The sequence below is a fragment of the Stenella coeruleoalba genome (genome assembly GCF_951394435.1).
Source record: "Stenella coeruleoalba genome assembly, chromosome: 6".
Taxonomy (NCBI): domain Eukaryota; kingdom Metazoa; phylum Chordata; class Mammalia; order Artiodactyla; family Delphinidae; genus Stenella; species Stenella coeruleoalba.
The window spans coordinates 125406437-125550318 of record NC_137151.1 but is presented as its reverse complement, the minus strand read 5'-3'; the positions used below and the strand labels follow the sequence as shown (position 1 = coordinate 125550318).

Below are 143882 nucleotides of genomic sequence, written 5' to 3'. Positions count from 1 at the left end.
ATAAACCGACTTGACAGTAAACTGCACACATTGGGAGTGCACAGATGGATTCAGCTGACACCCGGGCCCCCGTCGCCACACTCCAGGCGGTGAGCACAGCCACAAGCTCCTTGGTGACCCCCCCCCGTCCTGCGCCGCTCCACCGCCCCACGCCAGGCAAGCCTGGGCGGCTTTCTGTCACTAGAGTTTGCATTTTCTAAAATTTTATATAAAGGGACTCATACAACATGCGGCCTTTTGTGTCTGGCTTCTCTCGCCGAGCGTGCTTTCACGGTTCATGTTGTTGCAGTAACACTAGTCCGTTCCTTTCTATGCTGAGTAGTACTCCATTATATGGGTGTACCACGGTTTATCTCCTCTCCTTGATAGATACGGAGATCTTTCCAATTTGGGACTATTATGAATAAATACGAATATTTGTATATAAGTCTTTGTATGGACAAATGTTTTCATTTCTTTGGGGTAAATCCCTAGGAGTGGAACAGCTGGGTCCTACGGTAGGTGTATGTTTCACTTTTTAAGAAACTACCACACTGTTCTCCAAAGGGCCAGTGCCATTTTACATTTCCACCAACAGTGACAACTCCTGACTTTCTGCCCATCTGTTAGGTATGTACTGGAGTCCCACTGCGGTTTTCACTTGCATTTCCATGATTACTACTGAAGTGGAACACTTTTCATGTGTCTGTTGGCCATTTGGATTTCCTCTTTTATGAAGTTCCTGTTCAGGTCTTTTCTATTTGGTTATCAGTCTTCTTTTCTTATTGATTTGTAGAAAATTATTTACTTAATTCTAGATGTAAGATCTTTGTCTCATCCCAAATATCTTCTCCCACTTAGTGATGTCTTTCATTCACTTTATAGTGTCTTTTGATGAACAGAACGTCTTCATTTTAATGCAGATTAATTTATCAATCTTTTCTTTGTGGCTTACGAATTTTGTGTCTTTTTAAGACTCTGAGATCATGAAGATTTCCCTATTTTATCTGCAGTTTTGTTTTTTTTTTTTTTGCCTTTCTCGTGTCTATCAATAAATGCACCTGGAATTGACTTTTTATTATGGTGAAATGTGGAGATCCATTTTCGTGTGTGTGTGTGTGTGTGTGTGTGTGTGTGTGTGTGTGTGTGTGTGAGACTGTGGATCCCCACTGTCCCAACATTATTATTCAACAGACCATTTTTCCCGTTGTTCTGCAGTGTCTGTTTCACCATAAATCAAGCACAAACACATTGATCTATTTCTGGTTCTTTGTTCCGGCCATTTGTCTCCCCTTGTACATAACCCCATTCTCTCTCTTTAGCTTTATACTAAGTCTTGAAATCTGGTAGAGCAAGATCTCTCAGCATCTCCATTTTCTTCCAGAACCTGTTGACTAGCTTCATCCTTTTAGGTTGGCATATAATTATTAGAACTGTCTTTTCAAATTCAAAAAGAAACATGTAAGGATCTTTATCTGGATTGCATTAAACCTACAGGTCAATGTGCAGAAATTTGACATCTTTTATATAGCCTCCTTATTTGGTTCTTCTCTCATGTTTCCCAAAGTTTTCTTACCTGTCTTTTGTTATACATATTCCTGTGTACTTGATTTTTATGCCATTGTAAATTGCACCTTTTTAAGTCTTAATTTCTAATTTTGTGGTTTTGGTGCACAGAATGCAACTGGTTTTATAGTTGAGTATGTATTCAACAACTTTAAAAACTTATTAATCTAAAAATGTACCTGTAAGTAATTTTGGATTTTCTACACTTACATTGTCAAATAAGTTCTGTTTTCACCTTTCTAATTCTTATATCACTTATTTTGTTTGGTTGCTAATTGCCTTAGCGGACCCAACTCAAAAGTAAAGCTTCAAATTTTTCACCATTAGTTATAATGCTTGCTGTGGGGTTTTTTTATAAATAACCTGTGTCAGAACAAAGACATTCCCTTCCACTCCTAGTTGCCAGGGGTTTTTTATTAAACACTTTTTCTTCATCTGTTAACATGATCATATCATTTTTATCCCTTAATAAGCTGTAAATATAGTGAACTATGTAACTTATAAATATGGCTAGGTAAGGCTAAAACACACACATACACATACATACCTATGCCGAAGTGGGCACTAGCTCAAAACATGAGAAGTTTATCACCTGTTTAGCCAGGATGGCAGCTGGATTGGCAGGAAGCTCTTCACAGGCCACCACCTTGTAACTCCTCCATCCCCAAGGGGCCGGTCATCATCTGCACCGGGAAAGCAGAAGGGGAAAGAGATGGGGAGGAGGCCCACGTGCTCTCTTCCTAAAAGCCTTAGCCTGGAGGCAGCATTCCACTGATGAGGTCACCTGGTCACAGCTGGGTGCTTCGCAGTTAGAGAGCCAGCGGACACCAATATAAACCCAAGGTGGTCTTAATGCATTACAGTTTATATATTGCTAAATCCAGTTTTCTGAGTTTTCTTTAGCGTTTTGCATCCATGCACACGTGACACAGACCAGTATTCTTTTCTTCCTGCTGCCTTTGCTGGGTTTTGCCATCGAGGGTGTGCTAGCGTCAGAACATGACTTTGGTTGTGCCGGTGGTAAACGCGTGGCCTCTCAGCCCTGACCCCACTTCCCACTGTCCTGCTTCCGGTCCGGACCACGTCTTCCTTGCAGCTGGCGCAACGTCAGGCTCTGTCGCTAGAGGGAGCTGGAGGGGCACTGGAGGAGCAAGTTTCTCCTCCGGGCTCTGGGCGCCTTCCTTCCTCCTGGCTCCCCGGGTGCTTGGCTGGAGCGCTGTGCACCCAGGAGCTCGCCTCCCAGTAAGCTTCAGGGCACCTGAGGTGGCTTCCTGGTGGGGAGCTCAGGGGCAGCCCTGTAAGCAGTTTCCAGAGGGTTCAAGGGCACTCCCTGGAGGGCTTCTCAGCAGCTCACCGGCAAGCCCAGCCACGACCCAGCAGGCTTCTAAGCCAAGTTGACAGCACCTCCCTCCCCCAGGGCAGCTTCCAGGTGAATCACGTAGGCACCCCAGTGCGGGGGAGGGGGGCGCTGGGGATAGGGGGGGGTCCCGCCTTCCACTAGCTCAGAGCTCTTGCCCATCAGTCACACGGACCAACTCTGGCCCAGATCAACCCTGCGAACTTTTCTGCCGTCTGTCTGTTGAGTTAAAACACCACCATCTCCAACAAGGTGTCAATCCAGCCTTGGGGAGGGCTCCCTGCCTTCCACATTTGTTCCTTCCGTGGGTACTCTCCCTTGGGGTATTCCTTCGAATGCTCTTTTTTCTCCCTGGAAATAGTTAATAATTCTTATCTCAAACCTTCCTTGCTCATGTTATTGTGTGGTTACTGTATGCTGGACTGGACCCTGACTGATTCAGAACTGGTACCGGGAGTGATCACAGGAGATGGACTTGCAAAGTGGGATCTGGGACTTGATCTGTTGTGATTTCGAGCTTAAGCAGTGTTGAGCTCATTGCCACTGGGAAACGGGAAGCTAGTAATCCGTGGCACGCCCGCATGCACCAGTATCAGAATTAATCGAGCCATCGCCTTTGGTTGCTTGTGACGAAGTGCTGACTGAAGCAAGTGACTTGGAGCACCTGTGGCTACTGAACCTTTTTCTTTTCTTTTTTTTTTAATGGTATTAAAGATGGCTACAGGCGGTACGGTATGGGATAGAGCTTCGAGTGCACTGGAGTGCACACAGAGAGAAAATGACAAGTCATGGTGACTTAACTCTCAGGACAAGTAATAGTGAGAACCAGAATACTTCAGTAAAGAACCTCTTTCTTTTTTTGCAGTCATTTTGTTCATTGTATTGCTTGTGAACAGCTAGATTCAGTCTCACCAGTATCTCAAGGGAACGTCAGGCACTGACTGAGAAAGGGTGGGAACATGAAACTGGGGTGGGGACATTTGGTTAGATCCAGGGAAACTGACCAGCCTAAAACCCCAAGTTGTTCTAAGCCTCCCTCACCAGTAGAGGTCGTCTGTCCGTGGCGTCTTCCTTTGCTTGAAACTCCGGTGACACCCTTGCCAAGGGGAGACGCCTTGAAAAGGGACAGCTATTCTCAAGACCCAGCACAACTACCCACTGTTGCCACCAGTCACGTGACTAAGGTCAAAGCACAGCATGCTCCAGTGGGACAGGAACACACAATGCTCCGGGAAGACTAGCTAACCCACCTAGAAAATGAGCAAGCCTTTTCTAACATATACCAGAAACATGGGAAACACATGTGAAGTGGATTCTAAGGGTGTTAGACCACAGAGGGTGGGACATAACACTAGATCAGGCCAAATTTATGGATGATGGTAAAGGGACTAGAGTTCAGATTTAATGCACTCATTTGAGCAGCTGGAGGTGTTTCTAAACAACATATCTGACTGTCTGACTGAGACTTATCCTCAGAAATGGCCTACATTTAGCTAGGGTGAGATGCCAGAGCTTCCCTGGCACGGAGGAGGGAATCCAAAGGCCTAGGGAGATAGGAATGTCGGACTGGATTCATCCCGTGTGACCTGCACACCTACCTCCCAACTACGGATTTCCGGAAGACCCGGAAGACGTTCCTTTCACTAGGGCACCGAGAAACCCCTTAGTAAGAGGGGCACTCACGTGCTTGGAAGGCTTTGGGATTGTTCTCCTTGACGGCACGCATGGTGGTGGGGATGCTGCCGCTGAGGTGGGCTCCCCAATTTCAGTGGAGATGATGGGATTCCAGAGGAGCAGAGGCCAAACGGCAGGAATCGACCACAAAAGGCAAGGGGGGTGCATCCACCGAGAGAGACAGCAGACGTGTACCCCCAATCAGAACACCTTGGTCCCCAGGGGTCTCTAACAGTGGTTCACTGAACACAGTGCTCCTAAGAGTACTGACTGATCTATAAAACAGGGGCGGGGGGGGGGGAAACAAAAACAAAAAAACCTTTAGGCCTAAGAGCCAAAACCCTGACTTGAGTCCCAACTGTGGCTAGGAACGGCCTCTCACCTGGTTCTCAGACCCAAGTCAATTCACAGGCCAGACCCCTTGACTGCAGGGAAGGCTGGGTCTGAGACTCCTCCCCCAAGCCTTCCCAAATCCCAGCTCCACTGCTCAGCTGTGATACTGGAACTGGAACGATGTTAAGGTGGTCAGGAGAGGGCGCTGGAGGGATGCTGGAAGGAGGGGGGTTTCTCTTCGTAGTTCCATAGTGCTTCCCTTCTTTCTAACCCCCTAGGCACCTGGCTGGCATACGACACCGGTGGAGCATACCTGCTGCAGTGTCAGCGGCACCCAGCAGGCAGCTTCCCGGGTGAGCTCCTCAGGTATCCTAACAGGCTTCCCAGAAACTTCAACTTCCCCACAGGCAGCCTCCCAGCTTTCCCCGGGAGTCCAGCCTGCTCCCGCCAGTGTCCCACCAGGTTCAACAGAACCCCGTGCAAGCAGCTTCCCAGCGAATCTCTGGCACGCCAACAGGTGGTTTCCTGCCCACCAGCCTCGGTCCAGCAGCCCAGGGTAACCCAGTGAACCTCTCAACCCTGGAGCAGGTGCAACCACTACAGAACCTTTAGGTTATTTGCTGATGGTAAGCTTGGAGAGACACGCGTCTGGAGGCCTGGAGAATTTCTGTACTCTCATTTTTCAGAGCCAGAGTTACCAGCACACTTATGAATGTGTGTTTAAAAGGGGCACACTGCCCCCTAACTTTGCCACAGACTCCCCTGTTCCCTACTATTACGCCTAGTGTTTCTGCACTAATTATGGCTCCTACACGGCCCCTGTGGGTCTTACGGTCGATGACACATGCCTACCAGGTTCTTAACTTCAGGAGACGAGGCTCCTAGAGAGGTGCTGGGAAAAAGCTTCCCCTCAGCAGTGCTGGGGAATGTGAGACACCCCCTGGATACAAGGGACCAAACTCATACAGCTCTGAGATGCACTGGGGCTGTCACACCAACCACCCGTCCTCAGGGTGATCTCTGTGTCCAAAATAATCCTGCTTTCCAGCCCATGGGATTCAGCCCACTAAGCGTCAGTCATTCCCCGAAGGTCTTGGGCAGCAACACAAACTAAGCCAAAAGGAGACAGAGTTTTTCCCTATCATCTTCTCTCCCCGTCCCCACCCGCCCTCTTAATGCTGGCAGACCCCAATCCTGTTCTCAACTCACCCTACACAGTAAGGCGAAACCCCCAGATTCAAGGTGGCTTCAGTTACAGGGCCTTTATTTCCACACCCAGCAGACTAATGGGAGGCAGGCAGTTCCCCTGGAAGTTTGACGTGGAAGCTGGACAAATCCAACGAGAGTCACATGAGGCCCACAAGGTCCCTGAAAAAAGGTAAACCATCCCTGAGAGCCACAGAAAGGACGCAGCTGAGGCCCTCCTAGCCAATGCTGGGTCACACCCACGCCCTAACTAGTCAGGAAGGAGAGGAGGCCCATCAACAGGCCCAGGCTGCTCATGGGTCCCTCCAGGGACTGGAACGAGCACAGGTGACGAGTCCCTCCCAGCTGGCAGAGTGGTGAGATGGCTTCTGTCATGGGCCCTGCCAGCGAGAGAACTCTGGCAAGGGCCCCGGGGCAGGTGAGAGCACCCGAAAGCTCCCCACACACCTAGCACTCATCAGGAATATCCCGTTTGACCCTACGAAGCTCTGCTTCCAGCCAAGGGCGTCCTCACAGAGGCTCCCTCACCTCGTCTCTGGCACGCGTCCTGTTCCGCTGAACGAGGAGAGAGCACGTTCCCTGCACACTTAAGGCGTTTCCCCAGCATGAACTTCGTGATGCTTACGAGGTGAGGCCCTTGACTGAAGGTTTTCTCACATCGGCTGCACTCATAGGCCTCTCTACCGCAAACGTTCTGCTGCTAAATGAAGAAGCCTCTTGGGTGGAAGGCCTTCCCCCATCTCTGCATCCATGAGGTCTTCCTCGAGGGTGAACCTGCCAGGGGTGAATGGGGTTGGACCTGCAGCTTAACGCTTTCTCACACTGGACATACTCAACAGACTTCCATGCAGCACAAGATTGACGTTTTGGCAGGAAATTTTCCCACGTTTGCTGCACTCCTAACACTTCTCTGGGCGGTGAACTTCCAGTGTAAATCCGAGCACACCTTTGGCACAACGCTTTCATTCCATGCATTCAAAGGGACTTTCTCTAGTATAAACTTTCTGAGGCCGACTGAGCTTAGAGATGTCGCTAAAGGTTCTCTGATGTTACTGCACTCATCAGGCTTTTTTTTGGGGGGGGGGGAAGGGCGGGGGCGGTGCTGCACCCTTTGGCTTGCGGGGATCTTAGTTCCCCGACCAGGGATCGAACCCGTGCCCCCTGCAGTGGAAGCGCGGAGTCCTAACCACCGGACCGCCAGGGAAGTCCCAGGCCTTTCTGCTGTGAACCTTCTGGTGCCAAACAAGACTGTATCCTTCGCTGAATGCATCCTTCCCACGGCGGCTGCACTCATAAGGCTCTTCTCCAGCGTGGATTCTCCACCGTTGAAAGAGGCGGGGGTTACCTGCACTCAGACCTGCCCCGGTGTGGCGGCCGTAGGCTCCCTCCCACTTGCCGTACAGTCCGGGGTGAGCGGTCTCCCAGCCTGCGGCGCTCCTGCCGGCCTTCCCCGTCCTGGTGCTGGAGGAGGCCGGCGCTGGACCCGTCCTCCCCGCACACTAAGGGCTTCTCTGACACGTGGATCCACAGTGCCTCGCCACGAGGCCCTACCCTGCCCGCCTCTGCTGGGTTTCTCTCGGCTGGGCTGCTTTGGGGCCGGGAGCGCTGAGGCCGAAGCCTCTCCCCCACGCCTCCTCACTGCAGCTTCTGCCCGCGGCGGCTCCCCGGTGCTCAGCCAGGAGCAACTCGTCTTTCCAGCCTGGGCCACACATCTCAGGGAACGCGCCCAAGCAGACGGACCTGCGAGGGGCGTCCCGACCTGAGATGCGCTTACAAAAGCGCCCCGCTCGGCCGGTGCCTCCCGCTCTACGCCACACCGACCACCCGGGGCCGCAGGTGCCAAGTTCCCCCACGTCCAACCTCCACGCAGCAGGCGCCGGGCCACTCCTCCTGGGAGAAGCACAGGCCACATCCTCGGAGACCACGCGGCCCTGCCGCCAGGGGAGCCCCAGCCGAGAACCCTCCAGGACCACCCCACCCAGCTCCCGGGTCCTTCGGGCGACGGCCTACCCCAGAGCCGACGGGATCCCAGGAGGACGGATCCGGAAGTCCGGCCCCCACCTCGTCCACACGCACAGGAACGCCCCACCTCCCGGGTCCTCATTGGCCCTCCACGTCGTGACGTACATCACAACGGGCGCTGAGAAACGGCGTTCCCACGTGGGGCGGGGCTTCACCTCCTCTTAAAGGAGACGCGCCAAGATTTCCGCGGCAAGTACTCAAATGCCACTTCTTTTCGGGCGGTAGCTGCCCCCGCGGCTGTCCGAGTACTTCCATAAATTAGGTAAATTCTATTTTCTAGGAATGTGTCCATTTCCTCTAAATTTTCACATTTACTATCGTAAAGTTGTTTATAATATACCCTTATCTTTTTATGTGACCTATAAAATTGCCCTTTTAAATTTTTAAGTGATTTGTATGTCCTTTTTGTCTTGATTAGTCTCTCTGGAGGTGTGTCCATTTCTTCCTTAGAAAGCAGCAGCTTTGGGCTTTGCTGCTGCCCTCTGTTGGTTGTAATGAATTCTGCTCTTTATTATTTAGCTTTCACCCACACACACTTCCCCACCCTTCATCCCCCCAATAGCGCTTATGGTAGTAGGTGCATGTTATTAGGACTGTGTAAATACTAGTCACAGCTGAGGCATCTAGTATTACCGTGGTAACTTTTTCTTTCTTGCCCAACCTTTTGTTTTCCTTGGAGTTATGTCCCTTGGTTTCCTAGGTACTTGTGAATAAATCAATCCCAACTCCTATCTAAACATGTTCAGAGACAACAGTTATTCTAATAATTAAGGCATCTTCTCTGGGGCCTCAGCCCCTCACATCTAGTCTCGATCGGGTGCCTTCTGTGCCTGATGCACAGCTGTAGTCCTCAAGGCTTTCACTGTGTTCCTGGGAGTCACCTTGCCTCTTTGCGTTGGATCCACATTTCCTGAATACCAGGTTTTCTCCTTTCTTCGTTTACCCCTTTGTTCTGGAAGAGTACATCCTCTAATAGTTTCTTAAGAAAGGGTGTGTGGAACATACATTTTTAAAGAAACTACAGGTCTTTTTAGCATGACTTTTATATGCATTTCCTTCAGAATTCTGAAAGGTCCCAATTCCTCTGTTATCCAATGTGACATTTGAGGATTCCAAAGCTATTTTGATTCCCGATACTTTGTATGTGTCCTGTTTATCCGCTCCAGAAGTTATAGAATCTTTTCTCCCCAGCACTCTGAAATTCCACAGTGATGTGCCCTGGCTGGTCACCAGCCGTGGTTAGTACTTGGCCAGTCCTTGTAATTTGGAAACATAGCCTTCATTCTCAGAATTTTCTTGAATTATTTACTGGAATCCACTGTTAGAAGTGTGTGATTTTCTTTAGCCACATTCAGTATTGGTATCTTTAGGTGTTTCCTTTTAGGCTGGTGAGATCTCTCAAGAAGTCTCTTTCTCCTTTATTTCCTGCCTGGAGGATACAGCCTGTTTCTGAGCTGAGGATTTTACATACTGAAGGCCGATGTCTCGCCTCCCTCAGTCTCCCGCCGGGCTGGGGCAGGAACAACTGCTCAACTGTGTGGAGTGGAGAGTTGTAACTGCTTCTGAAAAGGGCCTTCAGCCAGCCCTCCTGCTTTCACTCTTTCACAACCACTTCTAGAGGCACCTGGAACTGCCAATCCCAGAGCCTCTGGGAGCTTTGCAATAAAATCAGATTCTCAGATGCTCTCATTTCTTTTTTACAACGTTGTCTCCTCGGGTATTTCTAAGTCAGTTACCATTCATCTGTTTTCTTGAGAGGTTCCAAAATTTTGTTGCTATTTATAGTCATCCTAGTGGATTTATGCCTTTTAAAAAAATTAAAATTCCCTGTAACTTTAATGGGATTTCAGGAAGGAGCTATGGTAAATGGCCACATCGAGCTGTAAGAAGTCTGGGAAATGAAGACCTATTCAGAGAATTCAAGTCTCCAGCTAGAACTGTGGGTCTGTTATCACAGATGGAGACAATGAAGGAAAACCAGCAATCTCTGCCACACAGATGCAGCTGGTTTTGAGGTAGACTGAAAGTGAGGCCATCTTTCAGTAGAGCAGGAGAAGTGTACATATGGGGGTAGGGGGTTGGGCATCGGTGTGAGGAACAAAGAAAACATCTGAAACAGCAAACAGAGAGACATGCCAGGGAGTCACTGAGAGATGAATAAATGCTTTATTTAGTTCATTCATTCCCAAAGCTTCACACCACACCATCCCACTTTCAAACTAAGTCACAAAGAACAGGGGCCCGCAGTCTCCACCACCTCCCCACCCAACAGAGCACTGCAGGGACAGTGTCACCCTGATTGAAAGTCATGGTGTTTCACACACTTTTAGGAGCACACTCTCTTCACACTAGAAACCCCACCAAGTAAAACAGGCTCATCCATCAGTTTAAACCTGTGCAACATTTTGGGTGCCTCCCTAGAGCACCAGGGTCCCCCAGAGCAGTTTAAAACTCCTGTGTTAGATAAGCCCTTCTCTGCGAATTAGGAACTCTCCAGAGAGCCAGCTTCTTCTACCTGAAGTTCATGTACAAAGATTTCACATGGTCAATTCTTCTATCCAATGAGATAAACAGTGCACTAAATTAAGGCATTGGGGGGAATTAAAGGGGAATAAAGCATTTACTAAAGTTACAGTAACACATCAAAGATGTCCATTGTATTTCTGAAAGCTCTTAACCAGGCACAAGTGCAAAGAACAGTCAGGTCCCAGCTGCTGCGGGCAAGCACGCAGTCATGACCAGAGGAGAAGGAGAAGCTGAGGGCTGATGGTCAGCATTCCCCTTCAGCACGCGTGCAGGCACACGGGCCCCAGCACGTGTCACACCTCACGTGCCCGACACCAGACAGAAGCAGCGGGAGCTGTGCAAACACGCGGGGCGGAGCAGGGGCACTGCTGGCTAAATCACAGCAGCAAACTGATGTTATACACAGGAGAACCGTGCCCACAAATACCACACTAAACTGCATGGATGGCACACGCATACGTCACTTGGGAGAGATCTGAAATCCAAGCAACTTAAAAAAGAAAAGCTCCCCAAGCATTCCAGACACTGAGCGATTACAAGTTAAGGCAACAGAAGTCACCCTTCCCCCCGCCTCTCTTTTCCATCCGACTGTCTTCCTAGAATTTATAGCATATATTCCGCACGTCACTGCACTTCAAACTCTGCACGTCCCCCCCGTGGAATTCTCCTGGGACATGATCCCACTAACCACTCATGTGTGCACATCAGTTATTTTATTCCACATCAAGAGAGTCAGGCTGGGGGCGGGGGATGAGGAGGGAAGTGAGGCATCAGCGAGCGAGGGAGAGAGAGGTCATGGGCCCAGATGAGGCACTTCCAAGCTGGCGGGGAATCCAGACCACTCGGGACTGGCCGCTGAGTGGCAGGCGGCTGAGAGGGGCACAAGCAGAAGCCGGCAGCCCCGGCGCCAGAAGGCTCACCACCAGCGCCGGCGCCAGCGCTCGGGGATGCCTCAGGTGCCCAGGCCTGAGGTCAGGGGCAGCCTCGCTGAGGAGACCACACGAACCTCCCAGGAGTGTCTCTTAGGGGATTCGGGGAGGCCAGAGGCCCATCACCCCAGGGTCGTTGCTCTGCGGTGGGCAGGACACAAGCACGCACTTCCTAACAGCTCACACAGTGATCTCAGGGCTTGTTCTTGGACTACCAGGCAGAGCAGACGCTGGGCTCTCCTTCAACCACGTACAGGCTGTTTCAAGACTCCGAGAGAAATTCCTCGGCACGTAAACATACACGGTAGCGAGACTGCGGGTCCCCGACGCTGGCTTTCAGAGACAGGCAAACTCAATAAGAAATTCTGTGCTTTGACAAAAGGGCAGCTGACGTTTTATTCTGCAACCAAGAGCATTTTAAAATGAAAATATTGCCCTCTAGTATCACCTTCATTATATAAGAGGACATTTTATCACCCAAATTAGGAAGGACGTAATCTTAGAATAAAAGACAACCCTTTAAATTGAATGAACTTGACTTCCTATATTATTTAACATGTGTCCTTGTACTTCGACCTGCACAGGAGGCCTATGCCGTGGGCGCCGTGACTCTTGCTGCCCCCTGGGGCACAAGCCCAGCTGACCACCAAGATCACAGGCTGTCCCAGCACCATCATGGCCTCGAAGACCCATCCACGGAGAAGAGGGACCACACTCACAAGGACAGCAGTGTACACGTCCCAGGCATGGCTTAAGTGCAAAGTGCTTTCACATACATTCTCTCACGTGCCCTCCCAAAAGCTCCATGGGAAAGGCACGGCCAGACCCGGCCCGTGTAAGAGAGCAGCCTCCCTGGGAACAGGACCTGCTCAAGGCCAGGCAGGAGGCAGCAAGCACAGGAGAGCGCTTCTCTCTAGGGCCGATTTTCCTTTGCTCAGCCTGACCTTGGCTGCAAGTTCCTCTCTTTCTATTTACGCGTGAACCTTTTATTTGAAGAATCAATTCATGGAAGCAAGAGGAAAAAATTAAAATGATGGCACTCAGGCCTGATAACAGAAACATATTCAACATCAGGAAACTGCTAATTGTCCTTTCCTTTTTTAAAACTACCTGTTTAACAACAAGCGCATGTTGACTACAACTTGTCAAATGTCAAAAGAGAACATCAAAAAATAAGCATCACTGCCTTAAACCCTTTTCTGGAACAAGGTAGGGCATACATAAGTAAATAAATACATAAATAGCATAAGTAATATGAAAAGGCACAGATATGTATGACACTGATGGTTCTGGAAATACATGCAGAAACGCCACCCAGGATGCCACAGCTGAATTCTCAGAGGTGTCAGCGCTGCCTCCACCACACCCCGCCCGCCCCCCCCCCCGCCCCCCGCCCGTCCGCAGCAGCCAAGGCCCAGGCACAGGACTCCGTTCAGTGGCCGGCAGGCACTCCAGCAGGGACAACAGCAGGACACTGCCGGGACTAGGCTGGGGGGACCTCGGGCTCCTTCCCATTGGTGCATCATGCCCCTCCCTGCGGAGGGCTCTGGGGCCGCCGCCTCATCAAGTGCCACCACACTTCCTGGCTGTGTGGGGCTGGGGCCCCAGGGCTCAGAAACATGATTTTATAAAGTGCTCTGATGGAGAGGGTGACTCTTGCCTATTCTGGATCCTATCGCTGCCAACAAAAGAGAAAGGGAGCTTTAGCAAAGCGCCACTCAAAACAAGCAGGAACGGCCTTAAGCAGCTATCTACGTTATGCTCAGATTCAGGTTTGGCAGCTGTGAAATGTCAAACTAGAGCCTGAACCTCGAAGTTGCTGGGATTGTGAAAAAATCTCTAAAAGTTGGCTGCACAAAGAGAAAGCCAACCTTTCTCTGCAAAGGAAGAGCTGAGGCCCTGGCCCCTGCGGGCCGGCCCTGAGCACACCATGCTCGGGGGCCCCACTCCCCGGCTCAACCTCTCCCCAGTCCCACTGCCTCCCCGGTCAGCTCTGGGCCAGGCCCAACAATGAGCGTCGACTCAGTCCACTCCTTCCAGAGAGATCCCAGAAAAATGGTTCCAACCCCCAGAAGCAAGCCCTGCACTCACTTCACCTGCAAAGGAGGCTGACGCCCACTCTGCTGGTGCAGCCCCAAGGTCGCATCGGCATGGCTGGGACCCCCGCACTGGCAGCATTCCCAGATGCGGCTTTCCAGAAGGTCTGAGAACAGAGACACCCTCCTACCCAGGGCCGGGCTGGGGAGGCTCTGTCCCTAACAGACCCCTGAAGAAAACACCAAGCAGGGCAAACTCAGAATGTCCTGCAAGCCTGCAGCAAGGCTCACCCGCAGGGATCCCGAGCCAAAGGGCAGCTGCAAGAGCTTAAAAGTAAGGGGAGGGGCTTCCCTGGTGGCACAGTGGTTGAGAATCTGCCTGCTAATGCAGGGGACAGGGGTTCGAGCCCTGGTCTGGGAGGATCCCACATGCCACGGAGAGGCTAGGCCCGTGAGCCACAACTACTGAGCCTGCGCATCTGGAGCCTGTGCTCCGCAACAAGAGAGGCCGCGATAGTGAGAGGCCCGCGCACCGCGATGAAGAGTGGCCCCCGCTTGCCACAACTAGAGAAAGCCCTCGCACAGAAACGAAGACCCAACACAGCAAAAATAAATTAATTAATTAATAAACTCCTACCCCCAACATCTTCTTAAAAAAAAAAAAAGTAAGGGGAGCTAACCACTCCTGATACACCTCTCTCAGCCCGACCATGGAGGTGACAAGCCAGCGCTGACACACCCCCAGTGACACGAAGTCCCCTCCAGCGGCCCAGCCCACCTCTGGGTGGCTCGAGCTTCCACACAACCCTTCCCTAAGTGCAGGCAGAGCCCCAGCTCCCCGCAGCTCCTGGCCCAGCCGCAGCCCAGCTCGGGTGTGGTCCCACCACACGTGCCACAGGAACGCAGCTGATGCCCGGCCCGGGCTGAAGCCCTGCAGCACTCAGCTCCGGCTGCAAAGGGCCCCATCGGCCGCCCACCCGCAGCGCCTCTCCTCTCAGGAAGCCTCTCCTGACTCCGAGCTCTGAGGCTCCCCGTCCTGAGAAGCAGCACACAGCCCAGGCTCGGGCCTCAGACGCCATCCAACACTTACGCCTTGGCCACCGCCTGTAATGAGGTGAAGCCTCCAGCGGCTACGCCGGCCCCCCCAAATCATCGACGGCCCCCCCTCAGACCTCATACGTTCATATACGGGCCAGCCTGGCTTTCCAACACACGTCCATCCATGACACAGGAGGTGGCGTTCAGAATTCCATCCTCGAGCCACAGAAGACAATGGCCAGACACTGCCTGTCTGGTCGGTGAAGACACATAATGACACTAATAATTAAATAAACCCCTATCATTAGTTCAATTGTTACAAATTAGATTTCTCTTATTGCAGAAAATCCAAACTCAGATTTGAAATCTGCCCGTTTCTAAACACTTCTAAAGGTCAGAATCACCACAGATCCACACAATGGCCCTGAGGCCTCAAATTACCAGATGTGATTTCCCTGGAAACAGCAGCACCTGGATGCTCCAAAGAGGCAGCCTCTGGCCCACCTGTGCCGACATGGCCACACACCTGGCCACGCAGCCCAGGTGTGAGTGAGCCCTGCCCACAGCCGAGCCGTCCGTCAGGTGACAAGCCAGCTCATTCCTCTCACTTCTCACCACCCCCAGCAGGCCAGGGGAAGCCCTCTGACCTCACTGCTATCCCCTTTCTTCGGTTCTAGGAGCAACTACCAAGACATTAGGTCCAAAAAAGTGAAGATCAATCAACCAAACAGCAGATGTTTTGTCCACTGAACACAAAGCAACTGAAAGCTTAGAACCATCCAGAAGATGACTAAAGTTTGCACTTTCTGGTATGTGCAGCGACGAGAAGACAGCGCCGCAGGCATCTTCCTCTTTTAGAACTGGCAGTGAATGCTGTTGGACAGTCCTTGGTCCGAATGTAGGCAGTCAATTACTGGCTATTTCAGCGTTGGCCTCCTAAAATCAATCAACTGTCTGGAAGCTCCCCAAAGTGAAATGGCAGAGAACTCATGAGACCTGTTGGCATGATGCTAGGCACAGGTGGGTATCAGACAGGCGCAGCGCTGCAGAACTCTGAGCGTTACCTAAAGAGGCTGTGAACAAATGCAAGTATTGACTTTGAGGCAGTAACGCCCACCCATGTGGCCAGGAAACCATCCTTGAATGAAGACAATTACTATGGCGCCTACGCCACAAGGAGAGAACAGTGAAGCGGCAAGGAAACGGGGTGCGCGTGATAAATGTCACACGTCTACCCCAGCAGCAGGGGAAACAAACTAGTAGGTTCAGGAAGTGCATCTCCGTACTTTTATAGCAAGACTCCTTTTCATTTCGCGTTAATCAAGCTGAGAGGCAAACGCAGCAGCACAGCCCTGCACGGTGCTAGTTCCCCCTCCTGGGGAAGTCAGCAGGCCTCCAAGCTCAGCCCGAACTTGCTCACATTTCGAGGCCCATTTCATTAATTTCCAAAACACAGACACTGAGGAAGAACAAAATTAATTTTGTACGAGCCTTTCGGCTGATACCGACCTAAGGACTGTCCGACGCCCCAAGCACCTGAGATGGGATACAATCCATGAGGACGAGGCTGATTCCGCTTCACCAGCAGCCAGGTGGGATCTAGTCAGCAGCACAGGACGTGGTCACAGGGGCAGGAACCGGTGTCGACTGGCTCTGGAGACTGCTTCCTCCTCGCTGCAGTCAGCCGCTGCCCGTGAGTTCTGCTCATACAGCAGGAACTTTTTTATGGGGTCTGGCAGAGGCAGCGAGGGAATCAGATGGAGTCGGTATTTGCCAAGCGCTCTTCTCACGGCCACACGGCACAGATTGAGCAAGGTCCTGGGGACACCTGGAACGCATGGGAAGAAAGGGAGAGACAGAGGGAGAGGTTAAACGCCTCTCCTAACCCTACACACCAAAGGCTGGCTGTGAGGACAAGCGGGGCTGCGCCAACGCTCGCTGCCACTTCCCACCTCCAGAGAAGAGCAGGCCCTGGTGAAAAAGGTCTTGTTATCTGCTCAACTCTGTGGAACTCCCTAGACAGAGAAACAGAGCTGGCCACTGCACGCCCCAGCAGGTGTGACAAACTGCCCTCTGCCCTCTGTCAGTCTCTGCTCTTGGTCCCTCCCAGAAGCTCCAAGGGGGTCTGAAGGGGACAGGCCGAGCAACACAGGAGGAGGGCAGGCTGACAATTTTGCTCTGGGTCAGAACAGCCTCGCCGTGTCTCTGCCTGTGCAACAGGCCTGAACACAGGGAGCCTAACTCTGTCAGCGTGGCTCCAACTGACCAGCCAGCAACTCTTTTGGGGAAGCCTCAACAGGACCACGCTTTAATGACTGGTTTAAGGAAAGCCAGTAACAAGAACACAACAAACATAAGTTCTGCGAGAGCCAAGGGACTGGGGAAAAGGTGGTCACCCAGATGCCCTCAAGACCCAGACGGGAAAGGGGCAGGGTGTGGGCAGGTCAGAGGGCGCACAGGGTCAACTTCTGAGTCCTGGAGAGAGAACGACAACAAGTACCAAGCCACGGATCAACTGCAAACTCCCTGGCCATCAACTTAGTTCACTGGCAAAATCCTTCTTCATGAATAAGCAAACTGTACGCCTCATTCTAACAAAAATCATACTTAGCACACATGCAGAACAATGGTATTTGAGTGGAACCGAAGAAGGGGACATGAGGCGCCCTAGAGAAGGAAGGGCTTGCGATTTGTTGTAAAGCAAAAACACTTAAAAGCCATAAACAGCAGTGTAAGAATTTGGGATCACAAAGCAGCGCAAAGGGGTAAAGAGAACATAATTCTAGGAGCTCTGAGAACATGCACTTTGATAGGTTTCTTGGTATTAAATCTTAGTGTCTGGGAACTTAGAGAAGACCAATCTGGAAGACCGTTCTAGAAAATTCCTAGTCCTCGCTGAAGGCGGTGACCGAGTGCTTAGCTGGAGGTTGTTTTTTTTTAAATTGCTACAACTTGGTTCATTCAATTGACCTGAAGAGACTGCCAGTCAGAGTTCAACTAAGACCACTTACTTCTGGCCTCTTTAAAGACCTGCAGAGCCTCAGGGTCTACCTTCCTTCTGCCTCTCGACTCTGGGCCCAAGGATTCCCACTTCACCAGGTTCAGGTTGGCTCCGAACTCCACAAGCAGGCTAACGAAGGCCGCCTCACAGCCGTGACGCAGGACGGCATCCATGACGCACCCGGGGGAGCCCCTGTAGAAGCCCTGCGTATTGACGGGACCATTGCAGTTGAAGTCTGGGTTTGCCCCAGCCTGCAGGAGCAGCTTGAAGCACTGGAGGTTGTGGTAGGCTGCGCTGATGTACAGGGGGCAGACCACCAAGGAGGTGAGCCGCCGGGAGAAAGGCGGCTGGACGTCAGGAGTCAGGTGGTGGTTGACATCGACATCGGCCCCGTACCTGCAGGGTAGACACACGGACAGTGAGACCTCACAGCAGGCCAACCGCAGTCAACGCACCCCCACGGCACCCGGTGGAGATGGGCCCGAACTCCAGGAGCACTGGGAGCACCAGAGAGCCCCCCAGTCACAGTGGTCCCGTGACCACCAGCAGGTACCACGGTAGTTAGGAACCTTGGAATCCACTCACGCAAAAGAACTCGTAAGGGAGTTCTTTCAAACCTTTGAAGATCCAACAATCCCATGGCTATTTTAACTATTTCAAAGCAAAGAAAAAGAAGGAAAACTTCCAAATTCAGCTTATGAAATTAACAAAACAATAATCTCCAAACCTGACAAAGGCCTCACCATAAAGAAAACCTACCAACTAACTGCACTTACGAATATCAACTTAACAACCTCCAATAAAATGTTAGCAAAGAGAATCTAAAAACATTAAGAAAGCAACATACAATGACCTCATGGGGGTTATTCCAGGGGGTAGTTCTTAAATTAGAAACTCTATTAACATAATCCATCATATTCATAGAACTAAGGGGAAAATCCATGATTATGTCCATAGATGCAAAAAAAAGGGCATATAACAAAACTCAACACTTAAGCATGTCTGCAAATACTTAATAAAAAAGAAAGTAAGGGATATTTCCTTAACATGATAAAAAATATTTCCTCAACCCAGAAGTCAGCCTCTCGCCTAGCAGGGAAACACAAGCAGCAGCTCTGTCGGGAGCAAGGTACACAGCCCCACTTTCCAGCCCACTCGTTTTAAAGACTTTTTTTTTAAGTACTAGTGCAATTAGACAAGAGAAAGCAATTAGCTGACTAAAATTGGAAAGGAAGAGGTAAAACTTTCCCTATTTACAGAGAATATAACTGTCTGGAAAGCCTTAAATAATTAATGAAAATGCAGTTAACAAGCAATGAGAGAATTTATTAAAGTAGCAAGTTTTAAACCAACAGCCTTCTATATACAAACAAAAACAAGTTGAAAGATAAAATGAAAAAGACCTCATTTCTGATAGCAAAATAAATTTTAAAGTGAGATATCTAAACATAAACTTAACAGTATATGTCCAAAATTTGCATGAGTAAAATTATAAAATACTACTGAAAGTCACATAAGTAGACCTAAGGAAACAGAAAGACATACCGTAGTCTTAGACAAGAAGACTCAATATCATTAAGATGTCATTTTCCCTAAGTTTATTATATAAATGAAAATACCCTCCCCAGAACTAAATAAGTTGACTATAAATGTAACTACATAAAAATAACATCCCTGGAGCTACATAAGTTGATTATAAAGTTGATTTGGAAGATCAGGAAAAGATATAAAAATAAAGATTTTTAACATAAGTAAAGTAAAACAATAAGTTACAAATTGGGGGAAATGTTACATCCTTAATATATAAAGACCTTCTACAAGGAAAAGATCAACAGCTCTATAGATAAATGAGCCAGAGATGGATACAGACACGTGCAAACAGCTCTCAAGCAGATGAAAAGATGCTCAGCCTCACTCATAACAGAAATGCAAATTCAAACTACTCGGAGACACCACTTCTCACCTATCAGATTGGGAAAAATCCAAAAACTTATTGACCGAGCTTTAAAGAAAAGGAAGTCTTATACATCGCTGGGGGCCAGGCATGATGCAGCAATCCCTGCAGAGGGAAATCTGGTGATAGCTGGCAAACTTACCTATGCATGTACCCTCTGACGCACCAATCACAACTCCTGGAATCTAGTCCCAACACACATTTGCAAAACTCTGAAAAGATGCACACACAAGGCAATTCATTAAAACAGTACCCGTAATAGCCAAAGGCAGGAAGCGAGCCACAGGTTCGTCAAGAGGGCCTGGCCCATCCACATAAAGGAGCACTGTACCATCTGAAAAGGAATGAGGACCAGGGCTAAGGACTGCTCTGCAGTGACCTCCAGGACACCCTGATAAGTGAGAAAAGCAGGACGATGAACGTGAAGTATGCCACTGTTTATCCTGGGGAGGAGGCTGCAATACCAATGTGCACATGATACACACCTAGACACATACCTGCCTAATTTTTAATGATGGAAGGATAAACCACACAACTTTTTAAATGGTTATCTATAGGGCAGGGACGAAGCAGATGAGGATAGAAGCTAGACTGCTTTTAATATACTTTGTTTTATAGATTTGACTTTGGAACCATGTAAATACATACTATAAAAAATTAGGGGTTTCCCTGGTGGCGCAGTGGTTGAGAGTCCGCCTGCCGATGCAGGGGACACGGGTTCGGGCCCCGGTCCGGGAAGATCCCGCATGCCGCAGAGCGGCTGGGCCCGTGAGCCATGGCCACTGAGCCTGCGCGTCCGGAGCCTGTGCTCCGCAACGGGAGAGACCACAACAGTGAGAGGCCTGCATACGGGGGAAAAAAAAAAAAAAAAAAAAAATTAAACAGCAATCCTTAGAAACTGCAAAGCAGAAAGAAATACTTTACCGCAACCATGTACCCAGTTGGTGCCATTGCGTGCTGCCCGCCAGGGCGGCTCTTCCCTTCAGGCACTGAGCCTCCAGAGGAGCCAGCCCATTCCCAGCAGAGTCACCTAGAAGGACCCAGGACAGGATGCACAGCAAGGCAGCCTCGTGCAGCCGCCAGAGGTGGGAGCGTTGATGACAGTCCCTGAGCTGATCTGTATGGCTGCCCGGGAGCTCTCCTCTTCTGACTCCCAGAGATAGCCCAGATGTGAGGATGAATCTCACACAGGCCGACGCAGGGGCCGCCTGACCCGGAAGCCTCCTTTTCCAGCAGAGCCAATCTCTAAACGACTCTACAGGCAGAGCCTTCAGGATCCCCTCAAGGGACCTGCCCTTGTCCTTGCACCCAAGGACGCCCAAATACATGGCTTTCTATGGGACATTTAGGGTTCTCCCAGGCCAAGCACAAACTACCAACTGGGTCATTTTACACTAAGCGGGGGCCGCTGACTACAGCAGGGAGGGCGGCCTGCTCAAGCTGTTGGAGTCCTGGCCGAGTGAAGAGGGTGCTTCTAAGGATGCTGCCTTGCAAGGGTGCTACAGCCCGCGGCGGGGGAGGAGGCATGTGTGGGAGGGGCAGCAGCATAGGAGACTGGTTCAATATGGGGCATTGGCAAAGTAAGTTAACATGTTAAAGGTAAGGGAACCAGGTCTCTCAATGTTGCAAAAGAATAATAAATTTGGAAAGGGAGAAAAGTAGGATGAACCCTGTGGTGCTGGATTGGATTAGAGGCATCAGGGTGAACTCTTCAACTGTCAATGTATAATAGATACAGAAATGTAGACAGAAGCATGTTTAAGTAACCTGAGCTCTGTCCAGTAGGAGAAACTGAAAACAGTGACACCCCATAAGCAATAAGCACTCCTAGTGTCCACACCTTGGCTTTTAAATAGCATTCACCACAAAAAGAACCCAGGATTCCTTGGAGAAATAACTAATTCCAGGGGTGAACCAGGCAAAGTACACGAGAGCCTAGAATAATTGTAACTCCACAGGAAACCACGAGTCTAACATAAATAAATGAATAAATTAAAAATCTGATGAGGAACAGGATATATACATGGTTCCAAAGTACCGAGCCACAAAAATATTTTTTAATCGCTGAGGGAAAAAGAGGAGCTTTACAATGGAAAAAGCTGGCAGACGCCACCTTAACCAGAAGACGAAAGTGAACAGCAGCAGTACTGGGACCAACTGAAACATGTGCAGCCTGAGAGGATGTAATGAGAAGAGCACAGCCCCACTTCCGTGAGACTGCTACCCAAAAGGCGTTACCCACCTCTTCCGTGAGGAAACATTAGCCAGCACCCGTGTACTTGAGCTTCCACTGCCCTAGACAGTGCTGCAATGCCTCACAAATTTTGTCATCACATATTTCATCTGAATTAGGAAATGACAAAATGTAGGCAGTAATGATGATGGGGCCTGACACGCAGGGGCCCGGGCGGAGGGGAGAGCATCGTTTTCCATGCCTTAATAGAAATAGCTGGCCAACACTCACAGCCAGCAATCATGTCTTATCACCCGTCTCTTCAGCACTATTGCAAGCATCCGAAGGAACCTGCCCCTAGAAGCGACCCTGCTGCCTGTCAGCAGCACAGAGCTGAGGAAGACAAAGGACAGCATACAGACCAATGAGCTCACATGACAACCTGCTTCCCCACTGACGCCATGCAGCATCGTCAGCCACTACAAATGCAAGTGTCACCCAGTGTTCTCCAAGATATCCTAGGGGTGACAAGAGAAACATTCTAAAACACATACCACACCAAGCAGAAGCCGATATTTCATTTCACACACTCAGTCAATTAAGAGAACTAGATTTCAAGCAGTGACATTGTTTTGCCTCCTTATTCTTACGGATATGTCTTCTAGAATGTTTGTAATTTGGGGCAATATGACAATCTGGTATTAGCTGAGCTGTGGGAAAGACAGTCCTTCATCCACTCATAAAAATATAATGGATGGGATCCAGTTAATTTTAATCCTGAATATTTTCCAAAATTCCCCTACTGCTTTTAGTATCACTGGCAAGGAACCACCGGGATGACTCAATAAATCAGTATAACTTTTGCACATACAGAAATACCACTCCTTACCTTTTTAAAAAAACATCAGTAATATATATCAAGGGAAATGAGAAGTAACAAAATGGAGGTTACTTGCAGAGGGACACCAAATCACAACAGTGACAGAAGAGAGCCCTGCCTATGAGGGACAATGACACAGGGAAGAGGCAGGAGTTGCGTTTAGATTGTGTTTAGATTGTATTAGCTGTTCAGTAACTTAACCCCATTTTCCAAAAGTCAATTATCTGGTAATTTAGAATCCAGAAAACTTTTCAACAGAATAATATATGCTCTTGGTACCTCACTGTAAAAGTAATGTCCTGTACTCCAGCGGGGCAGCAAAATGTCTTAGTAACGTTTCCTCAAGAAGGGCACCTGTAAATATCTCTGAAAGTCAAGCCTGCAGTTAATTCAAAGCAGTTGCGCATCATGAATTGACTGAAATGCCCTATGGGATTTCTGGAACCAAGATGAAATTTCATGGATTGATCCTACTGAAAAACATTTCCAAATTAATGACTTACATTCTCCAAGATGCAAAGATATGGGACTGAGGTGATTTAGATTATCAGGCTAGAAATCCTTCAAAAGAAGGGGAAAAAAGCATCATCACGTCTTCATCACCCTCCAGTATAACCACCATACCATCCTCAATTATCTTTCCAAAACTCAATTCCATAGCCATTTAATATATAAGTCCTTTTGATATAATAAATATATTCTCAGTACCTAATTTAAAAAACGATGTCCTGCACTGGGCGCGGGGGACGCCAGGTCCCTGCTCCTCAGAACACCCCCAGTGCAGCCCGTAATGATGCTGTAACCCTCTCCTGTAATACTTTCCCACACCGACAACGGGCTACCTGAACTGCACTCAGTCCAGCCACAGAACAAACAGCCTCCAGAGCTGGGGGGCGGTGGTGGGGGTGGCGGGGGCTGCTGGGCAGGGAAGCATCTTTAGTAGAAAGAAATCACTGGAGACATGAGACTGAGACTGAAAATGCAATCTGGCTCAAATTTTTAAAAAGGTAACCGTTAGTACAATTAAAAGAAGACCAGAAACCGTCTAAAACCACAGAAAGGGAAAGCAAAGAAAACACAGATCATGGAAAAAAGATATAAAATAAAGGTACAGTTAAGACACAGAAAGACAACAGTAATAGACCTAACATCAGCTATGGCAACAATGTTAACTGTATTAAAAAACAAAGAATCCCTTTATCCTACAAAAGCTTCTTGCTTTCCACCCCATTTTGCAGTTCTCGGAGACTATCCGCTTCCTGAAGTGTGAAATAAAAGTTCATTTGTATCACCTAAAAAAACAAAAGAATCCCAGACAGTCAAACGTAAAAGTGAGCTCACAAAGAATAACTTAAACCCACTAAGATGAAAACTAAAAGTTACAGAATGCTACATAAATGAGCCTCAATGAAACCAATGGTTTCCTTTTGGTTTGATAAAGGGCACAATCCATAAGCAAGAACTTCCATGAGCCCAACGAGCATCAAAATACGGTGAGCAAAATTATTAGAAATACAAGGGAAACTGGCAAATCACAACAGTACTTACAGACTAACAGACTTCTCTGAATTTGGGGAAGATCCAATGGTTAAAGATGTAAAAACAAAAGAGAGAGGAAGTCTGAATAACATAACTGAGGCTGTCATCTTGTACTATACAAATAAAACCCTGTGGTTATATACTTTGTTACAAGTATCCACAACAACGTAGTTGGACATTAAAAAATAACTTTAAAAAAGCCCAAAGAAGGGCTTCCCTGGTGGCGCAGTGGTTGAGAGTCCGCCTGCTGATGCAGGGGACACAGGTTTCTGCCCCAGTCCGGGAAGATCCCACATGCCACGAAGCGGCCGGCGTACTGCAAAAAAAAAAAAAAAAAAGAAAAAGAAAAAGAAAAAGAAAAAAGCTTAGCAGACACAGCCAAAGCTATAGGCAAAGGTAAATTCATAACCTTGAAAGTTTACCTTATTAATCAAGAAAAAAATGAATAAGCATGCAACTCAGAAAATTAGGGAAAATATTAAGTAAAATTAAGGAAAATGGGAAAAAATAAAGATAAAAACAGAAATTAATCAGTAAGTAAAAAAATAAGAGAACTGATAAAGCTAAGAAGCAGCTCTTTAGAAAGACTAACAAAATAGACAAATGCTCTAACAAGTCTAATTGGAGAGAGAGAGGAAAAAAAGGCAAATGCAGAAAACAAGAAATGAGAATGTGGCTGCGAGAACGTGCTGATGCGGCCACGCTCCCCGTGGTGGCCATCGCAAGGGCAATGGTGGCCCAGCCCCTGTGGTACTGACCTGATGAGGGCCTTCAGGATGTCTGCCCTGCCCACCCGGGAGGCGTGGTAGACAGGGGTGCTGCGGTGGTGCCGGCTTCCATTGGGGTCGGCGCCGGCTTCCAGAAGGATCTGGGCGCTCTCCAGGTGCCCGTTCACCACGGCCACGTACAGGGCCGTCTGTCCCTTCACGTCCACCAGGTCCACCTCAGCCCCCTTCCGGATCAGGAAGTCCACGCAGTTCCCGTGGCCTGCAGTGGCCGCGATGCGCAGTGGTGTGCAGGGCAGCCAGCCGCAGCACCACACAGACTTCTCGTTGATGCGGCTGAGAGAGAGCACAGGGAGCCAGGCTGGGAGGGGTGCTGGGAGACCGGCCAGCCGCTCCAGCTCCTCTCAGGTGGGATCCTGAGACAGGGAGCAGGAGGGCAGCCTTCGCTTTAATAGTGCTTCCAGGTGCTCGTTTCATGAAATGCTTTCACATAGCCACCCTGCTGGGTCCACGCCTGAGGCAAGACGGGCAATAAATTAAGAGCCCAGTTCTACAGATGAGGAGATTCGAGGCGCAGGTAAGACTGCTGAGCACTAGAGTTAAGATCTCCAATTTCCTGACTCGCGTCCAAAGCTCTTTGCTCCACGAAGGGGAGAAGGGCCTGCCCGGGAGGCAGCGCAGGATGGAGGACAGCATACCTGCTCGGGACCTGGGTCAGGGCCCCGAGGCCCCTCTTCACCAGCTACTACCTGTGAAGGCCTGAGGCTGGACTGCTCTCTGGGCCTCGGTATCCTCACTGGGGCTAGGTGACCACTGTGGTCCTTCTACCTCTGACACAGCACAAAGGACAGCCTGCAGGAATCACCACACTCCTGGCCAGCAGCAGCAGAGGGAAACCGTCCAGGCTCAGCCCTCATTGCAAGTGACACTCAGACCACAACTCCCCATCAAGGGATGCCAGGGTCATGCAATGCATGGATCCATCATGTCACCAGCTGAGGCTCTTCACCTCAAGCTCCCAGCGCAGCTCTGAACAAAGCTGAGGAATACAGATCACTAAAGCAGTGACCCAGAAACATGCAACAGGTCAGGGTTCCTCCTTCAGCTGGTTACTAGCTTCCACTAGCCAAGGAGGCCAAGGAACGCTCCAAGGACTCATCACCGAAGAACTACATAGCAAGAGCAAAATATCGTCAAGAAACCAGATTCACTGAACCTGAGTGAAAGAAAGAAAAACGGTACTTGAAAAAGCAATGTGAACATACTTGGTCTATTTTAGTAGCTTAACTCTATTCTACTGTTATATCTGTAAATTTAAGGTTTTCTTTGGACTTGAGTCATTCATGTTAAATATTCGTGGCAATCCGCATCATTTCTCTTTATGACGATCCTTTCTGGCTCTTTGGAGCTTTTTTATTTTTAACATGAATATCTGTTCTAACGAAATAATGCTAAGACATTAGAAGGGAAAGAAGAGACACCTATTCTTGTATTGTTAGAAATCCTTCTCTTGGGAACTGTCCACGAAAAGTGGTATAAGTTTCAGTATCAATACACAGGCATTTCTTCTATCAACTCACTGGCATCCTAGCCCTGGAGGGGAAACAGAAACACAGAAAGAGCCTGAAGGATTTTCTGGTTGCAGGTGAGTTTCAAGTCTACTTGAGACTCCAACCTTAGACACACGGAGAACAGGCAGGCTCTGTGCTCCCCGGGTGTCTCGAGTGGGGAAAAGTAACAGCAAGACTCCGATGCCATGAGGGGCTTGAGCCGGTCTGGAGGAGCTAGCAGGATGTGGCAAGGCAACAGGCAGGGCGCTACCAACAAAAGGAGCGTGTCCCTGGGTAATGAGACCGCTGGCCAGAGGCTGAGCCCCAGGCCCTGGAGGCAGATGACTGAGGCCCTGAGAAGCCAGAGGAGAGCGCGTCAGGAACTCTGTACAGGTTTGCTCCATCGGGAAGTCCGGACCCAAAGGGGGATAACGATGCAATAATTAAGGGAGGAGAATTTATGCATGCGCCTTAGGATAAAGAGCCAGAAGAGACACGCAAGGGAGCAGGGCCGCTGTTGAAGACAGTAATGACGCTGTCGTCGAGGGTAACGTCAGGGAAGCTGACACCCAGAGAGCACCAGAAGTTGCTGGAACATATAAAGGTGACAGAACTGGACTTGAACTCGGGTCTCTCTGCCCTCGCCATCAGGCTGTCGCCTACAAGTCTGACCACGCTTCCGGCAGTCCCCTTTTATCCCATCCTCGGAAAGTGGAAACACTCAGGGTCTCCACCTGCAAATCGGAGACCGCTGGGCCTCCCTCACAGCTCCCGAGCATTAGCTGCGTGCAGACCCACAGGCCAAACCCTGGGCAGCCCCGGGGCGGGCAGCGGCGCTCACCTCCGGTAGCTCTCCTCCTGCAGCAGGCTCCGGAGGGTCTGGAGGTCCCCCACGTAGGCTGCATCGTGGAGCCTCGTGTCCTCACAGTGCTCCAGCGGATGGTCACAAAACTGCTCCCTCAGCCACTCCTTCAGATTCGGACCTGCACTGAAGAGAGGGGCGCCTGTCAGCTCAGGGAAGCCTTGCCAGCACCAACTGTGAGGGGCCGCCCTCGGCCGCCAGCCCTGCCTCTCCCCAACACGGGTGCTCTCCAACTCTCAAGAACACATCATTCCCCTGCTCCAGAAGCTTCCAGAGCCAGGAAAATGTAAAAAGTTTCCCTTAATGAAGCTAGCACACTCCTGACACCAAACCTGGCGAGGTTTTAAAACTTTGATGGGGTGGGTGATAGTAAGCCCAAACTAGTTAAGGATAAAGATCCTAAATTAAATATTAATAAAGTGAAATTTAAAATATGTATCCAAAAAGTCACCGTAAAATTACTCTAATGTATTCCAAGAATGTCTTAGTTGGGAAAAACCATATAAGTAGCTGCTATGTTACAAAAGGACACCTGACTTTGGCATAACTCAACAGCCTGAAAAACACTGCTGCTTGTAAACCTGAATGACTCCGCCATGTGATCTGGGCAATGGCCTCGCCACGCGGGAGTCCCCGTGAGGGACAAATCTGACGTAACCTAAGATGGGTGTACTTTTCTGAATATAAGCTGCACCGCAGTAAAAAGGAAAATTTTTAAATACATGCATACAACTAGAAAGCCAGCCCTATATAATGAAGATAGAAAACAAAAAAACAATAAAGACTAGAATAAATGGTGAAAACCATACCATGTACTTGAGTGAGAGTCAATGCTAGGAAAATTTTAAGTGATACCAAATAAATTAAGAGGTTTAACAAATCTCTTTGGGGTTTTTATATGAGATGTGACAAAAATCTTCTAGAAGTTTATTTGGAAATAAAAATAAGAATCACTTTTTGTTTTTTTTTTTTTTGTATGTATGAGAGGAGATCTATCCTACTAGATAATAGAAATTCTCTCTCATCAGAATAAAAAGATAAATAAATCAAACAATCAACTGCCCAGAAAAGAGCTTAGTATAAAAAACTTGGTATGTGAGAAATGGGCAACAAAATCAGTGAGGAATGGGAGGAGTAGCTGCTATAAACTGAATGTCTGTGTCCCCCAAAATGTCCTGCCAAATAATATGCTGGGAGTCCTAACCCCCAAGGTGATTATTAAGAGGCAGGACCTTTGGTAGGTAGGACCTTTACGTCATGAGAGTGGAGCCCTCATGAATGGGATTAGTGCCCTTATAAAAGAGACCCTGGAGAGCTCCCTCACCCCCTCCACCACATGAGGACACAGTGAGAAGACAGCCGCCTAGGAACCAGGAAGCAGGCCCTCACCAGACATCCAACCTGCCAGTGCCTTAGTCTGGGACCTTCCAACCACCAGAGCTGTGAGAAATAAATTTCTGTTGTTTATAAGCCATCCAGTCTATTCTGTTGTTACATCCTGAATGGACTAGAACAAGTACCATTGATCACTGAACAACGCAGGTTTCATCTGCAGGGGTCCACTCACACGTAGATATTTTCAACAGTAAACAGCACAATACTGCACAGTCTGTGGTTGGTTGAATCCACAGATGCCTAGGAACCTCAGATGCAGAGGACCGACTAGAAGTTACATGCAGATCAACCCCCAAGTTGTTCAGTAGTCAACAAATTTGTACAATTAGATACCTACAGCTGACCCTTGAAGCGCATGGTCTGAGCTATGTGGGTCCACTCACACATGGATTTTTCTCACTAAATACATACTACACTACACAATCCGCAGTTGGCTGAATTCTTTTTTTTTTAAATTTTTTATTTTATTTATTTTTGGCTGCATTGGGTCTTTGTTGCTGCACGGGCTTTCTGTAGTTGCGGCTAGCGGGGACTACTCTTCATTGCTGTGCGCAGGCCTCTCACTGCGGTGGCTTCTCTTGTTGCAGAGCACAGGCTCTAGGCACGCGGGCTTCAGTAGTTGTGGCACGTGGGCTCGGTAGTTGTGGCTCACGGGCTCTAGAGCGCAGGCTCAGTAGTTGTGGCACACGGGCTTAGTTGTTCCGCAGCATGTGGGATCTTCCCGGACCAGGCTCGAACATGTGTCCTCTGCATTGGCAGGCGGATTCTTAACCACTGAGCCACCAGGGAAGTCCCTGGCTGAATTCTTAGATGCAGAACCTTGAACATGGAAGACCAACTGTAAAGTTTTATGGGGATTTTTGACTGTGCAGGGGTTTGGCAACCCCCATGCCCTGTGTTGTCAAGGGTCAACTGTAATTGAGTTCTTCACCTCACACTGGAGCCCAAAATATCTCTTTATAAACATAATTGCACAGAGAGGGGCATAAGAAAAGAGCATGAACTCAGACGGCCTTCATTCAAGTCCCCACCGTGCCAGCTGTCCTAGTGGTGGACTCTCTCCAATGCTGAAGTTGCCTTTTATATTCACATCAAATCTCTTTTGAGTACCTACTGTATACAAGGCTGGGCCATAGGACAACAGGGGTGATGCGTACGTTTCCTTACACTCCAAGATTTGATAGTTCAATGGCAGAGGTAAGACACAAAGGCCACAGGCAGGTGGGCAGAGCAGTGGGGGTTCACAAACGCATGGGTCACTCGAGCTCATGCCACAGCCAACAGGCAGGCATCAAGGACCCCTTGGGCCCCCATGCCAATGCTCCTTCGGTAGCTATCCTCCACTGTAGTTATCCCACAGTTTCACTGCACAGGCTGAGAAAGTTCAAAGTAGGGGTAAGATTCAGAAGGTGTAAGGAGACTCTGACAAACTTTTGCTAAGTTCTCCTCTAGGCCTCCCTTTGCTGGCCTCTTTTTGACCCACTACCTGCCCAGCTCAACACAGCCTCCTCTCTCCCAGCTCCAGCTCCAAGGTATCTTTCAGTTTGCATTTTTCTGATCAGCTTCTCCAATGACAACACAATTACTCGACACAGCACTTAAGCTTTAACTGTGGCCCCTCTACTCCCAGGCCTGCAACACACTCAACAGTAAAACAGCACCACCTGGATATTGACAAGAGTGCCTCTGTGTAAGGCAGAGCCGGTCTTCCTGCCACAAGACTCTTCTCCACACTGGGAAGCAGCTGCCAGTCCTCTTCCCCCAGGTGAACACCTCTCAGTCCCTCCCGCACTCTCACATGAAGTGATGTCCCAGACCCTAAGGTCCTGGCTGCCCCTGGGGTCAAAGTCAATACCAACCAAAGCCCAGGACAGAAAAGGCTTTGTTTGTATTTTTATTCACTGCAGTATCCCCACCCCCAGCCAGGTCCAGCCAATAGCAGGTCCTCAATAAACCGTTTGTTGGATGAATGAATGGATGGAGGGAGGGATGAAAGGCGCTACTTGCACCCGTCTCCAAATCAACATTATACCTTAAATTCTGGCACATTTAAGAGTAATAAGCTCCTTAGTTTATTACTAACTAAGAAACTCTTTGGAGGGGTATCTCTCCAGAGACACAGATGAGCGTGTAAAGTCCAGAGCACACAGAAGCATTTGGTACCCGGGGAAAACTGAGACAACAGACAAGGAGGGAACCTCCGCCCACCCCCCGACCCCGCAGGTTAAGAGGAAGCCTCTCCCGAAGGCAGGCAAACGCACTTCCCCGCAAATTCACATTTGTTTGGCAGGAATATTTCAAGGTGGAGACCCTCAGTCAGATGGCTGTTTTGGGCGCGAGCCTTTCGAGCCGCCTAAACCGAACTATGGCACGGCTGCCTCCTCTGCCGGTGGGCAAGGGCCCCTGGACCTGCTGTGTCACTGACAGCTCGCTGGGGGTGGCGTTATCGCTGTCCCTGGCCTGTGCGGGGAGGGGGGCGGTTGTTGAGGGGAACCGATGCCAGGATGGAGAGAAGGCACCCGCCCTCCCGGGAGCTGACCTCTGGGGGCTCTCCCGACCGCTGCGCTCACAGCTGGAGGATGACCCACGTCCTCTCTTTACAGTTGGGGTCCCACCCAGCCCTAGAGGCCAGCCGGCTGGCAGTTACGGTGCAAGTTCCACAGGAGGGGAAATCGGCGCGAGGGCTGGTCTCGCGAAGCCGGGCAGCCGGGCACCCCGTGAGCCGCGCTGACCGACCCCCGGCTGCGGGGCGCGGCTCCGTGGGCCCCGGCCGGCCGCAGGGAAACACGCAGGGCCCCGGCCCGGGCAGCCGCCCCGGCCCCCCGCCGCCCCGGGGCCCGGCGGCCGCGCGCACGTTACCTGTGAGCCCAGGTCCGGCCCGCCCGCCGCCCTCCGCCATAGGTGCCTGCCTTCGGCCAGTCGGCAACTCGCCTCCCCCGCGGCCCCCGCCCGGAGCGCCTCCCGCAGACCGGAAGCAGCGCGACCGCGACCACTTCCGGCGCCTCGGGCTGTGGGCCGCGTCGGAGGCGCGGCTTCCGGCGGGCGCGCGCCTCCCTCAGGGGCTTCTGGCGCCTCTAGCAGGGCGCCAGGGCGTCCACCTCCCGCTTCGCTCCCGATGTGAGGACGAACGAGCGCCGGCGCTGGGCGCGCGCTGTCGGAGACGCGTGCTCGGGGGTGCGGGCTGTCGGGGGCGCGCGCCGTCGGGCCCCACCGGGGCTGTTTCGCCACAGAGGAAGTAGAGGAGTCTGGGAAAACACGCTCACCTGGGGGACGGAGCTAATTTGCATGTTCTGGGAACTCTGGTTGGTCGGGCCCGTCCCCGCCCCCACGGAAAGGGCGAGGCCTTCTGCCGGGAGGGTGTGGGCGGGGCCGCGGGAGGTTCGCGCCGGTGTTTGAATCGCACCCGAGCCGGGCTGATGGGGCGTCCCCGGGGAGTGCCGGCTGAAGGAGGCCTGCGCCGGGCAGCGATGGCTCAGCGCCAGTGTGTCCCCGCGCGCTCAGCCGGGGGCTGGGAGCAGCCCCGGGAGAGCGTGGACGTGAAGGTGGGGGACTTTCAGCTCTGTCCTTGCAACAGGTTCTGTTGGAGAGGCACGGCACGGCTGAGCATATATTACTGTGGTATTAGGTGAAGGCCCCCCGAAATTCCTTCCATGAAGTCAGGGATCATGTCTATCAAATTACTGTAGCCCAGTGCCTGACACAAAGCGTTTACTGAATAAATTAGTGAACGAAGGAATAACTTTTCTTGCCCACTCGCTTATTAAAATGACGTCGGACCATGTGTACTGAGTTTTGGTTTGTAAGCGTGGATTCCTTAGGCTCCTTCCACGCTCCCCACGGGTGGGGAGTGGGGTTCTGCAGGAGAAGGAGGAGGTCTCCAGCAGACGGGCAGGGAGGGGGGACTGAGGCCAGGTGAAGAGCGGGTTCCGAGTTTTACAGGTGGAGAAAAGGAGCTCCAGCAGGGGACCGATGCGTGTGAGGCTGGAGACGCCCCCCAACAAGCGTGCGTGTGACCCTCTGGCCTGGCCTGTGTTGTAATCGCAGGACCGGCCTGGCGTAGGCGGAGCCACACGGAGGGGCTTCGCGTCCCCAGGAGGAGTGTTCAAGTTCAGTGGGGGGCACCACCTGGGCAGCAGGCCCTGCAGGGGTGTCTGTTGGGGGAAGGGAGCTTCCTGCAGCTCTGTTTGGGCTTGATAACAGCAGAGACTACCACCGGCAGGAAAGCCAGGAGTGACGTGCCCTCCAGGGAGCCAGGGGCTTGCCATGCCCACTGGTCCTCCACCAGACCTGCACCTCGGGAACACCTGGGAGCTTGAAAAACTCAAGCCTGGACCTACGGGTATATCTACGGGTAGATATATATATCCCGCCATACGGTGGGATATCATTCAGCCTTAAAAGCGAAGGAAATTCTAACACGTATTACAGCACGCGTGAACCTTTAAGGACATCAAGCTGAGTGGAAGAAGCCGGTCACCAAAAGGCCAATACTGTTTGATTCCACTCATGAGTTTCCTAAAGAAGTGAAAGTCATAGAGACAGAAAGTAGATGGTGGTGCCAGGGGCTGGGGGAGGGGGAGCGGGAAGTTGCTTGATGGGCCTGGAGTTTCAGTTTGAGAGGATGATAAAGTTCTGGAGATCCGTTGGTTGCACAACAGAGTGAATGTACTCACTACAAAACTGTGCACTTAAGGTTAAAATGGTAAAGTTTATTATGTATATCTTAACCACAGTTATTTAAAAAAAAAAAAAAGCAAGCCTGATACCACCCCACCCCGGAGATCCTGATGCAGGCGATCTAGGATGTGTCCTGGGCATCAGGATTTTTGAGGCTCCCAGGTGATTCGAATGCAGCCAGGCTGAGACACCTGCCCCAGCCAGCTTCAGCTGCACTGCCCCCCGTCCCAATATCAGGGCCTTTGCAACCAGGGGTTAAGTGGCCTGAGCAGAGTGTCACTCCCTGCCGGCGCCTGGCTCTGATATTGCCCTGGGGATCCCATCTGTTCTCTAGAAAGACCTGAGGCCCCACTGGGTCAGAGGCATCCCACCCCTCCTCCTAACTGCCCACTGGGCATGGGTCAATGCTCTCAACACCAGCAGGTACTGGAGGGAGCACTAACGCTCGCCCTGTTGTTTTCAGGACCCTGAGGTCAGGGAGCCTTGGTACCGTGCCCACAACATGCAGTGGCCCAGTCAGTACTCAAACCCAGGACCGTCCAGCCGGGCAGCCGCTCTCCTCAGGTCTCACCTTCCCTCCAGGTCCTTTAAGCCCAAAACACCCACGGACAAAGGGCTGTGAGTGAATGGAACAGATGGAATTCATCAGATCACGTGACCGACCCCCTCCCAACAGGAACTCCCTGGTGCTGCCACAGCTCTGGGAGCACCAGCCCTGGACACACACAGGGCCAGTGCCACCTTCAGGCAGAGTAGGGGGCTGTCCCCGCACCCCTCCAAGTCCCAGGGGCACCCTGGCATTTTCCCATCCCGTCACTTCCTCCTACCCCAAAATCCCCTGTCGCCTCCTGCTGCCATCTGACAGCTCAGGCCTGCCCCACAGCAGCTCACTTATCTGTGTCCCCAAAACAAAACACCCAATGTCCGCAAATGATCCCTCCTTGGAGTCTGGACCAGTCTTTCTGGAGGGCAACTTGGCATAAAATGTTCATAATCCTTGACCAGAAATTGCTCTTCTAAGCGTTTATTCTCGGGAAATAATCAGATGCGTGAGAGATGTTGCTACAGGGTTGCTCATTAAGCATAATGTTTACAGAAAAAAATGTCCAACAATAGCTTTCTGGCTCAGGAGGTCCGGGAAGGGGCAAGGACTCCTCTCTTAACCAGCCCCTCGTCCCCTCCCCCCTGCAGGGAGCCAGGACCTCCTCTGGAAACGCTGCAGGTGCTGGGGCAGCTAGAAGCCAGAGCCCCCAGCTGCGCGAGGGGAGGGCTCCTGCCCCGGGCTTGGGGTGCTGGTGCCGTCGGCAGCTCGACCCCCGGAGCCCAGCCCAGGACGGGGCAGCAGACGGCCACCCCGCAGGGTGGGAAACGGGCAGCTCTCCTGATCCTGGGCCCCTGGGCCTGTGTTTGGGGCGTCTGCTCTCAGGGCCTCGGGCCTCAACCCCCTTTCGGAGATCTCCTTTGCTGCTCCCCTCCCCCCCTGCCCTTGGCCTCCAAGGAGGAAGCAGGGCCACTCACTCCTCACGTTCACCCAGGAGACCATGAGCGAGGGCAGCCCTCACCCTCGGCTTTGCCCTGGAAACACCTGACCGGCCCTGCTCTGCAGACCCTGCCTCTGCCCTTCAGAGGCCCCGCCGCCGCGGAGCCGAGGTGCCGACCCTCCGAAAGGGGGCGGAGCCTGGAGTCCGCCAGGAGCCGGGGGCCAAGTCCTTCTGCCCAGCAACCAGTTCAGGGCGCAGCTCCTCCGGGCCTGCGTCTCCTGTGAAACGGGGCTGATGACCCCTGTCTGCAGGATTACTGTAAAAACACGAAATTCCTCAGGAAGTGCACTTGCTTCCCGGTCCAGAGAGAGCCTCAGAACAAAACGGGCATCAGTGCCACGGCCTGCTCCGTTCTCCACCCAACACCCGCCCGGGGCACCTACTGCGCTGCTGGCCCCTGGGGGTGGGGGGCGGGGTCCAGACGTGGGAGAAGCCTGAACCTGCGTCCCCAGGGAGCAAAAGGGGCAGATTCTCGGAGAATGACTCCCCCATCCCAGGCCAGCTCAGTCTGCCCCAGGCTGAGGGGCTCCCAGAACGCAGGACCCCAGTTTTCAAACCGGAGTGAGCTGAGACCCTCCCCACCCCGCAGGATTGCTCCCAACCACCCTGCCTCACCCTCCCTCCCTCCGGCCCCACCAGGTTGATTCTGTGCCCTGCGACTCAGGCTCTGTCGCTCTGACCCACAAACTCCTAAATGGTCCGCAGAACTCCGGAATGTTCCTTCTCTGGGCATCTGGGGCCCTTTACAATGCAGACTCCAACCTCCCACCTAGAACCCAACCGTCTGCACACACCCGGAGGCCCGTCCACGCCCTCAGCCAGGGGACCTGCCTCCCAGCTCAGCAGGTGCCTCCCCCATCCCCACCCACCCAGCTGGGCACCTGGGCTCCTTGCCAGCCTCCACCCGTGGTTCTGGGCCCCATCTCGTCTCACCTTGACTTGCAGCTGCGGGAGGAGGTGTCTTATCTCTCCTGGCAGAGGTGCAGCTTCTTCAAAAGCTGCTTCTGCTCACAAAGATATTTAGATTCCCTCACAAGAGCTCGCTTGGGACTTGACATTGAACAGACGGCCAGAAGTGACAGCCACCTCGGCTGGGCACTGAGCCTGGTGCAGGGTGAGCCAAAGTGGACACTTACCATGGAGCCTGTGGTCCAGTAGGTGGGGTGAATAGTGGTTCCCCAAAAAGAAAAGTCCACCTCCTAACCCCTGAAACCTACGAACGGGACGTCATTTGGGAAACGGGGTTTTGCCGATGTAATTAAGTAAACGATCTCCATCATCCTGCATTTAATGACAGATCTTTGGGTTTGGAAGGAAGAGGGAGATCTGAGACTCAGACACAGAGCAAGAAGGCCACGTGAGCAGACAGAGCCTGGAGGGATGCGGCCACAAGCTAAGAGCCACCAGAAGCTGGAAAAGACAGGAAGGGTCCTGCCCGAGAGCCTCCAGAGGGAACGTGGCCCTGCCGACACCCTGATTTCAGACCTCTACCCTCTAAACCGAGCACGAGTACGTGTCCGTTGGGTGAAGCCTCCCGGTGTGTGCACTTGTCACGGAAGCCACAGGAAACTCACACCCAGCCGTGGACCAGAATCGCAGATCACCCGCGGAGTGAGGGCCACGAAGGATGGAGCGGGGCCGGGGAGCAAGAGGACGTCTGCAGGAGTCAGGGAGGGTGAGAAGTTAGCCACAACGAGAGAGGACGCATCGCAACCGACGCACCGCACAGTTGGGCAAAGGCCCTTCTGGGGCCTGGGAGGGGAGACCCTGTGGACCTGGTGATGTCGGGTCCTGTGCTGTGTCACAGGAGGTCCACAGGGTTTTACCAAGCAGTGTGGTGATCAGACCCAGGTTTGGACAGAGCCACGCTGGCTCCCGTGTGTGGGAAATCGAGGGGAAAAGGGCGCAGGACTCCAGAGAGACCCGGGCAACCCCGTCCCCGCACCGGCTGAGGGGACAGAAGACGCTGGCCTTCATGGGTCCGGTGTCCCCGCGTCCGGCGCTGAACAGTCCTGTGCACCCCTGTGAGCTAAGAGTGTGTCCTGTGAGAGACAGTCAGGAGGCAAAACGAACACAGACCAGGCGTCCCCGGAAGCTGGTTCAAGTACCAGGAGCCTTTGGTTTGGTCTGGGGACACGGGGTGGCCGGGGCGTCAGGCCAAGCTGAGCTCAGAAGGCTGGCTGCACGGGACCCAGCAGCCTCTCTGCTCTGTTTCCCTCCTTGACCTGCCATGTGTGTCTCTTTGTGTCGCCAGGTGACAAAGCAGTGGCTTCAATAATCCAGGTGTCGTCGTACGTCATCCCGCGTGGTTGCTGTGTGGCAGGAACCTGGCCCGGGCACGGCGGGAACGGCTTGGTTCTGATTCATGACTGAGGTCTCAGCCGGGAGACCCCGAGGCTGGGCTGGGCCATCTGAAGGGACACAGGCCGGTGCTGGCTGTTGGCTGCGGCTTAGCTGGGGCTGCGGAAGGAACACCGCATGTGGCCTCCCCACGTGGTTAGGGCTCCTCACAACGTGGTGGCCGGATTCCACTGGGAGCATCCGGAGAGAAGGGGAGACAAAGAGGAGAGAGGGAGCGAGGGAGGGGGATGCATGTCGTACGACACCTCGGAAGCCGTGAGCATCATTCCCGCTGCGTTCTATTGGTCCAAGAAGTTACAAAGGTCCGCCCGTGTTCAAGATGCCAGCATGGACCCCACCTATCTCTCTGTGGAGGAACATCAATGTCACGTCCAAAGAAAGGATGTGAGATGGGATATATTTTGCTGCAGCTATTCTGAGTAATACAATCTCTTTCTCTCAATCTCTCTCTGTCTGTGCCTTTGTCTCTCACTGTTGCCCTGAACCTTGGTGTTTCTCTGTCCCTCTCTCTCCCTCTGTCTCTTTAGCACCCTCCCTGTCTCTCTCCCTGCCTGTCCTGTGCGTGTGCCCAGCCCCTCTCTGCAGATGAACTTCCTCGGCCCGGCCGTCTCTCAGCTTCTGCCCCTGGCAGCCCTCAGTCTCACTGAGTCAGAAACTCCAGCCTGACTCTCGGTGACCAACAGTTCAGGCATCCACCTCCCCCTGGGTCTCTGGATTCATGTTCTGGGGACAGAACCCTGGCCAGCCAGTCGGCCATGATCAGCTTCCTCTGGCCCAGGAGCCCCTGCTCCAAGCCTGGAGTCCAAGGACTCCACAGGCTGTGTCGACCGGCAGAGTCTGGCCACCTGGATAATTAAAAGCCTTTGCTGTGGTCTGTAGCTGAGGGGTTGTTGGCAAAAGCTCGGCCTCTGTGCACCGGTGCTGAATCAGATCTTGGAGTTTTGGGTGAAGTAGAAAAGAGCAGCTTTATTGCTTTGCCAGGCAAAGAGGGCCACATGCCCCTCAGAAACTGCGTGTGACCCAACCCGGGAGGATTTGGTGAGGAGTTTATAGCAATAGTTCAAGGGCGGGGTTGCTGATAAAGATCAGGGTGCTTGCAGGCCTGCCCTCCTTTCTGGCCTCAGGTGCTCTCCTCCTAATGAGCTGCTCTGGTTCCTTTAATCTGGCCTCAGGTGGTCCCTTGATGAGGTTATGAAGCTGTGATGTTCTCGGGAATGAAGAATGCCAACATCTTCCATTTGTTGGGGGTTACAGTTCTGTAAAGAGCTCAAACACACTGTTATATTTGTCCCTTGAGGAGGGACCAGGACCCTGGCCCAAGGCTGCTCTACTGCTTCCTGGCCGCTCCTCCCTTGTCTCTGCATCCCCTCCCTTCCCTGATTAGCAACTGTTTGAATCTGCGCTTTAGAACTCAGGGAAGGTCATGGACGCTGGAGTCTTGTCCCTACAAACAAGAAGCAGGGGATATGGAAAGGCATCCGTGCCCAGGAGCCCCACAGGGTCCTGCTCGGTTTCCGAGTTTCCCTCTGAACAGTGAGTTGACGACTTGTCAGGAGAGGCTCTTCTCAAACCAGTAAAGGAGGAAGGAATCTATTGGCCTGTTGTAGCAGAAGCTCTTGGTGCCCTGGAACCACTGCCAAGAGGTGAGAGAGAGAAGGACCTGGGAGTGACAGCCCTTACCTGAGGCAGGGCAAACGCTGACTGTAATTCCTACCTCAGAGCCCCCCACGGGATCCAGCTGAGGCCTGAAATCAGATTCCACCTGTTTCCACTCTTCCACGTCCCCCGTTGCCACTCCCTGCCCCCCTCCCCAGGCAGCCACTGCCTTAAGAAATCACTTGCACACAAATCCTTGCCTTAGGGTCTGCCCAGGGAACAAGGAGTTGGTGCATGTAACTGAGAAAGCTGGCAAGTGTGAAATCCAGGCTGGCAGCCTGGAAACTCAGACAAGAGCTGGTGTTGTCACCTTGAGCCCAAAATTTGTAGAGCAGCCGAGCACGCTGGAAACTCAAGACAGGGTTTCTATGCTGCAGTCTTGAGTCAGAATTCCTTTTTCTCAGGGAAACCTGGTTTTGTTCTTAAGGCTTTCAACTGGCTGAGGCCCACCCAGATTATCCAGGGTAATCTCTTTAAAGTCAGTGAATTGTAGATGCTAATTCCATTTATAAAATACCTTCACAGAAGCACCCAGACAGGTGTTTGACCAATAACCTAGCCAAGATGACCCATAAAATTGAACCATCACACCTACCAAGTCATCTACAGAATGGGATGTCAAAGGTGGGATGGTCTTCAGGCACAGCTGGATCCAGGAGCTCAAAGTCTGGCCCTAGGTCTCACCCACCTCCAGACTTGCTTTCCTCCGTGTGCAGTCTCCACCGTGACAGTTTCTTCTGTGTTGCATCACCACAGGCCTTCAAGCTCCTCGCTCAGTAACTGCAGGAGAAACCTCTCAGCCCACATCACATGTCCATCCCAAAGAGTATTCTGACTGTCCTGCTGGGCCACGTGCCGACACAAAGGCCGGTGCAAGCCCGTGGCTGGGTCCTCCGCCAGGGCGCTGGGGTGAAGGAGGAGTTCTGCAGAGAACTGGGAAAAGGAGAGCCAGAAGGTGACCGAAGGAGCCAACACAGCACAGTAGCTCCTCTAAGCCGCGCTGCTCAAAGCGCCTTGCTTTGGTCACTTTCCTTCTCAGAACTTACGATGTTTGAAGACAACATGAATTTATCTTATTTTCTCACAGGTCGAAAGCCAGAAAACACATGCCATTCAACTGTCAGTGGACACGGAGATGGTCCCCTTCATCCAGGTGACACCGCACCACCTGCTCTGCAGTGGTCGGTCACACCGGGGTCAGGACCAAGGGTGCATGCCCTGCACGAGGGCCCGACGAAAGGCTACTTCTGAGTCCATAAGGTGACGGAAGAACGTCCTAGGTTACAGTTAATAAAGGTCATTGTTACTGGATGTGAACAAAGCCGGCCTTCATTTCTTTATTTGGTGGCCCATTTGGTGAAGCACTTAAGAAACGCCCAGGCCAACATACACATATGATGGTTTTAATTACATCCTGTGAATTTATTCTTCCAGAGAGGAATATTTCTCAGGGAAATGTCTATAAAAGCAACTTTCACAGCAGTGTGATTGTGTGTGTTTCCTAGAGGAAGTCTGTTTAGTTTAAGTCCCACTCTGAGTACAACTTTTTACAAAGACAGGGGCCCGAGGAGGCTGCCAACAGCCCCAGAGATGGTGATGTCATGGCCTGGGACACCAGGGATACTGGGCGTGTGGCCTGCCCCCCCATGAAAAGAAGGCAGAGTGGGTGAGAGCAGAGTGGTTCCCGCTGACTCACTCTCTGGGCAACCTTTAGTGAGTTTGCAGGGTTATTTAGTGAGTTTGCAGGGTTATTTCCACACTCAAAATAAGCTTGACAGAATGGGCAAATATAGATACAACATTGTATGCAACAATTTGACAGTACAGATTCTTTTCAAAATAACGTGAGAAGAACAAGTGTAGGCAAGTATGGTGGTTCCTGAACACATTAAACAGAGAAATACCATATGATCCAGCGATTCCAATTCTGGGTATGTATCCAAAAAAAATGGAAAGCAAGTATGCAAATAGATATTTGCACACCCACACTCCAGCGGCATTATTCACGATAGCCGAAAGGTGAAGGCAGCCCAGGTATCCACTGACAAGTGAGTGGGTGAACAAAGTGGGGTCCATCCACAGCACGGAATGGTATCAGCCTTGAAAAGAAACGGAATTCTGACACAGGCTACGACACGGATGAACCTTGAAGACACCGTGCTGAGTGAAAGGAGCCAGTCACAAAACGACACATAGTGCCTGACTCCACTTCTATGAGGTCCCTGGAAGATTCCGATTCATCGACACAGAAAGTAAAATGAGTGTCGCCAGCGCTGGAGCAGGAGGGATGGGGAGTTAGTGTTTAATGCGGACAGAGTTCCGTTCGGGAAGATGCAAGAGTTCTGGCGATGGATGGTGGTGACGGTTGCACAACGATGTGAATGTGCTTCACGTCACTGAATATACACTGAAAAATGGTTAAGACAGTGAATTTTATGTGTATTTTACCACAATAAGAATAAAAGGGGGGATGATGACATGTCACAATGCTGTTTGTTAAGCCCAATAAAGTGATAAATTGTGAAAAAAAGTTACATGGCATTCTACGAAATTGACTACATGCTAGGCCGTATGCGGCCTCCACTCAGCTCCAAGGTGTGGCTGGTCCCATTCTCTCCTGTGATGCAATCAAACCAGAAACCAAGAACAAAAAGATAAAACGGGGGAGGGGGAAGTACGTATCTGACAACAGGCCAAAGAAGAAATGATTATGGAATGAGAAAATATTTGCAGCTGAACCAAAATAAGTCCTCCATTCAATGAAATAGTATTCAGCTACCAAAATGATGGTTAAGAGAACAAAAAGACAAGGGGGAAATACACTAAATTCTTCCTGAAGATAAGAAGTCAACGTTGCGTAACAACACAAGCCACATTGTCTCAACAGTGTGAACATGTGGCTGATGTGTACGTGCTGCATATGCATAAGAAATAGATGCGACTGTAAAGAAAAAGGAAATTTAAAGATGGGAAAACAGACACCAGCAACCAGCATATAAATCGCTAACTTTGGAAGATGGGATTATGAGTCATGTTTATTTCCTTCCTGATGCTGTTTTCTAACTGAACAAAAATTAAGTGAGCAGGAAACCGAAACAATGAATGTCACTGGGCCAAAATAAGAGTAGCTGTGTGGGCGGAGCACAAGGAACCCCCAGCACCCAGCTTTTGGTCCCCTGGGTGTTGATCCAGCCACTCAAGCAGGATCGATGGAAGGGCACTGGGTGGTCAGAGAAGGACACGAGACCCCCGCTTCCATCCTCTGCCTTCCCAGGTGAGGGGTGCCACTGGCGGGACCCCTGGAGTCAATGAGGCCAGTTCTGCTCTGTCTTCAATGCCCCCCTAAGTCCTCTGGCTCTCCTCTCATCCTGGAGACCCAGCCGACCGTGCCAGACCCCGGGAAGCACCTCAGTACCCCAGAGCCTGCTAAATCAAGGGGACTCAGAACTTTCAGGAGGCCCTCCAGCCCCCAGTCAGAACCAGAGGTCCAAACGGAAGACGTCTCCTCCCCTGATCGGAGGGAAGGGAATTATAAATATCAACAATGAGACAATACATAATAATATATTCTCAAAATACTAGTGGTATAAATATGTGTAGCACACAACTTACAAACAACAAGATATACAATATTATAAATTCCACAGAGGTCCATAATCGATGCTCACAGAATGCTTCTGTGGATTTTTGCTGAACTCTTGTGTTCATAGTCAACCTATGGCTGTAACTGACAAACAAGTGTAGCTCTGACCTGAATGTCGGTTGACGTTTTCATTTATTTTAACAAGAGAAAAGAGATACAATTCCTGCAGAGGAACTTCGGTTGTTTGGCAATGACACGAGTGATGACTTTGCTGAACTGAATAATCATTTTTGAACACTGGAATGAATTGCCTCCATTTTTTGTGCTATTCACCATGTAATGGCTACAGATATGCACACTTTATTATCACTCTCACTCTATCAAAGTTGCCAGTTTCCATGGTGTAAATACTCCAACCTTGGCCAAAAGGGACTTAACTGAATTTGGATTCAGGGAGAGATGCAACACACAGTAGTATTCCACCATACAGATAGGCCCAAAGGCAGAGCTAAGAGTAGAAAGTGATAAAATAATTAAGAAGCGATGAGTTTTCAGTATCCACTACTTTTGTTTTTTAACACAACAGCTCGCAGAATTCTGGAAAGTTTAACAATCGCTTGTACGAGCAGCTCCAGCTCACCGTGCACCCCTTGACCTGTGCTCTGGCCCTCGGGGTGCCAGTGCCTGGGGCATGTGGCCCTGGAGGTCTGGAGGTGCCCCTCAGGCAGGGCCCTGCAAGGCTCCTTCTGGGGGGACAACGAGGGGAATGCTCACCCCAGAGACAATTCTTCTCTTTATAAACTGGGACCTTTCCATTCCGTTGCTAAGGAGTCTAATAAGAGTTTTATTTTAAAACCACAAATGGTTGTTCTGGCAGCTGTATAAATAGGGGAAATACTGAGATGGGTGTGCAGTTTTACAGGCGATAGAAGAGAGGCTTGCGGAGGGCTGGAGGCTGGTCCACAAGCCCTGCCCACGGGGCTGTGCTGGCAGCGGGACACAGAAGCCACTGCTAAGGGGACAGCTTCCTTCCACAGCACTGCGGGCTGCAAGAGGCACGTCCACGTGCTGACATGAGGTTCTGATTTTGCATCCATCCGAACGAGCTTAATGCCTGCCTAAAAGCCACGGTTTAAGAGCTTCCATTTGCAAGTTCTATTTTTAAATACATCCCGGTGTTTGTACTGAAACTGCCCCAAAGATGCTTTCCTTCAGAACCATAATCCCTGGAAATGGAAAACCCATCGGAAGGATGCAGCTCTGCTCCACTCCCTGGGTGCGTCCGGGTAAAGCGAGGAATGAGGTCACCTTCGAGGTGGGTCCAGCCACACTGGGGACAGGACGGGCGTGAGCCCCAGCGGCCGGGCGGCACTCAGGCTGCACGATGGTCCGTGGCACTTGTGCCTTTGTGGGCCCTTCTTTCACAAAAAATATTAAAAATTCTATTTTACAACCACATTGTTATAAAGGCAGATGTATTAATATTATATATTCAAACATTTACTCTGACCTAAAAGTTAATTTTTTTTTATTATAAAAAGTTACAACGCTTTCCCGGGCCCCTCAAAGTGCTGCACCTGCTGTGCCCGGTGGGTTGGTGGGTCCTGCCAATGCGCCCAGTGGCTGTGGCCCTTGGGCTGATGGGCCAGGTAGCAAGGTCTTGGCTCAGGTGTGCGGTTTGAGACGGGCAGGGGGTGACCGTCATCCTACAGACTCGGGCGGGGAGGCGTCCTTGCTGGGACACCAGCCAAAACAACAAACGGGCTTTTAGAAATCACGGACTCGCCCTTTCTTAGCTGTGTGCTCACCCAGATGACAGAACAAGGAACCCACCCCGGGGACCGGCAAGCGATGTGTTCTCAGCCCAAAGGCCAGCAGCCCTGGATCCGGCCTCCACGCTCTTCAACTCAGCCCAGGTTTGCTCACCTCAAAGGCAGCCGGACAACATGCCTGGGGCTTAGACCTGGCAGAGGCCTAAGACTTGCTAACACAGCCTCGGTTTTCTCATCTGTAAAATGGGTAGCTAAGGCCTGACTCCCAGCCCCAGAGAGGCTCACATGAGAAGGTGGGAGGGAAAGATCTCTGTAAACAATTCCATGCCAGGAGGGCTCTTTCTTTTTCCCTGTATCTCTAACAAAAGAGCGGAAGGGGCTTCCCTGACAGAGGGAATTCCAGGCCCTGACCAAGGTGCCAAGCCCTGGAAACCCGCAGGGCAGCTACAGCCAACCCAGAGAGCCAGTGCCAGGCACGCGATCGCAGAGGACAGCTTTCCCCGGGGTTTAAATGAAAAACTCTGGAACACCCTGGAAGGGTCTCAGGCTGCTTGAAAGTGAAACAGAAAAATTAGCAAATGCTCTTGTCCCGATCGGTCTCTGTCCTGAGAGGCACATCCCCCTGAAGCTGCCTGCCCGTCGCCCCCAGTTTCCTGGGGCCACGATGAAACCTCCTGAAAGGCGGTTTGTATTCAGGAGAGAACGATGACATCCACCCCTGGCTGGAGGAGGGCAAGGCGAGGCCTCTCCCGGCAAACTGAGCAGCGGAGGGGAATGGAGGCTGCAGGTCCATCGGGGGGCAGGAAGCACAGCCGGGCTCAGCCTGCAGGGGCTCCTGAAGACCACATCTGCTGACCTGGCAGAGTCGGCAGGTAGAGCAGGGAGAAGGGTGGGTGGAGATCTGGGCTAGAGGGATGGGTCATTCCTTGTGGTGGGCAAGGCCTGAAGAAGCAGAGGGAGCCTCCAGCGAACCCCCCAAGGCATCCCTGGGAAGTGGCCAACCAGCCTCTGCTTGCACACCTCCTGAGACGGGGAGCTCGCTATCCACACCACCTACGGACCGCTCTGTCTGAATGGAGACTTATTCCTTACACAGAGCCAAGCCCATCTCCCTGTATTTCACATCCACAGGTCAGTGCTAGGGCCGCAGAGAACCTTTTATTTGAAGGTTCCTCCACCCACCGGACCTTTTATCTGAAGACAGTGGTCATCTCCCTGCTCCAGCTTTTTCTTCAGTCAGCCAAATATTCCTGTTTTTAATTTTGAGAAGTACTTCCAGAACGCCCTCTAAAAATACTGACCGACTTACACACCACATCCTCAACCACACCATGCATTTTTTTTTTTTTTTTTTTTTTGCGGTACGCGGGCCTCTCACTGTTGTGGCCTCTCCCGTCGCGGAGCACAGGCTCCAGACGCGCAGGCTCGGCTGCCATGGCTCACGGGCCCAGCCGCTCCGCGGCATGTGGGATCTTCCCGGACCGGGGCACGAACCCGCGTCCCCTGCATCGGCAGGCGGACTCTCAACCACTGCGCCACCAGGGAAGCCCCACACCATGCATTATTAATCTTTCTAACCTCTGCCAGCTGAAAACTTGTGCCAGCGTGATGTTCACGTTACATGAATACTAGTTGATACTTATATAGCCTGTACTACGTGCCAATTATTGATCTTTGTACTTTATAACCAGTAACATATTTATCCTCTGACGACAAACTATGAAGCCGGTGCCATGTGGATTAACCCAATCAAACACATGGGCAAGTGAGGCAAAAGCTTAGGCCATTTGCCCAAAGCCACCAGCTAACAAAGGAGCCCTCCTCAGGCTGAGGGCTGGGCACCCTGACCTGCTGGGGTCTGAACCCGAGTCACTCTCTCCAGCCTGGACTCCCAAGCTCTCTGCCCCTTTATCCCTTGATGATAAGGCCAAACGCTGGTTTCTGGCTCCTTCCATGAACTGACTGCCTATTTTGTCACTTCCTTCCATCATTCAATTGGACCATAAGTATTTTTCTTATTAGTGAGAGAGTCTTTGCCTCTTATGAATATTAACTCTTTGTTAGAGACATTGCAAGTATTTCTCCCAGTGAACCATTTTTCACTTTTGCTTGGCTATGCAGAAATTTTTATTTCTTATGCAGCCAAGTATATACAATTTTTTTCACTTAGGGCTTCTGAAAATGTCTTTTTTAGGAAGTTCTTCTTCACCTTGAAATATGTTTAGCGCTTAGTACCCTCTCTTCTAAGTGCTTTATTCCGATACGTTACGCTGCCTCTCACAAAACAGAACTATCATAAATAACAAATGTATTAATAGTATAATAAATATATCAATAAATTATATAAACATTTAGACATATTATCAATATAGAATATTCTCCAATTATTTTCTTCCGGTATTCTCATATGTTTTGAACTGTTTAATTTCTTGGGATTTATTTTTGCATGTAACAGTTTTGCCGTATGGAAAAGCACACGTTCCAGTGCCACTTATGTGGACACCGATCTGAAATACTTCTGCTTTGAAGTACATTTATCGGAAGTCAGAATTCCTAGACTTATGTGTCTGGAGGGGGGTCCTGTGCTATTTCAGTGGTTCATGTTTTCCTACACCGGTTCCACTCTGTTACAATTACTAGAGCTTCATCGTATGTGATCAGCTTACACTTCTTCAATAACGTCACTGGGATTTGAATTTTTACTGTTCAATTTTCAGGTTTCGGGGAGAAAGGTCTGTTTGCGTCCCTGAGGCCTGCACCCTGCCCATGCTCTGCACCCCCCGGGAACCCAGACTCGCCGTTTCCCTGGCCCTTCCCTGTGCCGCGCCCTTGCCCACACTCCTGGGCACCCCTCCTCCACCCCCCGGGCAGAGGAAGCTAAGGGTCCACACAGCAGAGCTGGACCCGGGCAGCCCGCCGTGCTGGCTGGAATGCAGTCCCGTGTCGGGCTGTCCTCCACTCGCCCACCCTCGGGCCTCCTGTCCTGGGGGGAGCCGGCAGCCAGCCCTGCCTGGTCCCGCCCCTCCACGCGCCCTGTGGCTCGCGACCAGGACGACAGCCGGAGCCCCAGGGAGACCTGTGCCCACCCAGCCCCGTCTGTCTGTCCCCTGGGCAGGGTGGGCACGTCTGCACTCAGGAAGCTGGGAGTCTGGGAGGGCGGGGCTGGCCCCTCACTGCCCAGGTCAGAGGGCTTCATGTGCTTTACGAAGACAGCGCCTCCCAGAACCGTCAGGGCCCTCAGCCCCAAGGGGCCCCATGCCCGGCTCTGGGACCATATCGCTCCTCGGTGCCCCCAGCCAGGAGGCCCGAGTCCCCTCAGTGGCCACAGGCCGAGGCAAAGCTGCCCCTTTTGTGTCCAGCTCTGGGTGTCCTCAGGCCAAGGCCTCTCCTAAGACCTCAGCTCAGACCACAGTCTGTTCTCTCACAGGAAAACGCTCGTAGCCAGCGATCCAAACACGGACGATGGGACAGTCCTGGACTTAACTGTGCGTCTGCAGTACATTCTCTCCTCGAGCCAGGAAGGAGATGTGCGACCCTCCAGCAAGATGGGGACACGGCCCACCTGCCCTGAAGGATGAAGGAGCTGAGGAGCCCCCAGGAGCCCCTGTGTGAGCCAGAACGCTCTTGAGAAGCCCCCTGATGCTGAGGGGTTGTGGCGACCCCGTCCACAGGCATCTACAGCTCAGAGATGGTGTGCGGGGACACCCAGGCCACACAGCCGCCAAGTCCCGAGCTCTCCCCAGGCCACTGGCCTCCTTCCCACCAGGTCTGCCTTTGCCTGTGGCGTTTAAGGGAAAGAAAAGAATCTGTCACCAGAGGAGACCACCTTGGCAAGGGCAGAATTCACCTGGAGAGGTGGGGTCCGGCAGGGAGAGGGACCTGCACTCCCAAAAAAAAAAAAAAGAGGATGATTAGCATCGTTATTTGTTTAGCAACATTTTGGGTGAAAGGCAAAGTGGAAAATAATATTTACAACGCAAGACACAAAGGGCTTCTAGAAACAAATCAGAAGAAAAAGGCCAAGAGTCCACCAGAATCAAGGGCAGCTGATCAGAAGACTCAGTTCACAGAAAGCAAACAGTCCTTAAACACACGGCCAGATGCTCGAACCCATTCCGAAAAAGAGAAGTGCAAATTAAACCTCACTGAGATCCGCTTTCTCACCTGTCAGAGTAACAGAAGGCCAAACGTGTGACAATACGCCGCTGGAAAGGCTGCGGCGAAGCAGACACGCCTGCACCTGTACTGGCGGGAGACCAAACAGCACAGCCCACAACCATCGCCTTGAAGCTGAGGTGCCGACATTACGGTGCGTCTACCCAGCAACCCGGCAAGCTCGTTTCTGGGTGTCCATCCACGGACACACCTGCACACGTAAAAAACGAAGCAAAACAAGGTCGGTCACTGCGCAAGGCTGGAAACCACCCGAGGCCAGCGACAGGGAACTGGGCCACACGCACCGGGCACGTCCTTGGGACACTCCGCACGGCTCTGCAGGGAACGACGACGGCCTCTAGGGACTGGCAGGGCGCAGTCCCCAGGATTTGGGAACATTTTAAAAACCAAGATGCAGAATGGCATATATATATAGCGTTCTACCTTTCGCAATACTGTGTGTTGTGGGAGTACAAAAATATGTATTCATATTTCCCTAAAGAAACAGAGAGATAAAGGAGAATCTAATAAAAGAGGCTGCCTACAGGGGCAAGAAGAAACAGGGCAGACGGGGATGAGAAGGGGGAGACCGCTCGGTGCAGACCTTTTGCACCACTTATTGATCCATGTTAATATATAATCTATTTCTTTAAAAAGCACTTTAAATAAAAATATGGAAGCCATATTTTTAAAATTATAGTTATGCCACATACAAAAATGTGGAATGACTAAGAATACGGATACTTGAGAGCAGTTAACGGTCATTTTCTTTTTTAAAAAGACATTTACACATAACACTGTCATCGGATGTCACGCCGGGCTCCGTGGGAACATGGCCCAGCCCTGCCGTCCACGCGGACCAGCCGGGCCTCGCCTCCATGGCCATCCCCTGAGGTCGCGCTGTGCCGGCTTCACCACGGAACGCCCTGGGGCGGGGGGCGTCTCCGCGCGCCCAGTGCATCCTGACTGCGGTGCCAGGAGCCCCGGGGTTCCTCCTGCCGCTCTCCTCCAGGCAGGGTCTGCCTGGTCCCATCTTGCCGCGGCCCGGGGAGGTTCTCCGGGGCCTCTGTCCTGCCCGGTCAAGGTCATGCCAGCTGCACACAGCACAGACCCACCTCCTGCAGCTCCATCCAGATAGCTGGAAGGGCATCCAACAGGCCCCCTGCGATTCCCTTCAGGCAACATCAGCTCAGACAGGAGCGTTTGGGGAAGGTCCTGCAACAGTCAGGAAGCCAAGACACACGTCCGCGTCTCACCCCGGGCAAGCAGAGGCCCTGTCACCTGTCTGCAGTGTGGACGCGTCACGAACGCCCCCTGACCTGCGGCAGAGCTGTGGCGACAGTGGGACCCACACGGCTCTCCTGTCGCTCAGAGGGGCCCCATCACCCCTTCACGGCCATGTGTCACCACTCCTAGATATCAAATAGGGAGAGGGAGAAGGTCATTTGTCATCCAAACCAGAACCCTCCTGCAGGCGGGGAAGGGATGTATTAATAATTATGCCTCAAGAAAAGGCACGGCTGCCACCGTCCTGAGCAGGTCAGGGCTATGGCTCCGCTCCCGGGGGTGCGCGTCGCGCCCCAAGTACAGGAGGGCACAAGAGGCACCGCGCACCCGGCGTTCAGGCCGGGGTCCAGCAAGCGAGGCCCGCGATCGCTGGCCGCCGTCACCCGGCAAAGTGCTGGCTTTGACGGGGACCGTAAACGGCAGACCTAAGTGTTTTTTGGTTTGTTACGTCACGGCGACAGCAACGCTAAGAGCCTTTTCCGAGAATTGAACGGGAAGTCCGAGAGTGCAGTGAAGAACAGGACAGATGCTGCGAATTAGCCGACAGACTGTGGCTGAAAACTGGTGCGGGCTTAGCATCCTCTGAGCTGCCCTGACTCACCGGCCGCGTGCCTGCGGGGTGTGCTGAGCCGGCGGGGCGGGGGCAGGGGGCGGGGCTGCCGGGGAACCTCGCACACCGAGCGCACCCACCACACTGGCTTACAAAGCCCTGGTTGCGCCTCGGCTGGCCGGCACAGCCTCCGTGACTCAGGCCTTGACTTCCTTCGGAACCCCGTTTTCGGGTTTTTTTGGGGGGCGGGGGGTCTGCACCACGAAGCTTGTGGGATCTTAGTTCCCCGACCGGGGACTGAACCCGCGCCCTCGGCAGTGCAAGTGCGGGGCCCTAACCACTGGAGGGCCAGGGAAGTCCCTGAACCCCATTTTCTCACCAGAAAGACCAACTTGCTTGGTTTAAGAGGCCGATCATCAATCTGGAACTCAGCTCTAAACATGGACGTAAACACTAGTTTTACAGCTTAAAAAGCCATTTAAATGTCTTTTCTCTCATTTAAATGGCTTTTTAAAAAAATAAAAGTCCTTCCCAAACTCCTTTTATGAAAACACACATAAGCGGCAGAAGGGGACTCTCCCAGGGGCCTCCTGCCCTCTTGCAGAGCTTGTGTGAACCGTACTCACCCAAACACTTTTTAGGAAAACATGAGGCCTTTCGATTAGTGAAGTGCATCACAGGATAGAGGTGAACACAGCCCCGCCAGGCAAGAGCACACCCCGGGAGTGGACGGGCCTGGGGCTTCCTCCCAGCTCGGGCGGCGGGCTCCTGGGGGCAGGGAGGGCATGGGGAGCGAGGCGCTCTGCCTCTGCCCCCCTGGGAGCAGGCAGAAGACCCCGGAGCTGGGAGGGGGTCTGGGTCTGTGCGGAAACCGGTCCTTCAGGGCAGCCGCCTGAGCGCAGGGTCCTGCGTGCGGCCTCATCCTGAACCCGATTCTTGTGGGAACTCAAGCAGACTGGTCGTCCTAAGCCTGTGACTGGTGACACCAAGCTGTTAAAGGTCCAGCCACCTCTCTTCTCGCTCGCGTGCCCCAGGGCTGCGCAAGTCAGCAGAAGACACATCCCGGTCAGTTCAGGGCAGCTTGGAAAAGAAGTCTGGGAATATTTCAGGGGCACTTGTCAACAGACTGAGAATTCCAGACCCCCACCCCCCAATCCTAAACTGCACCTATATTGTCACTAAATAACATCATCTGTCTTTACAGATTCCAGTTATCATTTTTTAACTTGCTTATTAAGAAAAATAAGCATGAATGTCAAAGTAGAAAGCCTGAATTTTAGTCTTGTTATTTTTTTCTAAGGTTTATGTATTTCCTTTAAATATAAATATGTCGGCTCAACTTTTAACTTCTTTTTTTTTTTTTTCTGTGGCCGCACCACACGGCATGCGGGATCTTAGTTCCCCCCACCAGGGATTGAACCCGTGCCCCCTGCGGTGGAAGTGCAGAGTCTTAACCACTGGACCGCCAGGGAAGTCGCTTAAATTAAAATTTCTGAAGTATGACTCCAGTACGTCTTGAAAACTTACAAGCCAAAGCAGAGAAAAACATTTAATAACCCCATTTGTGTATTCTATCAAAATAATAAATCACAGGATTTAATTCGTTTGTGATAAGATACACTAATAACTACATGCAGAGACTTTCTAAAACTTCCTGAATGGTCTTAAAATTTCTGATAAATGCTTACCTGCCATATATAAGACTTCAATTTATACAGAAAAGGGGTGTCACAATGAGTGAAAATATAAATTTCCCTGAACTTTCTTCAAAGAAAAACAAACTGCACACATTTGAAAACTAAAAAAAATCCAAATGCTTATAAATGCTTTTCTCCAGGTGTGAACTGAACTGCACAACCCATACACTGATAGAAAAAAAATCTGATTATTTTTAATGATTTATGTATAAAAGAAAAATAAATTTTATGATACAATTTGAGAGACTACTTCATACAAAATTTTACTCACAATGTATGTAATTTTTTGCAACACAAAATCTCTAGTCTTATGTACAAATTCATTAAAGGCAGACACCTTCACTTGAAGCAAAACAGGGTCCCTTTAGGATGGTGGCTGCCATCCAAGTCAGTGGAAAAGAGACTATGAGCACGTGAGGGCTGGGGACTGACACACCTGCCCGCCGGCAGTGCTGCATTAGTGGAGCCTCGCCAAACTGAATTTTACGGTAAACTACGGAAAGGAGAAGACGACCAATGTTTCATGACGGCAGATCTTAATAATCTGACCTTGAACTTACTCAGCTTCCAAAGTCATAGAACTACCTTTGTAACAGATTTATTTTGGAAATTACACTAAGAAAAACTTAACCGTGCCATTTGTGCTAGTCTTTTAAAGAAACAAAACTTTCTCAGGCAAATTCTAACACTTAAAATGGCCCTCCTTGGGTTACATAATAAATACAGTATCTAGAAATAAAAGTATCAGGACCCAGACCTTAAGACCCGTAAGTATGTCTCCAAACAGTGAAATCCTTTATACACAAATTGAAGACTTTAGTAAGTATTTACAATATTATATGCAGTGAAAAACTAAATAAAAACCATGTTTAAAAAAAAAAAACTTCTGCTTTAAAAAAACAATTTCCAAAAAAACGCTAACATTAAAAAATTTTGCAAATCCATGTATCCTTTTAAGTCTTCCTTTTGCAGTTTTCCCTAAGCTACCTGTCTCTCAGGTGCACAGGTGCTTACACCTGTGCGAAGGAAAAGGCATGATGCCGATGCCTCGGAGAGCAAGCCCCTCTTCTGGAGAGAACGAGGCAAGTGACACAAGTGTGCACGTGGCGAAAACCCAGGGGCAAAATGTTAAAGAAAGTGAGGAAAGGGCCTGTGACAATCTCATGTCCAGATGATGTCCATGAAGGCCATACTCAAACCTCCTTTTTAAATGTATGAACTTTAAGGGCTGGAAATATAAGCAAAAGATAAAAGGGACCAGTAAGAAAATTACATAACGTGTATGCGATTACAAAGAGGTTAAAAATTAAAGTTCACGCGTACCTTATAAAGATATGGGCCGAAATTAACCCTTTCCAAGTGGAAATGAGCTAAAAATATAATTCATTCATTTTCAGGCTTCATTGTATTTATGAAGCTCCTACCAAAATGTACAGCCATCTCACTCAGTGCTTGACTCAAGAAGTCCTGTCACTAGACTCAGAGTCTGAAATCACGGACGCCTGCATCCCTGGCTGCGCCAGCACCACTCACCTGCTGGCGAATCTGGCACAGAACTGAACAGCCTACGGGGGAAATACAAAGGACAGGCTTGTAAAGAAACTTTTCACACAGGCATTTGCAAGAGCTATTTATAACTAGCAGGTATTCTAGCGGAGGAAGGTAGGAACACATCGTCTTCACACACTGAATATGCCTCACGCTTGTAAAGCTCTGAAAATCAGTTGGATAACACTGTAAACTGTTCATTGTCTTCAAACGGAAACTTAAGGAGTAACGACGTGCAAACTGAGGGCGACCTGCAGTCTCCGAAACGTCTGCGCTTTCACCTCCTGGAACTCAGATGGATACTGTGTACCATTTTCTGAATTTTCTCTTCATTCCTCAGAATACTGGCCTTCACGGCGCAGATCCTGTCCTGCTGGTCTCTGACCAGCTGCTCCAGCTCCGCCAGCTCCGCCTCCAAGGGCTCCAGGGCACAATCTGTGATGCTGACGGAAAGCAAAGCCAGGGGCTCATAAATATCTCTCACATTTTACATTTGCTTCTTAATTCAAACAGTGGAAGACAACAAAAGGGGAATTAGTCATTGCATCCAAAGAAAAAGGGTACAAACATAAACGTACTCTTTTAGAGTGAAAAATTAAAATACTTTCAAATTACAGTCACAAAGCTTTGGGGATTTCGATAAGATACATGAAAAATATGGTATCCAAACTGCAAAGTTTGCTGTCTGTTTTAATGTCTAAATCTCGTTTTTGAACACTGACTGCAGATCTTCTCTAACTGCTACAAAGAAATGCACGTTATGCTAGGAACGAAAAAGAAAAAGAAACGTGTTTCCTTCGGGGGAGGAGGTAAGAAAGAGAGGGTCGAGGGGCCGTGGGCTCTCGGGAGCCCTCCCCCTGGGCTGCGAGCACACGTGGGCCCCGGGCCCCGCCCCCGCTCTCCCCCGCCCCGGCTCCCCACCCCCCCGGCCCCCACCTCTGCTCCTTCCGCAGGGCCTCAGCATGCTGCCGGTTCTCGCTGTGCCACAGCTGCAACTCGTTCTGCATGGCGTCGACGTCCTCCTGGATGTAGTCCATGATCTTGCCCAGGGGAAGTGCGCTCCTGCACAGGGTCTGGATGGACACACGGAGCTTCTCTATCTCCTTGGAGACTATGTCCTTCTCCTTCTTCCACGCCGACTCGAAGACGAGCAGTTTCTCCTACAGTCAGTGGGAAGACAATGAAGAGAGAGCAACAGCCTCACTCCTAAGGCAGGACAGGGACTAATAAGGGCGGAAGGGGCGTGGGCGTGGGGACGGTGCGGGTTCGGGACCCACCGGGCTATGGGACACTGCTTCACGCCTGTGACCGCGAGACTAGGTCAGCAGTGGCCCGGGCTGCCAGGCCCTGTGTGAGCACGTCAGCAGCGCCCCGTAAGGCCCTGTCCCTGGAAGGCTGCCCGAGAGGCACATTTCTGTAGGGTAAGACTTTCATTTCCCAGAAATGAAACTTCTGGCCAGAAACTCACTGCCGCTGTTGTTACAAAAGCTCAGGCAGGGCCACCGATGATCTTCCCAAACCGTGTGGCGGGAAGGGGACCTGGCCCTGCCTCTCACTCCTTGATGCACCACCCTCCCAGCTCGAACGACTCTGCGACCTGGCCTGCCAGGCCAGCGGAGGGCAGCCGCCAGCCGAGGAGAGGAGGGCCGCGAGGTGGAGAGAGGGAGGTGCGGTGTGCGGACGGAGGGCGCGGCCAGCCGAGGAGAGGAGGGCCGCGAGGTGGAGAGAGGGAGGTGCGGTGTGCGGACGGAGGACGCGGCCCTCGGCAGCACGGGGGCAGCAGGCGAGGTCGAGGAGGGCTGGCCTGGGCTGGCCGGTGCGGAGGCCACGGGGCCTGGGGCGGGCATCGAGGGTGCAGGGCTGGCGGGGGAGGGGCTAATGCACAGCAGGTGAAGGAGGTGACGATGGAGGCGACCAGGGAGCTTCACGTAGTTTTGGCCAGGAGTTCTTGGGCTCTTGGACAAGAATATTTAATTCCCTTCGTATGAGGTTTTACCACAGACGTCTCTGAACTGCAAAAACTGATGTAAGAATCAACAAGCAGTTTGGGTCGGGAAACCTTTCCTGGGGAAATGAACAATGTTTAGCAAGTCCCCCCTGGGTGCCCCCACTCCACACAGGCTGACTAAAGGTCCCTGCTTTACCCACTGACACCGAGTCAGATGCATTAGGTTATAATTAATCAACGTCTTGTTTTATTTTTAAACTTCTTGTATTAAGTTAGATAACCACTTGTGTCACTTCTAATTCTGGTTTCAGACCATAGGCCCCAGGAGGGCAGGAACCCTGCATCTGGTCCATATAAGCGCTCCTTAAATATTTGCCAAATGAATAGATGAAGTGAGTAAGTAATTTCTGAGTCAAGATCCTAGCCTCACTACGTCCTGGCCTTTGGCAAACACACGCAAAGCCTTAACATAATGCCTGGCACACAGACAGTGTTAAGTACACAGGACTACAGATAAAAGGCCAAGCTCATAGAACTAATAAGTGAGCTCTGCAAGGCTGCGGGATACAAGATAAACATACGAAAATCAACTGTGTTTCTATTTACTGGCAGTGAACACACGGATACCAAAATTAAAAATACGATGCCATTTATAATTGCTCAAAAAAAAGAAATACTAGGTGTAAATCTAACCAAATATGTACAGAACTTGTATACTGAAAACTACACAATGTGGATGAAATAAATCAAAGGAGATCTAAAGAGAGAGCCATACCCTGTTCATCAACTGCAGGATTCAACATAGTAGAGATGTCAATTCTCCCCAAGCTGATATACAGGTTTAATACAATTCTTACCAAAATCCCAAATTCTCTGTAGACATGGACAGGATTATCCTAAAACTTATATAGAAAGGCAAAGGAACTAGCATAGCTAAAACACTTTGAAAAAGAAGAAATAAGAGGGAAGAACCAGGCTACCCAATTTCAGGACTTCCCAGATAGCTACAGTAATCGAGACAGGGTGGTACTGGCAGGATGGACACACAGGTCAATGGAACAGAACAGAGAACCCAGAAGCAGATCCTCACAAATACGCCCAGCTGATTTCTGACGAAGGCGCACAGCAATCCAGCGGAGGAGACAGCCAGCCAACAGAAGGCACCGGAGCAACTGGACAGCCACAGGGGAAAGTGAACCTTGACCTAAGTCTCACATCTTGTACAAAAATTAACTCAAAATGGATCACAGACTTAAATGTAAAACAGAAAACTATAAAACTTCTAGAAAAAAAGCTAGAAGAAAATCCTTGGGATTTAGGGCCAGGCAAAGAGTTCTGACTTGACACCGAAAGCACGATCAATTAAAGGAAAAACTGATAAACTGGACTTCATCAGAATTAAAAACTGTCGCTGGGCAAGAAACCCTGTTGAGAGCATGCAAGAAAGCCTAGAGAGTGAGAGGACATATGTTCAAACCACAGACCTGGTGAAGGACTAGTACCTAGAATGTAAAAACTCTCAAAAGTCAACAGCAAAAAAAGCAAACAATCAAATTAGAAAACGGACAAAAGAACAGACATTTCACCAAAGATGATATACAGAAGGCCAACGAGCACGTGAAAAGATGTTCAAAATCATTACCTATTAAGGAAATGGAAATTAGAACCACCATGAGATAACACTCCACACCTATCAGAATGTTTAAAACAAAAAACAGCAACCACGCCAAATGCTGGGAAGGGTGCAGAGAAACTGGATCCCCCATTCACGGCTGGTGGGAATGTAAAGTGGTGCAGCTGCTCTGGAAAACCAGTTGGCAGTTTCTTTAAAAGCTAAACGTGCAGCTACCACACGACCCAGCAATTGTACTCCTGGGCACTGATCCCAGAGAAGAGAAGACATGTTCACACAAAAACCTGTATAGGTATGTTTACAGAAGCTGTATTCAAGGAGCCAAAAACTGGACACAACCCAGATGCCCTTCAAGGAGTGAGTAGTTAAATAAACTATGCTACATCTGTATCGTGGAATACTACTTGGCAATAAAAAAGGAATGAACTGTTGATTCGCACAACAACCTGGACGGACCTTGAGAGAGTTATGCTGAGTGAAAAAAGCCAGTCTCAAAACTTACATGCTGCGGGCTTCCCTAGTGGCGCATTGGTTAAGAATCTGCCTGCCAATGCAGGGGACACGGGTTCGAGCCCTGGTCCGGGAAGATCCAATATGCTGCAGAGCAACTAAGCCCACGCGTCATAATTACTGAGCCTGCGCTCTAGAGCCTGTGAGCCACAATTACTGAGCCCATGTGCTGCAACTACTGAAGCCCGCACGCCTAGAGCCCATGCTCTGCAACAAGAGAAGCCACCACAATGAGTAGCCTGCGCACCGCAACGAAGAGTAGCCCCCGCTCGCCACAACCAGAGAAAGCCCGCGCGCAGCCAACGAACACCCCACACAGCCAAAAATAAATACAAATTTTAAAATTAAAAAAAAAACAACTTACATGCTGCATGATTCCATTTATATAACATTCTTAAAATGATAAAACTATAAAAACGGAGAACAGATTAGTGGTTGCCAGGGGTTCAGGACGGGGTGGGGTGGAAGGTAGAGAATGGACTGTGGTTATACAAGGGCAACAAGAGGGATCCTTGTGATGCTGGAGATGTTGTATCTTGACTGTATCAAGGTCAGCATCCTGGGTGTCATACTGCACTCAGTTCTGTAAGATGTTATCAGTGGGAAAAACTGAGCAAGGTGTCCCTGGGATCTCTCTATTATTTCTTACAACTGCATTTGAATCTACAGTTATCGCAAAATAAGTTTAATTAAGGAAAAAAGGTAGTAGCTATAAAAATGCTTTTAAATTGCAATGCTAAATGACTAAAATGAATCAATACAATGACAAACGACTTCCCAGGAAAAACTGTGTTGTCTTTATTATATTGACTACTTACTTAGTTGAGACATTTAAAATTCTATTTAAACCGACTCATAATGATTATTAAGTAATTCCTATGCATTTGGCATCACGTTGTCTCTAACACAAAACTGTTTAGGGCACAGAACTTAGGATGGAGACTAACAGGCACAATGTCTTGCCAAACTGGCAAGTCCCAACGTGGATGAAGACAATAGGGGTCATCTGTCAAAATCCTTCATGTTTCTGTGGCACAGAACCAAGCAGGATTGGGAACAGTAATCTTTTTTTTTTTTTTTGGGGTACGCGGGCTTCTCACTGTTGTGGCGTCTCCCGTTGCGGAGCACAGGCTCCGGACGTGCAGGCTCAGCGACCATGGCTCACGGGCCCAGCCGCTCCGCGGCATGTGGGATCTTCCCGGACCGGGGCACGAACCCGTGTCCCCTGCATTGGCAGGCAGACTCCCAACCACTGCGCCACCAGGGACGCCTGGGAATGCTAATCTTAAAGGTCATAATTCTAAGAGCCTCAGAATGTTAAACAAGACACATGTGGGCTTGGATTATGATGGTCGGGAGAGGCTTTGATTATTGCTGCAAAATATCAAAATTCTGGCATTTTTCAAACTTTCACTTCAAGTGGCGGGTGGGGTGGATAAGTCGAGCACTGATCATGTGCTTTGAAAACACACTCCACTGACGACAGCCTCTGATTTACGCAGAGCTTCTACTGCTGTATCAGCAACCTTCCAGACAAATACAATCATTAAAGCCCTTGTTTTATAGACTTTTAATACGTACGGTAGAACTGGAGAATCCACCACCATACTCACCATACAGGAATTAGCCACATGAAATATACTTAATTTTTGAAAACAGAAGAGCAAAAAGTAACAAAACTGTATCATGATCCAAAATAGCACCTAAAACCGCCTAGAACACAAGAGGGCCTGTGGGCGAGGCGCGAGCGGTCAGGAGCGTGTGCTCTGCAGGGCCCCAGCCGGTCCCAGCCCGCCTCACCGCCTCCCATCTTTACGGCCCTGGGAGCTTGACGTGACCTCTCTGTACCTCGGTTTCCTCACCATAAAACAGAAGTAATAATATTTACCCTGCAGGTCAGATTAAGTGGGGTAATATAAAATAAGCAGCTCAGTGCCTCGCACAGAGTAAGCCCTCAGTAAACGGTAACCATTATAAATTGATCCACCATGAGGGACGAAGCCGCAAGGCCTGCAGGGGGAGCAGGCGAGTCCCTGCTTCAGCGCGGGCGCCGCCGCTCCAGGCAAGGCGACAGGCTGACAGGTACGCTGCTGTACTGTCAACACCAACCGACAAGCTGTGTGCCCAGCTGCAGGCGGACAAGTTCTTTCACCAAAAAATCATTTGCCTTCCTTCCTGACACATCCCCTTCCCCATCGCCACTTCATAAATAACCCAAACCATGAAATTAGCCCTAAAAAATCTTTACCAAAAGACTGCAGTGCTGAGCTCGGAGATCTGCAGCTCCTGCGTGTGGCTTGCCAGGGGATCAGCTGCTACAGGTGACACAGAGGGGCGGCAGCTGTGTGTCGCGGGCACACACACCCGCCCGCCCTCCCGCCTGGCCGGCCCTCCGCCTGCCGCAGGCTGCATGCAGACTGTTTGCTCAGCTGGTAGCGTCTGGCCGGCCACTTCGCACGCGCGCTTCAGAAAAAGTGACTTTCCAAGAGTTTTCAGGTGAAGAGTTACTCCTGGGACTTAATATTATTTGCGTTTACCACACACACACTTGTCCCCAGAACTGTGGGCATTTGTGTGTATAGTGCTTTTTAAATTTATAATGATTTATTATTATAAGTCATACACATAAAAACTGCTGACCTCCGAGATTTGTTTCTTTAAATTTCAATTACAATGCTTCAGGGCAAAAAAGTACTATTGTTAAAATAATGCTTGAAAGCCTGACCCTTAGATTCTGCTAGAAGTCTCTCAGAAGCCGGATCTGGGGTGCGACACTGCCCTCCACTCTGCCGCTGATCTGAGGGGTCACGGACACTCCCGAGCAGAGCTCTACCTTACATGAAGCCAACCCGATAAACAAAGGCCTGATTAATTGAGGGGGGGTAATAAATCAAAGAGTGTGAGTATTTGCTTTAAGTAACATACTCGCCCATGACTTCAGGAAGCGATTTATATACAACCTGTCAAAAGTTCATTTTCTTCGTAAACCGAGGAATGCCTGCATCCAAGTTACATGAGAGAAGCAGAGACCCACGGAATAATGATTCCAAGCGTCCTGTTCATCCAGAAATATTCCATCACCAAACTTCTCTGTAAACCACACATTCATTTCTAGTGTGGGTCAAACTGGTATCTTGAACGCACAGTAAAACGGTCTGGAATCAAACACTTTAACCTTTACACACACACACAGAAAAGCATCTAAGACACAAATGAACGGTTTAACAAAATGATAAAGTGACACCTGCAGCCATCATCTGGGTAAGGAAAGCAAACCCTGCCAGGGTCCCCAAAGCCCAAGGCCACTGTCAGTCTGCTGTCCCTGGTGTTCAAGTCCCAGGTCTGCACGACGGGCTCTGCTGTTTGCTGACCCGTGTGCCGGTCCTATGTGCACGGGACAAATGGAGTCACACATGTATCTGCATGTGTTGGACTCTGTTGCTCAACGCTGTACTTGAGAATCAACCATGTAATTACGAGCACACGCGTTCTGTTCATCTGCATTGCTGAATGGTTATGTCACCATATGAATACACCATGATTTATCCAACCACCCCACTGCTGGTGGACACTTGGGTGATTCTTGGTCTGGGGCCATGACAAACAAGGCCACTCGGAACAACCTTATACATTTGTCCTAATACACACAGGCACACAGGCACAGGATTCTCCACGGCATGCAACAAGAAGTGGCACTGCTGGGTCAACGGGTACGTATGTCACACAGTTTTCCAAAGTGCTTGTACCAATTTACATCAAATATTTTTCACAAGCCAGTATTTTACTTCTGTGCATATACAAGAACATCGACTCCGATGGCATTTCCACAATCTGACAGCTGCAGGTGTAACTACTGAACACTGGCAGCAGAGAGAAAACCGCCGGTCCAAGTCAGGGACACGCTGTTAAAAAAAACCTCCCAGCTGGTAAAATCTGCTCGCTGCAGCCACTACGGATAAGAAATAAACACGAGCAGGAAGCTTTCAGAACGTATGTATGAGAAGCTATATAATGTGAGGTTCACTGACGTCCCACCTGTGCCACTGTCCACATAATCTTGGGCAAGATAACTCTTGTGCCTCAGTTTCCTAACCTAGAAAATGGGGATGACACCTATCTCATAAATTACTGGGAGGATTAAATGAAGTGATGTATGCAACTCCTCAGGGATAGTAAGTGCTCTATCAACGTCAGCTGTTGTTATAATTATATTGTCTACGACTGAGACTATCCGATGGGTAAGCTTCTACAGGAGAAGAAATGCATATAAGGAACTACCTAGAACCTGGTGCAGAGAAAAATCAAAAGATCATTAAATGTTAGCTACTTCTACAAACATTAACGTCCTTGGAAAGGAACGAGGAACCCCCTCGGAAGGCCGGTGTGTAAGATAGGAGTACAGAGGCTTGGCGTGGGGTCACTGCGGCTGAAGCCAAAGGTTACTGCACGGAACAGAGAAGACGTACCTTCAGCCTGGCCTTTCAGACTGACATGAAAATGGAAAGAATTTAAAAAATCATCTTGTCACATGGAGGACTGACCATAATGACACTACCAAAGCAGGCAACAGGGCAATGTAGAGCTCAGGTCCCCAGCCACAGTGATCCCTTCTCTGCTTAAAGTAATGAAAGCAAGTTAGGAATGTGACATTACTGGCCTGAACCTGGTCCTTTCCAACATTTTTATGGAAGGCTATTCTCATATATTTATGCTTTCAGAAAAACTTCAGAATATTCCCTGCCAAATTCCCAAACATCCATTGAATGTTTACTGGAATTGCATTAAACTTACAAGTTAACTTGAGAGAAGTGACATCTCTATAATATTGAGTTTCCACCCAGAAACACAATGTCTCTCTCGACTTTTTCCAGACCTTTTATATTTCTTGGTAAAATTCTGTGGCTTCTCAATACAGTTACTATAAATTCTTATTAAATGCACACATGCCTTGGAAACTTACATTTTTGTTTCCAGTTCTGGATGGGGGACTTGATATACATTGTTTCCAACTGGTTATTGCTGACATATAGGAAAAGTACTGACTTCTGTGTATTTATTTTGTCACTGGCCACCTTATAAATTTTTTAAATAGTTTTAACTTTTAGGGGGTTGATTGACTCGGTAGACTGCTGTCATCTTCAAATGATGGTGACCCTGTCTCCTTTCCAGAATTCAACCTCATTTCTTTTTGTACCAGTTAGACCCTCCAGAATATCTCAGCCAGGTTTCCTTCACATCCTTGCTCCTGAATTCCACGGAAACACCTGCAGCCCCTCCCTGCTGTGTAGGTTGCTGACTGCTCGTTGCAGGAACTCTCCCTCCTGTGGCCAGAGGAACCTTCCTACCCCTCGTTCACTGCAAGCTCTTAGCAATAATGGATGTTGAATTTTATATGTGCCATTTATTCTTGAGAGACAACCCACTCACTAGTGATTTTATTTGGTTCAAGAATAATTTCTTGGTTAAATGTACCGTAAGTAAGCTAAGTTCAAAGGATGCTACAACGGCTGACTTGAATTTTTTTTAACTGAAACAACTGACTCTTTCCTGGATGTAGCAGCCCAAAAGAAGAAGAAACACTGACTATTAAAGAGAGTGGACAAAAATATATTTATCCACTAGGGAATAGGGTTTCCATTCCTACGGTGTATTCTATTTCACTATTAATCATATAATAAAATATATGCTTTAGAAAAAAAACAAGATTAGGAATTCGTAACCATGAACCTTTATTTTTGTATTTCTTTATCTTTGTTTAAATTTCTAAAATTCATTCTAGCTAGAGATTTTTAGGATTCTGCAATTCTTTTAAGCTACAGCAAGTAGATTCTGCCCAAATAACAGAACTGAAACCGAACTAGGGAACAACTATAAAACAGAACAAACTGTCAGAGGCAACCATGCTCAGGAGATGAAGAAAGGCAGTGGACGGCTCAGAGCTGGACAGGAGGACACGCAGGCAGCCAGCCCACTCTCGCTCCGCTCTCCACGTGGGGACAATCTCCCAACCGCGGCACAGAGCAGGGGGCCACCAAGCTTTGGAGACTCCACCACAAGGCAGCGGCTGTGCTGACTCTGCAGGCAGGGAGCCCTTGGAGAGGTCCAGCACACCACCAGAGCAAAACAAGCCAGTGTGGATGCACTGGAGAGGGAAAGAGAAACAGCCTGACCTCACCCATGGTGTCACTCCTCCCCGAGGAGGAGCAGCTTAGGGCCAAGAGAGACCACCATGGCCTGTGACTTCCCCCTCGGGGACAGTGAGAGCGCCAGAGTGGGCACTCCGCTTCCCCAGCTGTGCGGGAAGCTGCCAAGGAGGCTCCTTTCTCTCTCGCCCCATCCAGAGCTGTGGGCTGCATGCCTGGGGGCTCGGAGTGGCTGGGAGAGTGGCAGGTAGCTAAACTGATGCAGACCCTACTGCGCCCACCGCACACTCCACCAACAAGTCCGCCTATACGAGCCGCTGGGGACACCTCACCTACGGAGCCCCAGCTGGCCCATGGGTGCCCCCCAGCGCTCAGCGTGCCTCACCCACACGCACTCCCACCCTGCGGCCACTCCTGTGTGTGATCCCCACATGGTGAGAGCAAGCTCTGACAGACGGCTACTGAGCACGTGCAGAGAGACAGCCTGAGTCTGTGGAGGGAGAGACCACAACCTTCAGCTTGAGCTCCACGCCTGGGAAAAGAAACAGAGGCTGTCATCACCCAGCCGGGAGCTACAGGGCAGAGAGACGGCACAGAAGCTGAGGAATTGTGCTGGAGGAGGGAGCAAGAAACGGCAAGAAACATGGAGCGAGCGTACGCATAGGAGATGAGAAAGCCTCAGAATCCCTAGCAGGGCTGGTGGAAATATTTATCACCCAAAGGCAGTCAGTAAAGACTGGAGGAGAGGGCTGCCACTTCAAACGTGAAGACAGCAACATAAGACTCAAGCAACAAGGGCCTTCCTGGTGGCGCAGTGGTTGAGAATCCACCTGCCAATGCAGGGGACGTGGGTTCGAGCTCTGGTCTGGAAAGATCCCACATGCTGCAGAGCAGCTAAGCCCATGCGCCGCAACTACTGAGCCTGCGATCTGGAGCCCGCGAGCCACAACTACTGAGCCCACATGCCACAACTACTGAAGCCCACACGCCTAGAGCCTGTGCTCCACAACAAGAGAAGCCACCGCAATGAGAAGCCGGCACACCACAACAAAAGAGTAGCCCCTGCTCACTGCAACTAGAGAAAGCCTGCGTGCAGCAACAAAGACCCAACACAGCCAAAAATAAGTAAATAAGATAAATAAATTAAAAAAAAAGACTCAAGGAACATGAAAAATCAAGAAAACATGACACCACCAATACTCTTCCAGTAACCAATACCAAAGACATGGAGAGCTCCAATTTACCTGATAAAGAACCCAAAATAGCTATTTTAAGGGAGTTCGATGAGCTGCAAGGAAACACAGACAGTTCAACAAATCAGGAAAATAACATAGGAAAAAAATGATGTTTAACAGAGAGATAGAAACAGAAGTTCTGGAGCTGAATAACACAACCAATGAAATGAAAAATGTGACGAGAGCATCAACAACAGAACGGTTCAAGCGGAAGAAGAATCTGTGACGTAGAAGACAAGACCTTCAAAATGACCCTGTCTGGGGGGAAAAGCATGAATGAAAAAGGGTGAAGAAAGCCTACGTGATCAATGGGCACCATCATGAGAAGCAATCTACAAACTACTGGAGTCCCAGAAGAAAAGAGGGAGAAAGGGGCAGAAAGCTTATTGAAAGAAATAACGGCTGAGAACTTCCCAAATCTGGAAGAAGAGTTGGACATCCAAGTTCACGAAGCTCACAGTTCATCAAACAAACTTCACCTAAGGAGATCCTCTCCAAGACACACAATAATGAAACTGTCAAAAATCAAAGACAAGAAGAGACTCTTAAAGCAGCAAGAGAAGAGCAGCTTGCAACTTCCAGCTATCCCCATAAAGCAATCTGCAGATCTGCCAGCAGAAACCCTATAGGCCAGGAAAGAGGGGGACAAAATATTCAGAGAGATGAAGGAAAAAACTGCCAACCAAGAATACTCTATCCAGCAAAGCTGTCCTTCAGAAATGAAGGAGAGATAAGACTTTCTTAGATAAACAAAAGCTGAGGGAGTTCATCACCACTAGATCTGCCTTATAAGAAATGCTGAAAGGAGTTCTTCAGGCTGAAACTAAAGGACACTAATAAGTAACATGAAAACATGAAAATATACAATACACTGGTGAAGATAAGTATATGTCAAATTCAAAATACTCTAATACTGGCCTCTTGCCTTCGAAGATGGCCCACACTCTGCCTACGGAGTGTGTATCTCCCTGAATAAACCTGCTTTTGCTTTAAAAATAAATAGATAAATAGGTGCATGTATAAATGCAATTAGTTTTCTTGAAATGTAGTATTAACCAAATTTAAAACATTTCATCTGAAACAAAATGCTGATCTTGAAGGAAGCAATCTCAAGATGGGACCTCATAGTTCTTATGTCATGACATATAGTTACTCTTAGATTTATGGCTGTTAAATAAGAAGCCATAAAGTCTCAAAAATAGCATATTTGTTAACTGTAGACAATCCCGTGTAAATCGTGCCTTCTAAAGTGTCACAGACAGAGAAGAAATGTCACAAAGCCTTATCCATGTCTAGCGTTTCTGCTAAAGCCAAACGAAACAACAACAACAAAACTCTAGTACTGTAATGTGATGGAGGTATTAACCACTTAACTCTAGTATAAAGGTTCGAGGAAAAAAGTATTAAAAATAACTAAAGCTACAATAATTTGTTAATAAATACACAATATAAAAAGAGGTAGATCACAATATCAAAAACATAAGGGGGAGTAAAAGGGTAGAGTTTTTGTATGCAATTGAAGTTAAGCTGTTATCAGTGTAAAACAGACTGTTATATCTGTAAGATGTTTTATGTAAGCCTCAGAAAAAACAAAGCAAAAAAAAAAAACGAAAAAAAAGCAGAGCAAAAACCTACAGTAGATACACAAAAGATAAAGAGAAGAGACTCAAGGCACACCACTATGGAAAATCATGAATTCACAAAGGCAGGCAGAAAGAGAAGAAGAAAGGAACATGGGAATCAGAAAACAGCCAGAAAACAACAGGATGGCATTAGTAAGTCCTTACTTATTGTAATTACTCTACATGTAAATGGATTAAATTCTCCAAGCAAAAAGCACAGAGCGGACCCAGCAATTCCACTTCTGGGAACATATCTGAAGAAAATGAAAGCACCATGTCAAAGAGCCATCTGCAGCCCCACGTTTATTGTAGCTCTATTCACAATAGCAAAGACGTGGAAACAATCTAAGTGTCCATCAACAGATGAATGGATAAAGAAGTTGTGGGATGGATGGATAGATAGTTATACACAGTGGAATATTATTCACCCACACAAAGGGAAGAAATCCTACCATTTGCAACAACACAGGTAGACCCTGGGGCATTATGCTAAGGGAAATACATCAGGCAGAGAAAGACAAATACAGTATGATAGGGGTAAGGAGAGAAGGAACTGGAGGAAGGTGGTCAAAAGGTACGAACTTCCAGTTATAAGACAAATAAGTACTGGGAATGTGATGTACAACACGATGGTTATAGCTAACACTGCTGTACAGTATATATGAAAGTTGTTAGGAGAATAGATCCTAAGAGTTCTCATCACAATGAAAAAATTCCTTTTTTTTTTATCTATAAGAGATGATGGATGTTAGCTAACTTGTTATGGCAACCATTCCACGGTATATTTAAGTCAAATCATTACGCTGTACACCTTAAAAGTACACAGTGCTATATGTCGATTATATTTCAATAAAACTGGGAGCAAGAAGGCATAGAGTGGCTGGAAGGATAAAAAAAAAAAAAACAAGACTCAAGTACCTGTTGCCTGCAAGAGACTCACTTCATCTTTAAAGATACACATAGGCTAAAAGTGAAGGGATAGAAAAAGATATTTCACAAAATTAGAAACCAAAAGAGAGCAGGGGTATCTATCCTTGTATCAGACAAAATAGAGTTCAAGCCAAAAACTCTAAGAAGAGACAAAAAAGGTCATTATATATACTGATAAAGGGGTCAATTCATCAAGAGTTTAAAACAACCATAAATATATATGCATATATATGCATTATAAATATATATGCACCCAACATCAGCACACCTAGGTATACTAAGCAAATACTAATAGGAGAGAGGAAGATAAACTCTTGGGCTCAAGCTGCCCCATCTGACCTAGAAGTTCCATGGAAACAGAATTCTGAAAAAGTATCAAGCCTCCTACTGAGTCCCGTCATCAAGGCAAGAAAACCAGTGGCCATTCTGTAAAGAGGACGGATGGCTCTGGGAGTACCCTTAGACAACCAGACCGGAGGCGCCAGCTTCAACAGATGGAGAAAACTGGTATCAAGCACTCAGAGGAACTTAAATCTAAGAAGACATTCCCAGGACGGACCCTTGCTTTCCATCCAAGGCAACTCCATGGCATCTCCATGGCTATAGCATTCACATTTAAGCATCAACTAATACATCTTCAGGGACATCAAAGTTATTAATATCCTTTTATGTCATTTTTATTACATCTCACATTCCTCTCATCTTTTTACAAGTCTATATTTGTTATTTAGATTTCTCAGGAGCTCAAGATTAAAAAGGTGTGTGCAGGCATTTCTTGTAAAATATTGTTAGGATGATCTCACCTTGGGGAAGAGGGGAGAGCCATGGGGTAAGTGAGTAAGCTTGGAGTGGCTAGGCTCATGCAAGCCAGGGCCAGCAAGAAACAGTCCCTGCTCCTGAAACAGCAACCTGGGCAGACGCACCGGCGAGGAACAGGCCCCACTCCCTGCATGTCAGCAAGAGGAAGAAGCTATAACTGGAGCACACAGGCCACCAGGCAGGAGGTAGTGCATGTTCCCTATTGGTTAGGACGATGCTTTTAGATCTGCCTCAAGTCCATAGCTCCATGGCCCCCCCACCCAAATGAGTCAGGTCCAAGAAGGCCACTGCTACCACCCAGGGATGGAGGGAGTGGACAGGCTCTTTCCTCCCCGAGCACTGACCCCAGGTCTTCTAAGGGTTTAATGGGATCAGCCCTTGTGCACAGGAACCAGAAGTGGAGGCTAAGCAGCTCCTACCTCATCCCTCCAGGGGTCAGCGACCACCTGGCGCAGAAGCTTGAAGGCACCGTCTCATTCCTGGCTGTGCATCAGAATCACCTGGGGAAGTTTTTAAACATACGCACACCAGGATCCTGCCGGAAGACTGACCTATGGGTGTGGGGCAGACCCAGCACCAACATTTAACAAGACCCTTTGGACAGGGCTAATGCACAGACTGTTTGAGCAGATGTACCTTAAGGAAATTTCAAAGGATACAGGGTTCTAAAGTTCACTTGCTCTATACTTTATAATCACCTCCCATGATGTAGGCAGTGGAAGCAAATGAATCTAGGTTTAAAAATACACTTTAGAAGTGCTTTTCTCTTTTCACTATCGTCTCTGGAAATGCCCATTAGGATCCTTAAATTATTTTGCTTTTCCTTTCCAGCCCTTTACTAACTAACTGAATTTGCTACTTTAAATGTCTTGCTAAAATATTTATCATTTTCTATTGAGCCTACTGCTCCAATCTGTGCTTATAATTCTGGCTCCAGTTTTTTGTTTGTTTGTTTGTGTTGTTTTGTTTTGTTTTGTTTTTGCGGTACGCGGGCCTCTCACTGTTGTGGCCTCTCCTGTTGCGGAGCACAGGCTCCGGATGCGCAGGCTCAGCGGCCATGGCTCACGGGCCCAGCCGCTCCGCGGCATGTGGGATCTTCCCAGACTGGGGCATGAACCCACGTCCCCTGCATCGGCAGGTGGACTTTCAACCACTGCGCCACCAGGGAAGCCCTGGCTCCGGTTTTATTTTTTCATATTTAGACTTCTAAATTCTTACCATATTTAATGTCTCTAAAAATACCAGATAAAATAATCACACCCAAATTAAGCATTAACCCCCGAAGGCAGTTACTGGGCTATGTATGACCCCAGTGAATTTCACGGCTGCTGGCACGGGAAATGGAGAAGAAATCAACACTCAAACCTGTAACTGGAAGTACCCGGATATCAGAGGTCTTCAGCAGAAAATACATTCCGCAGAATTCGTGATCAGCATAAGCAGTGTGCCCAAGGCTAGGAGGAGCAAAGGAAATGCAAATAAAGGACGCTGGGTCCCAGACACCCTGAGGGCGCTGAGGCCAGTGGCAAGGGTGCTGCAGGTGCCCTGCGGACACAGATGGCGCAACTAGCTCTTCTTAAACCGGGACTCATTATTCTTCGCTCCTCCAGCACCCAAGTCAGTCCAAAAACACATTCTACAATTCCAGGTGGCCACCGATGCCATGAAGAGAATAGTCGGGTCGGACTCTCGTGGGTGAGGGGCTGGAGGGAGGACTGGTGTAGCCGGCAGGCAGGGAAGGCCTCTGAAGAGGCGACATGTGAGCGGGGACTTGAGCGGGGGTTTCTGTGACAGGTCCTGATACTGGCCACCCGGCGAGAGGCCGGAAGCCGCCGGCCCACAGCACAACGCAGGGGAGGAGGCGGCTTGCCCCGCAGGAAAGCAATCAGGAAAGCAAGCCGCTGATTACACCCTGACAACAGCTCCGCCCCACCGCCTACGGACAGAGGGAGCACAGAGGGGACAAACCTCAGCTCTGGGATCCCGCCGAGCTCCCGCAGGGCAGCTGCACCCAGTGTCCCTCCCAGGGCTTCCCGGTGGGGGGGGGGGGGCAAGCTGACCCACGTGTGTAGGAGAAGGACCCCTACCCAGGCCTCACTACCCGCGACCTATGTGCCCCGCAGGCAAGAGCATGGGAACCTGTGACTGTCAGCAGCTGGGGACCAGGAAACCCTGTGAGCTCCGAGCTACTTGTTCTCAAGCTGTCGTCAGATAAGAAGTGAGCTCCTGCTTCTGATAGCAGCCCTGGGGAGAGGAGCCCCGGAGGGGACCAACCTCTGTCTGAGAGGAAGGAAGGGCACCCAGCCTCAAGGCTCCATGAAACCTCTGTGAACCAGATCACTCCTCTGACTTAAACTGTCTAGGGCACAGGAAAAAAAACAAATTTTATAAAACCAACATAATCTTGATCGCAACACCTAATGACAATACACAGACACATTCGAACAAACACCCCAAGTTAATTTCACTTGAATAAAGATACAAACTTCTATTTTAAAATAGTAGTAAACTGAATATAGTTCTGCAGTGGACAAATAATAGTCTATGACCAAGCAAAGGTTATTTTAGGAATGAAAGAATTGCTCAACATTAGGAATTCTATTAATATATGACAATCTCAACAGTTGCCAAAAAGATATTTGATAGCAGTTAACATCCATTTCTGATTTGATGCCTGGAACAGTGCCCAGGATATGGCAGGTGATCAATAAACGGCTGGTGAGTGAATGAACACTGACTCGGTTTTTCTTTGGCTGCGCTACGCGCTGTGCGGGATCTTAGTTCCCTGAGCGGGGATGAACCCATGCCCCTTGCAGTGGAATCGCAAAGTCTTAACCATGGGACCACCAGGGAAGTCCCGAATACTGACTTCTGAAACAAAATAATTTATAATCATAAAACAAGTTTATATTAAGGTTTTTTTAAAGGGTAAATAAAAACTAGTAACAAGTGTCCAACTTAAGAAATTAAAAAACAAAACAAAACAGAAAAAACTCAAAGAGTAGAAGGAAGGAAATAAAGAAAACTTGAAATATCAGCAAAAAGTAAAATCAAAGATACAAAGTGAAGATCAGCAAAGCCACAATTCGGTGGTTTTAAGAGAGTGACAAATTTCTGTAAAAAGTGATTTTAAAAAAAGGAAAAATCACAAATAAGTAATATTATTAATTAAAAAAAAACCTAAATTACAAATAGAGCAGATGTTTAAGAGTTCTATCAAAAGCTTTTTTGCAGGCTTCTCTGGTGGTGCAGTGGTTGGGAGTCTGCCTGCCAATGCCGGGGGCACAGGTTTGAGCCCTGGTCCGGGAAGATCCCGCATGCCGCAGAACAGCTGGGACCGTGCACCACAACTACTGAGCCTGCGCGCCACAACTACTGAGCCCGTGTGCCACAACTACAGCAGCCCGTGTGCGTAGAGCCTGTGCTCCACAACAAGAGAAGCCACCGCAATGAGCCCGCGCACCGCAACAAAGAGTAGCCCCCGCTCGCCACAACCAGAGAAAAGCCCGTGCGCAGCAACGAAGACCCAACGCAGCTGAAAAATAAATAAATAAAACAATAAAATAAATTTTTAAAAAAATGCTTGTTTGCAATAAGCTTGATAGTTTGTTTATTTATTTATTTATTGCGGTACACGGGCCTCTCACCGTTGTGGCCTCTCCCGCTGTGGAGCACAGGCTCCGGACACGCAGGCTCAGCGGCCATGGCTCACGGGCCCAGCTGCTCCGCGGCATGTGGGATCCTCCCGGACCGGGGCACGAACCCACGTCCCCTGCATCGGCAGGCGGACCCTCAACCACTGCGCCACCAGGGAAGCCCCAAGCTTGATAGTTTAAAAGAAATTAATAACCAGAACTGACTCAGGAAGAAATAGAAGCCTGAATACGCCCATACTTAATACAAAAATAAAAGCAGTAGTTTAAATTTTTCCCACAAAAGAAACACCACACTCGGATGGTTTCACAGGTGAGTCCCACCAAATTGTCAAGAAATATATCATTCCATCATCTACAATCTCTTCCAGAGAGAAGAAAAGGACGCTCCCCAATTCATTCTTAACCTGGGGACAAAAACAAGACGAAGACCACATGAGGAAGAAAATCAGGGGCCATTTCACCCACGAATATAAGTGGAAAAATACTAATCAGCAACTAGAATCTAGCAGTGGATAAAAAAGATAGCATATCACAGCAATGCTGGTTGTATACCAGGAATGTAAGAATAGTTTAAGATGAGAAAAGCTATAAGTGACATTTATCAAATTAAAAGAAGACAACAGAATCATCTCAATGCGGAAAGAACATTTAATAAAATCAACACCCATTCAAGATAAAAGCCCCACACTGGGAAAAATCGTACTTTCTCAACTTGTTTTTGCTACAACAATATCAGGAAGGGGTAGCTTCTAGAAGCATGTCCATTAAAAATCAGGAAGGAAACAAGATTGCTCACTCTCACGACTACTAGTTCATTACTACCCCAGCCAGAGCAATTAGACCCTAAAAAGAAAACCGTGAGGACAGGAAAGGAGGAGGTGAAGCCGCCTTGACTCGAGGTGGCACATGGGCTGGGGTCAGAAGGCCTGGGTGGGAGTCCCCGCTGCGCGCTGACCAGTCCCTTGGCCTCCTGGAGCACCACCCCCCACCCCCGTCTGCATCTCAATATCATCTACCTTAGTATCCAGTGGCTATTACAGCATAGACCACAAAAGCATCAACAGACGCATTTTGAACGTAATCAGTTTATCGAGGAAGCTGGTTATGAATCAACAGCACTCCTACCTACCAGCAACAAACAGCAAACAGTTTTTAAACATACAGCACTTACAATAACTGAACGAACTCTGGAGGACCCAGACAGACTCTAACAAGAGATGTGCACAACCTCTACAGAGAAGATCCTCAACATTTAGGATGTTGGACCCAAAAGAAGGCTAAGTAAATGCAGAATCTTGTGCGTGAACACGCCCACTGAACCCAAGAAGCTGGTTATAACGTTTACATGGCAGTGGAAAGGGCCAGTAAGAGCCAAACTCCCAGACGTGCGGCCTTATTGTAAAGCTACAGGGACTGAGGCAGGGTGGACAGGGCAGGGCCAGCGAGACAGTGCAGCCCACAGCCCACAGCCTGGCCCACCGCCTGCTTTTCATACAGCCCATGAGCTGAGAATGGTGACCTTTCACTTTCTTAAACACTTGAAAAAATATTTAAAGAAGAATGCTCTGTGACACACACGAAAGTCCTATAAAATTCACATTTCAGTGTCCATAAATAAAAGTTGATTTATGGATACGTTCATGTGCGTGTTGTCTACGGCTGCTTTCACTACAATGGCCACATTGAGTACTGGGCACAGACTGCACGGCTCTCAGAGCCGAAAATATTTACTGCCTGGCCCTCTACAGGAAAAGTTTGCTAGCCTCTCGTGTAGAGAATCCAGGAAGAGCCTTCATATACAGCAGAGGCAGCATCACAGATCAGTGTGGCAAGGAGGAAGAACTGGGGGGAAAAATTGTAGCTCTACATCAAGGAATACAGGAAAATCAACTCCACATGGATCAAGGACTTAAATGTCATAAGAAAGCATTAGTTTTTTAAAGAGAAGAAATACCTTTCTGGCCTTAGAAGAGACAAGGATTTCTTAACGAAGACACAGAAAGCACTAATGACAAGGGACAAGACTGAAGAATTTGACTAGATTAAAATTAAGAACTGAGTAATCAAGAGACACTGAAGAAGGACAAGGAAAAGTGAGTAAATGACGCCGTTCATGCGACTTGACCTCCCTTGACTCTCTACCCCACTACCTGCTACTGTGTTATTTTTCTATAAAGCTGATGTTTTGAAAGCTGTCTTAAGGATTTCACATTTAATTCTGTAGCCCATTCAAATTCTCTTTGCTTAACTGGTTTTAATGCTCAATTTTAATTCATTTTGTTCACACCAACGACGCCCACTACAAACATGTGAGCCACATATGTAACTTAACATTTTCTTCTAGTTTCGTTAAAAAAGGGAAAAGAAATAGGTGAAATTAACTTCAATGAATTTTTAATTAACATTGTCCAAAATCTTGTTTCAACATGCAGTCAATATAAAAGTTACTAACGAGATGGTTTCTGTCTTCTTTCCTTCTATGTCTTCTATAAACCCGCTGCGTCTGTTAAGCTTACAGCGCACTTTTCAGTTCAGACCAGCCACTTCCGGGTGCCCAAATGCATCTGACCAGTGGCTCCTGCACTGGTCAGGCCTACCTTCCCCTTTCCAGAGGGGTGGGCTTGGGCTGCTTTTTTGATCTCTTAGTTATCTAGACAGACTATGTTTTAGGCAATCATTTTTTCCAAGAAGAATCCAAGAGCAATATTTTTTGAGCCCTCGCATTACCTGGGTATGTCTTTCATTATTTCTGCATATGAGATGCCAACCTGACTAAATAATAAGAATCTTGGGTCAGTCTGTTTCTCTCCAAATGCTATAACCACTATTATTATTCCATTTTCTTCGGGCATTTAGGGCTGCTGAGAAGTGTAAAAGCAAATCTGACTTTGGTTCCTTTGAAAAGAACCTATTGGGGCTTCCCTGGTGGCGCAGTGGTTGAGAGTCCGTCTGCTGATGCAGGGGACACGGGTTCGTGCCCCGGTCCGGGAAGATCCCACATGCCGCGGAGCGGCTGGGCCCGTGAGCCATGGCCGCTGAGCCTGCGCATCCGGAGCCTGTGCTCCGCAACGGGAGAGGCCACAGCAGTGAGAGGCTCGCGTACCGCAAAAAAAAAAAAAAGGACCTATTGTTTCTTGCCCTACGGTATACCTATAGAGTAGTTAAAAACAAACAAACAAAACCTCAATCCCAACAATACTGCCAATATTGTGAGTTCTCTTTTTACCCAGAACATAACAGCCCTTTTAAGTGCAGGCCCACCGCAGGTTAAGCTTCTTACTTTTGTGAAAGTACCAAAGCACCTCTTAAAAAGCATACTTTTATGTTTAACATCACATTAATCTAGGTCAGAAAACCATTTAAGCGTCATGCCTATCACACTTTACTTGGAAATCTGAATTACTGTTCAAACTGCAAAATTCCAAGTTGTGGCAGAAAACCGCAGAGCAAGGGGGCTGCGTGCCTGCTCTCCACCACCCGGCGGCCGGCGGTCAGGCCATCCAGGGCTCTGCGCCAGGAGAGCGCCACTGGAGGGGCTGGAAGCACCAGCCAGCAGTTAGTGTGCGGCTCCCGAGGCCGCAGCCCCTCCTGTTCATTTCATCTCTGCCAAGGGCTTCCTCACATGTTAGCATTCCTTCTCCTCCATGTCCCTCTTTCTCTCCTAACTTTTGTTCAGTAGCTCTGAAATTCACCTAGTCAACAGGCAATGATCACTCACTTATGTCCAATACTATGCGAGCCACGGGAGGGGGAAATGAGATGCACGGGTCCTCACCTTATGAGATTCCCTTCCGAGGGAACGCCAGTAAGTGGCCTTTCCTGGCTCCTTTCCCTCCTGAACCATTCAGCCCTGAAGCCATGAGGTGGGCAGAGCAAGGAAAGCATCTGCACGGGGTGGGAAGCCTCGGGGGCCCAGGGTAGGGAGGGGAAAGGGAGGAAGCAGGCAGCAGTGAACGCAGGCTGCAGAGAGGGCAGCCGTGCGGGGAGGCTGGCTAGTCCAGGAGCGACGGGGAGCTCGTCCACAGGGCAGCGGTCACACTATTGTTCTGGCGAGGGCTGTTGGAACCCAAGGTGGGTGAAGAGGGCAGCCACACAGGCCGGGGGTGACAGCAGCAATGGGGACCGGCTACATGCAAGGGGGAGTCATGTATAAGCTCATCTACAAAGGATAACGAGAGCCAGGTTTCACACTGTTGGAAAAGAGCAATACAAATACAGAAGCAGAAAACTGGCACACACACACACACTCACTCACACACTTTTTCTCTTTAGCTCTGACCAGCGAGAGGGCCTGAGAGCAGAAACACTTCAAAAGCAGTGAGCACACCTAGTGAGCAGATCGTGGTTTCTAAAGACCCTTCTCCACTGCACGGAACCAGGGCTGAGGCAGGGAAAGTACAGGCAAGGCCTAGAAAGGAAGAACTCAAAGAATGACAGGGGCAGAATGAGAGGACACAGAAGCCAGTCTGAAGGAGCCCCCACTGGCCAAATCAGAGGCCATCTGAGCGTTAAAATAACGATAAAACTAAATTGGAAACCATGAGCCCATAGTGATATAAATAATTAAAATGAAAGTTAGTGAAGAACAGGATACTTACGTGGTTCCAAAGCGCTTCCCCACAAAGTATTATTTACTACAGAAAGTAACCTGCCAGTGGAGAAGCCTGGCAGACACCGTGAGATCCGAGGCAGAGCTAGCAGTAACGGGACAGATTAAAACACATGCCCGTGACGGGACCCAGTGAGAAGAGCAGGGCCTTGCTTCTGGGCTATTCCCGCCCAAGACGGTAACAATGGTAACAATGTAGCAGCGCTCATTTCCTGGGGAAGGTGGCCCTGCTGTAGTGCAGAGAATGCCCCTGTTCAGAGAACTTACTCAGGAAAGTATGTGGGAGTGATAACAGCAATTTGTTCTCAGAGAGTTCAGAGGGGACACTTCTTTGTATTGTATGTGCAACTTTTCTCTAAGTGTAAGATTACTGTGAGAATTAACTGTGGCAACATATCCAGGCACGTGGCTCAGGGCCTGGCCCGTAGCAGAAGCTCACCAACCCCGGGGCACGATGACTGTTGCTGCCACCCCAGGATGGGCTTCGGAGAAGGCCTTCCTTCCCTAGAAGCTAAGCCGGCTTTACCCAGTCGAGGGCTGAATGTGGAGCCAAGACCAACCCGAGGAGCAGAGCGGGAGCGGCCCTGGAAGGAGGGCCATGACACACACTCCTTTTTCACATTAAACATCCCGATCAGTCATCTCTGAAGTATCTGAAAGTGCTCAAAAGTGGTCCTCACAACTTTAAATGTCTTCTAAATCTGCTTTTCTTCAAAAGTAGCTTTTAAAATTGTTTAAAAGTATTTTCTTTGCCTTGTTTAGCTGTTACTATTACAACATAATTGTCTATCATTTTTCACTGCAAGTGACTCTATCTGTAGTACGGTAAAGCTTCTAAAAGCTACCTGGAAACCTAATCAGTCTCAAAGATATTAATATGCGGAAATTACTCCTGAGTTTCAAAACCTAACAAATAAAACTTTTGTAGCACATCTTGTTTGTAATATGCAGTACACATGGAAGAGTATTAGGATACAGTGTATTTATTTGTGAATAATTTATAAATAGCAATGTCTAAAAAATACACATTTCTACTTTATGTTAAGATCTGTTTTTCTTTAAGGGATTTAAGAATATTCTCTAAAATGTATAGCTTATGTAGAGCAAAACCCTGACATAAAGCAAGCCCTTCACCAAGTGGCCATCAGTCCTGGCCTCTGTGACAAGGATTATGGAAAGGCTTTATTCGTCATTAAAGGGTTCCGCCTGCTGGGGAGAGAATGTTTTAGAGATTTGATCAGAAAACCTTGATAATGCTCCAATATGAAAAATTATACATGCATCACTGCTATAAGTAGGAAATCAAGTATTTCAATGCCAAGCATTTCAGTTTTCCTCGACTACAGCACCGCTGTGACCCGGACCCCAGGAGAGCAGCAGGGCCGTGCCCTTGGGTGCCCTTGGTTCCTCCAGCTCGGTCTCGCTGGCATGGCCATGTGGCCCAGATTACATTAGAAGCTCAAGGAAACCTAATTTATTCATCCAGGTCTGGTCCTTCCAGCAACAGAGCTTCCCTGGAAGCTGCTTTTCAAGTCATAAGTAAACACACAGGAACAATAAAGAGAGGGGAACTAGCAAAATAAAATAAACATGTTTCTCACTTAAAACAGTAAGCACAAATGGGTATGTTTCAGGATGCACCAAAATAACTAAGAATAAGAACAGTTACCAGGAAATAAATGTCTTTGTTTAAAGTGAAGACAAAGACATGGATTTCAGGATTAAACCGGTTCTAGGAACGAGCTGCTCCACCCAAGCCACACAGCACAGGTTCCGCCCCTGCAAACTGGGGGGTGGGGGAGGGGGCGGCTTCTGGTGAATCTGAGATGTGTCCCCAAGCAGCCCGCGGGCCCTACTGCGTTAAGACCCTCCGCCCAGGAGCAGAATAAGAGCTGGGCCCCAGGCCTTGGACGCCTGGACCCCAACTTCCTCAGCAGTGCAGTCCTCCCCCAGTATCCGGGGATTGGTTCAGGACCACCCCCGAACCCCAGACACCAAAATCTTCGGATGCTTAAGTCCCTTATGTAAAATGGCGAAGTGTGTGCATATGACCGAGTCACATCCTCCAGTATACTTTAAATCACCGCTAGATTATTCATAACACCTAACACAGTATAAATGCTACGTAAATAGCTGTAAATTTAATGTAAATGCCATGTAAACAGTTGCCAGCACTGCACATTTAAGTTTTGCTTTTTGGAACTTTCTGGAATTTTTTTTTCTTGAAATATCTTCTGTCTGAGGTTGGTTGAATCTGTGGATTCAGACCCCATGGGTGCAGAGGGCCCACTGTAAATCATCAATGGTACCGGGCAGGGCTCTGAACAAGGTGGTGAGATTACAGGAGATGCTGCATGGGGAACGTGACTCTCCTACCTCTGTCACCCACGGACCGGCAGTCCACCTGGGCCAGCAGAGACAACTGGAGACCCGCCCTGCAAGGCTGCTCTGTGCTGGGCTTCAGGGGACCAGGCCAGACCTGCACCAGCAGGCCAGCCAAGGCAGGCTGAGCCGGCAATGGCTCAGCTAGATCATTTTTACGCCACTCCTTGTAAGCCTTGACTTCTAATGTGGTTTTTTTTTTTCTTAAAAAACCGTTTCATGACATCTCATGGATATTTTCTAGTCTTCCTACCTGCACAAACTAGCGAGAATTACCCTTCAGTCAGGGCAGCGCACCTGCAGTCTCTTCCTGTCGACCGAGCCCGAGTCTGGCAGCTGGAGCTTCTGTGACGTGTGACGAAATCTCTCTTATTTGTCTACCTTCTGCTCCCAAGACTACCCCCTGCACTTTTCTACAGTCAGTTTGTGTAAACTCACTCTGAATCCTAACCCCAACCAACTGACGTCCACCCTGCGGCTTCCACAGCACAATCCCCTCCTGCCTTCATGAACGCGTCACAGTGAGTACAGTTAACCCCAGGCCCCACACTACCCCGTAACTGGACGTCCACCTACAGGCTCAGGCTGTCAAGATCAGTCAGACTAAAGGTATTTTTTATGCAAAGCACAGAACTTTGGAATTGAGGCCAAAATTACTTAGCATGACAGAGCTAGAATCTAGGAAAGTATAGATACAATATGATATGAATTTTAAGTTGACATTTTGAGTAAAAATATTTGTCACATCATTCACTGAGTAAACATATTAAAGAGAAGATGATGACCATTCAACTTAGAAATGTTTATAGGACTATAGCTAATTCTTATAATCCAAATTGTTAAGTCACATATATATTTTTTCAGGTAAAGTTTCCTCATCCACATAACAAACCACATCACAGGATATACGGAGAAGGCCTATGTCCTCATAATTATCTTCACAAAGTTCAGATACATATAATGTTTTGATGGTTCCTAAACCACTTTTGTCGTCTATAATATATCCATGGTATATTATCTGTAAGTATTTTGAAGTGATACTGTTGATAATTCTGTTTTAAGTTTTTTGTTTTTTTTTTTGCGGTACGCGGGCCTCTCACTGCTGTGGCCTCTCCCGTTGCGGAGCACAGGCTCTGGATGCGCAGGCTCAGCGGCCATGGCTCACGGGCCCAGCCGCTGCGCGGCATGTGGGACCTTCCCGAACCGGGGCATGAACCCGTGTCCCCTGCATTGGCAGGCGGACTCTCAACCACTGCGCCACCAGGGAAGCCCCTGTTTTAATTTTATATCTCCAAATCCCCAGCCTGTGTATTGGAAAACACTGCACTACTTGGGAATGTAAAACTATCCCCTTATTTCCAAATAAAGAAAGAAAGAAATACAAAAACCCTGTAACTCTTCATGATTACAATCAATTTCAGTGGTTCCCCAGTTTAGCTATTAAAGTCTCACCAGTGAAGAAATATCGTAGCATACGTTCCCTTTTATTTCTTTCATAGCAATTTAAACAGGAACAATATTCTTAGCAAAAGAACATCCAATAATACTAGGACCATGAACTTCCAAACTAAGAATACATTTATCAGGCGCAGGATTTCAGTAAGCAGGGATTTGGAATAGCAGTTTTCTAACAGGGTTACGAAATTGGTAATGAAATTGCACCATCTAGCTACCAAAATAAGAAATAACTTGACGATCTATCCAGATCACCAAAGTAAAAGAGAATACGACCGAAACCCCTGACTTTCATATAAGAATTTAGGTAATGACTATTAGCTATATTCTGCTTATTACAATTAAAATATAACATGTTTGTGATAAGACCATTTTATCCATCAAGAGGCATTTCAAGATACAAGAGGTTCTCATATGCCCAAACAAGTGCTTCTCTAAGACAGGCATCCATAATCTCTATGACGTGTGGGTGCTACCTCAGGTCCTATGACAGCTTTCCTTCAGAAGGGCAGTGAAATACATACAGGCAGGTCCAATTCAACACACGCTCGGTTCTCATCTGGAGAGACGTATGACCTCTAGCAGTCCCAGTACAACACATGGTTTACGTGACTGAGAAGACGAAGAGAGTAAAATCACCAAAACGTTAAATAAATGAAGAGAAAGAAATCTACGAAGAGAAACAGACTCTCTGAGTCCATTTCAAAATAAAGAATTTAAAGGCAAAGAAAAAGCATCTGAACTTTAACATTCACAGAACAGATATAAAATGAGAAAACACCCGAGAGAAGACTGTATAAAAGGAGATTGAAAAATTAGGAGTGAGAAATCTTTACATGGTCCTTTAAACTGAGTGAACCATCCTTGACACTGCTGGTTATTCTTCAAAGCATCTTCATTTACAAAGCTGAAAAGGCAAGCATTTTTAAAGCATAAGGAACACTGTCATAAAACGGCTTTTCTGGTTGTTTTTCAAAAACTTCATAAATCTGAAGGAAAAAAATACTTGGCATGGGCTAATATTGTACTATTAACAAAGTTTATATTTCCTCTTGAAAAGAGAGCAAGTAAGTCAGGATGATGAAGAAAATGCTCAAAGCAATCTGACTCACATATTTATTCTATAATGTACTCCTCAAGTCCATTAGCACAATAAGGAACGGCTTTTCTTCCAACACAACTTCAAAGACAGGCTGGAGAGATGCCCAGATTACAAATATGTACTTCCTTAGCATTGAAAAAAGTGCTCCTTCCAAAAAAATTAAAAGTACCGAAACTAAGGGCACACTACAAGTTATGTGAGAGCAAACACCTACTATTTGAATTTTTGAATAAGGTAGAGAAGATAAGCAATTAATATTATGATTAATACATAAAAATCATAGATCGATACAGTCTGCACATAGTCGTCCAATCACCTCTCCGTGAAATCAGCAGTGTGCACTGAAGTGTGGACACCAAAGAGAGAAAGTAAACATACTCTGCAAGCACTCTGAAACATTTATAAAAACTGACCACAAACTAGGCCACAAAGAAAGTCTCAATTCCAAATAATCAACATCATACAGACCAAATTCTTTGAACATGCAACTATGTTAGATACTGCTAAAAAAACCCACAACTTTTTAAAAACCGTTATGTTTAAAAACTAAAGACCAGGGCTTCCCTGGTGGAGCAGTGGTTGAGAGTCCGCCTGCCGAGGCAGGGGACACGGGTTCGTGCCCCGGTCCGGGGAGATCCCACATGCCGCGGGGCAGCTGGGCCCGTGAGCCATGGCTGCTGAGCCTGCGCGTCCGGAGCCTCTGCTCCTCAATGGGAGAGGCCACAACAGTGAGAGGCCCACGTACCGCAAAAAGAAAAAAAAAAAACTAAAAACTAAAGACCAGACTCCTAAATAGCCCACATGTTAAAGAAGAAATAACAACCAACTACTTCATATTAAAATTCAAGGAGTTTTTAGTATTCAAAAAATTTTTAACTTAAGGATATAAAGCATGCTTAAAGGGAGATGTACAGTCTTAAATATATTTGTTTAAAATTATAAAGACTAAAAATAAATGAGTTGTGTCTTTTACTCAAGAGGCTAGAAAAACTAAACACCCAAAGAAATTAAGAGGAAGAATAAAGAGTAGATATCAATGAAATGAAAATAAAAGTGAATATCTACAAAACCAAAAGTTGATTCTTTGCTAGAGGGTGTCTCCTTCAATAGTTTTTTCAAAGTCTTATCAAAGGAAAAAAGACACAAAAATTTTGGAAGAAAAGGAAAACTATAACTATAGATATATTTTTTAAATCATAAAAGTATCTCGAAACATCTTTTTGCCATGACTCCGTAAAATGTGCATGAAATAAGCAACTTCCTAGAGAAGCTCCGTGGAAGGGACTGCTGGTTGACCCCCGTGTCTGACCTCCCTACTTATAGCAAAGCTTCCTGCCCTGTGTGCAGCCCACATGTGGTAGCCGTGCTGGTTCCAGAACCCTCGGCCCCTAGCCAGGCAGGCAGCCTCCGCCACTTACCCAAGTGCCTTGCAAAATCATCATTTTCTGACCATGCCAGGCAATGAGAAAATCTGGCAAGTTGTGGTCTGTAGTGATGGAACCTCTGACTGCTAGCTAAGCAAACGGATGCCTGGAATAAAGGTGTCACTTCACAGACCCCTTCGTGACAAAGATCTGGCCAATATAATGTAAATGGAAGTAGTGTGCATCACTTCCATTAATAGCCTAAAAGAGAAGAGGTGGGCCCTTCTCCTACTTCCCTTTTCCTTCTTGCTGGCTGGAACGCAGTCGTGAAGGCTAGAGCCGACAGCCGTTGTGGCCCACGAGGTGCCCTGAGGAATGGAAGTCACGCATGGAGGAAGGAAGCAGAAGGGTCTGGATCACCACCACCTCCAGACTGACTCGGGACCTTCCAGCTCACTTTAGCCACTGTTGCTTCAGATCTTTCCTGCACCCACAGGTAACCCTAATCCTAACTGATTCAAATATTAATTACCATAATAAACTCAAAAGGAAACAGGAAATGGAATAGACTCGCTTAGGAAAGTGACTTGGTAAAACAAACAGAAAGGACCAGTTTGAGAGAACAGAAGAGCCAGCAACAGAGACGCCAATACTAAGAAGAGTGAGAGAGGAGGAAGACCCGCGGTGGAGACAGAGAGAGGTGACCGGCACGGAGCAGGGGTGACCGGCACCGAGCAGGGGCGCCAGAGAGGCACGCTGCTGTCCTGGGAGCCAAAGGGAGAGGGCACATCCAGGAAGAGCGCCCAGGTGAACCAGGTGCTGCCGCTAATTCCAGTAAGATGAGGACTGAGCATCGCACGAGGAGGATTTACCAACCAGGAAGGCAGGTGACCGTGACAAGAGCAACTCAGAAGAGTCATTCACAAGAGGATGGGAAGGGGTGAACTGTAGCTGGTGAGCACATCCAGTCCCACTGAGGAGCTCCGCTATGTGGGGGGCAAGGCAATGGAGCAAGGGGGAGCAGCCACAGCAAAACCAAGAAGGATGAAAACAGTTCCAACCAACATCACAACAGGACCTTCCAATGGAACCACACAAACTGATTCTAAAGCTCATGCAAAGCCAGAAAGACTTAGGAGTAATAGCCAAGACAACCTGGGGTGTGGGAGGAGTGGAGGGGAACAACTAGAACGTCTTTCCCAGACATAAAAACATAGGACTTAAAACAGCAGAGCCCAGAAATACACCCACACACGAGGGGTCTGGGTTCACTAGAGGGCAGCACCACTCACAAGGAGAAAACAAGCAGATCCCTACCCACGACATAAACAAAAACTCCAGATTAGAGACGTAGATGTAAAAAAGAAAACAAACTATTTTAAGAAAACTATTGAGACCATCTCTACTACCAGGATAGGACAGTTTTTTTTTAAGGCAAGAGCAGAACAACTTATAAAGAAAAAGGCTGATTAAATTTTATATCAAAATAGAAAAGTTCTGTATATATAAAGACATTAAGTTAGACAAGTAACAGACTGGGAAGATGTTTACAGCATGAGACACAAGGGATTATTCCATGACACATGTAATATATGCAACCATAGCATATACCATATACGATATTTATTATTACAGGATATATGACATATGCAACCATTTTACACACACACACACACACACACACCCCAATAACAAAAGGAAAAACACCACTAAAGAAAATGGGCAAAGATGTGAACAGGCAACACACGAGAAGAAACCACAGTGTCAATTCCAAAAGCCACAAGTGCTGAAAATGGAAAGATTTTTCATAAACTTGGCACCAAAACTCATGTGAGGTTATTTTTAGCATTCTGCCCACCCCCTTAGTGGGACTCTTAATCCATGCTGTTGTGGAACTGTTCATGCATTTGATTACCTCTGACCTCAGTAGGGATTAGAGGATATACAGTATATGCACCACAGCACATTTCTAAAACCAAATACCTCTGGCATCAGGAGTTCTGCATACAGGACTGTGACTGAACTGACACCAGACGGTTGATATGAGGCCAGAGCAATCAATACAAAGCCCCTAGCACAGAGGGAGGCAACAGGTGTGTGTTGCTATTAGTATTAAATTAAAGAAACAAGAAGATACAATCGTACATCCTTCAGATTGGGCAAAAAATTTGTTAAGAGTGACAATTTAACAAATGATGCTGGAACATTTGGATACCATATGCAGAAACAAATAAATAAACTTCAATATACCTCGCATTCTATACAAAAATTAACTCAAAATATAAAACCTAAAACTATGAAACCTCTAGAAAATATATGAAGAAACCTCTATGACTGAGGGTTAGGCAAGACTTCTTAGACACAACACCAAAAGCACAACCAACCAAAGAGCAAACCCCTACATTTGACTACTTTAAAATTCTAAACTTCTGCTCTTTGAAAGACGCTGTTAAGAGAAGGAAAAGACAAGCCACAGATTGGATGAAAATATTTGCACATCATGTCTGATAAGGGTCTCGTATCCAGAATATAAGAAGAATTCTCAGAACTCAACAGGAAGAAAACAACCAGCCTAATTTTAAAAGGGGCAAAAAAATTTGGACACTTAACCAAAGAAGATATTAGAATGGAAAAATAAGCACAGAAAAGACGTTCAACATCATTAGCAACTAAGAAAATGCAAATCAAAACCACAGGAAATTAAAAAGACTGGCCACACCAAGTGCTGATGAAGGTGTGGAGGAACTGGAACTCAACTGCTGGCTGGAATGGGAGGTGGTGCAGCCACCCTGGAAGACAGTCTGGCAGTGTTTTAAAAAGGTGAACACACGTTTACCACATGACCCAGCAGTCCCACTCCTAAGTACTTACCCAGTGGGATGAAAGTATTTGTCCACACAAAGACTTGTTCACAGCAGCTCTGTCTGCAACAGTCCCAAACCGGAAACAAGCCAGATGCTCCTTGGCTGATACGTGGGTGAGCGCACGGCGGTACACGCACACCGCCGACTACTTACTACTCGGCGGTAAAAGAAAAAGTGAACTGTTGATACACGATGCAACGTGGAGATATCTCAAAACAATCAGGATGGATAAAAGGAGCCAGACCCAATAAAAAGTATATACCAACTGAGTCCATTCATATACAGGTCTAGGAATGCAAACTAAAGTGCCAGAAGGCAGATAAGCAGCTGCTGGGGACTGGGGTGGGGGGGCATGGAGAGAAGTGGGTGGGAGGGATGCCCAAGGGCCACTTCTGAGGGTGGTGGGCACGTCCGTTATCTTGGCTGTGGCTGCACGTTTTGTGGCAACAGAGGCTTTCATTCCATTTGGAGAACAAATCGGTACAGCCTTTGACAGCACCTGGTGAAACTGCAGCTCTGCCCGCGCTCTGGCGAGCAATTCCAGGTCTGGCACGGCCTCTAAAGGACGGGGGTCGCAAATCACAGGCCCAGGCCTGGTTCTGCTGTTGTGAATACAGTCTCACTGGAACGCGGCCACACATCTGTTTACTGGTATCTATGCTATAGCCGTTTGCAAGCTCGTCAGCAGAGATGAGACGTTACAATGGACACTGTATGGCTCTGAAGCCTTAAATATTTACTGTCTGGCCTTTTACAGAGGACGTTTCCTGACCACTGCTGGAGAGAGACACTGGCTCTTGTGTGCCAGGGCACACGCAAAGGAGCCCGTGGAAGCACTGTTCACAAACAGCGAAAGGTTGAAGAATCCTAAATGTCCATCAGTAAAGGAATTAATTACTGACAAACACTGGAATACCATTCATCAATTAAAACGAATAAACTAGAAACATCACGCTGTCTGAAGAAAGCAACTTGCACAACAAATCAACAACAGGATAAAGTTACAAACTCACAAAGCAATGCAGATACACGTAAAAGTAAGGAGCACACCAAACGCATCTTAGTGGTTTTGCCCTCGTGAGAACAGGATCAGAGCGAGGACAGAAAGGACTTCAACTTTCCCAATACATTTTAACTTATTTTTGAAAATCTAATTAAAACGTTTTTAGAAGACCCACAAGTTAAATTTAAATCTGATGTCTATAACATACCAAAGAAAAAAAAGCAGAGAAACTTGCTGACTTTTCCCGCCCAACTGTAATACACATCGCCCCTGACTTCAGAACACTCACAAACGGTACTCCTTTAAAGCCCCAAATGTTCACCAAACGAGGGAATTTTTTCCCTTTTATCTTCTGAAGTCAGAAGATCTACTAATCTGAAATCTACTCTTCAGAGGAAACTGAAACACAGGCCTAGTGTGCTTTGCAGAAACACACAGCTATAAAATTTAAAGCAACTGAAGCTTCAAAGGTTACCTACAGTAACAGCCCGAGGCCCACACTGCAGGTTCCTGACAGGGTTGCAGAAACACTGCCAGGGACACCGGGACAAGTCCTCAGGCCTATGAAAAGGACTATGACATATTAAAATTCCACAGCAACAGACAATAAACTGCAGAAAGAGTTTTTCTCTTTTCAGAAGAGCTGGCGGTGGTGCTGCCGGCAGCACTCAGGCTACGCTACTCTCCCGTTACAGCTGTAAAGGGCTCCCTCTAACGGCGGGCCCTACCATGCAGCTCTCCTCAGTAGCTATTAATCCTGCAGGCCGTATCTGCATGCCAAACCAGGACATTTTAAGCAAAATTATCTAAAACAAATAACCGTTCATTCAACTGGAAGGAAAGAAAAGTGTCTGTGGGAGTGTGTGTAAAACTTACTGGAACTGCTGGCTGCTGATAAAGCTAACTAACCGAGAAACTTCTGATAAAAAACCCAAAACAGGGCCTCCCTGGCGGCGCAGTGGTTGGGAGTCCGCCTGCCGATGCAGGGGATGTGGGTTCGTGCCCCGGTCCGGGAGGATCCCACATGCCGCGGAGCGGCTAGGCCCGTGAGCCATGGCCGCTGAGCCTGCGCGTCCGGAGCCTGTGCTCCGCAGCGGGAGAGGCCACAGCAGTGAGAGGCCCGCGTACCGCAAAAAAAAGAAAAAGAAGATTTATTCTTATTATTTTAAGGCGTGATAACGGAAACCTCACCGGGGCATTTGAGGCACACTACCCAGCCTGCAGGTATTCACCCCAGGTCACGTGCCCAAGGGCAGTGGCTGGTAGGAGGCCGCGGGTTCCAACACAGCCACGTCACACACCTGTAAGGGAGACGGCTGGAGGCCACATACACATAGCACGTGCATCTAAAAGCCAGCCCTGAAAACTTCCCCCGACCCTTACTTTGTCATCAGCCAGGGCCATGCAGACAGCCTGCCCACTCTGTGCAGGGAGAAGGGATGCACCCGGCAGGAAGGGGTCAACAGGGGGTCAGAGCAGAACAGGCCTTGGACCCTGACTCCTGAGCTCCCAAGCAAGGCCACTGCCCCACCCAGGACGGGACTGGATGTGGGTCCAGGGAAGCAACGTCGCACCCCAAAAGCCCCAAATCTTCTATCCTCCCAACTGGAGGGTGGGGGAGATGGGAAGGGGCTTGTAAACGTGTAAACAGACATCCAACACTTGAAAGATGCTTCTAGTTTTCAAATGTGAATGTGTGAAACAGACTGCTAAAATGCCACTGTTGACAAAAATCATTTGGTTACCTTCTCTCCAGGTTTGGGTGACTGCTGCAACTTCTCATAATCTTTCTTAGTCTCCAAAATTTTTTTGACAAGTCCTCCTGTTGAAAACCAGTGGTTTTATGTTAAAGTGATTCTCTGCCCTAAGAAGCTATCCTGTTCTAAAGGGGTGGGGGGCTGGGGGTGAGGAGGGATACTTAGTTCTTATCCTTTCTCTCTCTATACTGAAACGGCTTCAGATAATCATTGTATGATAAAAGGTCAAAGCAATTCTCTCAGCCTATTGTACACTAAGTACGAATACTTTTTTTATATTGGGACAAGTCATCAACTTTTTTTTTTTTAAAAGGATTACTCGTGGCATAAATATCATATGAAAAACCATTTGAATATATCTTGTTTGGTACGTTTGACCTTGGAACTATGTGAATATTTCACATAAGGGAATATTTTACATAGGTAAAACAAAATTAAATCAAAAATTTCAAAGCCTAAAACTTGAAAGCAAAATGAAACTATAAACGTAACAGTATCGAAACCTTGAAGCATCATGAACTGTTAGCTCATATTTGAAATCGTGTATCCACTGAATCAGAAGCTGGAGCAGTGTCACAATCCCACAGTGCTCTGCAGGACTGAGACCCGAGGAAGAAGAGGTTCATCTGAAACCCTGAAATCAGACCTGCCTCCTTCCCCTTGACCCTGTTCCCGCCCCATCCCCCGTTACAGCTATGCAGGCCAAACACACTTATCATCACGTCCACCTTCTCCCATCATGCCTTGCAACCAGAGCCCTAAGACCCTGGAGGTACATCGGAGAAAACCCACAGGAGCAAATGCCTCCCTTTTTCTGGTTCTGAGGGACCATGAAGCAAATATCATGAAAGAGTCCCTTCTAATTGCTCCTTGAGGACAGAAGCGATGGTGACTTTTTCATTTTGGTTTTTTGCTTTTGTTTCTTAATTTTTTATAAATAAATAAAAAATAAACATAATAGTATCATGCTGGCAAGCATAACCGGACAGAGAAGAATTGGTTGCACGTCCCTAATGGGATGTGCACCGAGAACAAAAAGGCAAGCACATCTGCCAAAAACGATCCTAGGGTGTTTCCAGTAATCACGCTGCTGTTAACCACCAGTGGTGTTGCTCTAAATTGCTGTGAGTGCACAATGTAGGGTAAAGACACAAACAGCCACTGCTGCTGGGAGCCAGGATTGGGGCACGAGACAGGAACGAACGTACCTGCAAAAATAAAGAACTTAGGAAGAACCCTGCAATCATAAATCTAAGTTGGAAATACCAGTACAAACTCAGGATATACTTTCCTACAAAAAAAATTAGAAAACCCCCAGAAACAATGACCAACCCAGAAGCAAGTTGCAGCCAGGCTCCTTAGAGACACCGGGCAGGAAATACACAAAACGAGCCTGAAACATCTGTCCTACCACAAACAAGGAAGCTACAAAGTCCACTGGGACGTGTCAAAAGGCCCCCACGGTCAAACACTGGACAACAGAACATCAAGGAGAAAACTGAGATGGACTGAAACGGAACACGTCGAGTGTGTTAAAAACCACGACATCATACAGACAACAAGCGCTTGCTTCGGCAGCACATATACTGAAGTTGGAACGATACAGAGAAGGTAAGCATGACACTTGTGCAGGGATGACATGCAAATTCGCTCCATATTTTTGTAAATCAGCTACTCCAATAAAAATTTAAAAAAAAACCCACCACCACCACCAAAGCCCTCGTTAGTCACCCCTGAAGGTGCCAGGAGACAAATGCACTATTAAGAAAACTGATCAATGAAGGGGAAGCACGAAGCTGGGCCTCGGAGCGGCGAATTCCTGCCGAGGGGAAGCCTCACAGTGTGGAGACTGCCCACCAAAACGTGCTGGAGGGGCGAGCGGGCGGGACGAGAATGGTCACCGTCCCCACAACCCTCATGAAACAACAGACTGAGACCAACCAACAGGCACAGAGACGGGCAGGTGTGATGAAGAACCAACACCACTTGTCAAGTGTTCTTGACCAAGTCTCTAGAACCAATTTACAGGAACCGAAGAACATGGAAGAAACCCACAACACTGGGGTGTGACAAGCAACACCCAACGGTGAGGAACTCTGCTGGACAACCGACCAGCCTCTTCAACAAATAAACTACAAGGGGGATGGGGTGGTAGGGGACCTAAGGCTAAGAGCGGATTCAGAGTTAGATCCACCAGCTGCAAACACAGGGACCCTATCTGGATTCTGACTCATACAAACTAGAAAAAAAACACACAAAACCACTGGGGAAAAAAACAGGCATTTGATGATATTAAGGAAGGACTGCTTTTTTTATATATAGTAATGGAGTGACGGTTATGCCTTTTAAAAAAGAACATGTTTATGGCAAAAATGATGCTCTCCAGGACTCGAAAGCAGTCGGTGGAGACTGAGGTCAGACCAGATGACCGCTCACCACACAAGCTGCACGACCGTCAGGGGCTCACGAGACTATTCTCTCTGCTTCTATAAATGTTTGAAATCAAAGAAGACATTGTGCTTGGGAAGAAAACAATATGACAGAACTGTCGACCTGGGAAGGACTTCAGGGGTCATCCAATCCCACAGTCTAACCGTGCAGAAAAGAAGTGATGTCATCCCCACAACTGCCTACGGCTGCCCCCTGGGGTCCTGGCCACCCCCCGCCCCCCAGCAGCTTCCATCGCCTCCCAGAATAACACACACACGGAGGAGGCATCCGTGCCCACGGCATCCCATCTACTGCTACTCAGACGCCTGACCAAACCCTGGCAGACAAAGCTCATTTCACCAGATCCTTTCACAACACACGGAGCAGACACACGTGTGCACACACAACCCCACGACTCACCGTGCTTCTCATCTTCTAATTCCACCGCCTGTACCTGAGCAGGAAAGGAAGGAGAAGAAAAAGAGATTCAGATTTGTTGGAATCTCAGACTCATGCTTGCATGCCTCTCGGCAGAGGTGACAGAATTAAAGACGGCAGAGAACTAACTGAGACGCGGGCGGAAAATTCCGTCTACACAAATGTCTAAGTTGGAGAATTAATTCCAGTGCTGTCTGAGTGTGATTATTAAACATACACTGTGGCTGACCAACCATTTCAAGCTCTGACGTCTCAGAGAGCTGGGGGGCGGCCTCCACCACAAACTGGTCGGCGTCCTCACTGTCAGAATTCTGTGACTCTATGATCACATTTGAGACGGTTTTACCACTTCCTGTCCTAAATGCAAAGAAATCAGATTAAATTAGAAACATTCTCCAGGTCACACGTCCTCATCAATCCCAGCGCCTGGAACTGTGTCTGAGGTTCCCTGAGAGGAGGCCGGAGCTGAGACGCAGTCTGCGAACATGCAGTCTGGGGAAAGCCACCAGGCCCCGCCCCACTGTGCCACCCCGCCCCGCGCCGTGCCCTCCTCCCAGCCGGGCTCGCTGCGGGACCAGCCCTGGGCCTGCAGCCCTTCTCCAGGAGAGGCCCGATCTCCCAAGTCGCAAATCTCAGGGCAGGGGTGGCACTCACTGGTGGCCCTGCTGGCCAGTGCCACCCCAGACCCCGCTCCTTGGTCTCTCGCAGGAACACAGCAGCCTCCTCGAGGCCCCTCATTTGGCTGCTGGGTGCTGTCCCTGACCTACGGCCCCGCCCAGCACCCTCACTTACACACTGCCTCTCCCCGAGGGCCTGCCATCATTGGACCAGTCCGATGTCCACGGGCTCCTGACCTGGTCTCCCTGGTAACCGCCTCCATCCAAGGGCTCTCTCCTGCCTCCAGTGGCCACCGCCGGAACTGCCCCGCCTACTGTCACCCGGCGGCAGACCACCACCAGCTGCCTGCTGCTTAGGCACTGACTTCTGCTGCGCCTGCACTTGGACCACAGCCCCCAGACCCCAACACTCCATGGCTCCCCACCAGCCCCTCCTGCCCTCATTTCTCCCCTACCAACCTGACACAGTTACGCTTCAACAAATACCCTTCAGCCCCTGCCACTATCTCTCCAGCGCATGCACACACGCGTGCACACGCACCCTTCAGTGGGATGGGAGGTCCAGGAGCAGTCCCTGCACTTGGGTGTGAGCTCTCAACACAACACCTGCCTCCCACTAACACCTTCGGCTCCAGCCGCCCGTCCTGCCCCACCAGGACCGACCTTGTCTCGTCCTTGGTCTTCCACGCCCTCTGTACACCCCGTCCGTCCGGCCTGCATCCCACCACCTCCAGCTCCCGAAACCCTCCCCCACATCCTTCCCCTCAGCAAACCCTCCCCATCCTCACCCTCGTCCCCGAATGCTGCCGCCACGTGCCTGCCCCACGAGGCCTTCCTCCTTCTGGCCTCCGACCGCCAGGTCCTGAGGAGGGTCGAGGTTTTCCTTGGGCTTATGGAGGCTTCCAGATCTTTCTCCCTAAAATCTCCCAACGCTGAATCTCACGTTGTCAGAGATTCCCCGAGAATCAGAGTCTCGCCCTGAACCCCGTTATGAGTGCCGCCACCTGCCAATCCCGGGCCTCACCCCGCACTCCAGGCTCCTGGCTTCGCTCTTGAGGATTTCAAGGGCTGAGAAATCACTCCCAGAGTGATGCCTTGTCACTGCCACTGACAGCAAATGCTTAACCGCGGATCCAAGCACCCACTCTGTGGCCTCCCCCACCCATCTTCCCAGCTCCGGCTGGAGAACAAAGTCCACGCGGTGCTGAGCCATCGCTCCGCCCCACGTGCCCCAGGAGGCACGCCACAGACCTCTGGGGTGCGGCTGCCTGCCCTCCACAGGATGTTCAGCAGCATCCTTGGCTCCAAGCCCCACCTAGAGGCCAAGGGCCTCCCCTGCACCTCCTCCCCAACCACGGTGCTACAAAACGCCCCCAGACGTGGCCCCGGGCGGGGGCGGCCCCCGGGTAGGACCTCTGCCCTCGCCCGTTCACCAGCCCCTCTCGTGGAGGACACTATCCACCACCTCCTCTCTCCTCTGCGCCCTGCCCCTCCTCGCCCAGACTCGCTGTTGGCTCAGGAGAAAGATGAAGAGCCAGGGTCTCACCTCCTGGGATCTCACCTGCCCGCCAGCCCCCCGGCCTTCGCTGAGGCCATTCCCTCCACACGTCCTGGCCCACCCAGGGGCTCTGTTCCCACAGTCCCCTCTCCCCACCCCGCAACGCCGGCATCTCCAGTCTCCCCCTCTCCACTGGACCATCCCCCGCACCAGAAAAATGTGCTAGCCGGCTCATCTTAAAAACAGAGACCCCTAACTTCCCTTGACATTGTGCATCCCTCCGCTTCCCCCGGCAACCATACGTAAAATACGTCTACGCCGCCTCCAGGCCCCGCCTCCCGTTCCACCTGAAGCCCACTCCGACCAGCCTGTTTTCATCTTCCTAGTTTTTGTTTTGATTTTCTGTACTGGATCCACAGGTAGATTTGTAAAATTTATAAAAGCCCTGCCTGAGGCTTGTCTTTATACTGCTGATGACTTTCTGACCACCTTTTGTTTTTTAATTTTTGTGCAATTAAGCCTTTAAATTTTTTTATCCTATTTTTCCCCTAATTGTTTTTATGCTTAGAAAATCCTCTATGTAGAGATGGGGGCAATCCACTTTCCCTGTAACTGTAAAGACATAACTGTACGAGCACGAACACCTGTGTTTTCCCTCGCTTCTATCTGAAGTGTGTGGCACGCACGAGGTTTGAGGTGACGCTCTACCCCGGGTTCTCTTCTACTCAATAGCAGGTGCTCCCTGCGCCGTCTGCTGCCCGCTCCGCCCCCATCTCTCAGCACACGCACCATCCTCACCCATCCCTGTCCCACCAGCACCAGGGAAGCCCTGCCCCTCGGTGCCAACGCGGATTCCAGGGCCTCACCTGTCCGTCGTCGGCACCTCCGCACTCTCCGGCCGCCTGACCCGGGGAGGCGCGGGCCGTGCGCTCCCGGGCCGAGGTATCCTCCTGAAAAGGGATACAAAACGCTTGCACGTTTCAAAGTGGACAGATGAAAACCCACATTAATGTTAATGCTAACTTCCAGGCCACCATCAATATGCCAGTTAGGACACAGCCTGCAGCATATTAAGAACGTTCCATTAGCCTGACAAGTCTAAAAATATCCATCTTCTAATCTTACATTCTCGTTAATTTTAAGGTACAAAAAGTAGTAACCTAACTATCAGGAATCAAACCATGACATAATTTAGCCTAAAGTACGAATTTCCCTAAATCTCTAAAACATTCTACGTGAGCTAGTTACACCTCAGGTACAAGAAAATTAAACAGTTTTTGCTTTCTTTGTACACACACTTCCTCACAATTAAGCCCAAGCATTACATGAGCTGTGGAAGGTACGGAGAGGAGCAGGGCAGCTGCCCGGGTGGGAACCAGAGCACACGAACCTGACGGCGGCTGGGAGCTCGCCTGGCAGCTCGGAATTCTCCGGCACCTCACACTTCTCCTGGCCAGAAGGTCCAACGTCTCCTTCTGGACAGGCAGCAAGCCAACCAGCAGTTCACAAAGAAAGAAACAAACAACTAGTAAATATGTGAGGAGACAGCAATCAAACAACTGCAAATATAAATGAGCTTTTTTCATCTATCATTTTGATAGAGTTCAAACAGACACTTGATATCTAAATTTGGGGGGAGATTTGGGGAAACGGGCACACTCAAACCCTGGGAATACAAACTGGTTTAACTTCTCCAGAAACAGAATTCAAAAGGTAGGTCAATCAAGTCAGCAATTTAACTTAAAGGAAATACAAGCTAAGGAAAGAAGTGGACACGTGTAACCTCGTGTCAAGACGCTCATCCATCAGCAGTTACAACAGCGACAGACACTAGGAAGCTTCAGGGAACTGCGGTCTGTGAGACCCTCGTATAAAACAGTCGTCATGTTAATGTACGTATCATCAGTAGAGTAGGGTAACGTATCTGATCATTGCACACACAGGTGGGCTCTAGAAGGACACCCGTTCAAGTTACGAGCAGGGGCACTTGCTTTTCATTTTCTTCTCCATAGTTTTCTGCATTTTTACGGTTTTTCACTTTGGCTCTGTACCATATTGTTTTTATAATCTGAATAAAGTTTTGTTCATTTTGATAAATATTTAATCAGTAAATAATAAGCCCAAGCTATAATAGTAAGACAATTAAATTTACTCTTACTATTTAAAGTAAAAGGACTTTATACATTAGAAAATAGTAAAATCAGAACTTGATTATTGGAAATACAGTTTACACTCAGGAAGAAATTCTGAAATGTATTCTTTTGAAACATATTTTCATAAAATATGAAAATTAAATCTTAACTTGGTGTAGTTATGTTTCCTTAAGTTACTTTCACTAATACAATTTGTAAAACATAAACCTGAGAGTACATGTTAGTAACTATACACACGTACACAATTTACACCAAACAGATTTACTTACGGCTATTCCTTACCTGCATCACTAGGAGAATCACCTGGGGAAAAAAAAAAAAGGTACATCAGAAAATCAACTTCTGTGTTAGGAAACCTCAGTATATTAAATGAGCAGAACAGGATTAGAGAGAAATACATAATTAATAATTTTGGATGTCTATTGGGGAAAAAAGAGGTCATTCCTCATAGCCTTTTTTCTAGTTTCCTATTGCCACTGCTTTATCTTCAAAGAGAGAAAGACAAAGAACAAACAAAACTATGAATCAGAACATGTTATTACATGGAAACACGAAGCAGGGATGAGAAGAAAGTGTATCCATCAAAGAGATGAATGAAAGAAACAGAAGAGGGAGAAGGTGACAGAGCCTCGAAGCCACGGATGGACCGACTCCATGTGTGCGGGACGAGCCAGGGGTGAACTGGCGAACACACCTTGGGGCATTTTCCAGGCTCTGGATGGAAGCAAACAAGAGCCCGTCTTACATAACTCAGCAGCGAGTGTTTCTCCATCGGCTCCTAAATTAGAAGAAAGTGTCTCTGCTCCACACAGGCCTGCCTTGGCACTCTTCCCCCAGGACCCTTCAAGTGCCACTTTATGGGGACAAATGTGACCGACGCGGCCACAGTCAACGAGTGAAGCCTTGCAGGGGTGGGTGGACCCAGGAAGGTCTCTGTGTTACACTCCTAAAATGCATGAACACGTGTGCAGAAGACCCAAAACTCCCTGGATTCAGGTGAGGGCCTGGACAGACACCCCCCGGGGATGGGCCCAGCTTACCCTCAGGACACACAGACGTGACAGACAAGCGCCCCTCAGACCCCGGAGCTGTGCACCGGCAGGGGGGACCTCGAGCGCTTTGGGTGGCCTGTGGACGCCGTGGTCAGAGCCACAGAAATGCTGCCCCAAAGAGGGCGGCTCTAGGGGTGCGGGGGCCCGCTTAGGGCATCGGGGGGACCCGGGAGCCCTCCAGGACTCCACTTGTGTGGAACACAGAGCCTCCCGGAGGTCCCGCCCCACAGAGGGACAAGGTGAGGACAGGCCTGGGGAGCGTGGCTCCAGGCAGAGCCTCTGGAAGACGGGGTGATGGGGGCTGCCCGGGAGGACACACAGCGGCCGCAGCCGCCCTCCCTGCTGCCCTGTCGCCTGGTGCGCGGGAAAGAGACCAGCGTGAGAGCCGCTGGGCCCCCGGGGCCCCGACGCCACACCTCCAGACCCTCTCCAAAGCCCATGCCCTCGGTGTCGCTGGGGACAGGCCGTGGGTCCCGGAAAGGTGGCTGAGTCACGAGCTGATGCCCAGGTGGTGAGGGCACACGGCAGCCCCGCCCACAGATCGGCCCGGCCCCTGGGCGCCCCGTCCTCGCGGATGCCCAGGTCCTCTGCGGCTCCACCTCCTCCCCAGATCCTGGGGCCAAGGCGGCCCGGACGTGCAGGCGCTCTGTCCCCCTCGGATCCCTCGTCCCAGGAGAGCGCACCCTCACAGCCGGCCGCGCCCCCCTATGAGCTTGGGAGCCTGCCCTCAGGTGTCTGCGCGCCTCGAGACTCTGCCGCCCCCCCCTCCCCCACCACTCCACAGCCCAGGCCGCTCTCGCCTCTGGACCACGCGCTGCTCTGCCCACGTGGAGGCCGTCTGAGTAGGGCTTAGCCACTCATCGTAAACATGCCATCGGCTTCCTGCTGCGAAGCTCCCTAACGTGGCCACTGGCCCCAGCTCTCACCCCTGCCCCTGCCCAAAGGCTCTCCCTGACCCTCCCCGAGAGAGTGCAGAGTCCCTCCCCCCAGACCACCCCCAGCACCCCTCAGGGCACCTGCTGGCTTCTGCCCACTCGTGCACTCACTGCCTTAGGGCCTAGCACACAGTAGGCCTTCAACCAACATTTTCTACTGGAACAAACTGACAAATGTCGGCCCTCACCTGGCCGTGCCCCTGCTGCCCCGGTCCCAACACCCTGCACCAGGCCCGGCACTGGGGCATGTGCACCCCTCCGTGCTCGAAGGAGCTCCAGGGCCTTAAAAAGCAAATGCTGAACGTGGACTTTACCACGACTTTTTTTTTTAACTGCTGAGAAAAATTATGCCAAAAGCAGAACCCCACTGAGGTGGGACTTAAGACACTCAGAGAACGTCACAGACAGAAAAGTCACAGTCGTGACAGCGCTCTGAGCTGCTTAAGGTCCTCTTTGGACCTGAAACCTGGGGGATGCAGCTCGGCCTCTGGGACCCCCAGCAGCGACTGAGGCTTGTTCCTGTCGTCCCGACACCCCGGGCTTTCCCACAGTATCTCAGGAGGAACACGGGGGACACAGGACAGTCTGCTGCCATCAGGCAGTGACTAGAAGACGCTTTCTAGTTTCTGTAAAAAGGCAAAAGTGAGCCATTTGCCACGTTCGGTCCTGATGGTGCGAGAACGAGGGACTGGACTCTCTGGGGGTGTCAGAGACTCAGGGAACCTGTGGCTGCAGCCGTGGCCTCGGGCTGAGAGGCCTCCACACAAGCGCCACACCTGGGGCGCCGGGTCTCCCTCACGGGACAGGAGTGGTTGACACGGGGCCCCTTTCTCACCTTTCTGCTTTACTGCTGGTTCTGGCTCAGCACTTTCTCGCGGCAGACTAGATGAATTAGCATCTGAAACACTAGTTGAGTTAGTATTAGCTTCCTTTGTTCCTGATGTAAGACAGTTAAATGGGTTATTAAGACGGAACTGGTCATCAGGCACCTTACTTATCTGTGCTTCCCCACCACAAGCTTCCCAAGGATGACCCAGGGCAGCTTCTAGAAAACGCACCTAGAACACTCCTCCCAGGCCTGGCTCTGGGATCAGGAGAGCACGAAGGGACACCCAGACGTGAGCAGACCCCGCCCACGTGGCCCAGGCAGAGGCCTGGGCTCCCACAGCCAAAGCACCCTGGCCCCCCATTTCCAGGACCACCCGACACTACCAGTCTCCCCTCATCTCCCCACGACAGCCAGGCCTGGGAGTCACAAGCTGCAAATAGGTTGCAACTTCAGGAAAGCAAGAGGAGAAGGAAAAATATTTCTGGCCTCATGCACAGCCCTAGACGTGTCAAAAGCTCCCAAACGCTTGCCTCCTGATTACGGACTCATATGCGAATGTTTATAAAAATAGAAAAAAACACCAAATACCTGAGAAATAAAACATTTTTTCCTAGTAAAAACAAAAGGATGGGTGCTGGGGGAACAGATTTTGAACTGTGGCAGGACCCAGGGAGGAAACCTGACCCGTTTACTAAAGGACCCTCCCACACACTCTCTGAAATGGATCCGGAGGCAAAAATAAAATTAGGAAAATGTTCCCTTTCCTGAAACACGATCTTATAATTTCTTAAAAGTACTCAAAGAAATAGTTTATGTCAGAATTAAACTGTCACTAACTATCAGAGAACTGCTTGATTTTATGTAGTGCAACTACATAAAATAGACAACATATAATTTTCTGAGGAAATTTTTTTTTTTGATCTGCAAAAACGATGCTGACTTAAACAGTCTGATTCATGTCTACAGTTAATTATTTATGATATCTCATAGGACCAACAAGAAATACCATTAAGTTTTAAAACAAACAAATCTAAAAATAAGTATAAGTTAGGCAGCTGTAGATTGTCAATTTTAGAAGAAAACACCCCAATAACTTTAAGTTGTCATATGTTGTTTGAAAGTATCAAATATTTTCTATATTGTACAAAACCACCAGCACAGTAAGTAAATTACAAATGCATTACTTCTGTCCATAGCTTGAGGAGACCAATGACACTCTGCACAATTTTATCTCCTCGAAGCTCTTTCTTTCTTTACTTTTTTGAGAGGCCTATGATGGTTGTTTTAACGTTTCTAGTGGTATTCTTAAGTAAGGTTTACTAAACCCCAAATTCACACAAACAGAAAGAACATAAAAACAGACTATCATTCACTAATAATACTACAATCGATTCTTAATCAGAGGGCAGGTTAACCAACTTGCCAAGCAACAGCTTTTAAAACAATAACGCACCCATAAGAAATTAAAATTACTACGAATTGGAAAAAAAAAAACAGTGCATTAGCACAATCTGCTGAGTTAGCGGCCATTACTGAGCCCTGCAGGTAAGGACGTGGGCGGAGCACCGCGCCTTGAGGGGGTTCTCATCCCAATAAGATCACCCGCGCAAAGCTGGGGGCACCGGCTGGGGCCACGGAGCCTGCACCAGTCACTCTCCCTGAAACTCACCAAGCAGCGCACAGCCCACAGCACTGCACAAGCAGCTTGCCGTTCTGCCAGGCCTCTGTGCAAAGTTCAGCTGCACGGAGGTGCTGACTACATCTGAGGGTAAATGCAAATAACCAGGGTTTAAAATGGGCGGATCTGCCGGGCCCAGTGACCAGCCTTAGCATCATATCATGGGATGCAGAGACACTAAGTGCATCCTGACAGGACACAAGGTAAAGGGCACAGCATCACCTATGTAGGGGTGAGGGAGAAGCAATCTCCTTAACCCAAATCTGATCAGGCCTTTAGATCTAACAGAAATACCGGGGGGCGGGGGGTGGCGCCATTAAGTTAAATGACAGCACGGGAGCGATGAGACAAACACAGGGGAGGGAGCGCTGCACAGGGCACGCAGCCTCACCTCTCCACAAAGTCAATGCTCTGGAACGAAGGTGGGGGAAGGGGGGCTGTTCCACATTCAAGAGGTTAAAGACACAAAAAGAATAATAAAAAACATACAGTGTGTTCTGGATCCTGATTTTTTTAAAAATAACATTGTTGAGACAATAAGAATGCAGCCTGGGTTTTAGAGGCTCTTGGGGAATGACAAGTCTGTTGGGTGCAACAATAATTTTACGGCTATGTAGGAACTTTTTTTTTTTTGAGGTGCATGCTGAAGTATTTAAATGGAATTATTTAAAGTATTAAAATATTTTTTAAATACTCTGAAATATTTCATAAAACTACGTCACTATAGATGAAGCAAATGTGTCAGAATGTTAGGACTACTGAAACTACATGAGAGGTACATGGGTGCGAGTCATTCTACTCTTTCTATGTATTTTTCATAATGAAAATGTCTAAACAATAAAACAAAATGAAATGAGCGAACCCGAGCAAAATGAAGACATGGATGCCGTAAGGTTCCGGGAAAACATAAGACGACCAAACAGCTGTAGAAGGAGCGAGTCTCCTCAGACAGCCTGTGTGACAATGTGAGCAGGGGAGGAAGACGTTCATGTTTTGAGAAAGAAATGGATAAATTCCTTGTTGAATTCTTCAATCCACCGGCAAAGGCAAATGAGAACCACCAAGCCCAACCATTGTCCCGGGACACCCCAACAGTAACGCGGGCCGGCCAGGCCCTGGAGCAGTCGGCACGACCCGGCCAGGCGCTGGTCTGAAGCGCTGGCCAGGAGAGGAAGGGGGCTGGGAGGACACACCCAGTGGCCCGGATCTGGAAGCCATAATCAATCTGGGAACTTAAGGAACCCTAACGACTGCTGGCAAACCCTGAATTCCGGAAGCAAAATAACTGCCAGTGCAGGACGACACTTGTGATGCCAGGGACCCGGGGTGTGTGCAGTGACAGGACTCAAGGGAGGAAGGGTTTGCGGGGAGGGAGGCTCACTAGGGCCACCCAGGGACAGGGAGCGCACAGGACTCTGCTGGCGGCCACCAGGTGGCGCTAGGCTTCCTTCTAATCTCCACAAAGCGCTCAACTGAGAATCGCCTGCTGCAATGTTCTGTGCTTCTTAAACACTGAGCTTTCGTTATTTTCACACATGCAGATAAAGATCTATACAGATCCATAGAGTCTAACATGCGTCTAAAGAACTACCCCAATTTATTTTAAATCCAGCATACCGTCTCAGAACAGCGCTGACTCACCCTGACTTGGGGCTCTCGAGTAAACTTTATATATAAAGTGATGGGTACTAAAGCAATGGTGCACGACACGTCTGTGACAAGCCAGTCACTTCACGATCACCACCGCATGTGCCCTCAAGGCAGGTCTTCTCACACCGTGTACCCACGAGGAGGCACTGGCTCAGAGAGCACACCTGTGCAGCTCGTTCCAGGGCAGCAGGTACACAGGTTTGGGTTTGGATGCGAGGTGTGCCCACGTGGGCCGCCCAGGGCCTGCGCAGGGCAAGCCCTCACTCAAGCTTCGCCCCGCCCACTCCCCTCTCCTGCAGTACCAGGACTGCCCTGTGCTGCCCCCCACAGGACCCGCCTGTGGCTGAGAAAAGCTCCTGCAGAAATGAAATAAAACATCACAAGATGCAGCTGAATTGCAATGGGCGTGGCCACTGAGAAAAGCATTTTCATCCGTAAGAACTCATTCTGTCCCAATTTAGGTCGTTCGGTCCTCCCACACTGCTAGAGACGCAGATAAACCACACAGAGCTGACCTACTTGGAACAGAATAACCACAGACCATCACTGCTGAACCAGCGATGGAGCAGACGGCTTGCAAACACACCCCTCTTAGAAAAGCAAAAGCTAGTAAAGGGAGAACGCAAGTGCAGAAAGATGGGCTCATTGTTATTCTAGCTACAGTTACAGAATGTTAAAAAACCAGGTAGATCCGAGGCAAGTTCAGCCTAGAAAAATCTTTATCTTTCCCCGGGGGCAAGATTTACACTATTTTTCCCCTCAAATGTCACTCAAGAATTGCCGTATTTCTGAAGAATTTAGTTAAACATCACAGAAGACTCCATACAGTTACAACCTTGGATCATCCCACCGAAATTCCATATCCGTACGTCTAATCAGCCGGTATCAGCAGGGTGAGGATGTGCACACACGTCACACTGCCAGCCTCGAATGTAAAAGGTGTGCCACGGGGACACCTTCCCCGGGCGCTCCGAGCAAGCACTTGAAAATAGTTCTTGTGGAGCATTTTCTTAACAGAACACAGCAGAGCACGCCGCAGAACTGAAAGATAATTTCTCTAACTATCCACAACACTTTTTAAAATTCCAGGAGTAAGATGAAGAAAGCATTTTGACTTAGATGCAAAGATTTTACACATAATAAAGCATGTAAAGGTTAACTTAGAGCTAAGTTCATCTTCTTTATCATAAAACTTAGCAAATTAAAGCAAACAGACTATCAAGTCATTTCTGTTCTTCAGTACACTGTGGGAAAAAAGAAATCTGATGAACATTAAAGTGGTTAGAAAAATAAAGAATAATGATAACCCCACTGAGATGTAAATATTTCATACCAAAGTGGTGAGGAATTTAAACTAAGGAATATATTTTTCTTACCTATTTCTGAAGTTGTAGTTTCCTGATCTGGTTCATTATTTAATCCAGACACTATGGGGTCTAAAATTTTAGCTGAAATATCATCCTCCTTTCTTCCTGACATAAAACAGTGAACAACAGATTAAACTATTGCAAAGGTTTTCGCGTTTGGTTGCTTTGGTTGGGATTTACAAGGCTTTATGCCAAGGTCACCAACTAACTGTCCCATCAACTCAATGGTCAACCCTCAGCCTCCACGGGACCTGTCTCGGAAGCGCTGGATAAGCCCCTCCGCCTCCGGAAGCCCCTGGCTTTCAGGGCGCTGGCTCTCCAGCCCCCCCAACTTGCTGGCCTCTGTCTCCTCTGCCAGAGCCCTCTCCTCCTCTCCGACCCTCGAATCCTGGGCTCCACGCTCCCCGGAGGCCATTACTGCATGAAGGCCCGCGCGCTAATCTGGGAACCCCCAAGTTCTTCATTTTAACGTCAGCTTCTCCAGCTCTGCCCCTGAACCTCAGGCCCACACGCCCGCCCGCTGTCCCAACGCCTCCACCTGCTTGTTTCACAGGCATCTTGAACTTAACGCCTCTAGAACGGATCCGCCAACCAGCTTCTCCCAAAGCCTTCCCCGCTTCAATAAATGACACCACGGAGGTGCCGGACACCCCCAACCGATCCCACCTGTGATTCCTCTCTAACAGGCGCCGTGCAGTCCATCGGCGCCACTGTCATCCCTTCCGTGAGAGCGGCCTACCCCGCCCCACCTCCACCCCCCATCTCCGCAGCAGTGACCTTGGGTCCCAGACGTCGCGGCCTCTCACCTGGACGCCACAGCACCACCTAACTGCTCTCCGGCCTTCATTCCCGCCCCTGCAGTTTTAAGGGGGGCGCCTCTCAAACCTAAGCCAGAGCCTGTCTCTGTCCTGCTGGGCACCCTGGGACTTCGCTCCCACCTACTCCACCATGCCCCCAGCCTGCCCGCTCACGAGCCCCTTCTCCTGGCACCTGCCCTCTCTCTGCTCCAGCCTCACCACCTGGCTTCCAGTCACTCAAACAGGCAGGCCTGTCCCCAGCTCGGGGCCTCTGGCCATTCCTGGACACCCACAGGTCATGTGCTCTGTGACGCTAGTGGACTCTGTCCAGACACCCCCTCCTCAGTGGCCCTCCCTGCCTACGCACCCCCTCCACCTCTCTCGGCTTCACCTCCCTTCAAAAGACTCATGGTTAACTAACACGAATGTATACATCCTGAGTTCTCTTTACTATCTGTCTTCTCCTTCTAGATCATACTCTCCACGAGGGCAGGTACTCCACAGATATTTGCAGAATTAAGAAAGGAAGGCTCACATGGACGATTTCGGCCAGTGAGGGGGTCACGGACGGGAATCCATGCACGGCGGGGGCAGCCCCGTGGCTCAGACAAGGGGGCTCGCTGGTCCCCTGCCCCTGCTCCCCTTGGGGCCCCGAGAACAGTGCTCTAGCACCCGGGCCGCGTCTCTAGCACAGGGCGCATCTCCCCTGCACCACCCACGGGGCTCCATCTGTTCAACGATCAGACGGAAGCAAGGGATCAGGCGGCTAAAGGTTTCGAGTCACAAACCCTCGCTCGCAGCCTCCCTGGGGTTCGCTCAGTCTTACCGAGCTGTTTCCCGGCGTGTTCCTTCTTAGCTTTACTGCAGGAAGAGTTACGTTCTTTTTCAGGGGAGAGACTATTTTCACTGGTTCTAGAATCCCTTCTTCCTAACATGAAATTGCACAATGAAAATACGTATTAAACTTAATTTGCGATGCTGCATATTATCAAACAAATGAAATTAAAATGCACCCACTAACTCAAAGTGATTTGCTCTGCTAGTCTCCACTGGTTAAGAATAAGCAAAAATTATCATATTCTTACACAGAATGGTTTTTGGATCCTATAGGGATTCTAGTGTGGCCTTAAGATTCTAAGTATGTCTAACAAACGTAATGCCCTCCCTCTCTAGTAAAGGCAAGGCTTCGCTCCTCGGCGGGCACACAGAGGACCTGTGTCTCGCACACCTCCTGGGTGCTGGACCCTTCCCCTAATGCTACCCGCTAAAGCGAGGCAGCACGACAGGGCGCAGCGCCAGCTTTGCTGGGCAAGGACCCGGGGTGAGGTCAGTGCCCAACTAGCAGAGGCAGGGAAGAAAGAGTTCACCAATTTGTCAACAGCTCAGTAAACCTTAGTGTCTTAAAGCTGGCAACTCTCTGATAACCAAATCTCTCAAAGATCAAATACAAGGAACCCTACAGTTCAAGCTTACCGGTTAACTCAGATGCTAACATCCTGAGTTAGTAAAAAAGAAAAGCAGATGATACGACCATCAGCTTAGAAAATCAAAACATCAATGGAACAATTATGGGTTAAGATTCAATACAAGCTAGATTTAAGATACATTTACAAAAATCAATGAAGTTTCTATATTCCAACAACGATCACTAAAAATTAATGAGGGGAAGAAAGATACCATTTCCAAAAAAACTGAAAACAAAACAAACAATCGAGCAATCCCTGACTGACAGACACACCCAAGCACCCAACACACATCTCGGGAGAGGATGAGACCCCTGTCTAACTTGAAAGTAGATGTATCCAATCTTCCCAGAATAACGAAAGCCTAAGTTTCACCCAAGTCCAATTACATCCTCATCCATTTGTTTTGTGGGATGTGGGATTCTTTGACTCATGAAGTGATTACAAAATACATCTGGAAGAAAAGCAAATAAAAGGGCTTAAAACGTCTTTGAAAAGAAAAATGATAGGGAACTAGTAGTGAAACAGAAAACCGTAGAGAAAAAACAAAAACAGAAACACCAGACTCCAGACTCCAAAAGGCATGTGGGGAGATCACAGAGCAGGAGGGAAGGGAACAATTATTTAGCAAGTGACCCTGGAACACCTGATGAGTTATTATGAAAAAATAAATTCAGAGTCTCATTTTATACCATGAATTAAAATAAGAGATAACCAAAAAGATTAAATATTAAAACGTATGACAAAACACAAACCTTCATCTCTCAAATCTCTGGAAAAACTACAGAAAAAAGACTGGTAGCTTCCAGTGCATAAAAATTAAACACCTAGGCTTCCCTGGTGGCGCAGTGGTTGAGAGTCCGCCTGCCGATGCAGGGGACACGGGTTCGTGCCCCGGTCCAGGAGGATCCCACATGCCATGGAGAGGCTAGGCCCGTGAGCCATGGCCGCTGAGCCTGCGCATCAGGAGCCTGTGCTCCGCAATGGGAGAGGCCACAACAGTGAGAGGCCCGCATAACGCAAAAAAAAAAAAAAAAAAAAATTAAACACCTAGGCAAGTCAGTAACCAAACAAAATTAGAATTTAAAAAGTGGAAAAAAAATATAAGAAACAAATACTTATTTAAAAATCGGCAGGGGGGTGGTGGTGGGATGAATTGGGAGATTGGGATTGACATACATACCTAAAATAGATATCTGATAAGAACCTGCTGTTAGCACAGGGAACTCCACTTCCCTGTACAGTAGAAACCAACCCAACATTGTAAAACAACTATACCCCAATTAAAAAAAATAAAACAATAAATACTTTTAAAAAAATTGGCAGATGTCCTTAACATACAGGGAGCTCACACAAATTAAGAACACTCAGACTCTGAGTGTTTTCCATCTATCAAAATCAGCGAGCCTTTCAAACAAATCCCCAGAGAAGGTGTGGGGTAGAGGGTACGGACAGTGTCCACTGTAGCTAAAACCTTACAATGTCCATAATGGCCCTCTGTGCCAGTAATTATACCCTGGGAACCTATCCCACAGAGATCGCCCAAAAGGAAGAGAAAGTTTCTGTCACAAAGAAGTTCACTAAAGCATTTATCAACGTCAAAGAGTGGAACTTACCACCTAAGCTCAATTTCTCAGTGAAAAATTCCAACTACTACATTCTTGCCATACTTCTTTAAGTTTTACAATTTAGGAAAAGGATGACTTTTCAGGAACTACTACCGCTCATTCAAAGTAACTTCATGCTTCCACTGAAAGCCTCCGACACTGCCAGCCTCCAACTGTACTTCCCTGCACTGGACTGACATTCTTTCCCTACTTATTGGTCTGTCACAAGGAGACACATCTTCGGGCAAACCCAGGCCAGGCCCGTTTGCTTCAGCTTCAGCGTTTAGCATGACTGCCAGTGACATTTTCTGCTATGTTTTAAATGCATAAACATCACCTGTCTAAGGGCAGGACGCTCTTGATGTCCGTCCTGCATCAGGACTAAACTTGCTTACCCATTCAGAAGAGTCAGTGAGACACGGATGACTGATAAATATTTCTGGAAAATTAATATTCAGTCACGCCTTTTAGATTGGAACACAGATCACGCAGGTGTACTCTGCCCCTGGTGTCGTGAGCTCACACATGTGTGCGAGGGCATGCACATGCATGTGGGTGTGAAAACCATAGATCTTCATCATTTTCACACAGTCTTTGTTCCTTCCAAAGGCAAATCCGCTTTCTAGTCACAGAAGCTTTTTCCTACTAGATGTTGTGACTAAAGCAAAGAATCTAGTATTGGGTTTCCCTGGCGGCACAGTGGTTAAGAATCCGCCTGCCAATGCAGGGCACATGGGTTCCAGCCCTGGTCCAGGAGGATCCCACATACTGCGGAGCAGCTAAGCCTGCGTGCCACAACTACTGAAGCCGGCGCGCCTAGAGCCCATGCTCCACAACAAGAGAAGCCACCGCAATAAGAAGCCTGCGCACCGCAACGAAGAGTAGCCCCCACTCGCCACAACCAGAGAAAAGCCTGTGCGCAGCAACGAAGACCCAACGCAGCCAAAAATAAAATAAATTAAGAAAAAAGAATCTAGTATTTTCAGCTACATTGTATGATAAATTTTGCAGTACCTTCCACTGAATTTTTGGATCGCCGTTTTGATGTCTTTGTTGTCACTGACCTGGATGCTCTAGTGGAAATCTCAGTCTTAAAGAAAAGAGAATGAAAAAAATAAATTAATTGATGCACCACAGAGCGACACCATGAGCAGATTTATTATTCAAGCTCAAGGAAGAACAAACAGGAAACACAACAACATCCGTACGCATTCAAAGGGGAACTGACTCCAAGTCAGCGCAGCTAAGCACTTAAGACCTAAGAGTGTGGATTAGAAGGAAGCCGAAAGCTCTTTCACTCTAAATGCAGAATTCCACTTTTTGGTACAGCCCTAAAAAGGTCAGCTGTCCACTGACCATACCTTGAGAATCACTCTCATCAGATGAGTTTATGAGGACTCGACTTCTGTCGCTATATGCTTAATTACCTCAATGCATTTGTGAACAACTCTGAGAGTGAAAACGTACACAGTGTGTTTAAACAGAGCGTAAATCAGAGAAAACAGCACATCCCGTCCCTCCCACCGCTGGCTCAGTTCCCTGGCCCGACCCCTCCCTCAACCTGCCACGAGGGCCTCTTAACTAGCCTCCCAGCCTCCACTCCACGCCTGTCCATCTTGCCTGTGGCTGCCCGGATATACTTTCTGAAATGCAAACTGGACGATGAAGTTGGGGTGAGTCTAACCTCCCCAAGACAGCCCGGCCTGGCCTGGACCTCACCCACAGGAACTGCACTGCAGGGTCCCACCGGGCCAGGCAGAGCTTGGACGGGTCCCTCCAGCCGGCCCTCTGGTCCCTGCCTGCCTCATGACTTAATCCTCTCCCAGACTCCTCCAAAGTGCCACCTCCATCCTCTCCCAAATGACTGCCTTACCCCTCTGTACTCCGCACATCATACTTGTCACATAAAGGTACGAGGAGACCCAAGAGTCACCACAGAGAAGCAGAGAATAAACACACCCCACCTACCTTGCAGGCAGTAAACCCTTTAAAGCGGTACTTTTACGACAAAATAAATATGGACCTATTGTGTGTGAGCCTCCGCCACGCCCCACCCCGTGCCTCCGTGGACTGGGGGTGGACCACACACAGCACTTACTATTTCAACACAGCTATGGGTTTATGGGTTTATGTCTCTCAAAATTATTTTTTCAAGTTTACCTCTGTTTCAGCTTTGGAGTCTTTGAAAGATCCATCTGACGACTTTTTAGACATCTCTCCTGAGCTTGAGGACTATAAAAAAAAATTTTTTTTTCAAACTCTAGAATTACTCAAGTCCGTAACATCTAAAAACGCGCCGAGATGTTTTCTCTAACACTGACCAACAAGATAACCCTTCACACGGGAGCACCACGTCACATCCCAGCCCCGCCCCACTGTGGTCGCCGTGTGGCCTGGACCTCCAAAGGCCTATCCGAGATCTCCGCCCACTGGGGGCTGACCAGGAGGCCAAGGGCAGCAGGGGCAGGGCCTCGCAGGGAACCGCAGGGAGCAGCGTCTCCCAGGCCCACGCGGTCCCTACGCCAGGCCAGACTTCTCGGAGATGTTCCAGGAACACACAGGGAATCTGGAAACGAGGGAGTCGCCCACTCCTATCTTCTGTGAGGGAACCACTCTCACCTCCCAATGGAGCGGTTCTTTTTGAGCAAAGTCTCCAGACGCTACATCAGGAAAGCACTCTCAAAACAAAAATGACGTGAAAACTGTAAGCATGTTAAATCAACACCTTAAAAAACCGCACACTTAAATCAACTCTCAGAAAGACATATCTCGACATAAGGAGTAGAAGAGACACGATCACTGAGATTTTCCTCCATGAAAAGCAGTGGATGCCTGTTGAGTACTTCAACAATTAACTGTCCTCACGACTTAACTATGAAGGTAGCAGACTATATCCGAAGTAGTTTCCTGTGCGAGCCGGGCTCTGTGCCTGGGGTCCCCGCAGCCCAGAGTGCTCAGTTCCCTGCAGACATGGGAGGAGGGCAGCACCCACACGTGGCCACTCTGACCTCAGACTCATCCTCCACCGCCACACGGGGACACACCCGTGACTTCTCAGAGTGCCTTCATACCTGCTGTTTCACAGGCTGAGAATGTCTCACCATCGTCTCTTCTAAGTCATGGGATTCGACTGGAGGCTGCAGACTGCCCGGCAGGGCCCAGGTGAGAGCTGAGTCTCCTCTTCCCTGGAGCTGCCCTCCCGGAAGCCTCGAGGCTCGGCTCTCTGGGGGTCCCACCACTCCTGGGGGAGACAGCAGCCTGCCCCCAGAGCCCTGTTCCACAAAGGAGCCCCAGATGGACACAGAAGAGCCAGTCCAGCAAAATCACCACGACAGGTCTATGAACACCTGCCTTCGGCCAACAAGGGCCAGCTGGGAGCAGGAACGCAGTCCGTTCACCCTGGTCTCACACATTTAAACAAAAGCACGCCTCGCTCGTGGCTCCAATACGTCCCATGTATCCACGTATAAAAGTTCTCTTTGGCACTGTCTCTCTACTTAAAAAACCAGTCATACCACCAGCAACCTCAGTGAACATCACGGGTGGGACACTGGGTCTGAAGGCCTGGAGGGCTGAGAAGGTGCCCCAGGCAGGGGCTGCCTCGTGCACAGTAAAGTGCACTAGAATGTTCGCGCACCACACTAAAACCAGCTCAGCGAAAAAGACTTTTCTTAGACCTCTAGAAAGAAGCAAAAGACGGGGAAGGTCTCTGTTATTTCTAAAACTCCTACGGGAAACCGGGCTCTTATGATACATACGCCGTGGTGGGTTACATGACTCCAGGGTGTCCCTGGGAGACCCCAGGGTCCCAGGTAGCATACCGACAGCCAACAGAACCACTGAGCAGACCAGCTGCCAGGCCTGGCGTGCAGTCCGTCCCACGGAGCCCGCTCACCTCCCGGTGCCAGGGATGCGAGGCCACAAAACCAGAGGCCGGCTCAGCAGGAAAGAGCAAGCTAGCCCCTCACTGCCTGGCCGCCTCACTCAGCAGACCCTGTACTTTCCCAGACCTCAGCTTCCTCCTTTCTAGCAGCTGGAGACCAGAGGATTTCCAGGACCTGCCCAGGACACTTTACAGTTATCTGATGTCCCTGCAAGAACCAGCATTTGCAATGCCAGCCCTGCCAGGAGACTTACCCTATTTACAGCGGGTCCGAAATAACCTGCACCTCTAGAAAACAGTGTCTGAAACCAAAAGAATTTTCTGGAAAACCCTAAATTTACCTGAAAATTTAATTAAACAAGAAGTCAGTAAACTGAGATCTCATTTTACTCATCTGCTAATGCTTCAGAGACTTAGAAAGTATCCCCAATCCTTAATCAACGCAGCCATGCCCACACCCCGGGGACCCCCCACACTGAGGCTGCCTGGAAACGCTGCTCACAAAGCCACGGGACCCACTGATCCCCAGTCTCCAGGAGAACGCCCAAAGGCACACACACACAGCAGACAGGAAAAGCAAAAACCAGTATCGCTTTAAGGTTCTCCTAGGCATCCACGACTGTCAGAATTTTAAATTGGTGATAAAGAAATCCAGTTTCCTAATCACACTACAACCAAGACCAGAGTCGTTGTGGAGAACACCACGAACCCTTTCTAAGTTAAAGGCAGAGGTTTTCCGACAGGACTTACCTTTCTCCCCGGCTTCTCGCGCTCGTGGCTCCTCTCCCTGTCGGGGTCCCTGGAGCGCTGCCCGTCCCGCACCCTCTGCCGGGCCCGCTCCTGGCCCTTGTGTCGCTCGCGCTCGCTCTCCCGGTCTTTCCACTTCTCCTCCTTTCCGCCCTCGTTCTTCCGCTCGCTCTCCCGCTCTGCGCCCTTGTCCCTGGCCCTCTCCGGCCGGGCCCTGTTCTTGGCCCGCTCGCTCTCCCCTTCGTGGCACTTGTCTCTCTCGGGATCTTTGTGTCTGTCTCGGTCATTCTCCTTGGCCTTCTCCCTGTCCCTTTCCTTTTCTCTTGGTTTGCTTTCTTCCTCTTTCTGTTTTCGACCTCCGCTTGTATTCCTCTCATTTATTTCAGAGTTTCTTCTATCCTAGGAAAAAAAAAAGCTGGATGACAATATCACTTATAAATGTCTACCTGAACCACAAAAAGCCTCATTATTTCATTTTCAGATGCACGTAACTTGCATTCACCTCTTTATCCTTATGAACCCTGGATGCTTCCTCCCTCACGTTCTTATTATCCAATTCTTGAGGTTTCGACGTCAGTGAGGACCTTCCTTTTGTTTCCACCTTCTCTCCGGCTAACACTCTCTTCACCGCATCGTCGCTGGAGAGCTTGTCCCAACGTGAGGAAATAAAATGCAAGGTTGCGATGAAATTAGTACATTTAATAAACATGAATGTCAACATTCAAAGATTGCTCATTAAACGGAATCTTTGTCTCCTAATGGATTTCAAAGGATAAAATATTAAAAGGAAATGAACGTTACCACAGACAACGTACAGCATCTCCTCTAACCGAGCCCTCCAGCACTCCTGCGGTAACCGCACAGTCCACTCAAGCTAAATGAACCCCGGGTCCCTTCTACCCAAGGTGCCAAGCGTGGACGTGTGTGCTGTTCAAGGACACCAAAGCTGGCCACATGACTCTACGACACCCTTCGCTTCTCACGGGGCCACAGAGGCCCAGCACCGAAAGGGCCTAAGGAATGATCTAACCGGAGCCCCATCAAATGCCAAAATCCCTTCTGCAGCATCCCTGACCGCCCCCGAGAGTCTCTGAACACCTCGGGTCAGGAATCCCACTGGCCACACACTCCCGCTTTCCGCAAGCCTGCGCTGAGTGACTGCTACACGCCCGGCACTAGACCGCGGGCTGAGGACACGCTGCACACCAGCGAGGCCGCCAAACACAACAACCAAAAGTCAGTGCGCTGGGGGAACACGACGGGGGTTCCAGCAAGAGCAGCCAATCCCACACGGCTCCCGGGAAGCAGCTCCGCACAGAGAAAGCAGCAGCACAACTGAGGGAGTGAGACCAGGGCAGGAGCCCTCAGGGGTGCAGGCACAAGGTGAGAGATGAGAGAAAAGGACCAGAGGAGACGGGCTTCGTGAGCAGTGCACGGAGCTGGGGGCGAGGGATTCAGCAGGAAGGCTAGTCAGATTTGCTTTTTGGAAAGATGAGCAACGAGAAGGATCTGGGTGTGGGGGCGGGGGACAGAGGTCAGCGCACTGGAAGATCAGCCTCTGCGTCTCCATGCCTTGGACCCAGCACACCAGGGCGAGGCTACCCTGAGGCCCCGGGGGCCAGTCTGATCCCACTCTCCATCTCCCACTGCTGCTGTGTGAGCTGAAGCCCACCTTTCCCATCTTGGTAACATGGAAGGTGAGCCCTCAGCCCATCAGGTCCATGAAGGGCTCTGTTAGTCATGCCCTTGATAAAGGTCCAACTCCGCTCCCCTGGGGGCTACTCAGATCCCACAAAGAAGGCAGGCCCTGGGGATGACCTGCTCCTACGGCCCAGCTGGACTGTGAGGGAGAAGCCAAGATTCCAGCCCTTGGTGAGGATCTCAGGAAATCCAGTCCCTGCACAAGTGAAACGGGATCTCTTTGAAGGCAGCACAGCTCTGCAAACAACCACCAGGGGAGAGGGAGGGATGGAGGGGAGGAGGGAAAGAGGGAGGGAAGCAGACCCAAGAGGCTGGAAAGGCGGGCAGAGAACAGGGACATCCCACAAGCCCCAAAGATGAAGAAAAGCAGCTCCTCCGGCCACCCGGTTGGAAACAGTCACCTGCCCTGAAAGGAGGCCCAAAAGGAGAAAGGATGCAGGGCTCAGCAGGCCGGGCACACAGCCTCCAGCCACGTGCCCACGAGCAAAGTGCCTGTGGAGTCCCTATTTGATGCTGACAGCTCGTAGACCCTGTGCGTAGCACTGCCTTATCTGTTTCAGCGTACAGCTTTAAACTACTTCTGCAACTCTGAGGCTCCAGGAGAGGTGGGGTCAGACTGCAAGCACAGGGTTAAAACCCCCTCCTTAAACACCTCGGCTCCGCTGCGTGGCCTGCCCTCCCCGTCTGGTCATCCCTCCCGCGCTGGCAGCTTCCAGCTCGGGGGCGGCGCTACCTTGTTGAGACAGCACTTTCCGATTCTCTGGAGCAGCTCGTTGGTCCTTTCGGGCTCGTGCCCGGCCACGATCCGAGCCGGTTTTGCCAGCAGTGGCTCTCCGGAGACCATGGCCACCACGTCTATGGCCTTCTGGAGGAAGCTGATTTTGGCGTCTTTATCCTGAAAGATTTCCATTTAAAACACAAATATTAAAATACTTCAAAAAGAGCTTGCATTATCTTCAGTATGTCCAACAGGCACAGTTCCCGTTTAGATAAAAAGCTATTTTTAGATGTGTGTTAAATTTAGAAATCCTGACTCTTTATAACAACCACCACCAAAAAAATCTTCCGTAAAGCTTTTAGTTGTAGGTGGTGGGCTAGCATCATTAACCTTTGGAACACTCATTCCATTTCTCCAGGATAACGTTAGCGTGCTAGGCAGCTGCCGCAAAGACCACGAAGTGAGGAAGGGCACCTGGCAACGCCCAGAGCCACCAGCCTCGCATGCCAGCCACAGGTCAGCCGTGAGCGAGGGGCCACCACAGCGCACCGCTCACAAAAACCCTGTTCACGAAGGCGAGCAGGGACAGTGCCTCAAACCTACCTTAACGTTATCGGACTTCATCTCGGCGTCTGTGTAGAGGCCCTTCATGAAACCGGTCATCCTGATCACCTTCAAAAGATAAAGCGAGGCCATGGTCTGCACCCCACGGGACAGCCCGTGCCCTGGCCTCGCCCACTGCCCACGCTAAGGGCCGCCTGGATCTGTCTACGCCCAGGACGTCATTCATCCACTGACGCAATGAGCACTGAGCGTCTGCCACGTGCCAGGCCTCGTCCCGGCAGGAGCCAGCCTGGTCCTCACAGAACTCAGCCTGGCTGTGACGACAGGTGAACATGATGGACCCGCGGGGCTATAACGGGGGACAGGATCCCTCCTAATCCAGGTGCAGGAGGCCCCGGGGAGTCGGGGAACACTTCCCAGAGCAAATCATATCTAAACTAAGACCAGAAGCTTACGGGAGAAGAATTGGGGGAGCGGGTATTGAGGAAGCACATGACAGGGAAAAGAAACAGTCCCACAAGGTCCAACTAGGTCCTGTTGAAGGGGCCAGAGGAAGTTCGACAAGAGGAGCCTGAGGCCAGGGAGTCAGCACGGGCCTGATTGGATGGCCTCTGAAGCCATCAGGAATATGGACTTAGCCTCACGACCACGAGGAGGCCCTGAGAGGTGCACAGACAGGAAACGGCCTCCTGTGAGGACGGCTCGGGGCAGTGGAGAGCGTGGACTTTGGAAAGAAGAGGGACTTCCCAGCCTGGGTTTCTCCTCACTTCCTGGGACACAGGGGTGCTCTGTGCCACATCACTTTTGTCCTCCCCCCACCCCTTCCTCTCCTCAGTCAACCTGGACCTCCCAGCTACCCCTCAGTCAGGCTTTGGGGGTGGTGATGTGTTCCGTTCCTCCCCACCTCCAGACACACCAGGGCCCTGGCCTCAGACCAGAGGTTTTCAAAATGCGGCAGGTCACTATAAAGTCAATGTAATGGGTAGCAATAAGCATTTTTTAAATAAAACATATAAGAAAATATCAGACTGCACTGTATGTAGTTAGGATGAATATTGCCTATATGTGTGTGTCCTGGGTCAGACATAAAGAGTATTTATTACCTTAAAAAAAAAAAAAAGACAGTCCCACACTGATATTGGGCTCCTTCTCTGAGACCAAGCTACAACTAGCTAGCTATTAATTAAGCTAGCTTTCATTCCTCAAACTACTTAACAGCTGTGCTGGTTTTCTTCCTGACAAGACAGGCGGAATATTAGGAGTATCCTGCATTTAATATTCCTGGAACTTCTGCATCCTCAAAAGGAAAAACCTTTGGAGCTTTTTCCAGTGTGCTGACAGTTAAACTTGTGAGCAGTCATTTTAACCAACAAGAGACATGAATTTCGCAGGATCAGTGCTTCAATTGATGAAAGAGGCAGAGTTGGTTTAGCAGTAGCTAAAATACTAACAGGGAGATTTGAATACAATACTCAGGGGCAGTGAAGAATTTTCGTACAAGGATCTGCACATATTATCTGAAAATGCTTTCCAGATGTCAACTGTCCTAACATCTTTATTGAGTAGGTGACAATTAACGTATTTATCTTTACACAGGTAGAGAAATTAATTTTGACCTTAGATTAGGAAAAAACTGAGGAAGAAAAGCAGACCAGTGGATCCCGATTGGGAACACGGAACTCCTTCCCCACACCCTGGCTACCTGGCCAACCAAGCCGATTCCTGCCCGAACCTTCCTCCTCCTCCGCCCTTCCAGGAGGTGGGGACAGCAGCCACCATGAGCCCAGGGCCACACCAAGACCCACAGGACGAGGTATGGCCCCCAGCCTCCTTCCTGGCTCTGTTTCAGTGAAGAGATGGGACTAACACAGAAAATGAAAGTGTGAGGCTGGGCGGCAACCGCTGTAGTTGGCCACTCACCTCCTGGCTAAGTGACTTGACCCCTCCTGGGTTAGAGGACGCTACCTGCCTACTTCACAGGGCGGGGTGATGCAGCTCAAGGCCCGGCTCCCACCAGGCTCTCCACGCAGCCACGTCCCTTCCCCAAACACTGTCCAGGGCAGGTCTAAGTGCTGCACTAGCTTAGGAGGAGGGGGAGGCCCGTCAAGGCAGCCCTTGGGATGTGGGTGGGTTTCAAGAGAGCTGTAAGCACGATTAGGGTTTTTAACAGAGAGAGGTACACATTGTAAGCTAAGCTAAGATAGCAAAAACAAGCAAAGCAAAATTTGTGTAATTTCCAGCACCTGCTGGAAAGAGTGAGCCGTGAAGTTTAAGGACAAACATGGGGCAAGAGTGGGAGCCTGAGCCCCTGGACAGCTGCAAGTTCGAGCTCTTAACTCCCCAAGAGCATGCCCGAGTTTCCAAGGTCAACACTGCACTCAGGTGCGCCACGGAAATGGGCGCTGCCACCCTGAGTTACAGGAGCCTTGACTGATTCCATTCAACAATGAATGTCTGTCGTGCACCTTCTGTGTACCGTACCCAGGATATGCCAACAAACAAGCTACCGTCCACGTCACTCAGGAATTCGCCAGCCAGTGGGGAAAAGTTTACAGACAACCAATCTCAAGACATGCTCTGTCGTTTATCAGCAAATACTGACCTGCTCTTTTATAGCGTCTTCTTTTCAGGTCCCCTAAACCACCTTCAATCAATTCACCCACAGGTACTGATTAAGCATCCAGTATGTGGTGACCACAGTGGAGCAGGTGGAGGAAAACTTGGGGAGAGGGAGTTTATACAAAAAAAAAAAGAATGATTTCTTTCTCCCGGGATTTGTAAGCACTCTCCACATGCTAGACACCGCAGCAAAAAAAAATCACAGAAACAGCTTTGCCAGGTAGAGTGGAAGATGTGCTCTGAGAGATACATGGGTAGGATGGGAAGAAATAAGAATGCTCCCCAAGGGGCCGGGAGTCTCCCCGGAAGAGGGGGCTCAGGGGGTTGGCGCGAAGGGGAGCACAGGGGTGAGAGCAGAGGCGCCGCGGAATCCGGCCAAAGCCCGGCTCCTCGGGCAGGGGACGCGCTCAGCGACGCGAGGTCCGACCCTGACGCCAGCCCTGGTCCCGACCCACAACCCGGCAGTGACCCCCGACCCGCATCCCGGCCCTCACCCCGACCCCCACAAGGGCCCTGACCCCCGGCCCGCACCCCGAGCCCCACAAGGGCCCTGACCCCCGGCCTGCACCCAGACGGCGCACCGGGACCCCGGCCCCGACCCCGACGAACCCCGGACTGCACCCCGACCCCCGCCCCGGCCCGGCGCTCACCTCCGTGATGATGTCGTGCAGGTAGCGGAACGGGGGCTTGTTCAGCAGCTTCTCCGTCAGCGGCGGCCTCCGAATCACCTTCCCCAGAGCCTCCTGCGTCCGCTTCACCACCGCCGCGTTCATGGCGGCGCCGCCCGCGTCTCGCCGGCCGCCGAGCCTAAACTCCGCTACGCGGCCGCCGCCGGCCCCGCCGCCGCCGCCAGGTCCGGCCTAGACGCGCCGCTCGGGTTTCCATCCCACAGTGCACCGGAGTCGGCCAAGGCGCGTGCGCGGGGCCGCGGCCCTCGGTCGCCAGGGCGGCGCGGCCTTAGCAACGGACCGGCGGCGGCGCCCCGGGCCCTGTCCGACTGCGCGCGCACGCGGGCGGTGTCTGCGGTGGGGCTGCCTCAGCGTCCCTGCCCGGTGACAGCGCCGAACCCCTCCACCGCTCAGCAGCCTCGGGAAAAAGCTGTTCGCCCCGCGTTAGAGGAGCCCTCCCGAGGACCGGATAGCAGCAACACAGCTTCCAAGATTCATTTCAGGGGGACTGGACTAAGTTATCTCGAAAGACACATACCTTATCCTGTTGTTACTTAACATGGCTTCTTGGAAGAGTAACTCCTTTTCTCTGAGGCTATGTTTCTGTTCCTATAAAGCAGGGATAATATGTGCCAGCCTCCCGAACTCCCAGGGAGATGAGGACCAAACGATGCTTCAGGGCTTTGTAACCAGGATGAAGCCGCTCCCTTGTTGTTCTGCCAGGTGTCTGTGGTTCTGTCCCATCTGTCTTCCATCCGCCACGCACAGGCTCACTGCAGATACTTCTATCAATATTGAAGCTTTGTGGTCTGTTTTTAGTTCTTCTATTGGATACCTTTGTAATTTTCATTTACATTCATTTTTACCATTTTCAATGCGCTCCATTCTTTATGTGTTCTTTGCTCGAGATGTATCTGGATGTGGAGTTTTTTAACTTAAAATTTATATTTGACTTTTTAAAATATTTATTTATTTGGCTACGTCAGACCTTCGTTGCAGCACGCGGAATCTTCGTTGCAGCACGCGGAATCTTCGTTGGCGGTATGTGGGATCTATCGTTGTGGCGCTCCTTGCGGCGCGCGGGCTTCTCTCTAGTTGTGTCGTGCGTGCGGGTTTTCTCTTCTCTAGTTGTGGCCTGGGCTCCAGAGCGCAGGGGCTCTGTACTTTGCGGCACGCAGGCTCTCTAATTGAGGCGTGAGAGGTCGGTAGTGGCACTCAGGCTTAGTTGACCTGCGGCATGTGGGATGTTAGTTCCCCGACCAGGGATTGCACCCATGTCCCCTGCATTGGAAGGCGGATTCTTTACCACTGGACCACCAGGAAAGCCCCCGATTATTATTGACATTCAATAAAATGCACCCATTTTAAGTGCACAGCCTGATGCGTTTTGGTAATTTTACACGATATGCTACCATCGCCACAATCAAGATACAGAACAGTTCCTGTACCCTAAAACATTTTCTCCTGCTCATTTGCAGTTCATCTCCTCCCCCACCCCAGCCCCAGGCAACTGCAACTGTCATTACAACCATGCCTTTCCTAGAGTTCCATATAAATGGAATCACACAGTACATAGTCTTTTGTGTTTAATTCTTTCCTTTATAATGTTTTGAGATTCATCCATATGTCATTCCTTTTTGCAGCTGAGTAGTATTCCGTAGTACAATTTGGTTATCTGTTCAACAGTTGATGAATATTTGAGTTGCTTTTATTTCTTATTATTTATGAATAACACTACTAAGACCATTCACATACAAGTCTTTGTATGAACATAAGTTTTCATTTCTCTTGGATAAATACCTAGAAATAGGATTGCTGGATTGTATGGTAAGAATATGCTTAACTTTACAAGATACAACCATACTGTTTTTAAAGTGGCTGCATCGGTTTTCATTCCCACTAGCAACGTATGGGATTCCCAGTTGTTCCATGTCCCCTGGCAACACCTGATGTGTCAGTCTTTTTAATTTTAGCCATTCTCATAGGTATGTAATAGTATCTTATTATGGTTTTAATTTGCATTTCTCTGGTAATTACTGATTTCAAGCACTTTTTTTTTTAAATAATTGTATTTATTTATTTATTTATTTATGGCTGTGTTGGGTCTTCGTTGCTGCATGCAGGTTTTCTCTAGCTGCAGCGAATGGGGGCTACTCTTCGTTGCAGTGCACAGGCTTCTCCTTGCAGTGGCTTCTCTTATGGAGCGTGGGCTCTAGCCACACGGACTTCAGTAGTTGTGGCACACGGGCTCAACAGTTGTGGCTCGCAGGTTCTAGAGCACAGGCTCAGCAGTTGTGGCACACGGGCTTAGTTGCTCCGCAGCATGTGGGATCTTCCTGGACCAGGGCTTGAACCCACGTCCCCTGCCTTGGCAGGCAGATTCTTAACCACTGAGCCACCACGGAAGCCCTCAAGCACTTTTTATGTACATGTACACTTTTCATTTTCACAGGCATTCATATATATTTGGTGAGGATAGCCTACAAAGTATCATTCAGGCATTTATTGAATCACTGCTGTATGCTGAGTACTGTTTAGGTGCTGGGGATTTCTGTGGAACTACATACCTTCTAGTAAGCAACTTCCACAACAGCAGTTGTTCACTGCTCCTAGGACCATAGCTCTCTCTGCTGCTAACTGCATCCAGGACCATGTGAGCATTGGTTATCTAGCCAGAGGCCAGGTGAACGGCCAGAGCTCATCTCCCTCCAGCAGTGCCAACCTCATTTCTTTCCACACTTCACCATGCAGGTGGGCTGGCTGTAAGAGACTTTACTGAGAGGTTGAGAGAAGCCCAAGAGGTGACAACCTGTGAGGGAAGGCATTTGATAACACTCACTGTGTAGAGCTCTTCCACGGTCCATGAGGAAGAAAGCCCCCGGAGAATCGTGCTCTAAGATTCCCTCCCGGGTGGCCCTCGGCTATTAACCCTGCTTCCCAACTTCCAAGTCCACCCCTTGGCCAGAGCACCTCCATCCTCTGGCCCCTGCCTTATCAAACCTTCCTGACTTTCTGGGAACCCCACTCTACCCATGGGAGCTTTTGTCTTCCCATCCATTCCCTTTCGCCCAGCAGTACGCTTCCCAGAGTCTGGGTTCTCCCGTCCAGACTCACAACCCAAGGTCTTGGCAGGACAGTCCCCTGTGGCATTTGGCACCTTGGTCCCTTGGGTGATGGTGGACACTGTGAACCAGGCTCCTTCCAGGGCTCTCAGATTCCTGTTATCCTCCTTGTCGTCCACACACTTATCTTTATCACACATGTATCCTGTTGCCCAAGAGCAAACACTCGTTCTTAAACCGTCCATCAAACGCCATAAAGAAGTGTAAAACAGTTTCCCAACTGCCTCGCCATTTCTGAGCGTCCTCACCCACGCTGACGCTGGTACTTCAATCACGATGGAGAATGGTATTCACTCCCTTCCCCCTCCCCGTCCACCACCTGACCCCACCTCAGGCGCCCTGGAAGTCTATTAAAAGGGGGGCCATAATGGGACTGTGTACTTCTTCATGGCTGGGCCCTTAGTTCATGCAACTTGGCCCAAAGGTCTGCGGTGATTAAGCCCTTAGACGAGGATGCACCAGCTTCCTGCCCTGCAGGCGTTAGGGAGAGAAGGAAGGGGAACTCACTGGCCCAGGGCGGCCAGGCCCTCGGGGCCTGCAGCAGATGCAGAAGATGCTGTGGAGTCTGAGAGCTGGAGCGTCCCACCCAGACCTCTTCCTCCACCTGCCCACCGTGGCCAAGCTGGGAGCCCAGAGTCTCCCGTCAGGGGCACCCACCTGTGAGCTTTGAACACTGGCTGGGCTTGGCCTGAGCAGGGGCAGAGGGGGAACTCAGGGAGGTCAGTGACCTTGGCCTCTGACCCCCAAGTACCCGGCCTTCTCAACAGAGGCTCCCCAGCCTCCTGCCCAGAAAGTTCACGCCAGGCAGAATCCTCCTCTGGGCCCGGAGCAGCCAGGGCAGCTGTGGCCAGTAACCGGCTTGTCTGTGAGCAGTGCGGGAGGGCGTATGGCTGTGGAGAGTCCTCTGGCCCCGAGGGTCCACCGAGGACCCCAGCCAGTGCCGCACGAGGAGGAATCGTGTTTCTCCCACAGCTGTGGAGAGTAGGGGGACGTCTAGGCTGAGGAGGCCCTGTGGAGGCCGGAGGGCACAGGCCTGGCCCCTCTCTGCAGGACCGTGAGAGAGGGTGTGAGATCTCAGATCTGGGACAAGGGAGCAGGGTCACCACCCCGCACTGAGGGCCTGTCTGGGCGGAGGTGACTGTCGAGTGGACATGAGTCCCTGTAGGTAACGTCCTTAACACTGTCCCTAGGTGAGTCCTCGCCTCCCACCCGGAAGGCAGGTGGGCAGGCATTCTGGGGCCTGGGAAAGCAGGGCTAGTGCATGCAGCTAAGGATTCCTGCCTCCAGGAAAGAGACCTGGCACCAGGAGTCGGGACGGGAGGAGGGCACCAGCCTGGGGCCTCCAGTTCTGGGGGCTGGCTGCAGGGAGTGGGGGCTCTGTACTCTGAATGCCCCTAAGTTCCTCAGAGTCATGAAAGGATTAGAGAAAAAGGCAGAGCACATAAAAAAGTGTCATTCATAAAAAAAGATAATTGATTGAATAACTAGAGAAAATCACAGCAAAGAAAGTGTTTGAAACATAAAAGCCTGGCAGGAGATGCTTTTGAAATCGGCAGTTTCTGAATGAATGAATGAACCAAGTAACCGTGGCCAGGACTCACCCCAGGAGGGAAAGTCCACAAAGCAAGGTGGCTTCCAGGCCCTACCTTCCCTTGCCTGAGAGGCGAACATTCCTAGAGACAAAGGCCCACAGAGGCTGGGGAGGCCCAATCCTGAGCTCCACATCTGAGAAGAGCCCAGAATGTAGGTCAGCCAGAGGGACAGGCTGGGAAGCAGGCACCAGGAGAGGGAGAAGTGGCCAGAGCCTGGGGACAGCCTCAGAAGGGCAGGTATCAGTCTGTATGGCCAGTAAAGTGCCTTGCTGTACACTCCATCATCTAAGCCACGAGGTAACTGACATCATTTTGTGAAATCTGAGGGGTCTGCCTAGAAGGCTTTGTCCCCTCCTCTCCAAGTGAGCCTAGAAGACAAAACCTTCTATCTGTTCCTAAACTTGCTAAGATCATTTCTGCCCCAGGACCTTTGAACTTGCTGGTCCTTTCAGCTGAATAACACTGGTCCCCCAGATCTTCATATGGCTGCATCCTTCCCATTATTTGGGTCTCAAATCACATGTGACATCTTCAGAGATGTCAAAAGTAAACCACATCTGAACTCTCCAGCCTGTTATCTTTACTTTCTTCAAAGTACTTATCACTCTCTGGAAGTAATTTTTAAAATTCATATCTGCCTTTTCATTTTCTGTCTCCTCTCCCACCCCAGTTGCCCCCCAGAAAGTGAGTTCCATGAGTACAGGTTGATTTGCTCACCTCTGAATCCCCTATACCTTCAACATTGTCAGATGCATACGATACTCAATACCTATATGCCAAACGCTGAATAGCTTATGCAGTTAGTAGAATTGCTCTTTCCTAAGGGCTCTTAGTAACATGGTTCACTTATACCGCAAGTTTAAATGAAAAAAACTATGATGTTATGTGGACAATATGATCTCAGTCATGTTAAATGTGTACTTGTGTGAGTGTGTTTGAGTGTGTGAATAAGTCCAGCAGTCCCAAGGTTTCAGAGATGATCTTGGAGTTGGGATAATGGGACATTTCTCTGCTTCTTTATACCTCATTGTAATTTAGATTTATTTCTCAATAAATAATAACTTTTCAATCAAAAACAAAAGTTAAAGTTTGTCAGAGGAAGCCCCCACTTGGAAAAACCACAGTATTGATGCCTTGTTGGTGAATGTTCTGGGTGCCCATTTATACCCCATTCAAATATAACTGCATCTGGGCTTCCCTGGTGGCGCAGTGGTTGAGAGTCCGCCTGCCGACGCAGGGGACGCGGGTTTGTGCCCCGGTCCGGGAGGATCCCGCATGCCGCGGAGCGGCTGGGCCCGTGAGCCATGGCCGCTGAGCCTGCGCGTGCGGAGCCTGTGCCCTGCAACAGGAGAGGCCACAACAGTGAGAGGCCTGCGTACAGCCAAAAACAAAAACAAAAACAAATATATATATATATATATATATATATATATATATATATATATATATATAAAACTGCATCTAACAGGATCATTTAGGAGACTGAAGTTTACCTGGTACTGTTGTGAGTTCCCCAAATTAGCAGTGACCAGCTGTCACTTTACCTGTAACCAGCTGTGTGACTTTTTTGTCAATTCTGGCCTTTTTAGTCCTCATCTATTTCACCAGGAAAGCGAGGGATTTGAATTAGATAAGCTAGACGCCTCCTCCAATAATTATCCCTAAAGACAAGCCCTTGGAGCAACGCCCCGCAGAAGAATCTGGGCCGAGCCAGATGCCACCAGGATTTTCTTAAACCAGGATCTCCCGGGACCTAGAGATCTCATGGAGGGCCCTTACATCCATGAAAACACAGACAGAATAATTGTTCAGGGCACCTTCCTGGAGTGGAGGAGGGGGCGTCCACGGCTTTCCTCTTATTTGAACAGAGGGGCTGTTTCTCAAACAAAGGGCAAGAATCATCTGCCGTCAGAGACCCAAGCAAGCCCTTTCCAGGAAAGCCTGGTTAACTAGTGTCCAAAGTCAGTCAGGGTTTGCCCGAAAGCACGAGGACAAGGTACACACGTGGACTTGGCGCTTTCTGCCAGAGTAGGTGTCACAGGAGGGCAGGCGGGCGGGTTCCGAGGCCTCAGCGCTGCCTGGCGCTGCCCCTCCGCCTCGCTGGGCCCAGCCCCTCCCTTCTGAGTGCCCACCACACACCGTGAGCCACACACCGTGAGCCACACGCCGTCCACGCCTCAGAGCGGAGTTTCAGAGCACAGCTTCTGTCTGAATCATGTAAAAACAGTTTTCCACCCAAACTATGCCAGCCTGCCACCCCTGCAAGCCCAGTAGGCTTGTGGGTCATTCCTCGGGGAGCTTCCCCTGACCTGCACCTCCGGGGGCCTCGCCAGGTGGCCCACGGCCGCCCATCAGCTTCCTCCGGGCTGCACCTAAACGAGAAATCGTGTAAAGGGATGTACAGTGTCTCCTCCCCGCTAGAACGCAAGCTCCAGGAAGACAGGAGCCTGCTCTGCTGTCTCCTCGGTACACACGGTGCACCTTGGCTAAATGAGCCAAAGTCTGAAACCACTGTCACGGATGCTGTGGACGGCCACCCCGATGCTTCTCGGACCAAAGCCCACTCCACAAGGAGTACTGGCCCTTGTTGGCTCCCAGCTAAGCTCCTCTCTGGGGAACTTCAACCAAAGCGGCTTACCTCCCCTCTCTTCCCCCCGGGGAGTCCCCATTCGAGTTGGGGCTACGAACCCACTTTCTCAGGGACCTCCACCTAATATAGTTGCTATCAGGAGTGGTCTGGGGAAGCAGCCTCTAACCTGAGACTTTGAAGCGGAATCACCCACTGGCCAGCTGAACTGAAATCCCCATGATTAATATAAGAGTGGGAGAACTGAGCACCTGGTGCAGTAGGGATGCAACTGTGAAAAACCTCCCCAGCGCTGGAGGGATGGGAGTCCAGCAAGAGGGCACTATCTTCAGCATCTGAAAGAACCATGGGGTCAGTTGGTGGCTGTGGGGTTGCCAGGGCAGTGGATAAAGACAATGAAGGCCGAGGCTGAGAGTCAGAGGACCTCCTTGGCAGGTCGTAAAGAAACCCTTGTCTCTTGCAGCCAAAGATCAGAAATAGCTGAGGATCAGGTCCAACATTAATTTTTTTTTTTTTTTTTTTTTTGGCGGTACGCGGGTCTCTCACTGTTGTGGCCTCTCCCGTTGCGGAGCACAGGCTCCGGACGCGCCGGCTCAGCGGCCATGGCTCACGGGCCCAGCCGCTCCGTGGCCTGTGGGATCTTCCCGGACCGGGGCACGAACCCGTGTCCGCCGCATCGGCGGGCGGACTCTCAACCACTGCGCCACCAGGGAAGCCTCAACATTAATTTTAAGGGCAGTGGAGCTCCAGAGAAGGTTTATTTCTCAACTCCAGGAAGTCTGTTCTGCCAAGATGAGACGTGTGACTGGGAAGCCCTGGGACTGAGATTTGAACAGGAGATCTGGATTGATGTACTCAAAAATCTAGAATCCCCACATTCCCCTGAATCTTCTGGGCTTACAGAAGTGGTCCACTCCTCCCCGTAAAGGGCTTCTCGACGACAATATAGAGGTCATTGCATGCAAGACAGCACGTGCCTTTCTCGGGATCCTCCCCATCAGCCCCCTCCTGTCCCCAGAGTTGTCACCAGGGTCAAGTCACGACATGACCTGCTGGGAAGAAGGCAGTAGACCCACAGGAGCTGTAGGGCCCAGCAGAGCCTGGAGGCCGTATTTGGGACGGCATCCCCACGTGCTGGATCAGCAGGGGATAGAATGAATAGTTGGATGAGAGGGAGTTAGTCAGTGTGGCAGGACTTCTGCCATACAGTATAGGATTTACGACCCTGGCAAGGACCCAGGGACACGGGACTAATCATCTTAGTTGTTAGTATGGTTCTTGAAAGCCTGCAAAACGCTGTGGCCTTCACTAAATGAAGGAAAACTGCCGTCCCTGCCACGGGATATGGTGGAGAAAAGGGTCAAAGGCTCAGAGAAGTAGTCCTGCTAGAGTAGATGCAGTATGTAACGCCAGTGAACCCACCAGCCGACTTGCTTCCATGGGGGGTCCTGGTGGATCACTTCTTTTACCAAAGCGGTGACTGGTGAGAAGTGCGCCCGGCGGGGGCTCATGGTAGGGAGATGCTGTTGTGAGTCTGAGCTCCCTGGTAACAACGGGAACAACAGGATCTCAGAATAATAGAGGCCAAGCAGCGGTGCCTAATGATCAGAAACAGGGTAGATACAGTTACAGTAAAGAGTGGCAAGGTTGGCGTGGTAGCCAGCAGGAGGTGGCATGCAGACAGCCATGAAGATGGTGGATAGAACACAGTGTTCCTAGGGGCCAGATGCACAGGCAGTGAGTGAGGTTTAACCAAAGAAATCAAAGATAATCCAGAGGCTGAGGGTTTCTGCCCCCAATAAAAGGCCTCTACCCCTTACTCACTGTTCAGACCTGGACCCCACTGACTGAAGGAAAGCCCAGATTCCCGACATCACTGCCATTGTATACAGTCATAATCTCCCCCAGTCTTTCTCCAAAGAGACCTAAGGTCACTCATCCGGGTAACCCTACACTGGGAGGACAGGGGCGGGGTATACACAACCATTTCAAGGAATATTGGACGCAGGGTCCTGGGGACATGAAGCGTCATCATGGCCCCTGTTAGAGGGAGGGCATTCGGGGTCGAGTGATAAATAAAGTCCTGGCCAAGATTTGCTTCAGTTAGCTGTAGGTTTGTTTAGATTTTGTTAGGTTCCCTGAGTGTACGGACCCACCTGGTGGTCATTTCCCAAGCCCTTAAACGCACAGTTGAAATGGACATACTTAGCAGGTGGGATTAGCCCCGTGTTGCCCAGGTCCTTGGACTGTGGAATAAGAGCTATAGAAGTGGGGGAGCCTGTGTGGGAGCCCCTGCTCACCTCCGCCGGGAGAGTAAACCAAAACGGTACTGAATACTGCTGAGAATGACAGTAGTTATAAGAATGGGATCTGCCCCGCCCTTAACATGGATAGTTTGTCCCATCATATAGCCATTTAATTCATCAGTCTAACTCCTATAAAATTCATCTGGGTCCTGGAAAATGACAGTGGAGTACTGCAAACCCAAACAAGTAGTAGCCCCAATTATTGCATGTTTTCCAGAGCAGGTCAACACAGCCTCAAGTCCGTGGGAGGCAGCCAATACATTCTCTTCCATCCCTACTAAAAAGGAGGACGAGAGGCAGTTTACGCTCATTTAGGATGGACAGAGGGCACATTGACGGTCTTGCCCCAGGGTCATGTTAACTCTTTTCCCTCTGTCCTAACAGAGGGTGCTCTGCGTGACACCATATTCGTCCAGCATATTAACGGTATCATATTAATTAAACTGGATGAACAAGAGGAAAACACGTCAGAGGCTTTAGTAAGATACATGCTGCAGAGGCTGGAGAGAAATCCTATGAAGACTCTGGGGTCTGCAGGAGTCCAGTGGTTTGGAGCATAACAGACACCTGCTCCAAAGGAAAGGACAAAAAAAAAAAAAAAAAAGGAGAGGACAAATACTGCATTTTGCACTTCCCACCACTAAGAAAGACCCACGGCGCCTCGTAGCTTCTTCGGATGCTGGTGGCAGAGTGGGCCACACTTGGGAATAATGCCCCGATGCACTTACCAAGTGGCTCTGGGAAAAGTCCCAGAACAGCAAAGAACTCTCGCAGGTGCAGAGGCTGTGGTACAAGCATCCCTGCCACTTAGACCAGGTGATCTGGAAGATTCTGTGGTTCTAGAGGTGCCTATGCTGGGAAACGATGCCATATTCCTTTACACCACTAAGCCTGGGGTAATTTTATGGCAAGCCCCAGGAGGAGAAGCACAACGTAGACCCCCAGATTTCTGGAGCAAGGCCACACACTACCTGCAGCAAAGACCCGTAGCTGCTGGCACGCCTCTGTGTCCTAGAGAAGGAGTGCCTGACCGTGAGACGCCAAGTGGTCACCACGCCACTAGAGCTGGGTTCCACCAGACCCTCCAAGTTGCAAGGTCAGGCACAGCCAACTGCGACCCACTGGAAGAAGAAAGTCGTATGTCAGGATCGGGCACGCGCAGGGCCAGAGGACGCAAGCAAACCTCGTAAGCCCAGACCCTCGTACCACCGACTGCTGTTGCCCCAGTTGCCTGTCCCTCACCTCCACCTATTGCTGTGTTGGGTTAGGGTGGCGCTTATGTCCAGCCGGCAGAGGAAGAAGGGAGCCGAGCTTCCTATGTGGATGGGTTGGCTCCGGGGGGGGCGCAAAGTGTGCCTACGACCAGCAGCGCTACCCTACAGCCTCACTCGGCGTCCCTGAAAGGCAGAGGTGAAACGAAATCTTCCCAAGCTCCCAGGGAGGAGAAACTTGGTGTGTTAGTTTCACTGTTGCTGCTACAACAAATTTCCACAAACTTAGGAGTTGAAAACAATATACATTTAATATCATACAATCCTGGAGGTCAGAAATCCAAAATGGGTCTCCCTGGGCTAAAATCACGGTGATGGCAGGGCTGTGTTCTTTCTGGAGATTCTTGGGGAGAATCCACTTCCTTGGTTTTTCCAGCTTCTAGAAGCCACCTGAGTCCGTTGGCTCGTGGCTTCTTTCCAGCAATGACATCACTTCAACATCTGCTTCTATCACCACATCTGCCCCTCTGACTCTGACCCTCCTGCCTCCTTTTTATAGTTAAATTGAGCCTGCCCAGATAATCCAAGATCACCTTCTCATCTAAAACTCCTCAACTTGATGACATCCACAAACTCCCTTTAGCCATGTACTGTTACCTATTCCTAGGTTCCAGGGATCTGGACGTGAAGATCTCTGGGGGCCATCGTTCTGCCCACCGCCCTTGGGCAGCACACTTGCCTATTCGTTTTACGTAGAAAGGGATGTGACCTGAACGTATTCAAACCCATGGACGGTGACTAAGGGCTTGGCTGCCGCTAGGCTGGGCCTGGAAGGATCCAAAGATTGAGGACCCCAGGAATTTTGTGGAGGGGCACGTGTGTGGATCGACCTGGGGGTGGGTGTGGTGCGAAGACCTTTGTCTTCCATGGTGACACCCACCAGAAAACACCCACCAGGGAACAGGCAATAACCAACCAAGCAGGCAAATGGTTTGACTGGTTGAAATCAACATGCCTCAGCCACGGGCCACTCAGCGACGAGCCGTGGTGGTGGGATAACAGGGCGGCACGGGCCCAGCCTGAGATCCTACCCACCGAGGCTGAGCCGGTTATGGCCTCTGCTGAAGTTCAACCCGACAGCACCAGGAGGCAGAGCTACCCCCATCCTAGCACCGCCCCTTGAGGAATCCCACAGGCTACTTTGTGGAAAGTTGATCACTTTGGACTTTTCCCCCCTAAAGGGGGCAATGATGCATGCTGGCTGAATCAACGCATAGTCCGAGTGTGGATTTGTTCTTCCTGCCTTTATGGTCCCTCTCTGGGGCTTATAAGAATGTTCGATCGTCAGGTATAGAACAGCACATAATACTGCTCCAGACCAAAGGCCCACTTGACAGCAAAGCGGGTGTGGCATTAGGCCCATGAGCGCGGGGTCCACAGGGCCTCTCATTTACCTCTCCACCCAGAAGCGGCGCGCCCAGGTGAGTGACGGAGCGCTCCTCTCGGAGGCTCAGCTGAGGTCCCAGGTGGGAGAAAATACCCTATAAGGATGCGACTCCATCCTTTAGGACACGGAATGTACCCTAAATCATTATAAATTGCTGTCTCCAATTCATAAAATGCATAGGTCCGGGAACCAAGGAGTAAAACTAGAAGCAGTGCCCTTTCCTTCGCTTCCAGGCATTCACTGGGAGAATCTGTGCTTCTCCTCCAGAGGGACACCACTTCCACCAGGGTACCCAGTAAGAGTGCCACTGAGCTGTGTCATGGCTGTCAGCAGTCACTCGGGCTCTTTGTGCCCAGAGACCGGCAGGCAGGAAAAGGAGTCACCACCGGAAGGTGGGGTACAAATGTAAGGTCGGACCTCCTCAAGCACAAACAAATGGGAATGTGGTTGAATTTTTAAATAATCTTTTAAATAACTGTAAATCCGGCTACATGAATTATGAAACCCAAGCCGCTGTTCTGCACACTATACCCAACATACGTTTTTTTGGATAAGATTAAAAAATAAAAACTAACCAAAGGATGCCCAAGGTTGCATCCCCTGTGAGACCTTCGGCTCCCACCTCAGCTGGTCCCCAGGGCCCATCCACCCAACCCCTTTCTCAGGCCATGTCCTGGGGATCATTTTGATGGTCAGACCCCAGATGTCCTTCGACCCTCCCCTACCACGTCCCGCAAGGCCTGCACTGTCTCCTCCCCACCAACCCCACTCCTTTTCCTTTACTTTGTCCATCAAGTTGGTCTCTGATCCCCCAAACAAGCCTGTTTACCACCTTCTGAACAAGATTTGACATTCATTTCCCTCTGATGCACTCGCCTTCAAATCAAATCAACATTGTAAAAACAAAAATAACACAAGCCAGAGAAACAGGAAAATAACGTTTATATCAATTCCCACAATGTTCACTGTACGCAAACAAAAAGCTGAGGCGGAGGTCCAGGCGTGATGTGTTTCTTCAAAAGGCAGTATTTGGCTAACAAGTTAAATGTTAGTCTTGCCCATTCACTCTGTGTGGTCCAAACAGATGAATTTTATATGTGCCCAGCAATTGTTACAAATTTAGGACAGCTAACACTAGGCATAATGCCAGCTTCTGGAAGAAGGCAGGGCTGCATCATTGTACGGAGCCATTAAGTGAGGCCAGGCCCACCCCTGAGACTCCTGGGGGTCCACACGCAGGAGGAGCACGGAATAGTTTAAGAGTTAAAACAGGGCTTCCCTGGTGGCGCAGTGGTTGGGAATCTGCCTGCCAATGCAGGGGACACGGTTTCGAGCCCTGGTCTGGGAAGATCCCACATGCCGCGGAGCAGCTGGGCCCGTGAGCCACAACTATTGAGTCTGCGCGTCTGGAGCCTGTGCTCTGCAACAGTGAGAGGCCCGCGCACCGCAATGAAGAGTGGTCCCCGCTTGCCGCAACTGGAGAAAGCCCTCGCACAGAAACGAAGACCCAACACAGCCAAAAATAGATAAATACATTTTTTTAAAAAAGAGTTAAAGCAATTGGTTTTATTGTAAGTGCAATGAAATTTTACAAACAAACCAAAACCAATTCCACTTGCTGGGACTTAGTGGGCTCTCAGCAAATGCTTAGTGCACTCGGCTTGCCCTTCACTGAAGCTCTCTGCAAACTCAGGGCTCAGCCGTGTGCCAGAGCTGAGCCTGGCGCCTGTGAGGCGTTCATCACCACGGGGAACGGGGGCTTTCACGGGCCTGAATCCCAGGTACCAACAGGGGGTGATGTTTTCAGGGTATTTCCATTGCGCCCTGTTGACTTTATGCCTAAAGAGAGGCTTCCATTATGACTGAGCAAAAGGAAACCAGAGTCTTGCAAATTTTCCAGAAAGAAAGGAGGTGAGATTTCACAGGAGAGCCACGGCCAGGCTTCCTTCCCACCTGCTAAGCCGCTACCACTTCTCTTAAAAACAACCCGGCCCAGCTGGAGACACATTTCCGCTCTCCCATACAAACTGAACAAAGGCTTCGTCGGCTGCAAGAAGGTGGCTGCAGAAAGTGGGTCAGTCTTTTGATGCCGGTGAAAGATGCTAGTCCCTGGTGATAGGCATTCACGCACACACATGTGCACGCACGCACACGCACACACACACACACACACACAAACACCCCTCACTGGGCCATGCAGCCGGAGCCCCAGAGCCCCCAGGGACAGACATGGCTCTCCCAGATATCACACGCAGCCTTGGCCTGAGCACCCTCCAAAGACCTGGAGGGACAATTCCCAGTCAGAAGCTCCACGTACAAGCATGCCAGGAGCTCCTTTGCTGGCCGGCAAAGGGTGTCTCAGAGGAGAGTTCATCTCTGGAGTGACACAGATGTGGCCTGAAATCTTGGGGACCTGAACAACGAGGGGGAGAGAAGAGAATATTGAGGGAAAGGTAGGGGACAAAAGAGTTAAACAAAAACAAGGCAAAGGACTTCCCTGGTGGCGCAGTGGCTAAGAATCCACCTGCCAAGGCAGGGGACATGGGTTCGAGCCCTGGTCCGGGCAGATCCCTCATGCCGCAGAGCAACCAAGCCCATGTGCCTCAACTACTGAGCCCTCGTGCCACAACTACTGAAGCCCGTGCGCCTAGATCCCGTGCTCCGCAACAAGAGAAGCCACCGCAATGAGAAGCCCGCAAATCCGCAACGAAAAGTAGCCCCGCCCCGCTGCAGCTAAAGAAAGCCCCGGCTCGGCAGCTAAGACCCAGCTCAGCCAAAAATAAAATTAATTAATTAATTATTTTTAAAAAGGCAAAAACATTTGGATAGGATGAGGTGAAGCTTGTCCTTGGAAAAAAGAGTGAGTTCCAAACAGATTTGGAGAAGAGCACTCTTAAACCTAGAGCCCAGGGTGGCGAGAACTTACTCCCTCAGAATAAAAAAGCCTCCACGATCCCGGGCAGGGACGCCATCAGATGTTTCCCGAAAGCGGCAGTTGGATGAGGAGTTCCGAGTGTTAGAAGAACGCTGGAGTCCCGAGGGTGAGGACAGAGAGGAGGACAGGAGAGGAAGTCGGGGACGGGTGGCAGGCATGGATGCGCAGTGTCCTTGCGTCAGGGCCGGCGGAAGGGGAGAGCCAGGGACAGATTCTGCACAAGGCGGCTTCCAGGATGCAAATCCGCCCGTACCCAGCGCTGACCGACGCTGTCGTTTTGGGGCCTGATGTCTTCACCCAGATGACACCCAGGGCCTCGTCCAGTCTTCATGGACGGAGGAGCACGAGCAGGCAACCCGTGTTCCAACCCGGAGCCTGAGGGAGTCAGAGGAGGAAGGGGCTGAAAAGTGACCTGGAGGTGCGCTAAAGCCTCGTGGGTCCAGCTGTAAGCAGGTGGCGGGCAGGGGCAGGGTGAGCCCCCCGCCCGCCCCCAGGGCTCCCCCGCACTGCCCTGAACCGCTCCAGGAAGAGCCTCTTACCACATCTCTGCCTTAGCTCCCCAAAATCCCACTCTTGAGAGATGCCTGGTCTTTTTTTTTTTTGAAGTAGAGTTGATTTACAATGTCGTGTTAGTTTCAGGCATACAGCAAAGTGATATATATATATAATATATATATATTTATATATATGTGCATAACTGAATATATATTCTTTTTCAGTTTTCTTTTCCATTAAAGGTTATTACAAGATATTGAATGTAGTTCACTGTGCTACACAGTAGGTCCTTGTTGGTTATCTATTTTATATATAGTAGTGTGTATCTGTTAATCCCAAACTCCTAATTTATCCCTTCCCCCTTTCCCCCTTGGTAACCATGTTTGTTTTCTCTGTCTATCTCTGTTTTATTAATAAGTTCATTTGTATCATTTTTTTAGATTCCATATGTGAGTGACATCATAGGATATTTGTCTTTCTCTGTCTGACATACTTCACTTAGTATGATAATCTCTAGGTCCATCCATGTTGTTACAAATGGCATTATTTCATTCTTTTTGTGGCTGAGTAATATTCCATTGTACATATGTACCACATCTTCTGTATCCATTCGTCTGTTGATGGACGCTTAGGTTGCGTCCATGTCTTGGCTATTATAAATTGTGCTGGATGCGTGGTCTTTAAGCAAACATGCTTAGAAGGTTCGGTTTTGTTTTGTTTTGTTTAAAAGCTAGCTGAGAAAGCACAGGAATTAGCATCCCCTGTTTGTTTGTACAAGCAAAACAGAGCTTGGAAAACAAGTGAGGACGCCACTTCCATTCCACCCACCCGACAGAAGTGTATTCCTTTCACGTTTCCCCTCCCCACACTCCCCATTGGCACGTACGCTTCATATGGTTGTACATGTAAGATACGTACACCCAAAAGCACAAATTTTGCTTTGTCTTTCCGCAATGTTGCCACATCTACATTCTTTGGTTTCACAGATACAGCCAAGCTCATCATTTTATTTATTTTATTATTTTACCTTTCTGTGGCATTTGTGTCTTGGCATCTTAAAAGCCCCCCAATATTGGGTGTTTTCTGTCCCACCTGAAAGCCCACTGCTCTTACTTCCATTGTTTGTTTGCTGCACTCATGGCTGTGCCTGACCTACGTCTGTCACATTATTTTCTGCGGTTTGTTTATTGTTCTATCATCTGACTTTGGCTCTGTAGAATATTTTATTTGTTTATCATTTCTGCAAAGGTGTGGACAATAAATATATGCTTGGTAAATCTCTAGCAGTGGTTGTTCAAAACAGCATGAAACTCATATTTATGTAATTATTGAAGACAAAAACTGGGAAATGAAGAGAAGTCAAACAAAAGTAGTAACTTCACAATATGAAGAATTCAGTGTCTTTGCTTTTCACTGCTCTGGTCCCAATTCTTCATCTCTATTGGGGTTACAAAGCCAGCCATTTTAAACTCATACTAAGCACCCTATTCAAAATTAATTTTTTAGCTCAACATATGCAAATCAATGTGATACACCACATCAACAAAAGAAAAGATAAAAACCACATGATCATCTCAATAGATGCAGAAAAAGCACTTGATAAAATTCACCATCCATTCATGGTAAAAACTCAAAATTAATTTTTGATTTATATTTAGTAGTTTATAACATTTAAAACTATATTTTTCTAATTATAAAAATTCTTATATGTAAGAATGTAGATTATCTAGAATTTATACAAATATATAGAACATGTAACGAATGCTTATTATAGAATATATGACAGACACTGAAAAGTATGGTATAAAAAAGAAAACTAATGCCACCCATATTCCACAACTCAGGGAAAAATCACTGTAAGAGTTTTTGTTTTTTTGCGGTACGCGGGCCTCTCACTGTTGCGGCCTCTCCCGCTGCGGAGCACAGGCTCCGGACGCGCAGGCTCAGCGGCCATGGCTCACGGGCCCAGCCGCTCCGCGGCATGTGGGATCTTCCCGGACCGGGGCACGAACCTGTGTCCCCTGCATCGGCAGGCGGACTCTCAACCACTGCGCCACTAGGGAAGCCCTCTGTAAGAGTTTTGATGTTCCTTTTTGGTTTGCTTCTATGTACACATTCACACAAACACACTCCCCTAAAAACATAGGCTGTTAACTGTGCACCTCATCTGGAAGGGAAGTCCATACTCTTTCAATAAAGTGCAAGTCGGGCTCTCTCAGGCCAACATTCGACATCAAGGGCGGGGGCTTTGGGCACAGCTCATCCCCTGCTGGCCATGCTCCCCACCCTGCCACTGAGGAACAATCTGTCAGGGACACTGAGACTTTCTGGTGACCTCCTCCTGACCTTTGACCCTGAGGGCTGGCTCAGATGTGAGAGGCAGGGGCGGGAGGAAGCATCCCAGAGGGCAGGGCTCATTCCCAGGGGATGAGACGGGGTGCCTGGCAGCCACTTCTCCTTCACTGGAGCCCTAATGACTTACACCGACACCTGGGCCCTCATTCAGGACAGAACCTTGAGCCGCCTCCTCTGTGCCGACAGCAGGTCGTACAGCCGTGATGAGCAGGAGCGCTGTGGCTGTGGACTGGCCTGTCCTTGTCCCGAACAGCTTCTCAGGAGCCATGATTCCAAGCCCAGCGCGAACTGACTTCAGCAGAATCCTTCTACAAGAGGCCAGAGGCCTCAAGAACCCTGAGAAATGTTTGTACAATGAACACTTTATTCGGATTATTCGGTAGCACTTGCCTCTTTTTAAATCTCCTAAACAAAGAGTCGTGAGAAAGAGTCTTCTAGGTGTTGAACTTCGGAAGACCCATTTCTCCTTGCAACTGAGTGAATTCACTCTATTTTCTAAAGAAACGCTTCTGTCAGCCGTACTGGACTGAGTCCGGTGCGGATCTTTTCTCTTCACGGTGTGGCCTTGGTGGGCATTGCCGCTTTCCTAAGAGAGTCACATTGGTAGCTGGAAATTGGCCACAGTGGGGACATTTACACCATGACAAACATTTTTTCCCTCCAGAGACCCAGCTGTTAAACTTCTACCAGCACACCACTGGACTCACCCCCAAGAAATGATTAGAACAAGTTCCCGGTGTTCTTGCCAAAACGTTAAGTTCTAAATCACAGAAGAGTGCCCCACGCCAGTGAATCCTTCTCTAGCCACCGACCTAGCCTTGTAGTCCCCCCGCCCCCACTGCAGCATTCTGAAGACACACCATCACACGTGTACTTCAGGTCCTGTGGGTACAGGTCAGCCAGGCTTGCAATTCCTTTGGCGTGTGGGCTGTTTCTTACCAGGGCAGGGCTTATCTTCCCTGCTCTAGCTATGCTGAAACCCGATCCCCCTCATAGGCCTGGAATCAAAGAGGCGTGCTGAGAGTAGGTCTTGAGGAGAACAGGCATCATTTTGCAGGGCACCTGCTCCAGGTGAGGCAACCAGCAAGGACACTCAGTTCTCTGGAAGGGGGAAGTGATCATTTCTGCCGACGAGGAGACTCCTGGGAACTTGGGGCTTTGAAAATTTCAGTTCATCCATGGCCCAGGATCATTCCCTATCTGACTCCTGACCTTGACATAAGGGACCTGTCAAGCCTGTGACTTGGTCTCCTTTGTAGCTCTGGGAACCTCACAATCAGAGTCTAGGCCTGATTTCCACCAGTCTACCCAGTGGCCGTGGGAGATGTGAATCTGCTGGGCTGCAAAGGGGCCCTCAGGCTTACAGACTTGGTCAAGTTGGCAGTGAGCTGTCCTAAGCCTACTATTTTCTTTTGCCAAGGTCTCCAGCCCCAACGTTAGGAGCCACCCTTCTCCATGATCAATATCATTACCATTGTCCCCTCTGATGAAGTATCGCCTCTGCTTGACTTCCCAGTACCTTGCTCTCTACCTGTGCCCCATCATAACCGACCACCTGTGAAAACCTAAGGAATTGCAATGCTACTGCGTGGTAAGTTATTACCAGCGGTCAGCAAACTTCTTCTGTAAATGGCCAGACAATAAATAATCCAGGCTTTGTGGGCCTAGTGTGATCTCTGTAGCATATTCTTTGACTTTTTTTTTATTATTATTTTTATTTCTTATTTTTTTTGCGGTACACGGGCCTCTCACTGTTGTGGCCTCTCCCGTTGCAGAGCACAGGCTCTGGACGTGCAGGCTCAGCGGCCATGGCTCACGGGCCCAGCCGCTCCGCGGCATGTGGGATCTTCCCGGACCGGGGCACGAACCCACGTCCCCTGCAACGGCAGGCGGACTCTCAACCACTGCGCCACCAGGGAAGCCCTCTTTGACTTTTTTATTCCTCCTCTTTCCCTTTAAAAAATAAAAACCATTCTTGGGACTTCCCTGGTAGTCCAGGGGTTAAGACTCCGCACTCCCAATGCAGGGGCCCCAGGTTCGATCGCTGGTCAGAGAACTAGATCCTGCATGCCACAACTAAGACCCGGCGCAGTCAAATAAATAAATACTAAAAAATAAAATAAAATAAAAATTAGAAAGAAAATAAAAACCATTCTTAGCTCAAGGACCATACAAAACAAGCCACGGCCGAACCCTGGTTGTTACAATCCCGCTTCCCCCTAGGAATGGATAAAGCGGTGGCTTTAAGACAAGTGGGCAGTTCACTCCCAGAATGAAACCCTGAGGGTCTGCTTTCTAAAACCATTTTCAGTCTCCAGTGTCTTCGTTTAGATTCCCTGGAAAACAGAGCCCGAGGAAAAGCTTAAGAACCCACACTTTACCAGGAGGCGCCGTCCCAGGGCAGTGAGCGCAAAGGAATATGGAGGAAAATGCGAGATGCAGCATTTCCGTGGCCACCTCTGCTCCCCAATGAACCACGTGAGACACACCAGACAGTCAGCAGGTTCACGTGCTCAGCCCAGGAGCTTCTCTGGAACAGCTGGGATTTTTGCCCCCTGGAGGGCGAAGGGTGAGGCACTGGTGAGCTGGCCCTCTCCCGCCTCTTACTGGAGAAGTGCAAGGCCGGCTCCACAGTCCCACCAGGACAGCAGTTACCACGGTGACCTTTCCTGGGCTCCACCTGGGACCCCAGGCCTAGGATCCTTCCCCTTTCCAGTGTATATGACACAGAGTCTTCAATCCCCACCCAGGCCCAAGGGAGCAGAGGGCCAGGACCTCGGTCCTCATCTTCTGGTTTGAAGGACTCCGGGTGTAGGGAGGCCCGAGCAGGACAGGTCTGGCTGCGTGGACCCTCCAGCCACAAGCCTTCCCTTCAGGAATGCGTTTCAATGTTGTGAGAAGCGGCATGCCAGCTCTTCGGCTGCACTCCCGAGTCCTTCAGAGGGGTAGGAGCTTTGCAGGGTGGACCCCAGAGGTGAGGGTGGTGGGCTCTTCTCTCCTAGGGAACCCCCGGCCCCAGGCTTCCTCTTGCCCTCCCTTCCTAGTTTTCACATTACCCTCCCTTCACCATCTCCCCACCCCTGTCCACACACTTCCTTACAAACGGTCCCTTCCCTACTCTCACCATGGGCCCCTTAGTCCTCCTTCCTGATCTACCAGCCTTCCACTGCCTCGTCCAGTCCGTGGCCCCAAAGACCAGCTGGATGGCATGCCAACCAGTGAGAGACCTTCTGCCCTCTGAAGAAAGGGGCACCTCGGACATGGGGGTCACCTTGGACATGGCGGGCCTTGTTGGTAAACTGTCTTTCTTTGGGCTGTTCCAGGAGAGTGAGGGATATTAGTGGCCCAGAAACTCTAGGAAGGGGGCTCAAGCTTCCAGAGACCAGAAAATCTGACCCAGAAATCAGCCATCAAAGTCACGAGGCAAAAAGCTTTTTTTTTTTTAACATCTTTACTGGAGTATAATTGCTTTACAATGGTGTGTTGGTTTCTGCTTTATAACAAAGTGAATCAGTTATACATAAACATATGTTCCCATATCCCCTCCCTCTTGCGTCTCCCTCCCTCCCACCCTCCCTATCCCACCCCTCCAGGCGGTCACAAAGCACCAAGCTGATCTCCCTGTGCTATGCGGCTGCTTCCCACCAGCTATCTACCTTACGTTTGGTAGTGTATATATGTCCATGGCGAGGCAAAAATCTGACCAGCAAACTCAACCTCCCCACTGCCACATCCCTCTCCCTTACCAAAGGGCACAGGTCTCACCTCAGCGAAACCCTCAGGTTACCTTTTAATGGCCTCGTGATTAGGAAGTTTGAAGTTTTAATCCCCTCTCAAGTGACACAATAACAAACAGTTTTTTGGCTTCTGCTAAAACCATGCCTTTTATTTGCAAAATTGATAATAAGAGAATTCTGTTGGGTACACATTTAATCATTGGGTTCTGAGAGCAAAAAGAAGAAACTGACAACATGAAAAAGGCAGAGTCTTAGGCACTAATTTTTTTATTCATTAATATTTTTTGTTTTAAGACACAATCATGAAGTAAGCAAGTCTATACACAGTGTTGCATAGTAAAGACAAAGGTATGGTGATTTTAAAAAAAAGTTATGGTGACTTAAATTATTGGCAGATCTAAAACAATAGATTGGATTTATTTGGGGGAGATTTTTAAAATAATAATAATTGCCATGGATTAAAAGTCATTGAACCAATGTATGAGTTTAAAAAAAACTCTCAAAGGGACTTCCCTAGCAGTCCAGTGGTTAGGACTCCCCACTGCCGCTGCCAGCGGCCCGGGTTCGATCCCTGGTCTGGGAACAAAGATCCCACCCGCTGCGCAGAGTGGCCAAAAAAAAAAAGAGAAAAGAAAAATACTCTCAGCAAACTATACTAATAGAGAATAATATTTACATTAGTACTATAGTAGGTAATATGATTATATTAATAATAATATAATAGAAGGACACTTTCTCTATGTGACAGAGGACATGTGTAAAAAACTAAACACCTAAGGCTCACATCATACTTCGTGGAGAAACACTGAGCACTTTTTCTCCAGTTGGGGACTGGGCACGATGTCCACCGTCACCGCTTCTATTCTACGTTGTACTGGAGGTCCTAGCCTGTGCCATCAGGACTGTGATGCTGGGGATGTCGCTTGAAAAGGGGCCATGGGGACGCGGGGCCAACACTCCTGGCCAGGTAGTGCTGTGCAGACTCGCTCAGTCATTTTCAAAGTCTCTTATCCGGGGTGAGGTGAAGAAAGATGTTGGCTGCACACTCACCGCCGATGGCTCAGTCTACAACTTCCCGGGGGAGTACTATGAACACACACATGCGCACACACGTGTGTCGTGCACACGCAACACAGACACACGGCTCCCCAAAACAAAGAACAGACTTCCCTGCATCTATATTTAGTTTTAAAAAAACAAAACAACAACTTTCTCAGTAGGTGGCTAGAACAATAAAGACACCTTCTTTACACTGGTCCCCAGAGCACCTCACAGCCATAGAGGAGGACCAACCCTCTGGTCACTGCCTGATTCAGGAGACTTCCCAACCATGAGGCGCAGGTAGGCCTTGTCTCACCCATGTCTTCAGACCCTGGACACAGCTGCCCATGCCTTTGGACCCACCTCTGGGAGATGGCTGAGGGTGTGTCCCCGACAGGAGCTGCCTCTGTGCCCAGTGCCCAGCATGAGGGAGGCTGGAGAGGGAGGGTCAGGGTCCGGTGTTCTCATCTCCAACGTCCCTAGAGCCAGAAAGATGCACAGTGTCCCCTCCATCTCCTTAGAGAGGACATGAGAGCCCCCTCCCCGTTCACAGACCTAATTCTCTTCCTGGCCCCTGTCCTTTGCCTCCCCAGCTCACGCCCCAGCTTGCCAACTCACAACCCACGTGATCCAGGAGGAGAGGAAGCAGTGGCCAGCACCGTGCCTGTCACATAGTAGTTGCCCAGTAAACAGCTGGCCGACTGAGCGCAGGAGCAAACGAGAGAGCCAGTGCCCTGGCAAGGGCACAGGGGCCCAGGTGCAGAGGGGCCCTCCAGGCAGGGCCCCGCAGGAGTGGGCAGGGCTGACCTGGGCCAGGCCCCCTGGGAGAAGCGGGCTGCTGGGAATAGACTGGGCGTCCGGGGAGAGCAGCTTGGCTGGGAGGTGGGGTGAAGGCTGAGACCAGAGGCCAGCTCCTTCCACAGACAGCACTCCCCAGGCACCTGGGGACCCTGGCTCAACACCCCTGCACCCAGGCTTCCTTCTCGCCAGCATGCCTCCCCCACTGCCCAGAGCTCTGCACTAGAGGTGACGGCTAATCTGAACACATTTCCAGGTCAGCGTAAACTGACCAGGAAAAGATATATCCCCCCCGGCCCCTCCAAGCTGAAAGCACTAATGTGTGTACCTGAGTGCACACACACACAATCTCTCATACACACACACACACACACACACACACACACATGCTCACACACCATCTTGGTTCAGTGAGAATGTCATCATGGACTTGGTCTGGTACTAGGAGTTTGCGCCCTATTGGAGCTGTAGTGGACACTTCCACCCAGGTCTATGCAGTTCTCCCAGGACTTACAACCCATCTTAGATGAAATTGCCTCCAGACCTGCCTCATCACCCCTTCTATGTTGCAAACTCCTTACAAGCAAAGGATCCAATGAGATGCATTTTTCCACACCCCCCAATACTCAGGTATCAACGAATATTTGTGGAGTGAATGAAAATTTCCAGAAACAAGAATAAAGAAACCAGCTGTGAGACATTGAAAATAGATTCAATTCCAAAGAGTTCTCGAGGTCCATAATGTTTGATAATTTCTAAAATAATGGATTTCACTTTTTACCAGATTTTTGGGTGGAAATACAAATGGCTAAATTTAAGGAGGAAATGTGACATTAAGCTGAAGGCTGAATATGGAGCAAAAGACCAAAGAAAAGTGGAGCAGGGGGAGAATCTCTGTGTGATGTGAATGAGCTGTCTGTTTCCTCTCGCTTCCAGAACAATGGAGCTCACCATTGATGTCAATGTATGTGAAGAAACAAAAGGTCTTTGGGGGCTTCCCTGGTGGCGCAGTGGTTGAGAGTCCACCTGCCGATGCAGGGGACGTGGGTTCGTGCCCCAGTTCGAGAAGATCCCACATGCCGCGGAGCGGCTGGGCCCGTGAGCCATGGCCGCTGAGCCTGCCCGTCCAGAGCCTGTGCTCCACGACGGGAGAGGCCACGGCAGTGAGAGGCCCGCGTACCGCAAAAAAAAAAAAAAAAAAAAAAAAAAAAAAAAAAAAAGGCTTTGGGTGTGGTCAGGGTGCAGCTGAGCCTGGATTTGGTTGGGTTTGTGTATGTGTATTTAGGGAGGGGGACGGGGAGGACGTCAATGTCAGAGAAACAGGAGGGGCCACTCTCACCAAGGAGTGTGCGGCACGCAGCAGGCCTGCTAGGACTTACGTGGGAAGGATTGTCCTGATGAACTTGGCATTGCTCCGCCTTGCATCTGTGTGTGATGAAGTTGCACACACACCTGGCCCAGGAGAGGGAAGGAAGTGACGTGCACATAGGAAATACCGAACGTGCATTTGGCTTTGGGAACAAGCAGCTTGGTTTGTTGCAGGCCACCAGATCATAACTCTTCCCTCCCTCCCATCCCTCGTCCCCAGGAAAGCTCAGGAAGAAGACTGGACAAATGGAGGGAGATTCTACAGGTCCCTTCAGCCCTTCAGAGCCCAACCAGCCTCGCCCATCAGACCCTGCAGTTTCAGTGGTTAAGAATACGCCTGCCAATGCAGGGGACACGGGTTCGAGCCCTGGTCCAGGAAGATCCCACATGCCGCGAGCAACTAAGCCCTTGCGCCACAACTACTGAGCCTGAGCTCTAGAGCCCACATGCCACAACTACTGAGCCCGTGCGCCTAGAGCCTGTACTCTGCAACGAGAAGCCACCGCAGTGAGAAGCCTGCGCAGAGCAACCAAGAGGGGCCCCCCGCTCGCCGCAACTAGAGAATGCCCACGCGCAGCAACGAAGACCCAACGCAGCCAAAAATAAATAAATTAATTTAAAAAAAAGATAACCCTCCTTTTCCAAAGGCCTTTCCCACTCTTCAAGCGCTGCCTCCTCCATGGAGCCTCGGGCATGACTCTAGCCCCGGTTAATTTATGATCCATACCGCCCAATTTAGTATTTGATTAAGTTCCCTTTTCATGAGACGTCCTTTCTCCCTAATGACGTGGTTGGGGGCAGAGACAACATCATTTATTTCTTTTGTACATCCTTCCAGTAACAAGGACCCTATTTGCTGAACCAAACCTT

At 49.6% G+C, this 143882-nt stretch overlaps 2 protein-coding genes across 4 annotated transcripts; both read right to left on the bottom strand.

Moving 5' to 3' along the window:
- Positions 1-815: 815 nt before the first annotated feature.
- Positions 816-32170, bottom strand: ASB1 (ankyrin repeat and SOCS box containing 1). 2 transcript variants are annotated; one of them, XR_013828706.1, is made up of 6 exons: positions 31605-32170; positions 27330-27471; positions 24972-25274; positions 17678-18063; positions 16176-16494; positions 816-2228 (listed from the first exon to the last, which is right to left on the bottom strand). XR_013828706.1 is itself a non-coding variant. In XM_079924340.1 (5 exons), the coding sequence occupies exons 1-5, from the start codon at positions 31642-31644 to the stop codon at positions 16289-16291; spliced, it is 1077 nt and encodes a 358-aa protein (XP_079780466.1). In that variant the 5' UTR covers positions 31645-32170; the 3' UTR covers positions 14971-16288. The 2 variants fall into 2 exon arrangements, 1 of the variants encoding a protein (XP_079780466.1); XM_079924340.1 differs by lacking the exon at positions 816-2228 and having other exon boundaries at positions 14971-16494.
- Positions 32171-51742: 19572 nt separating this feature from the next.
- Positions 51743-118227, bottom strand: TRAF3IP1 (TRAF3 interacting protein 1). 2 transcript variants are annotated; one of them, XM_079924338.1, is made up of 15 exons: positions 118001-118227; positions 114771-114839; positions 114183-114344; positions 112251-112394; positions 111752-112147; positions 109279-109350; positions 108133-108208; positions 96023-96043; positions 94978-95062; positions 94454-94537; positions 91706-91829; positions 91455-91488; positions 88593-88669; positions 54509-54732; positions 51743-54015 (listed from the first exon to the last, which is right to left on the bottom strand). In XM_079924338.1, the coding sequence occupies exons 1-15, from the start codon at positions 118121-118123 to the stop codon at positions 53850-53852; spliced, it is 1857 nt and encodes a 618-aa protein (XP_079780464.1). In that variant the 5' UTR covers positions 118124-118227; the 3' UTR covers positions 51743-53849. The 2 variants fall into 2 exon arrangements, with proteins under 2 accessions (XP_079780464.1, XP_079780465.1); XM_079924339.1 differs by lacking the exon at positions 88593-88669 and having other exon boundaries at positions 53879-54015.
- Positions 118228-143882: the final 25655 nt, after the last annotated feature.

Excerpts from the sequence above, each read along its gene's own strand:
- TRAF3IP1 (XM_079924338.1), bottom strand. The coding sequence starts at position 118,123 with ATGAACGCGGCGGTGGTGAAGCGGACGCAGGAGGCTCTGGGGAAGGTG. Across the intron at positions 114,345-114,770 it reads TGAAGTCCGATAACGTTAAG|GATAAAGACGCCAAAATCAG; the intron begins GTAGGTTTGAGG and ends GAAATCTTTCAG. Across the intron at positions 96,044-108,132 it reads ATCCAAAAATTCAGTGGAAG|GTGATTCTCCTAGTGATGCA; the intron begins GTACTGCAAAAT and ends TTTTTTCCCCAG.
- ASB1 (XM_079924340.1), bottom strand. The coding sequence starts at position 31,644 with ATGGCGGAGGGCGGCGGGCGGGCCGGACCTGGGCTCACAG. Across the intron at positions 18,064-24,971 it reads ATCCTGAAGGCCCTCATCAG|GTACGGGGCCGATGTCGATG; the intron begins GTCAGTACCACA and ends TCTACCCTGCAG. Across the intron at positions 16,495-17,677 it reads GGTCTTTAAAGAGGCCAGAA|GTGTCCCCAGGACCTTGCTC; the intron begins GTAAGTGGTCTT and ends CATGCGTTCCAG.